The following is a 144,179-nucleotide window of genomic DNA, read 5'->3' on the forward strand; positions in this document are numbered from 1 at the left end:
TAGTAAATTTATATATAATCTATTTCTAGGCTATATATATTCTGTTTAAATGTAATTATTTCTGGGTTGTATACTATATTAGAAGGTAGTAAGGACTATGAAAAAGAAACAAAAAGCCAAGTAAAAGGAGATCGGAAGTCCTTGAATGGGTGAGGAGCAGGTGGTACCTTTAAATAATATCTGATACATCGCTTGAGAGGGTGACATCTGGGGGAAAACTTGAAGAAGTTCGGGAGCTGGATGTGCGGCTGTCTGGGGGAGGGGCACAGTAGGCAGAGGGACCAGCAGAGACAGTAGGCTGGGGGGGCCCCACCCTCCCACCTGTTGGAGGTGCAGCTGGACCAGTGTCACTGGGGCAGAGAGACCAAGGGGAGAGAGTCAGAGGATGGCAGAGCACTGGGAGGGCGCCTGGCACTCGGGACCCTGTGTTGCCCTGGGAGAACCTTGGTTTAGCATCTGAGTGACGTGAGGAGTATTGCTGGGCCTGGGCTGAGCAGGGACGTCATCTGACACAGACATGTCTTACAGGCACCTGGCCGCCTTGTTGATACCAGGGGAGTGGGGCAGGCGGGAAGCTATTGAAACAACCCAACTCAGAGGTGATGGTGGCTCAGTCCGGCTTTCCTACAGTAAACATAGTAGTTAGAGAGGACGCAGTGTTTCCTGACAGACTGGATGTGGGGAATGAGAAAAAGGAAGCAATTAGGAACGTCTTTGAGATTTTTGGCCGGAGCCTTCTGTAGGGACAGGTTGCCATCAGCTGAGAGAAGGTGGAGTGGGAAGAGATTTGGCAGGGAAGAACACTGGCTCCATTTTGGACAGGTGAGAATGAAATGTGTTCAGTCTGCAAGGTGAGATGTCGAGAAGGCAACTGGATATATGAGTCTGGAGTTCTGGAGAAAGGTCTTGTTCATCACGTGAATCTCTATCTACTATTACTCCACATTCTTAGTAATTCCTTGATTACAAGAAAACTAAGTTTCAGGTTTTCCTCCGCTTCTGAATTCCCTTGGTTTCATGAAACTTATTTTTTGTCCTGTAGGGGAGGAAAAATGATTTTCTCCCCACCCTTCTTGGTTCTTGGCTGGGACTCCTAGTAAAAAAAAAAAAAAGAGGCAGATTAACAGGAGGAAAAACACCTAGAAGTTTAATAACATGTGTACCACCTGTGTGCATGGGAGACACCCGAGAAACCTGAGTAAGTCCCCAAAATGGCCCAAGACACCACCTCAAAGACCATCTCCAACTAAAGACAAAAGAAGATGTTGGTGGCGGAGGAACTCCAGTTGGTCCAGGGACACTACCAGGAAAAAACGGTCAAGAAGGGCGTGATTGTCATGCACATTGAATCCTGTGCCTCCCCCTGGGGTAAGAGTTTTTGGAGATTTAGTCAGCCTCCTCTTCCTGGCGCAGAGAGGGAGACATCCAGACAAGTGGAGATTTTTTTCCCTTATAAATGTAAATGTATTTTATGAAAGACTATATTCTACTTGGTTTTCAGAGCTGAGTATCTTGTGAAACCTACAGAACACGGTTACTTAGAGGAAAAGCTCACTCCCTGGCATGATGTGGGTTGACAGTTTACTAGTGAAGAAATACGTGTGTAGGTCCGCAAAACTTTGCTAAGTAATACTGCTCATCTGAGAACGCTTTCTTAATGAAAAGAAGTCAAGTAGGCGCTCAGTACAGAGGTAACAGGAAAGCTTTGTGTGTTACCCAGGAGCCAAGGGAAGGGGTCCTTGGTAAACAGAAGGCAGAGATTGTACCTGACTCAGAAGTGTTAAAATAAGACTCTGAGTCTCAGGTAAATTCTATTCGAGGTACTTAAGTAACCCTAAATTAATCCTTTAACATACCGGAGCTTCGCCTTCTTCGTCTTTAAAATGGGGACGAAGCCAAGAAACTTGCCCAGGAATGAATGGAGCGAGGGCCAAGTGCGGTAATGCAGCGACCGCGCTCTGAAACTAAAGTTCTGTACACGTGTTAATTATGCAAAATATTCAAACAGCATTACCTCCGTGATTACATGGCTTTCGTGACTTTGATCAACTTAAGGGCGCTTAGAAAGGTCAGGCTTTGAGAAATTGGATGTAAGACTCCAGGATGAAGTCAGATGCCAGCGAACCAGGCCAACGATGAAATCCCAGAAACTGGCTGTCGTCTGCTTTGGTCCAACAGGGGCATTTGTTGTTCCATCACTTTTTGTTGCTAGTGGTCAAAAACGGACAATAAAGGACTGCAGCTCTTTGAATGGTCTTTTTCTTCTGGGCCAGCCCTGCGCACCCACCCTCCACCCCCGCCCCACCGTCTAGAGCGAGCCTCCGGTGGGGACCGCATCCTTACGCTCAGAATCCCCTCCGGGGCGGGGGACCGGGGCGGGGGCCAGAGACGGCGGGCGGTGGGACGTCCTCCCGCGCGCCGGGGCCCCCCCGCGCCGTCAGCATCCCGGCCCGCGCCCCGCAGCGCGCCCACCCCGCCGCGGAGCGGACCGCACGGCGCAGGCTCGGCGGCGCGAGCAGGCGCGTCAGTCCATCGCGGGGACGGGCACGCGGACGGGGACGCGGACGGGGACGCGGACGGGGATCCGGGCGCAGCCGCTCCCCCCGCAGCGGCGCGTCGGGGCCGGAGCGCCAGTCCTCCCGGGGCTGCGGGGCGGGCTCCTCAGGTAGGTCGGCTCTGGTGAGGGGCGCGCGGCGCGCGGGGGCACTGCGGCGGCGGGGCGCGGGGAGGAGGAGGGGGAGGAGGATGCCGCGGGGTGTCCGCGCATCCCTGGAGGAGGTGCGGGTCCGCTCGGCTGGAGGCATGCGGAGAGGCTCGCGGACGTAGCTGGCGTCGTTTTGCCTGCGGGGCACCCTCAGCCACTGCAGCTGCCCCCTCCGGAAGGTGGGAGGTGACACGGAATTTCTCTCTCCACCCTGCAGACCGCCAGGACGGCCTCCAGTGGTGTCCTGGGGCCGAGTGTGAAGGTGGGCACGGTACCTGCGGCCGCGGGCCAAGGTGTCTGGACCAGATGCCGCCGTGGGAGGGGGGCAGGGAGCCCGGTGCTGAGTTGACCGAGAGATGCTGTGGGCCTGGAGTCCCCTCTGTCGTCTTCAGGAGACAGGACCAGGGAGGAAGTCCTGGTTTGCTAGAGGCTGTAAAGGATAAATGTGAGATAATAAGAATTCCTGAGAGGAGGGAGGTGAAAATCGTGACATAGGAGAAGCAAAATTATAAGGGGGAGCTGGGAATGAAGTTAATGTCGAGGGGTAGACAGGGCTCTTACCCTGCAGAAAACAATGAAGGAGTAAGAATTTATGGTTTGGAAGTGAAGGATGCGGAAGAGGTTTAAATATTCCAGTGTATAGGAGATGCTTAAACGGCTTTTTTTCTTTCTTTCTTTTCTTTTTCTTTCTTTCTTTCTTTCTTTTTTTTTGTGTGTGCATCAGACGGGCAAGAATATAGTTCTCATTTGAGCTAGGAAAATGCTATTAAAATATGGCTAAGGGGATTATCTGGAAGAGTCTGACTATTTCATATAGTGTTGCCTAGAATTTCTGGAGTCAGAAATTGTCTTTTTGATGATAAATGTTAGTATCATGTGAGGAGGAAAGCTAACTTCAGTCAATATACACCTTTTAGAGGTAAAAGGTAACTTGCAAATTTAGTGTGTATAAATAGAAACAATTTAGGGAGTGAAACCCTCTGATACTACATTCGCCTTCTATCTCTGTCAATCCTTTAATACTTAGAATTGTCCTTCCCTTTAGAATAGTTTTATTGCTTTGGGGAAAACATACATGCAGATTCAAAGAACAGAGAGATTTAAAAAAGAAAACAAAAAAATTGAAGTGTACTAGCACAAGGTAACTGTCTCAATACCGTGTTAAACACCCTTCCTGGTATCTTTCTGAGCATATACTGATATATTGTGCAATTCAGTATCAATTTACAATTTTGTATAGTATATAATATATAATATTATATTGTATATATTGTAATAATAATATGTGGTATATAAAATTTTATATGATATATATATATATAAACTCTATAATAGAAATTTTGCATACTTACCTCTTATTCCTCATTGGGGTCTTATTTTCTATAAACCATTATTTAAACTAACTTTTACTACGAAAGTATCACATATTATATAGTGAAGTAGAACCACACAGATTTGAGCAATGAGAATTTTTTTAAAGGCCAAATAGCATTTATGCAAGTAAAAAAATTCACAAACACTATACATGATTATACATGAATGTACATATGGTATTTAAAAGTCTAAAAATGGACTTCAGAGGTAGGACTTATAGTTTGTTGTTTTTCCTCCAGAGGAGGAGAAAGAATAGAAAAATCATACTCAGTATAACGTATTTAATAAGCTTAAAATATTACAAAGTCCTCATGTTTATGTGGGTTTGGGAGGCATGTGTTTACTGTGAGCAAAGAGAATTTGATGTACAGACGCACTTGTCTGCTGGGTGGTAATGGTCAAACTCCTTAAGGAGTCGTAGAGTTAATCATTTGCTTCTGAAAGGTAAACGTTTTCTTGTTCTTTCTTGTAGATTGCGCTCCCGAAAGTTAACTTTTCAAGATGAAGTTTTTACTGGCAGTTGTCTTTTTCCTTTTGATTTCCTCGTGGATTGAAGAAGCCTGTTCTAAGGAGAAGTCCTCAAAGAAAGGGAAGGGGAAAAAGAAGCAGTACCTCTGCCCATCGTAGGTTCTTCCTGTCTTACCTTCTTATCCGGGGAAACGTTACTGCATTTTGCTCAAAATAAGATGGTTTATTGAGACACGTATCAGCAGAACGCTTCCCATCAGACCATGTACCCATTTGTTTCATAGGTAGAACGTGACGGAGTGAAGAGTTTGGGAAGGAGAAAGCTAATTCCCAGTTTTATCAAGCTTTGTTCATGCCTTGGGCTTAGGTAATTTGTATACATCTTTTATAATGTGGAAAAAAGTTACTCTTTCTTGCCCTGAATGTGCAGCTTTAGTTGGATACTGAGATTCTGTATTTTGAGCAAATAGCAGTTCAAAAAGTTGACTAAAAAAATATTCCTAAAAATGCATATTCGTTTAAAAAATCATTAAATCATTAAAAATTTATTTAAAAATAGCTAAACTATAATTTTAAGTTCTGTTTAATTCATGTTAGTCAATGGCAGATGAAAGTTCACATGGTAGATCAATTTTCTATTTCAGTATTTTTTTCTTGATAAAAGATTTATATTAGAAAATTAGGATATTTCTCAAAAAATATGTCATTAAATTTGAGGTTACTTGTAAAATTAAAATCTAAATCCAGATCACTCAATTTCCCCTTCCTCCCCAACCCAGAGAAGCAACACCAAAGTTTTATACTTTGGACGCTGGTTTTTATTTTTTAAATTAAAGTTTAACATTACTGGTGAATAACAGTAGAGAATATCCAATAGTGGGAACAACTGAACAGTGTATAAATATATAACCTTCACAAAATACATGATTTTAGGTAATAATGTTACAACATATGCAGTGATCTGGAATAAAAATTAATTTGTTGTTACAGTTCTGTTTACATTAAGGTTTCTTAAGTACCACACTGATCTCGGGGAATGTTATTCCAGCATCATCACTGTCTACATGTAGATGATAAGAGTTGCAGAGATGTTCTGTAGGAATTACAGAGGCACATTCTGTGAAGTGTATTTTGTAAAGGAAGGGCATCAGAGGTGGTGTGTCCAAGTCGATATTGGTATGAATATATGAGACCGCAGGTCTGGGGACAGTATCGTGTCCCATAGAAAGTCCAGTGTTAAATCAAGCTCACTATTAAGAAATAACTCCTAATTTTCAGCTTTAATCTCCCTGCTTATTCTAGTGCTGCACAGGCTGGGGTCAGGGCCAGACTTCTAGGGGTGGAGAGGATGGCGCGTCTTGCCCGGTGGAGTGTGATGGAGAAGGTTCAGGAATAACCACACCTGCAGCTCTCACGACTCTGCGATGAAGTGTTGGTGCCACAACCAGGAGATCAGCATTTTAGGGAGCCTGTCATTGTCAGGCTTTACTCTTCCCAAGTGTGAGGACACATTTTCATGTTTTGGATATTCTTTACAGTAACCTTTTTAGTTTTATGTTGGTGTCATTTTATTTTTTAAATTTTTTTGTGGGGGAGAGGTAGTTAGGTTTCTTTGTTGGTTTGTTTGTTTATTTATATATTTATGTTTTAATGTAGGTCCTGGGGATTGAACCCAGGACCTTGTGCATCCTAAGCATGCACTCTACCACTGAGCTATAACCTCACTCCCCAATATTTTATTTTATTTTATTCTTTAAATTAAATTAAATTAAAAATTTTTAATGGAGGCACTGGGGATTGAACCCAGGACCTCTTGCATGCTAAGCACGCACTCTACCACTGAGGTACACCCCTCCCCCCTTATATTAACCTTTTGTTTGCTACATGTTGGCATAGTGGCACCGACTGACTGTTGTATTTGTCTTGGCGTCATGGTGGTTCTGCGTCTGGAGTCAGATCATCTCTGATCAGTCAGGCTTCTCTAGATACGGAAACTGACAGGGCACCTGTCTCCTTCCCTCAGTCCCCATCAGACGGCGTGAATCCGAGTTCAGAATTTGTCAACAGTAGATCTTATAAGGACCACATGTCTTACAGGAATCTTCTGGAACACGTCCTGTCCCTTCCCAGAACAACCCTACTAAATTGCCTGATGTAAAAACTGTATATACTTACGGTGTCTATAGTGAAGGCAGATTTTTAAAGTTAAATTTGGTAGATAAAGAGGGAAACAAAAAAGGTTCTCTTGGCGTGTGTGGAAACCTTCAAGTGAGAGGCGTGGCCCGTACCTCTGAGCCCACATCACAGTGTTTTAGATATGTTGAGTAATTGGTTGAAGTTTTGTCTCTGAAATTTTCTACTGCAGTTTTAAAATTTTTATTATAATACTGTTTGTAACTATGAGGCTACATAAAGCTTTATTAACAGTTGTCATGGTGATGCTGCCAAAAATCCACTTATTAAAAAGTAGATGAACTTTGGAGAGTCAGATTTTTCTATATATTTTTTGAGCATTTATTAAGAATTTTGATTTTGTTATCATGGAACTTCTGAAGACTAGGGTTTTCCCTGGCTATTGTTGGATCCATTATATTAAATTTTTTGAACATTGCGATTGGACTCTCAGTTATAATAATGTGCTGTGAAAGAATATACAAATTATTTCTGTCTTAGAGGATGATGCAGTTTGCCCATCTTGCATAAGCTGATTAAGTATAAAATATCTTAAGAGGAATATGTGAGGTTACAAAACCCGGAAGTTAGGTACAGACTAGCTTACACTCCTCAACATGGTGAAATTCTTGCCCAGTGATATTTTGATTTATTTAGACTTTTTTTTTTTAGTGGAGTTGACGAAGCAACAGGGTTGGATGGGTACATGCAGTTAAGCACGGTGTAAGTGTAGCAAACATGAGCCAAAATTTTCCATTTTCTAACATTTCCCCCCAAAGACTGTAAGTAAGAGGAAAAGTGCTTTTAAATGGAGAAAACAAGAAAAGACTTAGGACCCTCATATTCTAGGTTGATGTTAAGCTTGAATCAAATTATCAAATTTTCCTGGCTCTTTACTGTTTTTTTTTTTTTTGACCTACATTGTTTTGAGAAGCTGGAAAATCATAAATTGATGCTATCAGGCAGTGTTTTTTGGTATGTAGCTGAAGCACCAGGTTGACAGACCACTTGATGAATTGGATCTCTAAAATTTTAGAAATTTAGTATATATGGCTAAATGCAAGATAAACTTTAGATCAGAAAGTGTTTTAAGTTTTTAGCTTTGTATTTCACAGCTTGAATTTGACATTGGCCTTAGTCTATTGGTCTCTCCTCTGATTTCCTATACACTCTGCCTCAGTGGTTTTGCCCACATCTCTGGCTGTAACTCTTGTCACTTCAGCGTTAATGCCTGAGTTTCTCCATCCAGCCCGGTCTTCTCTGTAGAACTCCTTACCCATGTACCCCACGTTTCTAGCTGGTTATCCCGTCTTGATCTTAATTTAAAATGATAAGACCTGAGTTCCAAAGTCCTCCCCGCCTCTCCAAATACAGTGTTTCCGTTTGCAGCAAACGTGATACCATCACCTGCTTGGCCATCCAAACTCAGATCTTAGGGATTCCCTTGGACCTTCCCTTCCAACCTTAGCTTCTCAAATCCAGTTGTCCCCGAGATGTCTTCATTCAGCCTTCGCCATCTTTGGAGTGTGGCCCTCACTTCCCTCCCACGTGGACACTGCTTTCCCCGCTCCCCCCACCTTTCTGGTGAGCTTCTTATGAGTCGCCGAGCTCCTTGTCTTCCTCCACCAATTCCTACGCCACACTCACCCCGCAGTGTGCTTTCTTCGGTCTGCAAAAGTCGTTCCAATGCTTAGAGCCCTCTGGGGGACTCCATAGCCTTCTGGATAAAATTCTGATTTCTTGGCATCCGCACACAAAACTCTTGCTGAACTGGCCTCTGATGCCTCCAGAGGTGTCTTTGCATCCCAGCCCACGCCCTCACTCAAGTCTCATCCATACTTGCTCTCTCACAGCTCTGCCGTGTCCTTCCCTTTACCAAGATGCCAGACGTTTCCTTCTTTGATTGGTTAACTCCTGCCTCAGTGGCCTTGCTCAGATCCAGAGCTGTACGTGCCACTTATTCACTGTCAACTCCTGAATCTGTACGTCTGGCCCAGATCTCTCTGAAGAACACCACACTCATACATCCCACATTTTAATCTGACTGTTCCATCGTGACCGCAGACTCAACTTAAATTCCAACCTTGCTGTCTCCTTTGGGAAACCTTTCCTAATCCTGACAGTCTGGTTTAGATAATCACGCTCTGTGCCTCCCTGGTCCTCTAATTGCCTATCCTGTTTACAAAGCTATATGGTCACATAATCAACTGTGATTGTCTGCTTTCCCCACTAGATTGTAAGCTTCTTGAGGGCAGTGTCTCATTGACTTAGTCACCAGAGGTCAACACGGTGCCTGGTACAAAATACACATGCAATAAAAATTTGTTTAAAGAGTGAATACAAACCTCAAGATCTGTGACTCTTGTAAGTCGTTATGTCAGTATTTTGTTATGGTGCTTGGAAGTAACTTACCTGATCTCTGTGGACAGGATTTAGACATAGTTTCAATAAAGAGAACACTTGGTATTTAACAGCTGGGTAATTAGTTGAGCATCCTCAACCTGGGTGATGCTTCCTGGTGCAATTTCAGCCTTATCGTGTGCCTGTTCAACATCTTATCCATGACCGAAGTAAGACTCTACAGACAAACCATTCAAATCGCAAAGAATGAGATACTGGAACATACAGCAGCTATGTGAGACAGAATTAGGATCTAATAGGATCTTTAATGGCCAAAGTGATGAGCTGAATCTAACAAAATTGTAGTATAAATTGCACTTTGGTTCAGAGATCGCTTCTGCACATGTAGCGTGGGGAAGACCTAGTTTGGCAGAGCACATTTGGAAAAAAAATATTAGCATAGCAGTCATGATGTAATGAATAATGCAATATATAACATACATGTGTGATACAGATGAGTAATGATGTACTATGCATTTTCATCCGAGTTGTATGTAACTCTCTGTATATAGTTACTTAAGAAAGAAAATGGTGTTTTCATGTTACTAATTCTGTGTTAAGCATAGGACTTTGCTCAAAGGACTCTATTATTTAAAGCAAGATTTGCAGAGATTTCTGTACTGTGCTGATCAGTACTTTCAGGGGTGGGAAGTAAGAATAATTGAGATCACCAGAAGTCTGTTCTCTACGTCTGTGAATCTGTTTCTGTTTTGTAGGTAAGTTCACTTGTGTCCTTTTTTAGGGGGATCGGAAGGGATAAACTGGGAATTCGAAAGTTGCACCTCTTGGGGAGAGATGGAAGTGTTAGCTGTCTTGCTTGTGGTCGTGGTTTCATGGGTGTAGACATCTATCCAAATTAATCAAATTGTTCATTTGAAATATGCGTAGTTTACTGTACAGGAACCATACCACAACAAAGGTGTTTCAAAACAAGAGAATAGTTGAAGTCCTTAAAATAATGCCACATTAGGAAGAGCTGAAGGAACTAAGATGTATGAAAATTATCTTCAATATTTTTGAAAAACTGTGACGTAGATGAGGAAGCAGACTTGGTACCACTAGTTCAAAGCAGAACTGATGAGTAGAAACCATGCAGAGGGCTATTTTTGGCTTCAACTCAGGAAGAACTTTCTAGTAGAGTTCTGCCGGGGAAGGGAGGTTGTGAACTGAAGCCACAGCTCACAGTGATTACAAGCACTCGACATGGGGGTTACTTGGCAGGCATGTTTTACAGAAAGTTTGAGCATAGAATAGGTGGTTGGGCCACATAGCGGTATTTATGGCCATTTCAATTTGTGAGTTTTTTTTTTTAAGATTCTCTGATTCTGATATATTGTATTTGACGACAGCCTCATGATTAGCCAATAACAGAATGATATGGAAAAATCATCTTTTAAAATTTTTCTCTCCATCCAGATTTAAATAGATCAGCCTTTATTTCTGGTGCATTGCCTTGGAACGCTCTCCCATGTGAAATAAATATATCTTGGTCCAATAATAAGGATTTAAAATTGTTCAGTGGTAGAACTTCTTGAAATTTCACAAGTGTCAGATCTTTTGAATGTCTCTTTCAATGCCAGAAAATCTTTTCTGACCTAAACCAACAGAAGAAATATGTCAAGGTACTGTTAGTCTCAAGAAATAATGACTGAGAGATGACAGATGTAAATTATCCAGTCAATGCTTTGCATGATTTATAAGGAGAGCACATAGGTTTATGGATTTATATTTTAAGGTCTATTATATGTGAATCCAGAACATACTAAAATACACTTTCAGAATTCTTTTTGTTTATAATTGAAATGCAGTCAATTACAATGTGTCAGTTTCTGGTGTGCAGCACAATGTCACAGTCATGCGTACACATACATATATATGTGTTTTCATATTCTTTTTCATTAAAGATTATTACAAGATATTGAATATTATTCCCTGTGCTATACAGAAGAAATTTGGGTTTTATCTGTTTTTGTATATAGTGGTTAACATTTGCAAATCTCAAACACCCAAATTTATTGATTGAATTAAAAAATCCAAAACCAAACGGAACTATCTCAACAAAACCCAAAACATTATTTGTCATTTCTCTCTGTGCTCACAGCAGACGTAATAACACTTTTTAATATCAAATTTGGCCAGTCTCTAACCTCTGTTGGCAATGCTGCCATTTTTACCATCACTGGATTAGGGAATCTTCTACCATTTGTTGAGGGCTGTTTGAATGTCAAGCATCTGATAGCTTACAATATGTGTAACTAACATGCTTACAAGTTACATTCTCCCATTTTTGCCCAGACTTGTATCCTAGGTATAAAGAAGCTTAATCACAAGCCCTTAATTGATTCTTTTTTAAAAAATTTTATTTTATTGAGTTATAGTCAGTTTACAATGTTGTGTCAACTTCCAGTGTAGAGCACAAGTTTTCAGTTGTACATGAACATACATATATTCATTGTCATGTTCTTTTTCACCATGAGCTACTACAAGATCTTGTATATATTTCCCTGTGCTATACAGTATAAACCTGTTTATCTATTCTATATATACATGTCAGTATCTACAGATTTTAAACTCCCAGTATGTCCCTTCCCACTCCTCTCCTCCTGGGAACCACAAGTTTGTATTCTATGTCTGAGTCTGTTTCTGTTTTATATTTAAGTTCACTTGTCTTCTTCTCCTCCTCCTCCTTAGATTCCACTTATAAGTGATAGCATATGGTATTTTCCTTTCTCTTTCTGGCTTACTTCACTTAGAATGACATTCTCCAGGAGCATCCATGTTGCTGCAAATCGCATTATGGTGTCCTTTTTATGGCTGAATAGTATTCCATTGTATAAATATACCACTTCTTCTTTATCCAGTCATCTGTCATTGAGCATTTAGGCTGTTTCCATGTCTTGGCTATTGTAAATAGTGCTGCTGTGAACATTGGGGTGCAGGTGGCTTTTTGAAGTAGGGTTCCTTCTGGATATATGCCCAGGAGCGGGATTCCTGGGTCATATGGTAAGTCTATTCCCAGTCTTTTGAGGAATCTCCCTACTGTTTCCCACAGTGGCTGCACCAACCTGCATTCCCACCAGCAGTGCAGGGGGGCTCCACAGCCTCCAGCATTTATGAAGATGTTTTATGAGGGGCTGCTCTTAGTTTTATTAGTGTGGGGTCAGGTTTGCATGTATTTATTTTATCATCTTAATTATCTTTCCTCCAAATTGTTAATATTCTAGCTTTAAAATCAGGACATAAGAACTTTTGACTCTGGTTCTGTGTGCATACTGGGAAACACTATGACTTCTTTATATTAGTTTATTCACAACCTGAAAAGGTTGTGTGTGTGTAAATGTGTTTGATGTCTGCATGAGAAATTTTTTTGACTCCCTTGGAGAGAGATTGTACCATTTAATGGTGGCCCTCGTGCACATCAGTTCTTTGTAGTAAGAATGGTAGGGTTGCTATCAGTGATCAAAGCCGTCATGTGTTATCTAAGTGTAACGTTAGCCATCTTCTTCCTATTCTGGTTTTCTTACCTACTGTTCATTAGTAGAATGGACTGATTTTAGTTTAGTCCCAGTTTTTTACTTCCTAGTGAAAATGTTCAAGACAGAGACCTTGGCTGGGAGATGAAAGGCTGACTGGAAAAGGACATGTATACTCTATACAACACATACAACGGAAAATCGCCTGTATTATTATTACCGTAACAGGTCCAGGTCAAATTTTTCATTGTTTAGATTATGTATTTCTTGCTACCTACTGAACAATTCTAATCAAATGGTGTGCTGTTATTTTGCAATCAGTTGAATTAATGATCTTCTCTTCCCGAATAATTTCCCAGGTTTTGAAATAGGCATCCTCATTAGTTTGGACACTCGGGTGTGGAACGTAAATGGAACCTGTTTTCTCTTAAAATAATCTCCTATGTCTGTCGTGTTCATTGCACTGCCACTTGCCATCATTTTCAACGTACCTGTTACAATCGTTTCCTAATTATTTGCCCTATTTTTTCTCTGCTCATTATTACCCATTTTCCGTATTGTTTCCATTTTCATTGTCTTAAAATTAGGTTCCAGACCCAGAAGGTCCTTTTATTGCCTAGTGGATCTGGTGCAGCTCTTCACTCTCATTTTCAGGGGGCTCTTTAATGTACCCACGGAGGTTTACGTAAGACCGCTGTCTTATTTTAGAAAGGCTGAGCTCTCCTTGTTTATGATTTAAGCCTGTTTATGTTTAGAATGACAGCTTCCTGCCTAACCTCTGCAGGTCTTACTGGTCCCTCAGGGCTCATCTCATCTTGCCTTATGAGGAACTTCTTAAATGATTAGAAGTTTCCATTGAGAATGAGATTAATTCAAATGAATAGCATGCTGTGACTGTTTAATACATCAAGGTCTTGGACGCTGATGGAAACGCAGTGTTTAAAGAGGAAACAGTGTTCATTTCACAGTGGGTATCTCATACCCCGAAACACCATGTTGAGTTCTGGTTGCCGTCATTTATGAGAGCTGGAATTACGTGGGAGTTTGTTCAGAGAATCGTGATTGGGGTTGGCAGGAACATGAAAGTCTGTTGCTTAATGGATTGTACTGTGGGGTTTTTCTTTTTTTAAAGAATAGATGAGTAGTCACCTCTTGAGTTTTTCTGTAAGATGAACTAGACTTATTTTGTAAGACCTCAAGTTACAGAGTCAAGACCCAAGAGAGAAACATAGAGGAAGCTATTTCAGCTTTGAAGGCTAGGATATCAGCACCCAAAGGAAAAAAAAAAAATGGAATTCCGTGGGAGGTTCTTTGTCAGCAGAGTGATGAGCACAGCTTGGGTAGGGACATTACCCAAATCGAGCATCACTGGGAACTTGTAGAATTTATGAGTTCTTTTCATCCCCGAGATTTCATGAACCTATGACTAGAGCTAAAATTACAATCCCTTTTCTTGGTCCTCTATGATCCTTTTTGTCCATAGTGGATATTTTGACAACTGATTAGATTTAATATTACTACTCTTTCTATGATGTCTTTTATTTTCTAGTTGAAACATATATTGGGTTAACTCTCAAATTATAAATGCTTGAGATGAGATGATCTCTCTCGCTGTCTCTCTGCTTTCTTTATAGTATTTATACTTTCATTCAGTAAGAATAAATGAAGCTCTTCTGCAAAGAATTTTGAAGTACGCAGATGATATAGATACACACAAACTTTCATATACACATATATACATTTTCATATATATGTAGTTTCATATTCTGCCTATTTCAGACTTCTTTGCATCTGAGCTCTGTTTATGGTTGCTAAATCAAATGGAATGAAACAGGTGACTGGTTATATAAAAAAATCATGAATTAATCTTTTGATGAGTCAGTGGCTCTGTGGGACCATGTTTAGAGGTCACTTCCAACCTCTTTTAAACAAGGTCACCTCTAAACAGGTATTGTTTAAAATTCCCTTGGTCTGTCTGCTTAGTCGTGATGGACAAGGCATTGTAATACAGGAGAATTTATTTATGTTAGGAGTATTTATTCTAATACAGTAGCACTGCTGTATTTCAGAACTGTGGCCGTTGGGCTTTGCAACTTTCAAAAAGTTATTTAATTTATCTGGATCTCATTTTTCTCATTTGTATGGGGAAAAGTTTAATCTCAGCAGTCATTCTAATTTCATTCCTTCCTTCCTTCCGGCTGTATATATTATGATGCAGTCACATTTTATTTATGATCGTTTTGGTACCTTTATATTCAGGCCAATGGAAAAAGAAGGCACAAAATTCTATTTATTAAGCAAGTTAATTGCTAAGGAATCTGATTTCAGATTTGACTTATCAAGATGTGAGTGTGTAATTGTGCTCCCAAATAAAAGAATAATGTGTGGAATGATGATCGTCCACGGTCTTAGCTGCATGATTTTTCACAAATTGGGGGATTTGGCTTACAGATTCCTGTTTCCTATCTTTTTTTTCTTTCAGAGGTGAACAATTTCTGTAGTATAGTAAGGAATAGAGTATGGTTGCAGAAGTGTCCCCTACTTACCTTGTGGTTCTGCCTAAAAAAGGCACATCACTGCTGGGCTCCTGAGAGCAGAGAACTCTTCATAAATGAGGTCCTTTCCTCCTAGACATTTAATGGAAATTTGCACTTTGAATTCATGCAGCACATTATTCAGACATATGTGCATACCAATAGCTCCTCTGAGAAATGATGTAAGTATGAAATTGTACTTCTAAGAGCTCTGATTGGAATAACAGCGAAACACTGATTAAATCACTAATAAACTACGTTGGAGAACTTGAAACGTCTGACCTTGATTCGTCCTCATGTAACAAAACAGTGGTAGGAATTCATGATTATTCAGAGGAGCTTAGGACCCCGCTCCTGAGAACAACCCGGCAGGAGAGGCTCACCTTTACTGAGCGGACGTGCGTCATTCTTCAATCAATGTTGAGCTGTCAGTTACACCATGGACCAGGCTGACAGGATGATCCGGAGGTCGTACTGCAGCCCTCTTTCATATCATCTGGAAGGTCTATATTTATTCAACCGGAACATCTGTAACATTTTTTGGTTTAATTCTACAAATGTTTTTCGGAATCTTTACTGGTTTATTTTGTGTGCTGATCTAGTCTTGGCTGGGTCTTCGCTGGGGTTCCTTAGTCTTCTACTTGGTCCTCAGTGGCTCCATTTTTCTTCTTCCCTGACGAGGCTCGTGGTCCTTCCAGTCTCAGCATCAATACGAACTCTTACTTTAAAGAAAAAAATAACAGGAGTCACCGGGCAGGAACCCCCCCCTTTCCCCAAGCTGCCAGCATCATCAGGCTCTGAGAAAGAGGGACATTCTTTGCTCAGTCCTGTATCCCGTCCCCCACCCACTCTGAGCCCTCCTCCATCACCACACTCTGCTCTCCCAGCATTCAAGCATCTCTTCTTTGGCTCTTTTTCCTAAGGGCTTAAAAATACGCTGTAGGGTTGCCTGCCTGAAAAAAACAAACAAACAAAAAAAACCCCATCGTTTTTATGTTCCTACTGCATCAACTTTCTTTCCCATGTGTTCAGTGTCCTACTTAAACCAACAGCCTACGATGGCTCTTTCATTATTTTTTCCTTTTCTTTACTTGGATTTGAGTTACCAAAGTCATATGTCACTGTAGTGACAAGTGACACAATACTTACCGCTTAATCATTCTCCTATAATACTGACTCCTGCCACCATTCTGCTTTTGGTTAAAGATACTTACTTTATTCCTTTTAAGCAAATCCACTAGATTTCTTTTGAGTCCTGATGTTACTTGACAAGGACTGGTCATGATCTTCTGTGTCCTGAGACAATGTTGGGCCCCACCGGCCCCCTTTTGCCTCCAGCTTTGTGTCTGCGTCTCTGCCTACTCTGGACGAGCCTCCTACCTGGCTGTTCCCTTTTTGTCTGTGCTGAAATTGTGGCCTTTCTCAGATATTCATATCCTAGGTGTCGCTGGATGTTCCTGCTTGGTCCTTCTAGCTTCTTACTTACCAATTCCCCCCTGAGTGATTTCTCCTTGTATCTGGGGTTATACACACATCTTTATCTCTAGGGGTAACTACGCTTGTGAGCTCTAGGTGATTATTTTCCACTTCCTGCTGGACCTCAGAGTTAATACATCACACCAGATCTGCCTTCCAGCTCCGCACCCGCCTTCCGTGAGGAAGTGCTGACGCATCTTCCTTCTCTCAGGTGCGTTCACCTGGACCGTCTCCTCAGTCACTCATTTGGTTGCTCAGAATTGACTCTTGCGTCTGGCCATTTCTCCCCATCTCAACTGTTGAGGTGCCCGTTAGATTCTAGTCATTGTACCTTGAGTCTGTCATGGCTGTGACTCCCCTAGACCCCTGACCTCCGTCCTGGTCCCTTTGCTTCAGCTTGTCCAAGGGCGCACTACTGGCTGGGAGCTGGAGGGCAACTCAGGCTGTCTGATTCCAGGTCCAAGTCTTTTCATGAACTTTCCTGCCACCATGTTTATATTTTATATTCCTCACCAGTAAGAACACATCCTTCTTTATCTTGGCATATCTTTGTATATCTTTATCAGTTTTAAGCAACCCATCAGGTTTACTTGTAGGGTTTTGCAGAGACTTAAAACTCATCAGAGTTCTTTATAAATAACAGAATATGACTTTCTGAGCACACAGATAAAGAATCTTCTTGTTCCTAGGTGTGGGTCCCACCCCATAAAAACTAGCCATTACTTTGATTAATGGTATTCGATTTGGATGTTAGTTACCAATGGAGTTTTATAAATAAGAACTCATTCTGAGTTACTCTTGTCAGGAGGCAGTGTGTGATTTATTGCCTCTTCCTGCTGCACGTACTCAGACAGTGAGATCTACACAGGCCTCTCTGCAAAGGAAATGAAGTATAAAACACATGGTTTTCTGGCTCTGCTTTTAAGAGATAAAAAGCAATAGACCAGTTGTTCAGAGATAGAGAAGTGAATTATCTTTTAAAGACAGTAACAAATTTGCGTACCTGCATTTATTCTTTCTTATAAAGTATGAAATAGACTTAGATTTAACGAATTGATAATTCTAGTGTCTTTTGGTTGCTTTGTGCAATCTCTCTTCACCTATGTATGTGTGCAAACATTTGTGTCTGTCTATGTAAGTGTGTTCACACATAATTAAACACAAAGTTTTTTTTGTGTGTATTGTTTTTAAACATTTTTGAAGTACACTTTGCACACAGAAAAGGGCACTAATCTTAAGTCTGCAACTAAAGTGTTCATTGGTACCATGTGACGAGCACCCAGATCTGGAAACAGACTATTACTGAAACCTGAGAAGCCACTTAATGTCATCTTCCAATTACTCGCTGCCTTCTCAAAGACTACCATACCGTATATTGTTTGCCTGTTTCTGCATCATATATAAATCCACTAAATATCCATTATGACTGGCCTCTTTTGCTCATTATAAGATTCACCCCTGGTGCTAAAAGCAGCAGTAGTTCAGTCACTGTCACTGTTACACAAGATTCCATCAGAGAAATCACTGTGCTTTATTTTTCTATTCTACTGTTTGTAGACATTTGTGATGTTTCCAAAGATACACATACACACACTCACACATACACACAGACACACACTCTAACAAAGACTTTTTTGGAGAACATATGAAGAACTGTAGAAATCATTAAGAAGAAGGCAGACAGCCTAGTCGAATATGAGCAAGTGATGGTGGCCAGAGGGCCAACAGGCATATGTGAGATGATCAACTTCACTACTCATCCAGGAAATACAGATTAAAATTATCAGGCAGCCACCAGAATGGCTAAAATAAACAAAGAAGGGAAATACCAAGTGTGAATGGGAACGTGAGCACAGTTCTCCTACACTGCCGGGGAAAGGTCAACTTGGCATCAACGTTTGGTAAACCAGTTGGTAGTATCTACTGAAACTGAAAACTCATACACTCTGTGACCCCGTCCTCTGTTCCTAGGTGTGTGCTCAGCAGGTGCGTGCACACCTGTTCCCCACAGTACACGTACAGACATACTCACTATTTGTAGTTACCAAAAATGACATTCATCTTTGTAAGTTTGGATGTGCTTTTCTGATTCAGAGGATTCAAAAGTTTTGAGACTAAAATAATACTGTGTCACTTAGGTGGGGGAACTAGAGCTTTAGTAGGACTGAGGCAGACACAGTCGGCTGGAGTACGAATCATGTGAAAAAGGCAACGTTGACACTTGAAGCTGCAATTAAAATATTCATGATAAAGACAAACTCTTGTTAGTTATTCCCAGAATGACTGTGCATCAAAATTAGGTAGATAAGGTCAGCTCTGAAGTATCAATGGAATGGAAGTAGTCCTATAGTTAGGTCTAAATAGAAGGTACAGTTGTTCATATTTTCAGTGTATTTATAATATTATAGGTATAATATTATGATATATTATAAATGCGCTGGATTTCACTAGCCTTAGGGAGGTTTCCAACTTGGAGCAAATAGAAAATGGTCTCTTTATGATTCTTAACTGACTTACTGTTTCTTTAATTTTTTTTAAATAAATCATTTACTTCATTCAGTCACTGTTTATTGAGCATCTAAGATGTGCATCACTAACCTTGCCATTTATTCTGTTCTGGGACACAGATTCAAAGCAAAGTATCTTCCAAAGGCGTGAGAATCAACATCTTCTGGTAACGCACCGTCAGCTGCGTTTCTCTCACGTTCCACCGTATCAGGCACAGGACCTGTAAACGTGTGTAGGTTGTAAAGGACCGGGGCCCCTGCACCGCACAGGAGGCAACTGGGTCTGGCTCATCATTCTGTCTCCCTGGGTTCCAGAGGATTCATTCATAGACCTTCAGAGGTTGTCTTTCCAGATCCTTGTCTGCTTTGGGGGGCCTATTTCTAAGCAGTATTGCACAAATTACCTTTCAAAAGTGTGTGACATTTTACAGGAAAACGTACTTGGACAGGAATATTAAGACTCAGACTTCCTTGTGGATAGCAGATAAAATGCAGCCACCTTGCAGGGGAAGGAACAGAATTTGTAAGGCATGAACCGCTGCTATCTTTCATGTGTTATTCTAAATGCTTCGTATCAGAAATAAAAACAGTTTGGGGAATAGTTTTTCAAACAGTTTTGGGAATTTTTTTTTTTAGTTCTTTATGTAGAAATGATCAATGCTGATTCAGTTGTTAATTATGACAAAGAATTTGTATTTAATTAAAAATCCAAGTTATTAATATTCTGATAATGTTCATAAGGATTGAATCTTAGCTTATGTGAAAATTCTTCAATTTCTACTTGAAAAAATCTGCCTAGCTTATTCATATATTAATAATATCTGCTTATACGAGTTCAAGGTCAACCTTGTGTATTTGAAAGCCTTTTATCCTCAAATTATATCCTGCCAGAATCCAAAATATAGAAATGATAATTGATTATTTGGTATTAAGGACTATTTTTATTCTTTATATTTAACTTTGAGTAAATATTAATGTTGACTTACATAATTACTATGTAAGTAATTCTATAATTTACGTACGTTTTCTGTTAGAAATGACCACTGAGGGCAGTTAAAAGTTAGCTTAGTCTATCAGGAATTTGAGGTAGGATTCTTTCTGCCTGTTTTGGCAGCGGCCCCGAAGGCCAGGAACACACATCCACGTGGACCAGAGCTGGGTCCGGACCTCTGAAGCGGGTCACGGCCTTGTCACCCCCAGGGCCCCACGGCCCGGTGGCCTCCCAGGGCGAAGGTGCTGAGACAGGAGGTGAGGGAGTTTATTCATACTCCCCCCCAGGTGGGGAGGGGCAGTGTAACATGTGTCCCCTGTCCCAGGGGCTCATGGTGGCTGGGACCTGGGTCCCGGAAAGAGAACTTGAGTCTTGCCTGAGACGCAGATGTGGGTCACGGGGGGCAGAGGAGGTGCTGGATGAAGTTTCCCCAAAGGCCTGGGAGGGGCAGGACCCCACAGCCTGCGCGGAAGGATGATGCCTGGGGCTGGGGGTTGGCATGGGAGTTGTCAGCTGGGGGACGCCACGGCCGTTCCAAGGTGATGGTGACTGAAATGAGAGCTTCCGGAGCAGGGGATTTGGAGAAACCCACCAAGACGCTGTGAGCGTCGCTGTGCCCCGCCCCTCTGCGCAGCCCTGCCCGAGGAAGGCCCGGCTGGGGGCGGGGCAGGAGCTCAGCTTTGATTATTTCTGAGGCTCCGGCATCTTCGGGATGGGAGTGCCTACTTCAGTGGGGGCTAAACCACAGGGGACCTTGTTCCTCCCGAGGGGCTGCACACGTGGTGGGATCTGCTGGAACCATCCCCCGGGCAGTGAAGCCGTCGCCGGTTCTTGGAGCAGGTGGATGGGCATGGGGGGTTCGGTGTGGGGAGCAGTGTTCCTTTGTCCCTGGGTTCCAGCTCGGCCAATCAGAATTTACGCTGGTTTCCAGCTGATGATTGATTGGCACAAAAAAAGGCGGGTCTTTCCCGGTCCAGAGGCCACGCATCCCCGAGCAGGGAGGCAAGTCACCCCAAGAACCATACTCCTGTTCGTTTCCTCTGACCTCGTGCTGCGTTCGCATCTAGGACACATACCGTTCTTCAGACACATGGAGACGGATGCTTGAATAAAGATGCAGTCCGAAAGAAATGACCTTCTTGTGTCTCATTACAGATAACTGTACACCTAAGGCACGCTGCAGGCAGAATCCGCAGAGTGCTTGGAGCAGAATCAGGCTCCTTGGTGGCAGTGCGCTTGCTGAGTGTCGCTCAGTTCATTAGGGTCCCCTACAGTCCCCAAAGCCTCTTTATCCACAGATTCTGTATGGTTCCTTGGAGTGATTTACCCTAAAGGGCTTTGAAGCTTAAATTACTTGTTTCAGTTTCCAATTTCTGCTCTGGCTTCTCTTTACTTAAGATCTTGTTTTTGAGTTTGGGTTTGTAGTAGCGAGGAAAACAGACCCTTTTCCCAGCTCAGGACTATCAATTTCAAGGGAGCGGTAGGATGAGAGTGTGGATTTGGAAAAGAAGGTGCATGAATTTCCGGTAGATCTACAAGTAAGAAACCAGGATATTCTATATATTTGTGTCTCAAACTGCATATTGGTAACTCTCAAGTGGCTTGGAATCACTTTTTTTTTTTTTCTTCTGACGAGCTGTCTTATGACGTTTGGAAGTGATCGCTCTTCCTCCGCCCGTGACACAAGCTGGGTTACTGTGCGTTGATCTGTGTGTGATAAGAAGTAGGAGGTGCTGTTCTGAGCTCTCTGCATATATGACCTAATTTAATTCTGAAAGCAGGGCTTGATGAAAGTGTGGTTTCCCAGGATTATTAGCCCTGTTGACAAAAGAGTTACCTTTTGACAAAAAGAGGCACATGGGCGAGGTGTCCGGGCCGCACTGCTGGCCAGTGCCCAACCAGGATTCAGCCCCAGGTGGCCTGGCCCCGGATTCAGTATGCCGGCTCACTCCTGGGGCCTCTCGTGTCGAGGGCTACGTGCCTCATTCTATTAGATGAGAAGAAGATCTTGCCTTTAATATGTGGTTTAGGAAGGCTCAAATGCTATGGTGATCATTTCAAAATTATTATAAACCATATAAAAAAGTATATATAAAAGATACAGGGCCTACTGTATAGCACAGGGAACTATATTCAATATCTTACAATAACTTACAATGGAAAACAATATGAAAAAGAATAGATTTTATATATGTATATATGTATAACTGAATCGCTTTGCTGTACTCCAGAAACTAACAACATTGTAAATCAACTATACTTTAATTAAAAAAATTTAATAATACTAAAAAAGAACAATCTCTAAATTACTAATAATAACTAATACAATTTAAATAGCATGTAAATAGTTGCCAGCCCACTGCAAATTCAAGTTTTGCCTTTTTTACTTTCTGGAATTTTTTTTCCTCTTCAAGTATTTTCTGCTTGAGGTTGGTTGACTCATGGATACAAATATGACCATGGCCTGTGCTACAAATCTCTTCAATCTTTGTTACACATTTTCACTTTCTTAACAGTGTCTTTTGATGAACTAAAGTGCTTGTTTCTAATGACGTCTGGCTCATTCAGTTTTATTAGTGCTTTTGTGTTTGATTTAAGAAATCTTTCTCTGCTGCAAGATCTTGAAGTAATCTATTTTAGTGATTTTTCTTGAAGCTTTTATGTTTCACATTTAGTTCTATAATCCACTTCAACTTAATTTTGTGTATGGCAGTGGGTGGGGTCAAGATGCGTTTTTAAAATAGGCACATCCAGTGAGAGCAGCACGTTTATGGAAAAGGCTGTCCCTGCTCTGCTGAACTGCACTTGGATGTTTCTGTGCATCAGTTACTGCTGCTCTTTCCTGTCCTGCTGGTCTGGTGCTCCTAGCCTTGTGCATCCCGGTAGCAGGATGCCTGCACAGCCTCTGCTTTGTTCTCCTTCCTCATCGCCTTGGCCACTGTGGGTTCTTTTCGTTTCTGTACAAAGATTAGAATCAGCACTTCCATCTTCACACAGATACACACGAAATGCGGGGCTGTTCACTGACACGATATGGACTCAGGCATGTTTCCGATTCTCAGTCAAACATTAAATAAAAAAGTAAGCAACAAACCATATGTGGGAAAATTGACAAAGCCAATAAATGGGGAATGAAGAAATTTATCATAGCGTTGGAATAAGCATCTTGGTGTAAATGTGGCTGGACCTGGGTTCATGGGTATTTGAAACTGCGTCAAATGCAGACGTCAGCCCTGAGCAGTGCTCTTTGAGAAATGGGACCTGGAGGCTTTGGGACGCCTGTCTGGTGGTGACCAGGCCATGAGTAGGGGTTGAGCTCCCCAAGGGCAGTGTTTTTTTGCACGTTGTTTTGCGTGTACTGTTCCAAGTTTTCGGGAAATGCCTGGCCCTGCTTCTCACTAAACACTTGTTGAATACTCTCTGTGCAGTATATTCAGAATTGCAGTTCTATTTAAATATGGAACCCATGCCTGGGAGAAATAGTTTCAGCTCTCGAAAATTTACATTCAGAGAACATTGCCCTCCCAAAAAAGTGTTAACAAATATTAAATAATATCATGATTGATATTAATCATGATTAATGGATCATTTGGCAACAGTGCTGGATACTGTATCATAATACCTTTAAAACATCGATTTCAAGATCAGTGATACTGATGTATTTTTGGTTACCTTTAAGGTTCTGAATTGTCTGAAAATACAATTCAGTATATTTCATTTTTTAATCTTTAAGCTGCTCATGTGATAACTTAATTCTTGGCAGGTAAACAAGAAAGTCGTCCTGGGTTGTTGGCTTGGATCTTTTAAGGAAGACCTGAAATCTGTCTGATTCAGTTTTCTTCCACCCTTGATTTAGATTCCATTGCTTCCTGTTTTGGGGGGGGAATCTGAAATTGCGATTATTTCACATTTCTCCACTCAGCTGAATCTTTCATCACCTCCTTAGGTTTTACGTCACAGACAAATGTAAAGGAAAATGGCAACGTGTCGCTGCGACCCACACCTGTTTCTAATCACTGCTGCTTTTCTGGAGTTGATATAATCAAACTCTCCTCTTGGGGGGCGGGTGGTAACAAAAGTGGATTTATTTTATCAGTTTTCGAAGTAGAAGTATTTAGGAACACAATCCAATGGCGTTTTGTCCAGCTCGTGTTCACTTTTTAGCTCTTCATTTGCTAGATTTTCCTTAGAAGAAAGCCAGGAAATTAAATTTAGTCTTCAAATATTAGCTATGTAAATAGCTCAAATAATCAGCTGCTTTGGTTAAAAAAAAAAACTAATTATTTTGACTGATTTTTTCCTCTACACTAAATTGAGCAATAACTCAGTTAAAACATGTTGTATGTGTACGTACAGTTCAGATTTTCCTTTCTGGAGGGTTGTCGCTGGAAATTGTGTGGTTTCTTTTAATGAGAAAGATTTTCATCGTGGCAAGAACAGTGAACAAGAGATCTACCCCCTTTCACAGATTTTTGTTCACAACCCAGCGTTGTTGACTCCAGGGACCATGTTGCATAGCAGATCTCTAGAATTTACTCATCTTGCATAACTGACACTTTATATCTTTTGATGTGCAACTCTGACATCCCCCTCACTCCAGCCAACCACCATTGTTCCCTTTGCTTCTCCAGGTGTGGCTATTTCAGATTCCTCATACACGTGGAATCATGCAGTATCGGTGCTTCTGTCCCTGGATTGTATCACTCAGTGTTGTAATGCCCTTCAGGTCTATCCACGTGGCCGTGTGTTGCAGGATTTCCTTTTGCAGGGCTGAGTAGTATTCCAGTGTAGGTATAGACCACCTCTTTTGGAATCCATCCATCTGTCAGTGGACATTGGGTTGTTTGTACATGGTGGTGACTGTGCAGAAGGCTGCAGTGACCCTGGGAGTGCAGGGACAGGGAGGGGCTGGGGCTGACAGCTCAAAGCTGTGCACTAAGGGGACGGGAGTAGCCTTGGCCAGTGCCCCTTGGTCTGGCCATGGATTTGTTCTTGGGCGTCCCCAGGGCATGGGCGTCTGCAGCCCCGTCACTGTCCTGGGACAGGTGAGCTAGAAGCTGGTCCCTGGCGTGGCCCCTGGAGGAGCTGGGAGGTTGGTCGGACTCTTCCCCTGCTCTCTCTCTGGTACATATTGTGCTGGGGGATGAGGTTTGTGGCCAGATGGTGTCTCTGCTTCTCCTACTGGTTTCATTGCTGCTGGTTTGGTGTGGACGCCTCTCAGCGAGTTTCTGGATGTCTCACAAAAAGGGTGGATCCGTGCCTTGCTACTGGGTCGGTGTATCCAGGGAGGAGGGAGAGTCTGGAATTCCCTGTTCCATCCGGCAGATGTCACTCCCGATCACGCGTTTCCTTCCATCTCCCTCCCTACTGCTCACCATCCAGTCCACTCCAACCTGGCTTCAGCCCCGTCTCAGCTGAAAAACAGCTCTCCCTTGGCCACGTCCTGCGGGGAGTTTTCAGTCCTCATCATACCCACCCCTCACCGGCATTTAGTCCTGTGAACCAGCCCTTCCATCAAGTGTTCGTTTTCCCGGAGTTCTTGTTGACATCACACACTTCTGGATTCCCTCCTCCTTCTTGGGCAGTTTATTCTTTGTTTTAACTATTGGCTTATCTTCCTCCAGCTGCTCGTTAAATGTTGGGGTTCCTCACGTTTCTGTGCCACATCCTTTTGTCACCGGAAACTTTCTTTTCTGACAAGTGATTTGTCTAACCATTAAAATCCTCCTCCACGTGGGTGAAAGTGGAAGACTCACCTGTGAGGACGTGGGTGTGTGCAGACTTGGAGCAGCAGATTGTCACAAGCTCCAGCCTTCGCGTGTGATCAGAATGTCAGCTCCACGTGATGGTGTGCAGACTTCGCCTCTGGTTAAGGCTGTGGATTTTGGAACAAGAAAGTGTGATTGCCTCTCCTGAATCTTTTAGCTTCTTTCCTGTTCTTTTTATTCATTTGTTTGTTGATTTATTTATTAGAGCACTTTTAGATTCACAGCAAAATTGAGAGGAAGGTACAGAGATTCTCCATTCACTCTGCCCCCCTTCAACAGCTTACCTCCTCATTATCAGCTCCCTCACCAAATGGTACATTTGTTACAGTCAGTGAACCCACGTTGTAATCACTCAAAGTCCTAGCTTGTATGAGGGTTCACTCCTGGTGTTGGATGTTCTGTGGGTTTGGACAAATGTGTAAAGACATGAATCCATCATTATGATGTCATAGAGAGTATTTTCACTGCCCTAAAAGGCCTCTGTGCTCTGACTATATGTTCCTCCCCACAACTTCCAACCCGGCAGCTGCCGGTCTTTTTACGGTCTCTGTGTTTCCACCTTTTCCAGAATGTCACTGTACTATACTGTGCACCCTTTTCAGATTGGCTTCTTTCTTTCTTTTTTTTTAAAAACTTTTTTAATTGAGTTATAGTCATTTTACAATGTTGTGTCAAATTCCAGTGTAGAGCACAATTTTTCAGTTACACATGAACATATATACATTCATTGTCACATTTCTTTTTGCTGTGAGCTACCACACGATCTTGTATATATTCCCTTGTGCTATACAGTATAATCTAGTTTATCTATTCTGCATATGCCTGCCAGTATCTACAAATTTTGAATTCCCAGTCTATCCCTTCCCACCCCCTCCCCTTTGGCAACCACAGGTTTGTAATCTATGTCTACGAGTCTGTTTCTGTTTTGTATTTATGTTTTGTTTTTGTTTTTTTTTAGGATTCCACATATGAGCGATCTCATATGGTATTTTTCTTTCTCTTTCTGGCTTACTTCACTTAGAACAGATTGGCTTCTTTCACTTAGAAATACGCATTTCCATTTCCTCCATGTCTTCCCCTGCCTTGATAGCTCATTTCGTTTTAGTGCTGCATAATGTTCCATTGTCTGCATGGACCACGCTTTACTGACCCATTCGCTCACTGAAGGACATCTTGGTTGCTTCCAAGTTTTGGCAATTATGCGTAAAGCTGCCATAAACATTCATGAACGGGTTTTTGTGTGGACATACGTCTTCAGCCGCTTTGTGGAGCTACCAAGGAGTGTGATTGCTGGAGCATGTAGTGCAAGTACGTTTCATTTCATAAGAAGCCACCAAACTGTCTTCTGAAGTGGCTGTACCATTTTCCTTTTGCACAGCAGTGAATACGAGTTCCTGTTTCCTCACAACCTCCCCAGCATTTGGGACGTCAGTCTTCTGGAGTTCGGTCATTCTAATAGGTGTGCAGTGGTGTCCAGTTTTTTTTTAAGTTGCATTTCCTTGATGACATATGATATGGAACATCTTTTCATATGTTTGTTTGCCAACCATGTATCTTATTTGGTGATGTGTCTGTTATGGTTTTTGGCTCTCTGCTCTTTTTATTTCCCTCAGATAAACTTTTAAAAAGTTTTAGAACAGTTTTAGATTTACAGAAGAACTGTCACAATAATATAGAGCTGTCAATATGCTGCGTCTGGTTCCCCTGTTATTAACATCTTTCACTAGTGTGGTACATTTCTACTAGAGAACCAATATTGATGGATTGTTATTAACTAGAATCTGTACTTTATTTAGCTTCCTTAGTTTTTACCTAATGTCCTTTTTCTGTTCCAGAGCCCCATCCAGGACGCACGCTCCATCTAGTCCTCACGTTTCCTTAGGCTCCTCTTGGCTGTGACAGCTTCTCAGACTTCCTTTGCTTTTCATGACTGCCAGTTTTAAGGAGTTCTGGTCAGGTATTTTGAAGAATGTCACTCCACTGGGACTTTTTTATGTCTTTGATTTTATTTTATTTTTTAATTTTATTTTTATTGAAGTATAGTTGATTTACAATGTTAGTTTCAGGTGTACAGCAAAGCGATTCAGTCATACATCTACATACATTTTTTTTTCAGATTATCTTCTATTATAGGTTATTACAAGATATTGAGTATAGTTCCCGTGCTATAAGTAGGTCCTTGTTTTTATTAATTTTGTATGTAGTGCGTATATGTTAATCTCCATTGCGATTTATCTGATGTTTTAGTTATGATTAGATTGCAGTTTTGAGTTTGGGGGAGGAGAAACACAGGCTTAAAGCTGACATTCTCATCACAGTGTATTAAAAGTACACAGACTCCACATGACATCACCTGGTTAAGAGGCCAAGGTTAAGAGGTTAACCTCACCCACCTGGCTCAGGTGGTGGTTGTCAGGTTTCTCCAGTGGCAAAGCCACTGCTTTCCCCTTTCCAAATGGTGCTCTTTGGAAGGAAGTCACCTCCCACGGCTCATACGAAGGAGGGGGAGTGAGACCCGAGGGTCTGTGCTGATTTTTGGAATTCCGCTTGGGAGGTTTGTCTGTCCTCTACCATTTATTTATTCAATCCGTTCATTTTATTTACATCTTTATCGACTCATGGATTTTTATTTTATACTTTAGATTATAACCCAGTACGACTTTATTTTATTGCTCAAATCATTCTAGATTTGGCCACGGAGACCTCTTTCAGTTGGCTCCTGTGTCCCTTTGACATAGTTCCATCAGCTTTAAAGAAAAAAATCTTCTCTTATCTCACTTTAGATGAGGATGACAGCGTTTATTTCCATGAGAGAGGGAACCACAGTTCAGGAACTGTCAGCATTGCAAACTTTGTGTGCATTTTTTAAGAGAAGGACACAGCTTTCATCATATTCTCAGTGGTGTCTGTAGTGCTAAAACAGAGGTGAAGAATCACTGCCTTAGAGTAAAGAGGAGACATACTACAACCTGCACATTTTATGCACAGCAGCTTTGAAATGGAACTGTGCTGTGTGGTCACCAGAGGGTCATGTGAAAGTAAGAACGTTTTGCAGTTAATGGAAAACTGAGCTTCCCTCTTTGGAAAGAAATTTCTGGATTTTTCCTTTAGTGCTGGAAAACATTACATCACACAGTTGTACAGCCTGGTCCATTCCGTGCATAGCTTTGCATATTAGTAATGACATCAGTCCAAGTTCAGGCTAGTGAACAACAGAGGACTGGTTGTAAAAGGTCTTTTGATATAAAACATTATTTTCCCTAGTCATTTGATCACTTTGCCTGAGTAGAGTAAGTTATTTTCTTAAATTAATATCATATTTCCATGAAATAAATCCTGTTTTGTAGTAATGTCGGAATTGTTGATAGATGTCTTGAAATGTAACAGAATGGCCCAGTCAGATGAATGAAACACTGGACTGAGATTCAGAATATCAAATCTCTAATCATGAGATGAGCATTAAGCATGTGACCTAATTAAAATCATTTAACTCTTCTTATTCCTGCTTATTTTGTATAAGTAATAACTAGCCACTTTCCAAATTGTAAGGTTATATATAGTGAAGTGCAGACACAGGAAAATATGCCAACTGCAAATTGTTTCAGCTCTTTTGAAGCAAGTGACTCAGGTAACTAGTCTTTTAAAATATACTTTAATGTGTAGAGATGACTTTCATGTTAGTTTAGGATTGATCAATCTAAAAAAATGACTTTCGTATTTTTTTTAGGTTAAAAAAAAATCCCTGAATTCATGCATATGAATGTAAACTACATGAGCTTTCACTTAAATTTCAAAATATCTTTAAGTTTGTAACAGAAAGAAAGGTGAAGTGTGATTAAATGCTCTCATTGGGTTGCCTGCAGCAGAGGCATGAAAGTGTGTATTTACACAAAGAAAAAGGGCTATTACGTGTTTGACATGTTCCATTTTTTTTAATTTCAAGAGATTTTTGTCAGCCAACACTGAGTTTTTGCTGTTACTAACAAATAGATTTTTAAAATTTGGAGGGAGGGTAGAGCTCAGTGGTGGAACACATGGTTAGCACGCTTGAGGTCCTGCGTTCAATCCCCAGTGCCTGCATTAAACAAACAAACAAACAAACCTAATGACCTCCCCGCACCCAAAATAAAAAAATAAATAAAAAATCAAACTTGACTGTGGAGAGAAATCCAAGCATTTGGAGATAGCTAGAGGGAAGAGTGATGCTGATACGTTACAGAATGAGCAATCCAAGATTTTCTAGGACTAATGATTTTAAAAATTTAAAAGACTAATGTAATGTCTTGTCTGTCTATCCATCCATCACCTAATACAATGTACAGTTGGTGGTAATAAGGAGATAGATAATTTTTCACCTCCAGCATGGCAGGGTTGTTATGAAATGATAACTAGGAACTGGGATTCCCAGGTTTCATTCCTGATTCTACCACCTTAAAATAATCTGTTAACTTTGCTGTGTCTTAGTTTCCATCTACCACGTCCTGGGTTGCTCCACTTACTCACCTCCTGCTCACTTTTCTCCCAGCCTGGTTTTTCTCTCTCTCCACTGAAAAACGGCTCTCCACGTGATTAACCTCTCTCCTGTTTAGCCAAGTGAGTGTCTGTGATGACGAGTGAAATTACATAATGGACAAGGTGATTGATTGTCCAGTATCTGTTCTCTACCAGAAGACTTACCTGAGCCAGTCACCATTGGTTCTCCCTCCTTGCTAGGGATTGGTTCGGCAATGGCCAATGCTGGAAAGCTTCAGAGGGGAAAAACATTTTTTCTCCTAAAAGCACATCTCAGGAAGAAATGCTCCTCTTCCTTGGAAGTGTTGAGTGGAGCTGCCACCACTATCACACCTGAGGCTGTGTCCAGCTCAGAGGGCTGCACGTGGAAAGGGCAGGGGCAATGTGGATTCAATACTTTACAAGTGTAGAGAATTACAAAACTGTGGAAGCCATAATTCCATCAACAGTCACTGTGTATTTGGTCTAGTTGGTAATACACATGAGTATTTAATGCTAGACAAGAAATACAGAAGCCATGATTTCCCCAGGACTCACAACTGTACATTTGGTCTAGTCTGTGTGGTGATACACATGTAGATATGAAAAGAAGCTACAGAATAATTGCCAAACAGTATATGTATGAGTCTGTGTTTATCAGAGTAAGCCAGGATGATCGAGGCAAGATTTTAGAAGGGCAGTCTTCAAAGAGTCCTTGGGCTGAACTCAGGATGATGGAGAGTAGGAGCTGCAGTCTTCCGGGAAGAGGGACTGATTCTGGAGGAAGAGAAAATTTGGAAGTGAGTTAAAAGGGCTAGAAAATGAGTTTGATTGGCACAGCTTACACGGTAGGGGAGGGGAGGGTTTTCCCCCCTGTCCTCGGTACCTGGGTCTATGGACTATTCTGACAACAGTCATACTGACAGGATACAAGGTGCACACAGTTATTAATTTTTAATGTTTATGTATACGTGGGCAGGCATCATAGCAAAAAAAAAAAGTGAGTACCAGAAAGAGTGGTGAGACTTGAGAGTTTGTACACCATCCTAATAGGAGGGAGATGGGTCTCCTAAGGCAGAGTGGATGGCTTGTAGGAAAGATGAATGGCCCTGGGAAGACTAGACGGAGGAGGGGTGATAGTCTGTGATCGGTGTGTCTGGGTGTGGCGTCAAGTGTTGTCCTCTCCTGTGGTGAGAGTGATGATCTTCCGTAGCTGATGAAACTTCCCGGGAGGGGATTTGAGGCACTAGAAATCCTTTTGGAGGACCTGTCTTTAGACAGAGAAAAAGAGTTTAGAAAAAGCCTCTCCTACATTTGCTGTTTTTCAAGTACCTTGAGCTCAAAACAACCCTCATGCCCAAAAGACATATATTCTGAGGTGGCATTTTTTTGTCTCCCTTCACAGCCAGAAGGGAAAAAATAAGGCAGGAAAGTTCCCTATTACAGAAAGTATTGTTAATGGTCTTTAAGTTGCCTGGCCACTTCGCTTAGAAGAAATGTGCTTCTGAAGGACTTTAAATTGCGACAAAATAATAGCACCTCTTAATCGATCCAATACAAGTGTATTTTGCAATCAATCAGTTCTGTTTTCCTCCCTTGAAAGAGAAAACTTGTCAATGGGTTTGGACACTAATTTCCACATCCAGTTTTCCCACACAGCCGCGTTCTCTTCGGAGTTTTCTATCTTTCGATTGAGATGACAGTCAGCTCTAAGGAGGTTACAAGTTCCCCTGCAGTGAAATGGGAAAATCTCATTACCTATCCCCAAGCCCTGAAGCTGAGATGTGGGAGCTGATAAGGCTGTGGAAATAACTTAAATCTACTGACTCTCCTGCACCTTTGGGAGGTTTAACTAATTGGTTTTCATTTTTTCCCTCCAGTGTTTTGGGTTCTGTCAGATAGCTACTTGAAAAGGTTGTACGTATTAATTCATAGTATTTTTAGATTTTTTTCATACACTTATTATCTGTCATGTTTCACCTGTAGAGGTTTTAGCTTATCAGCACATTGTATGGTAATTAACACAGAACAGAATTGCCTGAGGGGTCAGAGCTGGGATTTCAGAACAAAGCTGATCGGATTACATTGTTTGCTTCATGTAAGTTAATGTTACTTATGAAATTGAGGCGTTTACCTTATCAGTAGAGAATAGACAGTGCTCGATGCTCCAAGTATAGCTTTAACCTTCCTTGTGATTGTCATGGATCTATTTTTGTATAGGGAGAATGATCCTATGGTAAGACTTTATGGTGGAAAAACCAACCCAGACAAATGGTGAACAACAGAACAGTTTCCACTGGCTTCCAAGGAAGTGTTTTTTTTTTTTTTTTGTCATTGTTGTTTGTTTTGTTTTTTGTTTTTTTAAAGTGCTTTCAAGCAACTACCAATTTGGTCAAGATTCACTGTTCTAAGTTAATTAAAATAGAAAAAATTTGGCAGTCTTTCTCTTTCTGACAGTTGACAGCGAATACGTATATTCAAAGGAAAGGTAATTGTATCTTACAGCTCTGTGTTTTCCCCGTGTAATTGGCCTGTTAACTGAGAAACTTCTTTTACCAAAACCCGCTCCCGCCACCAACATGTTTGACTCTGTGAGGAGACCATTCATGGTGCGTTTCTTGCTCAATATCATTTTGTAAGTGTCAGCATGACTGTTTTATGAATTCTTGGGCTGTCTCTCTGGTCATACCATCCTGCAGTATTTAAACACTCCTTTGCTTAGGCAAGTTAATATTATATATTGTTCAAAAATTACTTTTTGCTCCTTTTTTTCTTTTATTGTCTGCCCTGCCTTTGTGTTTATGTAGGTTTTGATTGCTTGTTGCTTCAGGACAAGTGAGATGTCTGCTTAATTGGATTTACAAGAAAGTAGCATGGACTGTTTAGAGCAGTGTTTTATGCATTTGGTAAAATTAAGTTCCCAAATCCTTTTTTGGTTTGTTTTTATTTTATTTTATTTTTTTTGATAAGTATCTTTGTGCGTCTGACAATGTTTACTACTTCTGGTTGGGAAAACCATGCTGTAATTGTGGATTTGTCTCAAAAAGCGAGGTCTTTTCTCCAGTGAAAATTCCCCATTCCTGTTCCTCTCTATTTCTGGATTCTTACCAGGGTTTGGTTTTGTTTTGTTTTTTCTCTTACAGCCAGCAGTCAGCAGAGGACCTAGCCCGAGTGCCTGCCAACTCCACCAGCAATATCTTGAATAGGCTATTGGTCAGTTATGATCCCCGAATAAGACCAAATTTCAAAGGTTTGTTTTCTCCACCCCCTGGGCATCTTCATTCTTTGCAGTTTGAAAACTGATTTTATCTATATAAAATCATTTATTTGTAATATTCAAAATAGTAATATTTTAAATTGACATATAACTGTCCTGTAATGTACTTAGCAACTTAATGCCAAAAATGTTGAAAGATAAGCAAAATATTATCTAATAGTTTTATGCAGTTCTCAGTTTAAACAAAAGGTGTATTGTGAATTAATAGGCTAACCTATGTGATGAGTTTTCTAAGTACTTTGTATTCTTAACCTTAATAATTTAAAATTTAGGCTCTGGCTTTCATTCACGGACAACAAAGTTGTACTTTGTAGGAGAATGGCCAGACACTCATTTGAGGATAGAGAAATATGCATTTAGATTCTTTTTTTACTTTCTGTTAGCTTTGCACATTGATTAAAAAAATTCCTTCTACTCTCTAGCTGAAAAAAGATGGCCACATGGTTTTTAAAACACTTTGTGAATAAAAGTGACTATATTTTCAACCAGGTATTACCACTTATCACACCTTAGAAGAACCAAAACTGTACTTGCAGTAAGTCATAGGAGGACTGTATATTTCCTTCCTCCCATCCTTCCTTCCTCCCTGCATTTCTTTCTTTCTTCCTTTCTTTCTCTTGATGAGTTAGGAAGAACTATATGAGAATATCTCTGGAAAACTATAAGCTTTGCTGCTGGTATTAATAGACATTAAAGGACAGGTATTGATATAGATCAGAATAACGTGTTTTACTTTATAGAATAAAAAAGAAAAAGAAATGACTGCAGCTGCTTCTAGTCAACTGAGGTTTACAACTGTGTTGTAAAAGCAGAGTTTTTGTTTCTTCCAAAACCTACCCAGTTACTTTCAGCAGCGTCGCGGTGGGGTTGTCACGTGTCTCCCATGTATTGATCCAACACCTGTTTTCCATCAGTCAGAGGTTATGTGGCTAAAAGGCTAAATTCATGTTTTCCCTTTGTTAGACAACCAGCAGCCCACAATGAGTAAGAAAAAAAAATCAGGAGAGAAATTTGCAACATTATACCTTAGTTCCTTTAAAATTATTTTCCAACAGGTCAGGCAAAAATCTTTATAATGATTCTGCTGTCTGATTAGCTTTGCATTTTCATGAATTAAGAATCAAAACAGTAATTGTAAGTAAATTTATTAAATACTGCTTTACTTTTGAAAGTAAAAATTTAAAATGATTATAAATATGCAAAAAAGGATTTTTTTAACATTTTTTATTGATTTATAATCATTTTACAATGTTGTGTCTAATTCCAGTGTAGAGCACAATTTTTCAATTATACATGAACACATATATATTCATTGTCACATTCCTTTCTCTGTGAGCTACCATAAGATCTTGTATATATCTCCCTGTGCTATATAGGATAATCTTGTTTATCTATTCTAAAAATGGATTTTTTAAATGACGTTTTTTAAAAGAATAATTTACAATTTCTGAAAGTAAATTCATCAGCCCAATTAAAATAAAAACCTTTAAAGGTACATATATTTTTCCAGAGTCTACAATTTAAGAGAAGTATTGCTGAATAATAACACTGTAACATACAACATAACTCACTTTTCATTTGTGTATTGATTCCTATTTAGAAAAATAAGTTAATAGAAATTTATGAACATGGTACACTGAAACCATAAGTTTATAATTTTACACCCATGTGGATTGGAAAAAAATATAAAAATCTGAAGATTCTGAGCAGATTTTTTTACAGCTACTAAATACATCCTTAATTTTTTTTTTTTTTTTTTATCGCTAGGCATCCCTGTTGATGTCGTAGTCAACATTTTTATCAACAGTTTTGGATCTATTCAAGAGACAACAATGGTAAGACTGCAATTAATTTAACATTTTTAAGTGTCAGAATTTTAACTATAGGATAGTGGAAGAAACTAAAACTGAAAAATAAGTAGTAACTCTAAGGAAAAATGCATATTTTCTCCTGGTAACCAAATTTCAGGCTTTTGTTAAATCAGTGATTTCAATGCCTTTGCGATTTTGCAATTCAAATTTAGTCTTAATACTTCATTAAAACTTCCAGACTTGGGAGAATTAACATACTCACTCTGTATAGCTGATTGGATACCACCTGGGAAAAGGACTTAGTGAAGTATCTTTTTCTTTACATTTCTAGGTGACTTTATATATTTTTAGGTTTTATTGGAGGGGGAGGTAATTAGATTTTATTTTTGGAAGCGGCACTGGGGATTGAACCGAGGACCTTGTGCATGCATGCTAAGCATGCGCTCTATCTCTTGAGCTATACCCTCCACCCAGAAAAGGATTTAGGCAATGAATATTCGGAGCAAAATTTTTTCTAATAAGCGTATGTGTATGAGCATTTAAAAATATTTGAGTGTTCATAGTTCTTTTCCTTCCAGTTTCCTCAGAAGAATCTTTGCTTCCTCTGTTGTGATAACTTTGTGATGTGTGGAGTAGAGAATTGTGAAAATCAAGTTTGATTTTCCTAAATTAGGGCCGCGGAGCATCCTGAAAAGATTATGTAACAGGGAGAAGGGGCCAGGAAAGGCCAAGAGGAGCCGGAGGGAGGGACTGTCAGGCTCTTGCCTTGAAAAGAACAGAAAAGAGAGGCTTGGGGAGGAGGGGCGGTCCACGATGAGTTGGGCTTTAGGACAAAAAAGAGCCCCATCTGGGAAACATGACGAGTAGATTTCCTGAGTGATGTGTGATGTGATTACCCCTCCACTTCTCAAAAGACATTCAGTAAAGTCTGCTTGGCATAATAGTGTTTAGAATATTAGATTTGTACCCTTTTTGAAAAGCCACGTGCTGGAATGATACTTCAGGTGGCTGAAAGAAGCTTAAGGGTTTTTTTTTTTTTAAGATTTTTTTAATATTTTTCTTAAGCAATAATATACAGTTTGGATTGAAAGCTGAATAGTAATGGTTTGAGCACAGTATAGTTTGTTGGGGACTGTCTCAGACTAGAGAAAGAATGGTTTTAAATATTTATTCCTTTATTCCTAGTAGCAGCATAGTGTGTAATAAAAGCAATCATATATTGCATTTAAATTATGACTCCTATTTTTATATCTAATTGTGATGAGATTGTTGTTTGTTTTTTATAGAAGCATTTATTTAGCACCTGAATAATTGATTTTTAAGAGAATATGTTGATATACTGTTTTTTAAATTTGAAATCAAGTCCAAAATTCACTTACAGTGACGTTTTAGTTCACCTGAATGACTGTATGTCTAGTATAGTATAGATCACTAAAAGGCAGGTCTGAAATAAAATATAGATGACCACGTGGCACTCAGGAGACAAGGGTGGCACTCACTAATTGAGAATCTGATTTGTCTGTCTAAGTACTTCACTGAACAGGAGTGAGGGATGTCAGTTTCTGAAGGTGAGACTTTAAGGGGATCTGCTTCGTCTCCATACTCTTCTCTGCACCCTGTTTTATCCTCCGTGACGCCACCCCACTAACCCAAAGCACCCCAATCACGCTGTTACAGCCGGTCGGAAACATCCTCGACTCTCTTGCATTTGAGGACAATGAATGCAAGGATTTGTTTTCTCACTTTCATAAAGGCTACACATGTGTCTCGCTCCGTAAGTATCATTAATGTGCCTGTTCTCTAATACATACTGAATAGCTTCCAAATATCAGACACTACACTTCTCTCCCATCAGTAGTTACTTGAAGGAATGTTAGGAACAGAGTAAGAATTTCCTTACAGTTTATTTGAGGATTCTAATGAAACATAGAATAACTTTCCTCATAATCTTCTCCTGTTCTGCGCACTCTTCATGGTAGGGCGCCCAAAACACCCAGTGCTGGGACCGGCTTCGACCAGTTTTCAGCAGAGTTTCTGCCTCCACTACTTACCTCCTATCTGCATCTCTCATCCTCGAATCAGTCTTTCACTGCTTTGTGCTCCTCTGACTCATTCTGTGCCCTCTTTCATTTTATTTTGTTTTTGAGGGGGGAGGTAATCAAATTTACTTATTTATTTATATTTTTAAGAGGAGGTACTGGGGATTGAACCCGGGACCCTGTGCATGCTAAGCACATGCTCTACCATTTGAGCTATACCCTTCCCTCTGTACCCTCTTTCCAGTCCACGCCTTTCGTCTCTGTCATTTGTTGGTTAAATCTGATGGCTTCTTCACTGTAATTAAACTAACTTTGTGTGTCTTCCTTTTATTCTCTGATGGACTGTAAACCTCTCAAAGTCAGGAATAATGTATCCTTCTTCTTCATTTTCCGTAAAGTACAGAAGACAGTAGGTCCTCAGTTAGTGAACGCTATTAACTGATACTGATTAAGCAAATGAACAAATAAATTCTGCTGTTTTCCCAGCGAAAAGTGAGTCAAGCTAGCTGTAAGAAAATTGGCAGAGGAAATTTAGACAACAGACTCATGTGGACCGTTTATTTGGTAAAATAACAGAGTAAATAATGTTATCATTGTAGAATGTTAATTTTGTCAGTTTTAGAGACCTTTATGCAGAGGAGCCAAATTATTGATACTTGTGATTTCTTTTGATGAATAACCTGCCTGTGTTGTGCAGATACGGCCTGAAGTTTCAGAATCGGAGCCATATTCATCAAATAGATGAAATAATCTACTTTATCACAATTACTATATTTTGCTTTTGGCAATGCTGATTTCACACATCCCTATAAGACAGAGTTTATAGGTGTGTCTTTTGAGGCTGTCATATTTTATAGATTTGCTCTGTCTTTCCAAACACAAATGCCCTAATAACTTGGTGCTTAATAGTTGGAAACGATACAAGCTATCATAGGTATAGAGATAACATTAAGATGTCTTCTAAGGGAAAAAAGAATGTACCTAAGACAGAACTTTTTCCCCGTTACCTGTGAAACACTGGTCAGGAATGTTAGTGATGACTCAGGAAGGTAGCTAAACAGGTATACGTGTGTGGCTAGGAGTTTTATTATGAGACGGTATTTCCTTCTTTGTTCTTCCAATCACCCACTTGATTATTTTTATTTTAGCTTTATTGAGGTGTAATTGACAAAGGAAATTGTAAGCTATTGAAAGTGTATGTGATGATTTGATAGGATTTCTCCCATGAAGTTAATTAACATGTCCATCACCTCATGTTTATCTTTTTTTTTTTGTGATGAGAACAATTAAGTTCTACTCTCTTAGCAAATTTCAGTTAAACAATATATTATCAGCTAGAGTCACTGTGTAATACATGAGAACCTGAGACCTTCATCTTGCAACTGGAAGTTTGTACCTGTTATCAAACTCTCCCCATTCTCCCCCCCCCTCCACCAAGTCCCTGGCAATCACTTTCCTACTCTCTGTTTCTGTGGATTAGACTTTTTATTTTTTAAGATTCAACATGTAAGTGATACTCTGAATATTGGTCTTTCTCTGTCTGGTTTATTTTATGTAGCATAATGCTCTCCTGGTCCATCCATATTGTTGCAAATGATAGTATTTTTGTCTTTTTTAAGGCTGAATAATATTCCACTGTACATATATATACCACATTTTCTTCATCCATTCATCCACTGATGGGCACTTAAATTGGTTCCTGTTTTGGCTGTTGTGAATAATGCTGCAGTGAACATGGAAGTTCAGACATCTCTTCTAGATCTCTTGTTTCCTTTGGATATATTCGCAGAGGCTGGTTGCTGGATGAAATGGAGTTCTGTTTTAAATTTCTTGAGGAATCTCTGTGCTGTTTTTCACTGTAGCTGTGTCAGTTTGCATTTCTACTAACAGTGTACAGTGATTCTCTTTTCTCCACAGTTTTCCCAGAATTTGTTACCTTGTGTCTTTTTGATAAGAGCCAGAGAGCATATTTCTCAAAAACAAAAGAAAACAAAAAGGCCTCCTGAAACAAGAGGCTGGAAAAGCAGAGAGCATTAGATTTGTCTAAATGCAGAATATATGTTCAGTTAAACAGTATGATGTGGACAGCATGTGAGTTGTGATATCAGACAAGCTTACTTGATGTGTTATACCCTAAAAAGAGTGAAAAAAAATGACAGAATTAAAGCAACAGTATTTTGCCTGGCACAGTAACTCTCAGAGATGGTGACTATTTGGTTGACTTGCAATTGCAAATTAATGTAATATTTCAAAATACAATCTCATCCTGAAGAAAATGCTAAAGAAAATGAACCATTAATGTTTATTCAGAGCCCCACTATACGGTTGTGGTTTTGTTTATTAATAGCCCCTTAGAAATCTCCCCAACAAAGACCTGCTAACATGAAGAAAGCCCTAACACTTGGAAGTTTCAGTATTCCCAGTGCTTTCCTGCCCAGCTCAGATCTTTCTACTTTCTCAAGGGGCAGTTTCTTGTTCCAGAAGGCATGAGGTTAGGAGACCGAGCTTGGGGGTGGATGGATGTGAGTCGCTGCAAGCCAGATGGTGGACAGATGTGGGCAGCTTCAGAGGGAGGAGGGCAGCCCTTTCCTCTAGGATATAAAGTTGATTATCAAACAAGAAGCAATCAAGGTGATAGTCACTAACATTGCTGTAGGGAAATTTTAGCCAGCTCTGTTTGGAAAACATTCCTTCCTTCCGGCTTCTTTGTTTCTTAATTCTGGTGCTGTTGATGACTAAATTCAAAGGAATCTCACATTTATTCACAAGCCATAATTGTGTAGTGGAAGAAAAACCACAGCTGTCTTAATAACTCCGCAAGCTCTCCTGCACGTCCATGGTCCTGCGCTTGTGTGATGATCTCAGTTTCTAGCTTTGTGGTTGCTGTTTCTATACCTGTGTGTTCGTTTGCATTCTGCTGCCTTATGTTTCCATACGGTATCACTATTAATACTGTAAGTGATATTTACTGGCATTAATGGTCGCATTACCCAAATTGTCAACTAAACGTAAGCGTCCTAATTTGAAGTCGCTACAACAGTCACTTCTCATCGCGCCAGTTAACGTGCTCCTGTTTGTGACACTGGTGATAAGAGTAATCTGAACAGTGAGAAAAATGGTTTGTTAGTTGCTGGGTGGCATCTGCTCTACATTTATGCTTAAAATATTTTTTGTTTTTTTTCCATTTAATTCTTAACTTGGGCTTAAATCAGTGGGATTTATATAATAGAAAATATGAACTGTTGCACTCGTGGGGGAAAATTGGGTGTTGCGGTCTATTGTAATAATCTATATGCAGGCAGTTTACTGCATCAGAAATACATAGAAGCTCTTCCATGGAAATAGAAGCCTGCTTATACAAGCCATTGTCTTTCTTTGGTATAGGCATGCTTTGTAATTATATTGAATTATTAATACACTACAGTTCATAATCCTGCCAAACTTTTTGCGGCTTCCCAGTGTGTGACTTTTTGTTTGTTTTCATAATAGACTTCAAATCTTTTTGAGCAGTGCAGTCTGTCAAGGAAAAAAAAGATCATATTTGGGATTAGCCAAAAGCGCTTAATTCTAGTTTGTAGCAATTACTCATCTTTGTTGTTTTAAAACAATCTTATTCTATATATTTCCTTCTATATATTAATATCAATTTCTTTCCTAACAGCTTGTCATAGTTTACTGTTCTTTATTTTTGTTGCTTTCGTTATTAACATTCCAGAATTGTTTCATTTATTATAGAATAATATCAGACATGCTTGTCCCAGGTTTTTTTTGTATTTTTCAACTCATAGACACAAACCTTAAAATGGCATTATATTTATTTTTTCTCATATCCCTCATCTTCAGGGGTTGCACCCTGGGGTAGGCTAAATAGTTGTTGTGCAGGTATGACTGTGGTCTAATCCCTGGAACCTGTGAGTGTTACTTTGCACAGTGAAACACCCTGCATGTGTGATTAGAGCTCTTGGAGGGGGGAGTGTCCTGGCTATCTGAGGGGTCCCAGTGTAATCGCAAGGCTCCTTGGAGAGGGAGGGGGAAGATTGCATCGTAGCAGTGGGTGTGATGAAAACAACGCGAAGTGGGATTGACACCTGGTCCAGGAATGCAGGTGGCCTCGAGATGCTGGGAAAAGCAAGGAATTGGGACTCTCCTCAGAGCCTCCAGAGGCAACCTGCCCTGGGGACACCTTGGCTTAAGCCCAGGAAGTCTGATTTTGATGTTCTGAGCTCCAGACCCATAAGGTGATAATTTGCCATGTTCTTGAATTCCCTAAGTTTTTGCTAATTTTGTTAAAGCAGCATGAGGGAACTGATACACACACTGATGAACAGTAGTTAACAATTTTTTTTCTCCTAAATTCTGTTGGAGGATGATCTGATTACATATGACTTTCTCCCAAATGCTGCTGGCAGGTTACCTGATTATGTATATTGCTTTTTCCATAGGTGGAGATGCCAAAAATAACCAGTAGTTTTTTGTTCAATCATTACTAAAAATTCTCACTCATGAAAGTCAGTCATAAGGATGTTGTTTGAAAGAGAAGCTATGCTTTTAGTAGTTAAAATATCCTATATTTCTGTCTCTCTGTCAAAGTTCCTTTTTAATGGATCTAGGCAAATAATGTATAAATGAAGAATAATATAATCCTTAAAAATAAAATGAAGAATAATATAGTTCATCATGGATTCTTTCCTCTTTGCCCTGTGTCTCCTAGCTAGACTATTCGGAAACATTGGTGGTTAGACATTGTAACGAGTCTTGTACAGCTGACCCCTGAACAACACGAGTTTGAAGCACACAGGTCCACTTTTGTGCAGACTTTTTCACTCTGATACTGTATATGCTCTGCATACTACATGATCGGTAGTTGGTTGGCTGACTCCATGGATAGAGGGGCTGACAATGAAGTTACATGCAGACTTCTGATGGCACCGTAGGTCAGGACTGCTAACCCCCTGCATTGCTCAAGGGTCAGCTGTGTTAGACAATGGGATGAGGATGAGAACTGTCCCAGTTTTATTTCCACCTTCCAGTAATTTGTCATTATCAATTGCTATAGAAGATTGAATTAATGGTGTAAATCATGCTAGACAAACAGCCTAACCTGTCAAAACATCATAGAAATGATTCCTTCACTATGTTTAACAGAAGCATGTCGGGCACTTTGTTTCTATCCAGTCCAGTGGACTGCTCCTCTTGCAGAGTTTATTGTTTGGTGTGGCATCATTGCATCCCCCTTGCAGGCACCCCCTAATCAAAATGGAATACAGGCATAAGGCTCGGAAAATTTGAATATTCATAACATGTTATTAATATTTAATGGCAACTATTTAAATATGGCATATTTAGAAAAGTAGATAAAATATAACCTAAGGATTTTTACTGACATTTTGTTAACTTGCAGTTCTTACATGACACTTCTAACCTCACTAAGTACTAAATTTATATCCTTTCAAATCAGGCATATAACAGCTCTATTGACAGAACTTTAATTATAATCCTGCCAGATGCTATGAGAGCTGATCTTCTTTATTGCCTTGAATGCCATTTTTAAAATCATAATGTAAAGGAAACAAATGAGTAAAGATTGCATATATGAGAGTTAGGTAAAAATTACAAGTAGTTAGAAGACACAAAATATAAATAAACAGTTCTTAATATTAAAACATCATTAATGAAACTAACCAGTTCTAATATCTTCTTGTGAAATGTTTTATTGCCTTGAAGGAGTAGTTTAATTTGAGTGTTAATTGGTGCTGAAAATGTTGGAGGACATCCATTTTCCAAATGTGACTATTAGTGTGCTGTTTGGAATGGACAATGGTAGTATTTGTCACCAAGTTCTTTAAAAACAATTGAAATTTCCCACTGATAAAAGAAGTCTGTTCTGATGGGAATTTGGTCTTTGTGAAAAAAATGCTAGAGCTGTAATTATAGTGATTGAATCATTTAAAGTGAAAACAAATAGATTTCAAAGTTGGTTATCTTAATATAAAGCATTTGAAATGCCAATAACTGGCAATTATTTAGAAATGATCATAAAATATTAACCAAAGCATGCTCACTAATAAGCTTTTATCTTTTAATGAATGTTGAGCTAAAGTGATTAATTAAAATTGTAAAAATTTTTAAACAGTCTTAAAGATGTATAAGCGTGCTGTAACTTGTATTGAACATAACAGTATACAGCTACATAGCTAATAGAAAAGCATCTTGGAAGCACTTCTGTAACAAGGTAATACATAATGACCAAGAATGATACAGTGCAGTAAGCCATTCCCAGTTTTTCGGTGATATTCATGGAATACAACTCCGGAGCTCTACTGAAAAGTAAAATTTAGAAAAAGATTCCGGTGGAGACTCAAAGCTAATGGTATATTGAGCTTACACCAGTGTCGCTGAAAACAAGGCATGTTCAGGAGGTGCTCAGAAAACCTACTTTAGCATCAAGATTTGTGACCTAGAACTGGATTACTGTTGAGGATCATTATAGGTCGATCTGCACAGAAGAGACCAAACCCAATGAATTAAACTATAGGCAGGATTTTTTGTTTTTCGGAAGCAAAATCCTATTCATCATAATTACCAACATTATAAAAGAGTAACTACATAAAGTATGTTCTCCTAATAAGACAAAATACTTGTTTAGCGCTTAATAAGCCCAGAAGAAGTTCATGTACCTTGTTAATACTTCCTCATTTACTCCTTATAAAGACCCCGTCTTGTGGGTGTATTACTATTCTCTCCATCTTGTAGGTAGGAAACACTGTCCTCTGTTCACATCTTAATCCTCTGCCATCTTACTTCTGATGTGCCACTCTACCAGAAGGGTTTTTGCTGAAGTCCTCCGCGGCTTCCTCATTTGCTGAAAGTGTTCAGTTTGATTGGACTTGACCTTCAATGGCACTTGGTGCTGGTGGCCATCCTAAAGCTTTGGACTCTGGTGAAATCACATTCTCAGGGTTGCATGTGTTTTTTTGTTTTTTTGTTTTTTCCTCAGACTTCTAGCCAGCCCTTTAAATGCTTGTCCTTCCCTGGGTTGTTATATTTTCCCTGTGTTCCTTCTACAAGTTGTAATACTGGACAGACTCTTCTTCGTCTTGATTTCTGGGGATAATGTTTTCAAGGTTCATTCATGTTGTAACATGTATCAGAATGTCATTCCTTTTTATGGCTGACTAATATTCCACAGGGTATATGTCTATACCACACTTTGTTTACCTGTTCCTCTGTTGATGGACACTTGGGTTCTTTCCACCTTTTGACTACTGTGAATAGGGCTGCTGTGAAAGTGGGTGTGCAAATATGCATTGTACTTTTTCCTTTTAGTTCTTTTGCACAGTTCTAGGAGTGGAATTGCTGGGTCATATGGTAATTGTATATTTAAGTTTTAGAGAACAAAGCATAATTTTTTAAAAGGTTAAGAACATACATATTGTGAGGACATGCCAGTGATTTATTTAACTCATTAATGAGGGAACGGGCAAGATAGTTGGACTGATTCAGTGGAGAATTCAGGAGGCTGGAGTGAAAGAACACTGAAATTAAGTTGCTAAATTAGATACAATTGTTAATGTTCCACAGGGCAACACAGGCTTATCTTTGGGAATATCTTTCCTGCCTGGCAGAAATCATTTGCATCTCTCCCAGACAAAAATCATTTGTAATTTATCAATCTTCTTGAAGTTACATAATTATACAGAGTCTGGGCCCTAATCCCCAGAAAATATCAAGTCACACAAAGTTACATTTTCCTAGGAACCACACAGCCCTTAGGTGGGCCCGTTAGGCAGTGCTTAGTGTGATGTTGAAAGAGCCATCTTTTTGCCTGTCTCCAAATTTTGAGTGCATTTTTCTTAACTTTTTATTTATTCCCTTTCATTTTGTCTACAGTAATTTTTGCATTTCCCCTTTTAAGTAGACTTTATTTTTTAGAGTAGTTTTTGGCTCACAGCAAAAGTAAGTGAAAGTATGGAGATTTCCCATAAGCCCTTTACCCCCAAACCTGCAGAGCCTCCCCCACCATCAATACAGGACTCCCCATTGACATGTCACCACCTAAAGTCCAAAGTTTACCTTAGGGTTTGCTCTTGGTGTTAAACATTTGGTGGGTTTCAACAAATATATGATGACATGTATTCATCATTATAGTATCAAACAGAAGACTTTCACTGCTCTAAAGGCCCGATGTTCTCTGCCTGTTCCTTCTTCTCTCCCCTCATCCCCTGGCAGCCACTGAGCTTTTACTGTCTCCATAGTTTTGTCTTTTCCAGAATGTCATAAACTAGGAATCACACAGTGTGTAGCCTTTCCAGATGGGCTTCTCTCACTTAATAATATGCATTAAGGTTCCTTCATGTCTTTTCATGGCTTGATAGCTCATTTATTTTTAGCCCTGAATAATATTCTAGTGTCTGATGGACCACAGTTGATTTCCCCAGTCACCCACTGAAGAGTATCTTGGTTGCTTCCAAGTTCTGGCAATTATGACTAAAGCTACATGCAGTAAATCCCCATGTGCAGGTTTTTGCGTGGACATGGTTTTCAGCTTTTTGGGTAAATATCAAGGAGAGCAGTATAGTAAAGACTATGTTTAGTTTTGTAAGAAGCTGCCAAACTGCCTCCCAAAGTAGCTGTAGCATTTTGATTCCCAGCAGCCATGAGTCAGAGCTCCGGTTGCTCCACATTCTCACATCCATTTGATGTTGTCAGTTTCTGGATTTTGGCCATTGTAATAGGCGTGTAGTGATGTCTCATTGTTTTAATTTGCAATTTCTTGACATCAAATGACATGGAGCATCTTTTTAAATTATTATTTGCCATCTGTATGTCTTCTCTGGTGAGGTAACAGTTAAGATCTTACACTCAGTTTTTTAAATTGGGTGGTTTGTTTTCTTATTGTTCCTTTTTTAAGTCCTCTGTATATTTTCTTGTCTTGATTTTAACTCCTGCCTTTCCGCTGATCATTCCAAAACCTGTCTCTTGCTCTGGCCTCTTTAGTGATGGTCTTGATTATTTTAGCTGTTTTCTGTAGCTTGATAATTAGTGATTCCTTTGTGTTGTTGATGAAATGCTTAAGACACAGTGACTTTTTGCTTCCGTCTGTCCTGACATCACCACCTGTTTAAAGGCTGCCCACTCTTCAAGAACTTCCTCAGATTCACATTCTGTAGCCTTTCCTAATTTCTGGTGTCTGAAGTGACTGTCTGTTCTCTCAACAAATATCATCCAGTGTCTGAAATGATCATTTATTCTCTCAACAAGTATCATCACCCTTAAAGTCCTTGCCAGTTATTTTTCAGTTAATCATCACTCCCCGTGGGTCTGGGCTTCAAGCTTTTATCCCACTCAGACTGGTGGTGCAGACCTGTGAACACAGGAAGCCCTTGAGGTGTAACTACTGAATGAATGAACGGATGGAGGGAGGGAGGAAGGATTGCTTCACATAGTACAACACAACTGACCGTTAACTGAGCCGCATTTGTCATCGTTCAATTTAGCCTGGAACGTAATTGCAGGTGGACGTTCTGTTGGTCTGTAAAACAAGTTTACCATTTGTAGTCAGTGTGTCTTAAGTCACTGAAATCTGAATAATAGTCCAGAAATCTCAGCTTTGTTTTCTAGTTCTGTACTGCATTGCTCTCTGTATGGCTAGCAGCGAGCATAGTGCTTGACACCTAGTGCACAAAAACTGCCAACTGGTGATAATAGATATATTGATAATAATACTAATAATACATATAATAAAATCAGTTATCTCTTTTGAGTATTCTCTTTGTACCAGATTTCGTGCTTTCTTTAGGTACAGCATCTCATTGAGTTCTTGTAAATAACTGGGGACTATTTTTATTGACAGGGGATATGAGACTTAGAGAGGTTAAATAACTCGCCTTAGACCACACAGCAGGACATAATTCAGACTGAACTTGTCTAACTTCCACGATCCTTTATGTCTCAGTGTAGATGTCAGTTCACTAAGTTCCTTTTAGCTGTTCCTTAGAGTCTAGATTAGAGGTCCCGTTGCAAACTGTTTCTTTTTACATAGTCTTCTTCAGATTGTTTTTATACTTGATTGATTTGTCAACATCCCTTAGAGTTACTTCTGTGAAGCCGAGAAGTAACCACAGCTGCACGCTTCCTACCCAGAGCGTGTAAAGAAATATGTGGTTAACATTCAACTTTAGAGCTGAGTGACCGCCAACCGATCACCGAGGGACTTAGGAAGAACTTAGATAAATGTTCTCCAGAAGTGCCCAGTGTACTCTGTGGTTGGATTCTCAAGTGTGTAAAAGAGAAAAGAAACTAACTTTTTTATATAACAAGTACTATATTAATCGTTTACACTGAGTAACTTATTTATCACATTAAGATATTAGTATTCCCTTTTTTTTTTTTTAATTTAGAAACCGAGTTTAGGGAGGTTAAGAAGCTTGCTCAGGGTCTTCTAAGATGCAGAGCTGAGGTTTGAACCAGGACCTTTCTATGCCCAAGTGTGTGCTGACTCCATTATACTAGGCTTTATACTTTAATTAACATAAATTTTTAAAAGTTGTATATGGTGGTGTGTTACTAACTCAGGTCCTTGGGCTCTTTAATCAATAGAAATAGGTAAGAGGCCAGACAAGGAATTCAGGCCAGGCTTTACTGGGACCCCTGTGGGGAGTGCAAGCTGGTCCCTTAAATGCGGTGAGGGTGCGGGTGGGTCCAGGGATGGAGCTGGAGGGGTGGCTTGGGTAGCCTGCCCACCCCCGTTGTGGTCTGAGTGCAGGGATCATGCCCATTACCCTTCCATTGCTCCCTGAACCTCAGAAGTGCTCATTGGTTTGTGGCCTTTTTGTATCTTATTCATAATTTGCTGCAACTATGCATGTGTGCAGTTATTTTTAGCCCCTTAGAGTTTCTTTGTTTTCTGTTGCTCAAGCATATGTTTGTCTGTAGCAAAGGGTCCCAGGTGCCAGCCTGTTTCAGATACATAGAATAAAAAGGGGTTTGACTATAAATTAAAATGTTCTTATATCATTTGTAATTTTGTAGTTTTTTCCCCCCAGACGGGTTTTATTTTGTCAAAGTCTCTGATGCTGTGTAGGGCTTTAATCAGCTTTCGGCTGATTAAAATGAACTTTGAACTTAATAACTGATAAATGACATGAATATATTCTTGGATTGTGTGGAAACATTGATTAGAAGCCTTTAGAAATCAGAAAGGATTTTGAAAAATAGGATTTCCAAGTCAAGAAGGATTTAGAAAAATGAACTTCACCTGGTAAAACACTATTAAAATTGCTTTAAAAACTTTAAAAGAAAAGTAATGTTGCTGTATAATTTAAGATGCATTAACCATACCATTTTGGAAATAGGTGGGGCATAGAATCCTGCTCCCAAAAGAATGTAGGCATCTGTGGAGATTTTAAGGGGAATTCAGTATGTGTGGGGATTTTAAGGGAATTCAATATAATGCTGGCTTAATTTCTGAAGTTCCACCCCAAGCATTACAAGATGGCTTCTTTTTTTAATTATGCAAAATATGCTGCAGTTAAAGATTAACATTGCTTTAATTCCTGTTAGCTATCTTGACTAGTATTGTAAAATATTGGTATAATGTCTTTAGAAGTTGATTGCTAAGAAGCAAAATGTAGTCATTTGGGGTCTAGATAAAGAATACCAATGAGACTTTAATATTATATTTCTATACATAAATCTAGCATTCTATTAAGGGAAGAAAACCTAATGTTAGGCTAAAACAGAGCATCCTGATTTTAGAAGCCACACTGGCAGAGTTGCTTGAGTGTACACCCAGATACTGCTGAAAGACTCTTGTCAAGTATACGGCAATGTCTCCTCTGTTATTTTGTTTCTTTGTGACCCATCCCTGTGTCTGGAGGGGATTTGTGGTAGATGATAATGACAGGTTACAGTGTAGTAATTAACTAGCAGGCACACCCGAGCCGAGCCGTAGCCTTGAGAGTCATAGCAGGAGGTGAGAGTGCACTGAGCCCACTGGCTGCAGGACGTCGCTTTCAGCTCTCGGGCTGCCAGACAGAAGAAGCGTGATGACAGACGTGAAGGGGTCCTCCCCAGCAACAGGAAGCACAGACGGGCATCAGGAGAGCACTGTCATCAGTAGTATATAGATAAACAAATAAAATGGCATAAAGAGGGAAAAAATCCTTTTTAGTATCTGCATGCAGTGGTCCCTGACCAAAGTTAGAGACCATGGCTTTAATAACAAGCTTATAAAAGATACATTGGCCACCTCATGGTTGTTTTTTATACTGACTTTAATTACAAGTTAAGGACGTAGGATTTTGTCATAATAACTGTGAATGCATATGGTAAACACTGTGGTTTTAAGTTTTAGTCTTTGATGACTTACCTTGATAAGATACAGTAGTTACAGGAGGTAATAAAATTGCCTTTAATGTATATCGTTTTAGAATACCAGTCATTTTGGCTGGTGCGTACAAGGAGGCTTTTTAGCAAATAATAATTTGAAATTGAATACGGTTGAATGCAATGCCAAGTGGATATCAACTGCGTGCTTTAGCTAAGCTAGCATAATTGGAATTTTATTAGAAAATGGTCCTACTGTGTATTTCTTCTTAAGTGGAAGGCGATGCATGTTTTTGTGGAATGAAAAACACTTTGGTCAGGAAGCAGCGCTGTGTCTGCTGGAAGGCTGACCCTGTGAGGTAGACAGGCCTTTGCCTGGACACGTTCTGAGCTGATTTCTGTAGTTGCCGCAGTCACAGTCAGAGGTGACATGATCACTTAAGTCCCATTATGAAATTTTTTAAATAACTATTGGGGGAGGGGGAGGTAATTAGGTTTATTTATTTATTTTTAATGGAGGTACTGGGGATTGAACTCGGGACCTCGTGCCTGCTAAGTGTGTGCTCTACCCTTGAGCTATGACCTCCCCACCCTGGAAAATGTTACCTTCGTTCTCGTCTGCCAGTGGTACAGATGTGTTCAGTGTCAGCTTAGAGCATCCTTAATTGGTTTGACTTTGGCACTTCAAAACCACCTGCATGTGAGTTTTAATAATCAGTTTATATTAGGTGTCGATGTTTTTATAAACATCAAGTTTAGCTGTAGGATGTGGGTGGATTAAGTCTTTTTTCCCTGTCTGTAGTTCAGTAAATGTTTGTTAATGATTCTGTGCTTCACCCTTCTCTGGTTACTGGATAGAATCTGAAGGAGTAAATTTCTCAGATTTTTTTGAGGGTCACTGCCTATTGCTAATGCTTCATTTTATATTTGATGCCTATGCAAAGTTTATGCGTTTGTTTCCTATAAATAGATTAGGTCTTATTATTTAATAAAAGATAATCTATCACCTCTTCGTATTTAATTGTTTGGATTTTGACTTGATATCTATGGTCTGATTCATTTTGATCATGTCAACAGGGTATGGATAAATAGTATTATGTGAGTTTGGAATGGTTGAAAATAAGGTTGCTGAAACCCAAGGTAATTTATGCCTTGAACACTCTGGTGCGTATTCTGAGTTCAGTATACAAAATTAAAATCAAAACACCCGAATGTAAGACCACAATGCGGAGTTGGACTACACATGCCAATAACCCAGTGTGCCCCGGAACCGCGTTTCAGTGGGAAGGCCAAGCTGTAGTAAGGTTAAACATGTTCCTAGGCTCACATATTCTTAAAATGTATATGTCTTCATAGAACTCAACTTTTACAAAGTTTTAAAGTTAGGGCTTTGGAGATAGGCCAAAAAAAAAAAATCAGCGACTTAGTGGATTTCAAAACGTTTTCCTACTATGTTGAATCTAACTTAACAGATACAAATTTTGCATGTAGTCTCATCTGATTTGCATAATCTCAATCTTGTTTGACAATCTCTCTATGATCACTGACATATCTGAGTGGTCAAGGGTAGTTTTACTTTTTCTTAAGTGTATGTATAATACATGTGTTATATATATATATAGTTTTATATACATATAAATTATTTTGTATTCTGCTACTTTAGTAAAAGACAAGTGAAATATTTTCTTTCAGCTTCTTAACTATTTTTAACTAAACTTCATTCCACATTTTGGAGAATAATGGTAATATTTAGTAGTGTGTGTGCTTTTTAGGGCAGCACCAGCTAGTCCGCTGGTATGACTGGTATTTTATTACAGAAGAGCAATTATCAATAAAATTATATTCTGACGTTTGAACTGGCAAGTGCTTGGGGAATGTCTGAGAGGGTAATTAGACAGACACAGGGGTCTTTTTAGCGCTAGTGACCACGCTGTTGTAATCCTGGTTGATGTTGGAAGAGCAGCCCTATTTGTGCTGCTGATCACTGAGCCATTTTCATTGGTCCTGAGCACAGTCTTAAAAGTAGCAATCAACAGACGCATGCGCACCTAATTTCTTTCCCCCCAGGATTACAGAGTTAACATCTTCCTGAGACAGAAATGGAACGACCCCAGGCTGAAGCTCCCTAGTGATTTTCGGGGCTCAGATGCACTGACGGTGGATCCCACAATGTACAAGTGTCTGTGGAAACCCGATTTATTTTTTGCAAATGAAAAAAGTGCCAATTTTCATGATGTAACCCAGGAAAACATCCTCCTCTTTATTTTTCGGGATGGAGATGTCCTTGTCAGCATGAGGTACTTTTATCTTTAATACATGTAGATTTATCTTTGCCTTTTAAAATTAGCGTGTCACAGAGGAATGCATTAGACGAGTCCTGAGACCTCTGTTTCTACTTTCAGGTTATCCATCACTCTTTCATGCCCTTTGGACCTAACCTTGTTTCCCATGGATACTCAGCGTTGCAAGATGCAACTTGAGAGCTGTATGTACAACTGACCGTAAATGACTGTAGAAATAAAAGTGCTTAAAATTTCTAGGCCATACATGCTACTCATACCTTAGATAACAATGGTAAAATGAATGCTTCTGATTACAAATAGGCACTAATTTATTTCAGGGAATTACAGTTATTCTTTAGCTCTGTTATTTGTGCTGAGATAGACACGTCCTTTTGGTACTAGGTTTTTATTTCCGCTGAGTTGTTGTGGCTGTGGGTGTGCACGTCTGACTGACTCCAGTTGCCATCTTCATCTGAATTAGTCATATAGGCAAGGCAAAGGGGGCAATGATGTCCTAATAACTTTACTAATGTTAAAACCACATTTTTCAGAGCAGCGGAAAATTTGGAAAACATTGCAAAATATTATCTAAATCCCACCAAGCATTCATTGTCTATGGATCTGTAAAAAAATTATGTTTTACAAAATTGGATTTTGGATTTTCTATATTTCTATGATCATGTATTTTTCAGTTTCTAAAAGATGTACTAGAGGTATTTATTGAGATGATTCTCTCTAAAATATATTAGTTAATTTTCTATGAAGCTTATCACATTAAAAGTAGGCAAAAAGGCTTGAAAAATTAACAACAGTTAATTAACAATTAATTAATGTAAAGAATCTTAAGCCTGAATACCTGCATACCATGACCTTTTTCTACAAAGAATGGCCCTGTAAATGTCCTGCATGTGCCTGCTAAATGATGCTTTCAAGTAATTTAGTGGTTATTTGTTGTTGTTTTTCAATTTACTGAAGTTGGATCCTGAATTTGAACAATATTTATTGCTTTCTAACTGGAACATATGAGATTTTGCAGACTTAAGTGTTATGTTTGTACATGTTTGTACACGTGTTATAGACACACGCCTGTGTGTCAATCTGTATTTGTATAAATAATTCCAAATGTGTATCTACATTCAGTTCTATTACTAGATACACTGAAATATTGCTTTAAAAAATGCAGGCATGTTAGGGTTGAAGGGTAGGTTGCAATGTGCCGTGAATCCCACAGGATCCTTGAGGAGTAGCCGGGTCCCTCCGCCCCCAGTGTGGCCCCGGGAGGCTGCCGGGATGGAATCCTGTCCCTTGGAGGGGTTTGTTTTATGGCTTTCCTCTGGCAGTGCAACTCTTTAGGGAAGTTGGTAGTTAATCCTTCAAAAAACTAAGTGTTCTGGTGCTTAAGTTTCTTTAAAAATCTCTGCGTAGTGTGTTGCATGATTGTAAATGTATCCATTCAGAAAGCTAGGATCGTTTATTTATTACTTGTTTATTGATGACGATTCAGAAATCTGACATTGAAAAATGTGCTACCGTTTATGACACGCTCAGATTTTAACCGTGTGCGCTAACCCAATTATTTTAGCTTGTCCTTTCTTTAAGCCAATTATCTGTAAGTTTTGTGCTAATATTTTCATTTGTGACCATAGATTTTTTTACCTCTTGACTTTTTAAGAAAAGTTTCATATAAAAGAGCCAATTATTTTGCCATTTCAAGGTTTAACATTTGGATTATTGAAATATTAAAGAAGTGTTAATAATTATATTTCAAACTAATATTTTATTTATGCATTTCTGTTTCTAGTTGGTTACACAACTGATGATTTACGATTTATCTGGCAGTCAGGGGACCCTGTTCAGTTGGAGAAAATCGCCTTGCCTCAATTTGATATTAAAAAGGAGGATATTGAATATGGTAACTGTACAAAATACTATAAAGGCACTGGTAAGTAAGAGTCTTTGAACAAGACCAAGTCCTGTTTCAAAGTTAACATTTGCTAAGGACAAAAGAGACAATGCTAGTTAAAAAATAAGTTCAGTTTTTATAAATGCACTATCTTTACTTTCATATATTTAAATTTTTTATAAAACTACAGTTACTAAAGTTAATTTTTTTATTCCTAGATAGTTTTGCTTTTCTTATGCAATTCTGGATAACAAGAGGTTTTCAGTTTTTTTTTTTTATTTTTGTAACATGAACTTTCCAGCTGTGGTCTTCTTAGATATCGTCAAGAAATTCTACTCTGGCAAGATTCACATTAGGGCCAAACATTATGGATATAAACAATGTAAGCCATATATTTGCCTGCTGTCTTTTGGGCAGTTTTTTGATATTTATTGACTCATATTTTTAATTTTTCAATGCATTCATCTTATGTTGTGCAGGGAGCAATAAGCCTGTGAAATAATTCGACATTAGTAAATATTTCCTGTATGATAATCTTGGCCTGGGTTAGGGAAGTTCCACAGAGTAACCTGCTTCATTAGATTACATCAAGCTTTACAGAAATGAAAATACAATCCTCACTAATCAGTACTTTCATTATATGATTAGTGAGTCTCCCCTGGTAGCCATAGGTTCTTGAGGGCCTTAGATAATCACGTATAGTGCTGTCTCCCTTAGTAATATAAATCAAGAGGTGATGGACTGAATTTTGATCATTGCATTCACACTAACAATCAGCCTAACTTGTAAATCACCACTCAGTTTTAATTCTGTATCTAGAAGTAAATCATGACCAAGATATTCAGGAATAGATACAGCATTTAAAGGTGAAATGTATTGCAACATTTATGATGACTTTGCAAAGATAAAAATGTCTGGGATAACTGGAAAATTTAGAGAGGTCAGGTGTTTGAACTAAGACGCTGCCATCTTGACATCACTGAGGACAAAATGTGATTTAAAACATTCCTGTTAACATTAGAACCAAAGGTAGAGTGAACAGTTGCACATTTGCCTGGTAATAAACGTGGCACAGGCCAACTTGGCGATGAAGTTAGTCTTGGCATCTGCTGTCGCTAACTTTCAAATAAATGAACAGATTATTTAACATTTATATATAAGTCGTCCCTTCTCTTATAGGACTTGAACTATTTTAGGACAAGAGAGAAACTATCAAGTATAAGTGCTGAAAGAACTACCACGGTTTAAAAGGACAGACTGAGAGCTCTTAAACCTGCGACCATCAAAGTGCTCAATGAAGAAGTCACTGCCGCCTTGACTGTTAGATATGGAAGTAGTCTTGATAATTCTTGCAACTCACCTAGTAATGAAAAAAACAAACTTGAAAGCCGAGAGTTTTTTGCAGGGGTTGCGGATAGAAATCTATTTAATAGAGGTGTTTGAGTTCCTGCTCTCTCTCAGGCGTTGTTTTAAGTGCTTTGCAGGAATCCTACAGTTTAATCCTCACAAGCATCCTCTGGAATCAGTACGTTTGCTCTCTCTGGATCACCCATCAGGCGGACACTTGCCCACGGCGTGCTGTTACTATGAGCGCTGTGCTGGGACTGTGAGTCTGACGTGTCCTCTGTGTCCAGGCCTGTCACGCTCGGAAATGTCAGTTCCCACATCAGTCTATACACTTACCATTTCAAAATTAAGAGTCTCAAAATTGTTTTGAGAAATTTGAAATAGCCTTTACTGAAGTTTTAGACTTCATCTAGAGATGACAATAAAACTAGTCATTTTATTTCTCACTTTATATAATTTAAAATTACATAATAGCATTGGAAATCTGGGGCGTAGGGGGCGTAGGTGTTAATTTCTTCACTTTTAAGCCCCATGCTTAAAAATCTCCATCAGGAGACTCAGTAGTGAATAAAGGACAAATCTCTACTCTTTTATAGATCCAAACATAGTAAGCAAATAAAGTAAACATAATATATATAATATAAATATTATGTAATTTAGTTCAAAGAAGGAATTAAGAAAGTGTGCTGTGAAAAAAAAAAGAAAGAAGAAAAAAAGATGTGCTGTGGTAGAGAATATTTTGGAAATTGCCCAAGATTTATGATAAGTAAATCTTTCATAGATGTCTTATGGTATTTTTTGAGTTATCATAAATAAGTCACTGGTATCTCATTAGCTACAGAAAATAACAGCAACAAAAAACTCACGGCTAACGTAATAGTAGTTGACACTGTGTTTCAGTAAACACGCTTTATCCGCATTTATGTGAATCATGAAAGAGATACCAGCAAAACATTTTAATGTTTGGATAGTACTTAGAAATGTATTTAGGAAAATAAAACATTCAAAATATATGGACTGCTTCACAATGTAGACTAGTGGAAAAGATACAGAGAGTGACATATAAAATGATGGCCCGTATTTTCTTTAATTTGGACAAAATTATCAAATAATGCTTTGGCTTGAAGTTTATTAAGAATTATGTTTTTTATAATTACAATAACTATACATGTGGAGAACTATATGGGTAAACAAGTATGGTAGAAATTCTTAAAATTGGAAGCCTGAGTGAATAGCGATCAAATCCACCCCCGCAGGAAATAGAGAGTAAATTGAATTTGCCGATGAACAATATAACAGTACCAGGAAGGGATCAAAAAGGATCAAGAAATGTTTCTCATAATAGTTTACGGAGCAGATCGTGGTGATATCCAAGCATGTATTTTTACTGCCAAATGTATGCAAGTCTTGGAAGTTCCCCCTGCGGATGCCTTGGGGAAGGGACTTGGAAACGTGTTTTGGATGAAGGACTCTTGGTACCTAAGCTGTCATTTAAGCCTGGGGCGATGGGTGTCAAAATCCGCATTAAAGTGAGCGGCTTCATAGCAAACTGTTGTCATATTTATGATGACTTAGGCCCCCAAATACACAATTAGTCCTGTGAGCCCTTCCCTGTTCGGCGTGTGCTGAGTGAATGTAAAATTTACCTGCGTAAGTGATGCTCTTACAAAGCCAGGTAACTCACCGCTCGTAGGAACACCTTCAGCCTCCTTCATGGCAGTAATGGGCTTATGAAAGATTCGATTTTGGACATTTTGCCCATGGTTGTTAGTTAGAAGCATATGTTCTTGTTTGTCCAGGCAGGAAGTTAAGCTGAGAGGAGGGGCGCTGAAAGGGGACCGGGAGTGTTTCATCATTTTGCCTTTTATAGCTTTTTAAAAGCTGAGCGTGATTGGAGGGAACTGCCTCATAATGAAATCAAAATTTAAAAAAGGCAAATGCTCTGCCTTGCTTGTGTTTTGACACAGAATGGAAACATTTGACATAATTAGAATTTGCTTCAGTTCAATTGAATCTTTATTTTTGTTACATTTTAGGCGTAATATCTTTCTAATCTCTGAGAGGTATTGATGATTATAATTCGTTGGAAAAAGGATAGATACCTAAGTGATCTGATAAAAAGGTAGAAATAGCTTCTTTTTCAGCATTTATTAAGACCTCATTGTGTGCTTTAGATATTATTAATGCATAAATAATGAAGATTATTCTAGCATCAGAAGTAAACAGAAGTAAAAAATTCTTCCCAATTAGGAAAAATAGGTAAATACTACTTTTTAAACTAAAATATAGTGAAAAGTAATATTGTCCTTTCCCCCCATGATTATTTTGTTTACACACTGTTCCTTCATTTATTTGTTTCAGTATTTTAAAATAGTTATGTATAGTTTACGCTGAACACAACTGGAGATATTTTAACTTTCTGGTATGCATGCATAACCTTTCTCTTGTTGAATGGTAAATGGCATTCTTATCAAAATCAAACATTTAAAAAATCGGCTCAAACACCTTGAAACGTCTCTTCTATTCCAGGGTTGGGAGAATATTTGTGTCCTTTATTTTCTTTCTGCAGCCAGCAAAGGCTCTGATGAGGCTGCGTGTAATCTGTGATTAATCTGGGGGACTAGCTGATGTCAGGCAGCTCTAGAATTACGCTGTAAACCAGGGTCTGCTGTAAGTCTCTGTTTTTGGAGGTGAAGCCCTTTCCCTGAATGAGAGGACATTCGGGGTCCTGGAGTGGGGGCTTGTCAGATGGTTTGCTCTTGGTAAACTTTTATCTGAAGAGACAGGGAACACTCACTTCTTATCTTTGTTCATGTTTACCTCCAATACTGTCTTAATTCAGGCATAAAGATGCAGTTGAGTTACTGTAGGTGGCCAACCATTCCAGATAAGAAGTGGTCCACGTGGCTGGAAATTGTACTGACAACCGCTAGTCCAGGCGTGTTTCCTTTAAGACATGCTCTGCTTGACTTTACTGCTCCCAGACCGTTGGGACCTGGGACACCACTCCTGTAGGTCATTTGAGAGTCGCTGTGGGTATGAAGTTTAAGTCCACTGCAGATTCTCTGCACTAAGACCTAAGACCCATGACAGGACATCTCAGAGCAGCAGGTGACAGCCGTTTCTCAGTGTCATGATGAAGTTGCCAAAGGTCAGGTGATGGCACTCATGTCATCCATTTAGACCCGATGGTTATACACACTTACAGAAAACCCGCTTCTGGGGGCATTGACTCTGTGAAGGTGTCCGGAGCAGAAGTGCTTGTCAGTTCCTGGCAGGTGGTGAGAGCCTCACTCTGTCCCGGGTCTGTCTGTCCGGCAGGGTACTACACGTGCGTGGAGGTCATCTTCACCCTGCGGAGGCAGGTGGGCTTCTACATGATGGGCGTCTATGCCCCGACCCTGCTGATCGTGGTCCTGTCCTGGCTGTCCTTCTGGATCAACCCCGATGCCAGCGCCGCCAGGGTGCCCCTGGGTAAGGTGGTCCAGCCGCTCTCTCTGAAGTGACCGCGCAGCTTTGGCACAGACTCAGTCATTTCCAGACAGTGAGTTTGGAATTGATGGCAACCCTTTTCTTTCTTTCTTTCTTCCTTCCTTCCTTCCTTCCTCCCTCCCTCTCTCTCTCTGTTTCTTTCTTTCTTTCTTTCTTTCTTTCTTTCTTTCTTTCTTTCTTTCTTTCTTTCTTTCTTTCTTTCTTTCTTTCTTTCTTTCTTTCTTTCTTTCTTTCCTTGCTTCCTTCCTTCCTTCCTTCCTTCCTTCCTTCCTTCCTTCCTCCCTTTCTTCCTTTCTTCCTTCCTCCCTTTCTTCCTTCCTCCCTCCCTCCCTCCCTCTCTCTCTCTCTCTCTTTTGCAGACTTCCTTCAGCACTCGCCATTGAACTAGACTCTCTCCATGTTTGTGCATTCTGTAATGAAATTTAAGTTTTTTTCTTTGTCCCTGGGGGGTTTTGAGCAGCTCTTCCATCCTACTTTGATTCTCAGGAAATAATTAGTGATAACTGATTTTTGCAGATAACTGAAGTCTGAAATCCCCAGCAGTGCCATGCTTGAGGACAAATGGCTGTTCAGATAGAAATCTTTCTAAATAGTATTATATATGCTCTCATACTCGTCACCAGGGAATATGTAGCACAGTTTATCTTTTGAAAAATGACTTGGCACCATTTTCCTAAACATCAGTTATTGTGTGCTCTACTGTGAGGAGAGGCTGGAGGGAGTAGGGGCTGGTTATCTGTGCTCTCCAGTTTGTTATTTTTAAGATTCTGTGACATAAAAACACCATTAGCCAGACTTAACAATTGTGTGCGGATAGAGGTTAAACAGTCTTTGGTTAGGGAAAGAATCAGGAGCCTTTCTTATGGGTAAAGTGAGTAAACTTCAAAATAAGGACATTGTAACAACAAACTTTGATTGCTTGGAGTGTCTGAAAACTTGTCATTCATTTGTGTGTGTGTGTGTCTGTTCTCTGAATATCACCTGGAACTTACATGGGTCAGACTGTGAAATGTCTGACCTCTCGGTGTCTGGTTAGTTGCAGAATTTTATTTTTTATTTATTTTTCTATTATCAAAAAGGCCTTGTGCAAATCTCCCTCCTGACTTACTGGAGGAATTAAATGAAATACAGATTTTAAAGAGTAGGAAGCAAGGAAAAATCCAGTGACAGTGACAGTGACAGTTTTATCTGAATAAGAATGTTGGTGGTTTATTAATAAAAACCCACAAAGATCAAATCTATATCTTAATAAGCAATAAATGGGGGTAATTTCATCCTAAGGGTTAGGTATCTGTGATGAAGATAATTACAGTTGATAAATTAATCCCTCAGGGAATGAGAATTAACTATGTAGTAATTATACTGAGAATGAAACACTCTCAAAAGTAGATTTAAGTTCTCACTTAAGCTTGTCAAAAATATCATGCATTTCCCTCAAATTGTTAAATTGTGTTTATTAGGAGTATCTTACTCCCTGGTAGTGACATAAATTGAAGTTAGAGGCCTCTAAGGGTGCTTTGGAGACATCCCAGCCCCTGGCATCTTCTTGAAGGACAGTGTCTGTAAATCCTCTTCTGTTGCAGGACTTGGGATGTGAAGTCCCTGAGCTGCCACTCAGCACCGCGCAGACTTGCCAATGGAGAGAATTGCTTAATGGTCAAAAGTCAGTCTCTGGAGTCAACCTGGGTTTGAATTCCAGCTCTGTGCCTGCTGGCTGTGCCCACCTGGGCGACAGATCCCGTCCCTGTGAACATACTCTGAGGACATGCCGACAGGGGTGGGAAAGTCCCTGGGGGCTTTCTGGAGGACTGAAAAAATGGGTGCACAGCCCACGCGGCACAGTCAGGAGCTAATGCTCTGCCTCACTTACAAATGACTTCACAGTGTGCAGAGCACCTCTACCCATTTTGATCCATTCAAGAAATATTTATTGTGCGCTGACTGTGCGCTAGGTACCATGCAAAAAGATGGGGCTACCTTAAAGAGTAAATAGCTCATGAATAGTTAACAAAATAGATTTAAAAAAGACAATAACTCAGCCTCAACGAGTTTATCCTTTCTTGGGAAGAAACAGACACCAAAGAAGTACAACATGTAATATATAAGATGGTGATACAGGGATGAAAGTTGAGGGCAGCAGCCTGCTGGCCAGGAGATGCCAGGAGGAAGTGATCCTGGATGGAGATGTGGAGGAGGTGAAAAAATGCATCACTGTGGGTCTCGGGAAAAGGGGGGTCCTGGGCCACGACCATCAGGGCAGCGTTCTCGAGGCAGAAGCTGCCTGGGGTCTTTGGGGAGCACCAGGCAGTGCAGTGTGGCTGGAACAGAGTAAGAGAAAGGGAGATTCAGAGACAAGGTCAGAAAAGCAACAAGGTGAGGAGTGGGCCGAGCGGCGTTCCCCAAGGAACTCTGGTGGCTTTGGCTTTTATTCCGAGTGAAACGTGAAGCCCCTGAGGGCTTCTGAGCATTAACTGACTTAAATTTTTTTTTTGCCTTTGCATCGTATTTTTTCAATTGAAGTATAGTGGATTTGCAATGTTGTGTCAATTTCTGGTGCACAGCATCATGTTTCAGTCCTACATAGACATACATACATTCCTTTTCATGTTCTTTTTCATTATAGGTGACTACAAGATATTGAATAACTGGTTTAAATTTTAACTGGTTATCTTTACTGTTTTGTTTAGAACAGACTGAAAGGGGCACAGGTGGAAGCTGGGGAAACGGTTAAGAGATCCGACATCAATGTGGTCTGGGCCGGGGTGGTGGTGGATGTGCTCATCAATCTTAGATGATGGATACAGTAGAGATGAAGAGAGGTGAAGATGTGTTGTGTGTGGGATTTAAGAAGTAGAATCAAAGATGACTTCAAGGTGTTTTGGGCTAAGAGAGACTGGCAAGATGGAATTCCCAGTGCCTGAGGTGAGAAGAGCTGCAGGTCAGGTAGCTTTGAGAAGGTGGAAGACCAGGAGCTCGGTTCCAGGCACACTGAGTTTGCAGTGTCTGAGGATGTTGGATGACAGTTGCATGTACAAGTCTGGGGTGTCCCGGAGAAGTCGGGATTGGAGGTCAGAACTCAGCTTTGTCAGGAATAGATGATATTTAATGCAGTAATCCTGGAGTGGAGACAGAGGAGTCTCAGGGCTGAAGTTGGGGAACTGAGGAACAGAACGACCAGGGTGATGTGGTTTTCTGGGATTCTACCAAGTGGAGGAAGTGTTTGCAGGCGAGGAGAATGATCAGCCAACTGCCTGTAGGTCAAAGTTAGGGCTGAAAACTCCCACTGGACCCAACAGCCTGGACAGGCACTGGTGTCCAGGACAAGGACAGGTCCACGGAGTAAGGAGCAGAGGAAAGCCTGGTGGGAGTGACTTCCAGAGAGAACAGGTGAGGAAGAGCTAGAGTCAGAATGCAACTCCTTGGAGATCATTAACTGTGAAGAGGAAAGGAGGATGGAGAAATAGCTGAGTGGGAATGGGAGCTGAGTCTGACCCGTTGTGTCATTTAGGGTCTCGGTTGCCTTATTGATTTTTCTGTCTGGAAGACCTGTTCAGTGATGTCAGTGGGGTGTTAAGTTCTCCCACGATTATTGTATTCGCATCTTCCTTTTGTTTTGTAAGGTGGACAAAATCATGACATGTTTATTTTTGGTTCTCTATTTAGAACAGTGTGATTTGTTCCAGCAGTCAGCAAATGCCTTCTGTCACATACAGGGTAGTCAATATTTAGCTTTATGTTGAAATCCCTAAATCTGCTTTTGTAGCACTAAAGCAGCCTTGGACAAGACATACTGAATAGATGTGGCCATGACCCAGCAAAACTTTATTTATAAAAATCAGTGCTGGGTCTGACTTGCCCTGTGCATCGAGTTGACTGACCCCTGGTCTGTAGCATCAGGACCGAAGTCAGAGTGTGTAGGCACATACAGAGAGCAGTGGATAGATGTCCGGGTGGGGCTTGTAATTGATTTTGCTTTCTTAATAAAACAGGAAGCAAGGTCATGAGTTGCAGGTGTGGTGGGGTAGAGTGTTGTGGTTTGGAGAGAGAAAAAGTGGTGCATGGACCAAGAAATACACTCTGACTGTAGGGTCATGGACTTCTTAAGGTCAGTGATCATAAATGTAGAATGAGATCCGTCAACACGTTGGCATGTTCACGTCTCACCACACTCATAAAGAGAAAACTAGAGGATAGGGACGTATTTACCCTTTGGAGACTTATCCATGTCGTTGCTTGTGTTAATATTTGGTGCTGTCTCATTACTGAGCACTGTGTCCTAGTATGGATACACCAGCTTGTTTTTCCTTTAAACAATTGTTGGAGATTTGGGTTGTTTTCAGTTTGGCTGTATTATATACGTTGCTGTGAATAATTGTACAAGTCTCCGTGTGGACATACGTTTTCATTACTCTTGGGTTAATACCTAGGAATGAGATTTCTGGATTTTATGGCAAAATGTATTTTACTTCTATAAAAATATTACCATGGTTCTATCAGAATAATGGTGCCATTTTGCATTCCTACCACTTGTTTCACGTGCTCCCCAACACCTAAGTTTTTTGACTTAATGTAGTGGCTAGGACCTCAAGTTCAGTGTTGAGTAGAATTGTAAGAGATGCTTATTACTGATTCTAATTGAAACATTCACTGTTCGGTATAATAGCAGCTCTAGATTTTTGTCGATCTCTTGGTAAGACTGAGGAGGGTTGATTGATTTCTAGATGTTAGATAAGTTGGGAAAATTACTAGCACAAAATTGCTCATAATATTTGCTTTTCCTTTTAATGTCTCACTGTAGTGATCATTCATACATGTTTGTGATATTGTTAAATTGTGAATTTTTTTGAACACTAGCTAAAGACTTACCCATTTTCTCTGTATTTTCAAAACATCAGCTTGATTTCATTCGTTTTCTCTATTTTTTTCCACTGACTTTTAGCTCTTTATTTTTTTTTTACTTAGTTTGGATATTATTTGATATCCTTTTGGTATTTAAAGTGAAACTTATGTAGTTGATTTTAGGTCTTTCTTCTTTTCTACTGTGAGCATTTAAATTACAAATTTCCCTTGTAAGTCCTGCTTTAGCTGCAGTGCACACATATTGATATAGTGCGTTTTCATCTTTTTCCATTAAGAAATATTTTCTCGTTTCCCTTGTGATTTCTTGTTTGGTCCATGCATTCTTTAGATACGTGTAGTTAGGTTTCCAAATATTTAGGGTTTTCTTAAGTACTTGAATATGTTTTTTTTTAAATTTTGTCAGGGAACATACTCTATGATTTCAGTCCTTTTATATTTACTGAGACATTTTGAATGGCCCAGCCCAGCACATGCCTCCTGGCAACATTACCGTGTCCCCTTGAAATGTGTATCAGGCATTGTGGGGTGTAATGTTTAAATATTAGTGGAGTCAAGTTGATTGACAGTCCTGTTGAAATCTTTTAAGTCTTTTGTCTGGTTTATAGTTATTGATCAGAGAGTGTTAAAATGTCCAACTTGGATTATGGAATTATGCTTTAGGTATTTTGAAGCTCTGTTATTAGACACATACATATTTATAATTTTACCTAAAAAATCATATTACTGACTTAGATTAAATTTCAGGATATTCAGTGGATACAACTCTTTTAACCCAAAATATCTTTCCTTTTTTCTACTTTTTCCCCCTACATTGTTCCGGAAGATTATGCAAATCAATTTGCCAATCTCTTCGGATTATGCCCATAATTTTTATTTTCTAAAATTTAGGAGAAAAACCTGTATCATTTACCCTGAACTCATTTCACTTTCCAAAATATTAGTTTTGTGTTCTAGTTTTGTTTTCCTTCCCATCTTTTTTTTTGATTGATTGTTTCCATTGTTAACAAACATCAGAGCTTCATCTATGAATTTTCCATAGACTCTGACTTCAGCTATTTCTTTACGTATGGAAGTAACTTTTGGTACTTTTTACCGTAAGTAAACTTCACTCTAACACCCTTTTCCTGTTACATAAAATACTTTAAGTGCTGCTGAAAGGGATTTTTTTTAAACAAACACTTTTAAATTATAAATGAAAAAAAGATGAATAATTCAGGTCACTGTTCAGACCTGTAGAGGCCACACATGATACCTTTCTTACTCTGATCTTTTCTTACCATCTGGAGCAGTGGTTCAAGATTTTTTTTTTTCTAAAGAAATGGGTTTTTTTTTAATTTAAATTTTTTTAATTGAAGTGTAGTCGATTTACAATCTGTTATTTCTGGTGTACAGCACAGTGATTCAGTTATACATATATATATTCATTTTCATATTCTTTTCCATTATAGGCCATTACAAGATATTGAATATAGTTCCCTGTGCTACACAGTAGGTCCTTGTTGTTTACCTATTTTATATACAGTAGTTAGTATCTGCTAATCCCAAGCTTCTAATTTATCCCTCCCCCTACTGTTCCCTCTGGTAACCATAAGTTTGTTTTCTATGTCTGTGAGTCTTGTTTCTATTTTGTAAATAAGTTCATTTGTGCCTTTTTTTTAGATTCCACATATAAGTGATCTCATATGGTATTTTTCTTTCTCTTCTGGGTTAACTTCACTTAGTATGACAATCTCCAGGTCCATCCATGTTGCTGCAAATGGCATTATTTTATTCTTTTTTATGGCTGAGTAGTATTCCATTATATAAATACACTACAATTTCTTTATCCAGTCATCTGTTGATGGACATTTAGGGTTGCTTCCATGTCTTCGCTATTGTAAATAGTGCTGCTGCGAACACTAGGGTGCGTGTAGGTTCAAGATCTTTTTGATCATAAGGATCTTTTTCAAAAATGTCCAAAAGTATTTTTGGATTCCCACCTGATAGTAATAGTAGTTTTCCTTTTAGTATCGTTTGATTAAAATGTTGAGGAATAATAACATGCTGATATAATTTAGCAGCGTTTCTAGATGAATTTTCATGTTATTAATCACAACTCCATATGTACCAATTTGGTGAATAATGTAGTTCATCTCTCTAGGGGATAAAAATGATTTGGGGTTTAGGGAGTAGTTGGTATATCCACAATTTCTCCTTGACTTACTCTGTTGGTTCAATTTCGTTGGTAACAAATACTATCTCTACCTTTCCTCTCTTTTTCTTTCCATTTTTCACCCTCTTTTTCTTCCTTTCCTTTTTCTAGTTTTTGGTATTCCTCTTTCAGTCAATACATTACGAGTGTGTGTGCTAGTAAGGAATTATTTTTCTGATGTTTACTCTAAGATTGCCTGGGCAAGAAGTCTCTGGATATCCCGTAGTCAGTCTTTGAGTTGCTGTAAATAACGCTCCCTTAAGTAAGCATTTCATCACTATAAAATTCTTTCTGCATTCTTTTTTTAAATTGAATTAGAATTGATTTACAAGGTTGTGTTAGTTTCCAGTGTACAGCAAAGTGATTCTGTTTTATATGTATATATATAAATATATATATTCTATTTCATATTTTTCCATTATCAGTACTACAAGATATTGAATACAGTTACCTTCTTCCTGCATATTGATGAGCTAAATGACTTTATCCTTCATCCTGACTTGTTTATAGAGGTTTTCATTCAGGTTAACTTCTTTATGTAACTAATTTATTAATACTCTATATTATTTGTTAGTTTTGACTTTCAAAAGATGTAGACCCCACATCTATTTATCAGAGTTGGTATCACTTTTATGACATATTCCCTGATTTGATATCTAGACTTGATTTATTTTTGCACTAGGGAGGGAAATTTCTGACAAATAAGGACTAGATATTTTAAACATGTTTTTAAAATATTATACCAAGAAGTCCTGGAATTTATAAGAGAGGGAGCTCCATTAAATGGGGATAATTTAGTAAGAACACAATATTAAAATTACAAAAATCCACATTTTTATGAATGATGGGTTTCACATTTCTTTATTGGTTTATAATTTAGTAAAATTCAGGCAGAATTTCACAGTGAAGTTACTTAACAGTAAAGTAATCCTATTTGAAGGCTGTCTGAAGATAAAGCTAAAATATTTGTCCAAAGAAATACTATTTGCTCAGATTCTTTTCCATTATATGTCATTACAAGGTATTGATAGAGTTCCCTAAAAAGAAAAAAAATATATGTACATATGTGTGTAACCAAATCACTTTGCTGTACACCTGAAACTACCACTATGAATCAACTACATTTCCATAAAAAAAATTTAAAAATTAAGAAAAAACTCCGCACCTTTTAGAAGCCTCTGAAATGGTGCAGCTGATGGAATGTGTATTTTTTCAACATCCTCACTGATAATTGATACTCATATAGTGCTTCTGGTCTTCCCAATGCCAGGGCAAAGAGCCAGGCCCATGTTTCATTACCAGGATAACGTTTTCATTCTCAGAAGTGGTTGTATCTAAGAGGAAAAAACGTGCATGTGGCCCCATTGGTGAAATGGACTCCAGGGTCAAGGCAGACCTGCTCCCAGTTGACTGAGAGGGAGGCTTCCCCGACCCAGCATGAGTCCTGGCCCAGTGTGTCGTGGTTCTCCGTGCCCATGGGTCCTGTGTCCACACCCCATCTGAACACATGTGGGAAGGAAGAGAAAGAGGGACAGGAATTATTGCAATTCTCTTTCGAGATTTTACAATTATTTGACTTAAATTGATATATAACTATTAGCCTCCCATATATGGTTAATATTACATAGAGCAGAATTGCATTCTTTCCTTGAAAAGCTGGAATCATTTGTTTCCCTGAAATAATCAGAGATGTTCTCAACTTTGCCTTCTCTATTTTTTTTTTTTTAATTTTGAATCTTACCAAAAATTGCACGAAATGTTCTATTCTTGTTCTGATTTAGTTGTTTTGGGGGTAAAATTGAGCTCTATAACTGTCTGTAATAAAGCTGAAAAGTGAAATAACCTGTTCAATTAGAGAGCATTGTGGCTTCCTCAGAGGTACAATGGAATGGTTTTAGACATCTGTAGTATTTAAACAAGATCCAAATTATGTGTTTACAGGTTGGCTTTAATTTCTATTTATTTTTTAAACGTTCAGTGTTTACAAACGTCCCCACCCACATTCAGTAACCCTTACGTAGAAAGTGCGTACGTGGGGTTTCTTCTACTCTTTGAGCTTTAAAGGGGCCCGAGGGACGTTGGGAGCTCCTGGGAAGGGCGTTCATCCGAGAGTAAATGATGACACAGCATTTCACGAGGGAGAAAAAAGCAGCTTGAATTCCTGCTTGTGTCCCCGCAGGAATCTTCTCGGTCCTCAGCTTGGCCTCCGAGTGCACCACGCTGGCGGCCGAGCTCCCCAAGGTGTCCTACGTGAAGGCGCTGGACGTGTGGCTCATCGCCTGCCTGCTCTTCGGCTTTGCGTCCCTGGTGGAGTACGCGGTGGTGCAGGTGATGCTGAACAACCCTAAACGCGTTGAAGCAGAAAAGGCCAGAATTGCCAAGGCCGAGCAGGCGAATGGGAAGGGGGGCACCGCGGCGAAGAAGAACACGGTGAACGGCACGGGCACCCCCGTTCACATCAGCACCCTGCAGGTGAGCGCGACCTCGCCGGCGGCGGAGCGACTTCCGCGCCCCCCACCCCCGCCCCGGCTGCATCCTGTCGGGGTGCCGGTGTCGTGGGATCGGTACTCGTTTGTCTCTCCCGGATGAAAAGGGAGTGAGCGCAACAGACTTTCTGGAGGAGAGCAGAAAGCTTAGGTCCCGTAGTAATTAACAAAAAGGAAATCAACACCTTATCTAATTTCTGGAGGACTCGGCGTGGAGTTTAAGGCCGCACCTCTGCTCTGATGGTCACCCCTGAGTGTGGAGGTCTTGCGGAAGACTTTCCTGCTGTCTCTCACCTGACAAGCCCAGCAGGGGGCCAGGGCGCTGCTGGGGGGCCCGGAAGGCTGAGCCCATGCTCTTGGTTCAGTCTCGCACCTGTTCCCCTCAAGAGGGAGGGCTTCACACAGCACACGGCAGGCAGTCTCCCGATTTACTGGATGCCTGGCCCGTGGGGAGCTGTGCCCGCGTTTGGGGTTTGTCCAGCCCAGGGTGAGTAGTTGAAGAACTGGGCAGTAATTTGCTTGTTCACTCATATATTTCTTTTTTTATTCAATAAGAAGAGTTGAGGACCTACTATTGCTAATAACATCGTGTTCCCAGCTCCAAGCATGTGCCAGGTGTGTTCACAGCAAAGGTGTTGCTGTGAATAGAAGGTAGAATATGTCTATGGATGTGAATCAATTAAGACATCAAAGCTGGGGGGAGGGTAGAGCTCAGTGGTAAAGCATGAGCTTAGCATGCACGAGGTCCTGGGTTCAGTCCTCAGTATCTCCATTAAATTTGTATATATATGTACATAAACCTAATTCCGCCCCCTCCAAAGAAAAACAAAAAACAAAACTGAAAACATCAAAGCTGCTGTACATGCAGCACGAATGAGAGAGTTGTTTCTTTACAGTAATGATATATTTTTTAAAATAAGGATTGATTTAAATTTGGTAAAATACATAAAGGAAATTTCCCTGTGAACACATTTGTATCATCTGTGGAAGATGCAGTTATCCGTATGAAACCATGCCTGCGTCTTCCGGTTAAGAAATACTGTGTGCGGTGATTGGCTTTTAAACGTGTGCAGATTCGGACCGAAAAGGACCACGAAGCAAATCTCCCTGGCTATGGTCTGGAGCCTTAGGAAGTTCTGTCCGCATCATTAATTTTTATTCCTGACAGTTTCATTATCATAATACCCGGTTTTTGCTACGAGTCATTTTCAGAAGTGACACGTTTACATGATGAAAGTAAATGAGAGACACATATTCATGTGAGGAAAAATGGGGAAATTATAGATTGGAGACTAATAGAAGCAAGACCGCTGTAAGACTGTGTTACGCGGGGGTGCTGTCTTGTTGATAACTAGTTCATTTGATCCCTCTTGATGTGATGGTACAATTGTTTAAAACAGTATTTATACTGTAAACACTTTTGTCCGCTTGTGTACATACTTGATTTGATAATTATGTGCAGAGGGCATTAACTGAAGAGGAAAGCTGTGTTTGTGTGAAGTCTCTGCTGAGCGGGAGAAGGTGGGAGCAGTGAACTAGGGAAGGAATGAGGAGCTGTTTAAAGAGCCTGAGGGCTTCTCCATAGGGAACCCAGTTTTATCCCTCATTCAGAGCTGTCCCATCATTAAAAGTGACTCCTGTAACAGGCGCTCGCCACCAGGACACACACACAACTCATTTCAAAGATAACAGTCTTCAAATACCTTTATAGAAGAGGTTTTAATAAAATCAAAACCCTGAGAGAACGTGTAAATGCATTTTAACTTGTTTTTTCACCCGGTGTCTCTTGGTTTCTCTGCTCCCCACTTCTGAAGGCTGCCGCCCAGCTCTTGGCAAGAAAATATACCTCAGTGTTTGTTCAGGTCAAGGACGGCCTGCTGGTACCTGACATACTACTGGGGAAGAATCAGTTTTACTTTTTACCTTAAGTGTAATCTTTACCCAGCCCTCATCTAGTCAATGACAATAGAATTCGTGTAACTAGTCAGCGCATCTTACTAATAAGGCAAAGGCCGGAGTAACCACTGTGTGCTAATCGTGTACAATGATGTGTTTCCCTTTTTTGGTAAAAACAGGAGATATTAATAGTGAAGATTCCCAAGGTGAACACCAGAGGTCAGGAGAGAGATCAGTGGAATATTATGCAGTTGGGTCACAGTTTCGTCCTTCTGTGGCCTTTCCTGACGTCAGTGCCCTTAAACCATAGGTCAGCCTATACCTCCATCTTTTCCAAGATCTCTTCAGATTGCCAGGAAGAGTTCATTGTGAAATAATTATTTGATATATTATAGGAAATGGAGTCAGATTTAATAATTACGAGTTTCTCAGCCAAATAATCTGTGTAGCATATGATCCAGCTGAAATATACACAGTTCCTTTGGATTCTCTGCATTTGGAGTCTCTGTGTAATTCGTCTTTAGTCAACAAGGGAGAAATGCCTTTCACTAGTGAATCTTTTGTTCATGGTAATGGTGACCATGTTCAGTTCTTATTTGTGAGTGTAATTTAGGGACACACTGTCTCACTGATGTGACAAATGCCTCAGTCTTCTATAAACCATCTGGTTTGGAAGTAGGATCCATGGGGAAGTCAAAGATTAGAAGTACCAGAAGATTTTTGTAATTCATATATTGTACTGAGATGAGCTGTGCTGTTTGTGGTTAAAGATGGGTTTTTATTTATCACTCATTCTTTCAACTGAGAACTCTCACGAGCCTGGGAGTACCTAAGATAACTGGTGATTTGTGCTTTGATCTCTTATCATAAAATAACCTACTGAAAGTTTATTCCACGACATAAACCTTGTTATGTACACAACACGGTAGAACCCTCCATGTTCAGGTCACCTCCTGGTTTAATCAGTTGACTAGAATTTCTGTTTAACCAAAAGAGATCATAGTCAACGGATTAAGCCATCTGATTTTTTAAAGTATCTTTTTGAAAACGTCTTCTACATAGAAAAATTCTGAATACCCCCGTCTTTCCCTTTTATCCTCAGGTTGGAGAGACCAGATGCAAGAAGGTGTGTACCTCCAAGTCTGACCTGAGATCTAATGACTTCAGCATCGTGGGCAGCTTACCGAGAGATTTTGAGCTGTCCAATTACGACTGCTACGGGAAGCCCATTGAAGTCAACAACGGCCTCGGGCGATCTCAGGACAAGAACACCAAGAAGCCGCCTCCCGCCAAACCCGTCATCCCGACAGCCGCCAAGCGCATCGATCTTTATGCCAGAGCGCTGTTTCCTTTCTGCTTCCTGTTCTTCAACGTGATCTACTGGTCGATATATTTATGATAAACCTTTTCCATTCATGCTAAGTAAGAGCCCATCGCATCGTGACCAGCCTCGTCCATCAAGGCCAGCCTGCGGACGATTGTTTGCATCTTCACAGCAATACACTGCATCTTGGACGCCATCGGTTGTCATAGAAACGTGGCTCCTTAATTTGGAATGGCAGCATGATCTCGTTACGTCTGTGCTCTAATCATGATGTATTTATGTAAAGCAAACGTGTCGCTTTAGGAACCAATGAAGGACAAGTGTACCACATAAACCAAAATCCAAACGTTTCTCTCCAGTTAGTGTGAATTGCAGATACTTCTGATAATTCTGATAGTAATTCTGTGCTCGCTGAACCCTGTCATGATCTGATCGCCATTCTAATGTACGTGTTGCAAACTCCCCTCCTTGTAACTTGCAGAGAAAGCCATCTTATTCTTGTATAATTTTAGATGGTATTATCACAGATAAAGCAGAATTATATTACATATCATTTAAATTTATAAGTAGAAATATATCAGCTATAATTATGCAAGCTCTGTGGAGAAATAAAGTTCAAAGATGTACTAATTTGTAAAAAATCAGCTCATTTTAAAGTCTGCCTGTATTGTCAAAATGCCAGGGAATAAAACACAGTAAGCGTTTTTGAAACAAAAGGAAATCTAGATGCACCTAAATTCGTGCTGAATTCTGGTCTCTGATAAAATAAAACTAAAGGATAGATATATTGATTAAATATTTCTGATAAAAGAAATTCTACTTTAAAACCTAAATATATTTTCGTGGATTTTATTTTGTTGATACAGAGTATACAAAATCATTGTGCCTTAAAAAGAGTCATAAATATTTTAAATCGGAATATAGTAGTGGGTATGTGATTTCACACCACTGTTAAGAAACCAAGAGGAAAATACCTTATTACTAGAAGTAACTTGGGTTTGGGAAGGAAAATTCATAGTAATTAAAGGATTTTAACTTCTTTATTTTATTAAAATGCTTACGTATTTCAAAGTAAAATTAAATTTTTTTTCTGAATTTCTTTTTTTCTTATTTGAATAGCTTTTGATTTTGCTACAAAACATTTAAGGATTAAGTAAGTAATTACTTTATGTTAAGCCTCTCTTCTTCTTGTATTTTCTTTCTTGCTAAAAGTCTAGATTGCTTAGATTTCCTTGCTTTGATCTTGTTCCAACTTTAAAATAGATACTTTCTGGTCTCTGACACTCCCGGGTCGCCATAGCTGATAGCAAGACTCTGTAATCCACCTAACACGAACATGACGCCATGTGAGAATATGTACATCCTTTGGAGAGTTTTGTTGCAGCTGAGAGTTTGTGTGGTCAATTCAATAATAAAATGTGTTTGAATATTGTTTGTGCCAATTGCCATGCATAATTCAGTGCTATTTTGTTGAAGACTAATTTTTTACAAAATCACTGATTGCTAAATCTTTAAAAAATGAAATGTATCTAATCCTCCACAGTCCTTCAGCACCCTCTAATTGCAAAATCTCAGCCATCTGAGTAGTTTTTAAATTCCCCCCCAAAACTATATTTGATGGGTTTCAAAATCTTGCTAGGATCCAGGGCAAAAACATCTTAATGGAACTGTGATAGGAAAAAAGAAAATGTCTTGAATAAGACTTAGACCATTTAAAATTTGTATTTAAAATCATTATATTTGCTTATAATCTCTTTTCTTTATTCTTTCAAATTTCACTCATATCAGGGAGTTTGTTTTAGAACCAGAGTTGAAGCGGGAAAGTTACCAGATGGAAGACAGATCTCATTATAGAGGATTTATTTCTTGAAAATAATGTGAATTAATTACTTTCTGTAATATGATATTGTAGCCTCTTAAGATCAATTTTAATACCCAAATACATACAAATGGCTGTCCCAGGATTAAGTGCGCATATATAGCTGCAAATGGAACATTCCATGGTGACCATGACGAAGTCCAGTTGGTGTCCGCTAACAGTTGCTTCATATTGTTACCTCGAGAGTCTAGTTACTTAACCCCAGGGTAGTCCTGATCTGTGTACTTCAAATAGTATGTCTTTCTAGGAAACGTGCAGTATATTTACCTGGATATCAGCATCTCAAATTCGTTGTTTCCAAAATTAAAAAAAAAAGATCTCCTTACAATTTGGTTGTTTCTTTCATTTTCTGTTTCTGATAGAGTCATCACTGTTCCGGTCACCTGTGTTAAATCTGCCTTCCTTTCCCACACGGTCCAGTCATAGAGATTCTCTCTCACACCTGCCACCTCCTCTCCTTCTGGGGAGGCCACCGGAAATCCGTGTCCCTTTCCCAGTCATCAGACTGTGACAGTGGTCCCCAACCCCACTCCTTTATAACTCTTATTTTTCAACTTGCTTTGTGATGTTCCTTTTTTAATTGCTAAGTAATACGTGAATACCTGGATGGATTAAAGAACGAACAAATGTGTTAAAAGTGAGGAAGGACTTCACATTGCCATCACAGTCTCTTCTCTTCAAACTCTCGCCCAGTCCCCAGAGGTCGCCAGGGTCTTGTGAACATCCAGACTCACTCGGGGCATTTACAGCCTCTGTCTACTTTTTAAATATGAAACATAATTGAACATAATGGGGTTTAATGTAAATGGGAATCTACTGGATGTATAGTTTTACAATTTGTTTATTTTTCATTTAATATGTTTCAGAGATCTTCCTATGTGGGCACATCCTGGATGTTTATAAGCCTATCTTTGGCTATCCTTCTATATAGCATGAATGTGGCTGAGCTTCGCTTCTTTTTAAACAGAAATTTTGATTGTTTTTCCTTTCTACTACAAAATAAGTTAATTGCAATAAATATTTTTGTGCACGTACATGGCTATTTCTGTCAGGCAGATGCCACAATTTGAGGTGCTGAGTTGAAAGATGTATACGTTTTCAATTCCAGTGGTTTCTCCCAAATGTCCTTCCAAACGCCTCGAAGGTAGCTTTTTATGATCCTCTCACAGCCTGGTCTTCCTATAACCTGTTGTATGTTGACATATTACTTTGCTTTTTTAAAACCTTTTTTGACATTGTGTCAGACTTAAAAACATGCAAAAATATTACAAAGAATTTTTGTGCACCATTCATCCAGTTTCTCCAAACATTAGTATTTTATCACACGTGTTTTATTTTCCCTCCTACTGTGTGTGTGTGTGTGCGTGCATGAGACACTAAAGTTGCAGATACGATGGTGTTCCCTTATATTAACACACTTCACTGTATGTTTCCTAAACCAAGACCTCCTTTCAGAGCCACCCTGGTACCAGGTACCCAGATGGAGAAACTGACATTGACAAAATACTATCATCTAGAGACTTTATTCAAATTTGCCAATTGTCTTGCTTTTTCTTTTTCTTTTTCTTTTTGGTTCATGATCCAGTCCCTAGTACTCCATTTTTAATTTACCTGTCATGGCATTAGTTTCTTTAAAATAAAGCTGTGGTCACAGCATTTTGCTCAAACATTTTTAGACCTTTGTGTTGCCAATGAACTATAAAAAATACCTTTCTCTGACGCATAAAATTCTCCTCGTTAGATGTTTAACTTATTTTGTAGTCATTTCTCACACTGCCCGCATCTTAAACTCCAATCAGACTGAAGCTGACCTTTGTATATCACACTTAGCAGTGATGGCAGTTCTGAGTTCGGTCAGGTACCTTTCCTTTTGGGTAAGTGGTTAATTTTAAGTCTCATTAGTTCTTTGAAGTGGGCTGGTCTTGGATGCTGTGTCTTTAAATGTTTATTTTAACTAATACGTTTTGACTCAACATTACGTGTTTTTCAGGCTTATGCTTTCATCTCTATTGACTAATGAAATTAATATAGCCCAAAAAACGTGCAGTGTTCAAGCTCAGCTGCTCTAAAAACAACTCAGTTATCATCTGTAGTAAGGGGAATTTCAGTCTGCACAAATAGTTGGATATAAAATTTTAAAATACCAAAACTGAGATGACAAGTAGTTTGAAATCTTTTTTATAACCTTTAATCAAGATTTCTTGTTAGAATATTATTACTTTGCTTTAGAAAAGCAGATTTATTCCAACTATATTTTCTAATTAAATGCATATGTTTACACAGTATATCATTAATTTGGCATTCCCTAACTACCCCTCCACCCTTTTTTATGAAGCTAGTCTTAACCTTTTAAGAGGTTAGGGTTGAGTTCTTCAAGGCATTAGACACGTCAATTGGGCAAATATACTTTACAGATTTTCTTGTGATTAATATTAGTGGATAATGTGGATACCATACTCAGGGTTGGTTATAATTTCAATATTTACATATATACGTATAAACTTGATATTTTGCATTTAATATATTTTATATTTTCTCTACATATGTATATATACACATACATATATATACATACGCATTATTTAATTTTGTCCTTAACCAGCAAGAGCAAGGAGAAAATTAATAAATTCTGTTCCAGTTGGAATTTCTGTATTCCAGACAATAATTGCATTTTCACTCCTGTAAATATTTTTAAATTTCTCACACTCAAGGATCACACCCAAAACAGTTCTTTCGAAATCTTCTCTACTGAACAAAAAAATTGTAAAACAGTAAATGCTTACTGAGTGCTTAATATGTTAAAGGTATTGTGTTAGCGAAAAATTGTTAGGACGAATAAAATGCATAAGGAAGGATAGACTCTTAAATGGTAAGTCAAGAGTGTAAGAACAGAAAGTATGCTAATTAGACAAACCACCTTGGTACAAATCAGAACACATACTGCGTATCATTAAAAAGCGTAAGAGAAAGGACGAAAATCAATCATTTGCCTGAAAAGAAAAGACAGAAAAATAAGAAATACTTGAATGTAGAAAAACAAAAGGCCAATTTTCTAGAGGTCCTAGAATTTGGAAGCTAGACATGAACTGTTACAGAAATCAGGCATTATAAGGTGCAGAAACAGTTCAATAAAAAATATTAAGGTGTTATTGGAATTTTATTTCCTAGTTCACATTGCTGAGAGGATAATGAACAGCAAAGCAAAAATGTTCCTTTGCTGATGAGGTAACACACTTCACCTAGTGTTTGTTTCTTAACTGAAACTCCCATCTGATCTTAATCCTATACCTTGAAACAATTTTCAGTAAATCCCAATTTGCAGCCCGAGGCAGTGGCTGTTCCATTAAGATGATCACAGGGAGGTGACCAGAAGGAGTCGGACCTCTCTAAGATTTAGCAAGAATGCAGTCAAATGGCAGGTCCTTCCCCAATTACCTCATCAAACAGGTTTTATTAGTCAATTAACATTGCCTCACCCTGTGTCCCGGCTGACACGGAACAGAAACCTCATTTTGCAAAATGGTAAACAAGAGGAAGAGGTAAATGATTTTAGCTTTTGGAAAGCTCAGCTACGTTTATTGTATGTTCTCAAGGGATGTTCTTTTAAGCATTCATTGGAGCTGGAAATGTAGCAGGAGGAACAGGACACTTAACATAGTACACACTCTAGCCCTTCTCTTCCAGGACCAGGACCTCATGCCACAGAGATTTTAGAAACCACCGAAACATCAGATCTCCCTCCTTACTAACAAACTTACGCATTTTAAAAATAAATCTAACGATCTGCAGGTTGGTCAGCTGCAAAGATGATCTTTAATGTATTAATGGGGAGAATATGACATAGAACTCATTAAGAGGGAATGTCTGATAAATTTCACCGCGGACTATTAAAAAGCCTCTTTCTGAACACATCTGCCCTTCTCTGCTTTATTCATTTGTGTTGTACTCAAAAGCCCTTTCATGCAAAGATCGCTTGAGTCTCCAATCAGTCCACTGGCATCTTGGAAGCGTTTGAATTTCCAGCGAAGTAACTTCAGTGTCCAAATGAAAATGAGGAATTTCCTAAAGGGTGTAGATAGGACGTGCATCACACAGAAATGATCCAAGGGTCTCCACTACGTCAAGAGCCAGTCCTGTATGAGAATCCAGAGGGAGGCAGGCGAGGGGAGAAGGACGTCTAGGCTGGAAGGAGCACGTGTGGGTTACCGTGCGTGCACAACCCCGCAAACCTTGTCAAAGAGTCTTTTTCTCAATTACCCAATTTTTAAAGAGGGAGTAAAAATACTATAAGAATTATCGACTGCAATATGTTAAGTCTGTCTTTTAGAGTGGTTACAGGCTAGGACTTGGAAGGAGCTGTCTATCCAGTGTTCCATTTACGAGTGTAAATCTCGGCAATTGTTTTTTAAAACATCCTGAGCCTCAGTTTCCCCATTTAGAAAACATGGGTGATGATGACAACCTCCTACTATGATTATGAGGATTTAATGTGTCATTTAATGTAAAGCTCTCAGCAGGTACCCAGCACATAGTAAGTGTGCAATAAATCACAATCATTATTATCTCTACCTCCTACGGCTGTTACTATGTCTGCATCAGCTCTCATGAGAAAACTACTTCCAAAGCAGTTTCGGTTTTCCAATTTTTTTTTTATTAGCATAATGGGTGTTTGGCTAAAAAAATACACTGACATCCATAATCATTGGAGATCAGTCTTGAATATAACACAATTTAAGGAGAGGAGCAGTAGCAGGAACCAGAAAATGCATATTAAAGTATACTTGGAATGTGTCAGGGTACCCTTAGAATATTTACTTGGAGGATCCGTGATTTAAGAATTAGGTTGTGGGTGATGGAAGGCCCCTAATGCAGAATCCACATAGTGAAAGGTCAGCTTTTACATTTATCCATATAAAAAGAGAACTTAAAAAATGAGATTTCAGAATTTAAAAAGAAAAGAATAAGTAAAAGAATTTCCTGGCTAGATTAAACATGCTGTATAAATCAAGCCTCATCCGCTCACGCGTGTGTGGCAATAATACATGTGCTGTCCAACCTCTTACAGCTCCTGCGTGTATGGTGCTAATAGATGATTAATGCCCAAAATTATCATCCTGGAAAAGTGCATGATTCCGCAATTCTTTCTGAAATGTAGAAAGAACACTAAATTACATTCCATAGAATTGTCATGTTGACGTATTTCATTGTATTCTAATTCTTTGAAGGTTGATAATCCAACTACTGAACATAATGGTTATTCTCAATTAATCAAAATATCTGATTAAGTCAATTCTGTATAAATGATAATGTGTTATCATATTAAAAATGTATGAGGCCAACCTCTAAGTAATAAAGCCATCTTTAATGTTCCTTAAGGCAATATATCTTATATTATAGCCACAATATTTGTCCATTTACTGAAGACACATTTGTTAATCACACAACATAAATATAATGCTGGGAAGACATTAGATTTTTAAAATATCATTATATATGTGTGTGTGTAATCTAAAAAAAAAGACACAAATGATCTTATTTATTAAACAGAAACAGACTTACAGACAGAAAATAAATTTATGGTTACCAGGGGGGAAAAGAGGTGGGAAGGGATAAACTGAGAGTTTGGGATCAGCAGATACACACTACTATATATAAAATACTGTACAAGGACCTACTGTACAGCACAAGGAACTATATTCAGATCTTGAAGTAACCTACAATAAAAAACATGAAAAGGAATATATGTATGTTCATGTATGACCAGAACATGATGGTGTACACCAGAAATTGACACAACATTGTAAACTGATCATACTTCAGTAAAAAAGAAAGAAAAATAAATAATAATACAATCTAAATTTAAAAAAAATATATATGAATGTGTATGTATGTGTGTGAATAGGTTTAGGTCAATATAGGTATATATGCATGTATATGCGTGTATATACATATATATAGTGCATACCATTAATTGGTGTTTTATTTGCAACTAAGACACACTACATTTTTGCCCTCTGGGAAGTCCTACGAGGCACCTACTTTATGTCTTTCTGAAACAGTTTCACATGAAGGTTACGCTTGAGGTCTTAGAGGGAATGCCTATTTAAAGATCAAATAAAATAAGGGTGTGCTAATTGACAGGAACCAGATGGCCCATAGGGGGGAAAACCTCTTCTCAGCAGATTGCTCCATTTATTTATTTACATTCAAGTCATTGAAAACCCCCCATTCTTGTGTATACCTTGGGTTTGCTCGCCCCATCTTGTAAATGGCCTGTCCCTGCCCTGCCCCATCATTCTATCCTCAGGAACAGCTCCTCTTTCCTCCCTGCCAGTGGTTTGGGAAGGAAGCACACCCCTTCCCCTCACTCTTCACTCAGTCTCGTGCCTTTGGATTCACATGTTATTCAGGCTGAATGGAACTCCGTCTGCACAGGTCCCTCCCCGTCCAGGGCCTTGGCCTGTGCAGAGCCTCCCGGGATGCGAGGATACCCAGCCCTGCATCCACAAGCCGCCGCCACCCGCACCGCAGCCTGGCCCCAAGTCCTCGGTGTGGTCGCTCCCCTCCCCGTGAGCAGCTCCAGTCCTTGCCTGCCCGCCTGTTTCCTGAGCACCCTCTGGGACATCCACACCTGTGTGCTCCAAAGCTCAGCATCCTGAAGCCTCCTGTTTTGTTCCCTCCCCTGCCTCCCCTGGACTTAATCAGAACTCTCCAGAGAAGCCCTCAAGTTAGAGATCAAACCAGGAAACAGCTCCCACTGTGTGCATGTCAAGTGGTCCCTGTTAATTTTCGCTCACCATCCAGGGACAAGGGACTGGAAGCAGCATTTTTCTGGCTCTGACGATGCGCCCAGATGATATCTCTAGCATGTGCCTTGGTCAGCTCTGGCCGCTTCAGCAGATGACCATAGACGGGGAGGTTTACACAACACACTGCCCATGGTTCTGGAGACTGGTGGTCTGAGGTCACTGTGCCAGCACACCGGGTTCTGGGTGATGCCCTCCTCCTGGTTCACAGTGGGCTCTTCCTGCGGGTCTGCATGTGACAACAGGACAGATGGCTGGGTCTCCCCTTCTGGTGTAAAACCACTAATCCCATTTGTGAGGGCCCCATCCTCCTGACCTATCACTTCCCCAAAACCTCCATCACCAAACACCTTCATGTGAGGATTACAATGTCAACATCTCAACACGTGAATTTTGGGGGGGAACAGACACTGACAACATTGCACTATATGAAACCCTTTTCATTGGAAGCTTGAATTGTCTCCCTATAGTATGCTTTTAAGTGCATGTGTGCGTGTGTGTGTGCATGTGTGTCTATGAGAGAGATGGGCTGAGAGAGAGAGAGGTCCAAGGCAGAAAACCAGAAAAATGGTAAAGGAAATATGATAATTACTTACATCCCAACACTGAGAATTAAATCATTTTAACCTTCCAGCATATTTGTTTTCAGTTTTGTTTACTTAATTCTTTTTATCAATAAATAATATATGAATACTTTGTCTTCGAAAAAAAGTTACAACCTTAAAGGTAAACTTGAGAGTATCATCACGTCTAAGCCTTCATCTTGTTCCTCTGCAGTTATACCTAGAGGCAATTGCGACTGTCAGTTTGGTGGCATTTTTCAAAAAAATTTAATAATATTTTAAAGAAAAAACGTACAAATATTAATGTCTTTAAATTTACACAAATGCTGTCTAACTATACACATCACTCACAGCATTAGGTTTTTTGAGAGCTATTCACTTAGATACCCAGATTATTTCATCATATGCATGTATTACATTTTATTTAATGAAGAATATTTGTATTGTTTCAAAATGTTCATTATTTCAAACAGTGCTAAAATAAACATTCTTGTTTATATGTTCTCATATTTGTGGGAGAATGACTCTGTGTAGTAAATACTACAGAGAGCACTCTTTATGCAGTTAAAAAATTAATTGCTAATACAATTTTTGTACAGAGTGACTATATCAATTTACACTCCTGCTGATATTGTAAGAAAGAATTTATTTCCCATCCTCTGCTAAACTAATGGAATTTAACATTTAGAGATTTTGCCAGGCTAAAATGCTGAATAAACTCATTGTCCCAGTTTGCAACTATTGACCCGATTATATTGTTTTTATCTGATGAACTATTACATAATTACTATGTTAAAAGATTTTCTAACTTGAAATGATACCTGAGATAAGCTGTTTTTGTCTGTGATGCATTGTTTTCAGCTTATGTCTTTTTATTTAGTATAGTCTTTCAAGAGTTATGTGAATTGTTATATCTGTATTTATAAATGAGACTGACCAATAATATCATTTTCTTATGTCATCCATATTCTGTTCATGCCAAGATTACACTATTCTCATAAAATGCATTGAGAGTCTTTATATTTCTTTCTAGACTCTGGAAGAAATTAAACAAGGCTGGAGTTAAGGGTTCTTTGACTTTTCTAAAACACCCATGAAACAGATCCAGCCTTGTGCTACTGATGGTAGGTTTAGGGACACTTACAGTTTTTACGACTCTGAGCATATTTTTAAAAAAAAGGACGTATTTGTCTATTCAGATCTTTTTTCTGTCTCAGATAAAGTTTGATAACATTTTTCTTTAGGAAATTATCCATTGTATTTGATTTTAAAATTAATGACAACTATGTGTGAAATAATGTCTTGGGACATCTAAAATCTCTATGATTATCCACATCACTTTTAATCTTAGGGATATTTACTCATGTTTTCTCTCTTTTTAATCACACTTAACAGAGGTTTTTAATTTTGTTAGCCTTTCAAAGAATCAATTTATTTTTATTGATTTGATGTGTGCGATTGTACTTCATCCATTTCTTCTTTTCTCTCCAGTAATTTCCTTCCTTCTATTTTCCTTGGATTTATTTTGTTGTTCTTTCCAAAACTTCTTGATTTAAATGTTTATTCCATGTGTTTCCAACCATTCATATTTTCCAAATGCATCCAAAGCTATAAATTCCTCCCTGAGTACTGGAGCAGGCCACACATTTTATATAGATTTTTGTTGAAGTTTAGCTATAAATGCTCTTAAGTTTATTTTTAATTTATTCCATAACCTAAAACTATTTAGGAATGTGACTTCTGGAATCCAAATTCATGGGGTGTTTGGCTGTCATTGTATTAGGGACATGGTTTTTTTTTTTATTACTTTCTTTCTTTCTGTTTTTAAGATGCAAACCACTCCCAGAACTGTTCACAAGGGAGAATGTGTATCTTAGTTTTCTCTGAATTACCTAGTTAACATTTAAATATATAAATATGCATGTGCTCGTCTGTGTATGTGTGTAGCCAACCATTTCTTAAGTTCCTAAACTTTTTCCGTTTTTTGTTGAAGTATAGTCAGTTTGCAACGTTGTGTGAATTTCTGGTGTATGGCATAATGTTTCAGTCACATTATTGATTTATTTTGCTGTATGTGATTGGTGAACATAATCTGTGAAAAAAAGTGCTTAAAATTTGTTATTGTCTCCTCATAGTTCTATTAAATTTGGCTCTGTGTATTTTGAGGCTTTATGAATATTTCTCTCTGTATACACTTTATATATGTCCTATAATCTATATATAATCAACTAATATATAGTTCTGTGGGCCTATCCTTCAACTCTGATGTGATTTTATGTGGCGCGATCATGCCTGAGTTGCTTCAGAGGAGGTATCTGGACACCGACATGGTCCTGGGAGGGCCCCCACTTCACGTCCCGTCTTGTCAGGGCAGCCTGAGGCCAGGCACTGACTGTGGGGCTCTCGGAAGCCCAGATCCTTGGCTCGGAGGTGGGACCTCTGTTCCTGAGCTCTCAGAAGGGCCAGGTTGACTCCGGGACTCCTCAGAAGTTGCGCCCTCCTGGGCTTGTTCCCTCACCTCCTCTGGTTCCTCATGCGGGTTCTCCCCACATCACTTGCATTTGGATCTGTGACTGTGGAATTTGGAGGCTTGGAGGCACCTGACCAATATCCAGTTCCTGCCATCCGTCCTTCTGGGCAAGGTTCATGTCTTAGCGGAGGGACAGAGAGGCATTCCACTAGACGATTTCAAGATTAATGATCGAAGTTTATTGTTCATATTTTTTTGGCAACTCATTAAATAATTCCGAAACATGGCTGGATTTTGAAAGCTGCTTTGAGATTTATACACCCAACGTAGTGAAGAGTAAACACAAAAACACCATTTAAAGAATGCCGTGGATGTGTGTTTCCGTGAGACCCCAAATCCCTTGCTAATCTATAGAGAAACCTGAGCCGTGTGAATTTTACTCTAGCTAAACTTAGCCTTCTCCCAGTACCTTGCCATTATCATAACTGGAAAGCAAGTAGCCTGGTTACTGTGTACACTTGCAAAGAATGCTATTTGAGAAGGTCCGATATTTCTTTCGAACTCTAGAAGCTGCTTGGAAGTCAAGCGTTCGAAAGGTGGCCCTTACCTGGGATGGTTGCCCTCCTCATGCAATACATGCTGCTTCCATTTCATTGTGTTTCTGCTTTAAAGCGGGCTTTACTGTTGGCGGACACATTTTAGCTACGTAATTCTTTCTTTTTCTGTTCCCTGTTTAGAATTTGAAGAAGGGAACTATTTTAATATTTGGAAATAGGGCAACTGAAAGAGAAATTTGATATTGGTGTCAGCTGGACTGTGGCACTGACCAAGGTATGGTAACAAATGGAGAGTGTGATTTCCACTCAACAGTTGTAAGGAAGGCATAAGGAGAGTCCACTGTGCCTTATTTTGGAAAATTAAATTGAATCTACGCCCTCGCTTTGCCCAGGGGGTGAGAAATTCAATTCTGTCTTATCTTGAGGGCCCCTCCCCTTTCACTCCATGGACTGGAGATCTTAGCAATGCTGGGAAAACGAGCTAAAGAATGCCCGTGTCCCGGGCACGAGTCATCTCCTGAGTCAGACGGCCTTCCAGATGTGAGCAGCTGCATTCGTCCACGCGAGCCCGAGCACATCTTTGCGCAGACCCCGGGGTCGTGTGCTTAGGGTGGTCCATCCCGCCAAGGCCCCACGCCACCCTGTTCTGGCTTCTGTTCTCTCTCGTGTCCTTCTGTATCTTTCCCTGCCTTATAAAGGACCCCTCTCCTCGCTACTCTCGTGAAAAATAATCAAATCCAATAAACAGAACACCCATCTCTATCGTTCACCTCAGAGAAATTGTCTAGCAGTTTAGACCTTTTCAGCCTTAATTTGCCGCTAACTTCAGAGCCACACCCTTCAATTTATGACAGTTTAATCCAAAACCCATTATATCTGACCCCAGGGTGAGGGCCTCTTTCTGCCTCCCGGACTCGAAACCCAGCAAAACATTTCAAAGGGGGTTTGAGCGCAAGAGAAAGAAAATAGCTCTCATACTTTAGGAATCTTCTATAGGAGAGAGAACAAAACATACGTTTTTATCTCTATAAATTATCTCGCCGCTAATGGTACCAGGACTTCTTGCCGTTAACATCGGCTCTGAGATGCATTCCAGTGGAAAGGAATGTTAATAGCACATCTGAATGAGGCTTTTGTGTATGATCTGACAGAAGTACTTTTCTAAAATTAATAATGAATTCTACAGATCGTGCAAACTTCAAGTTAACTTTCAAGACTTCAGCGGATTGGGTTCCTTATTTCTGTAAGTAACTTTGATCCATAGGTGAAATACGATGAACTCAAACTGGAATTTTTGCTTTAATGTCACCACCTGAAAAACATTTTTTGGCTACGACTTTAACGCATTCACTCATCCATACATGGCACAGAGCAACAAAAATCTGTCATTAAAACTATACCGTCCAGACACGGCTGTTTTAGTGCTGGGTGAGGGGATGCACGCAAAACAAATGAAAAACAACCGACAGCAAAAACAAAAATCTTGTTGTTCCGTTACGACATAACATTTTGTTTAAGTTTTAAAAATAGCAATCCAACCACAATGTATTTTAGCATAGTCCTATAAAAAAAAACCTAATTAGGGCTGCCGAAAGGAGAATGCTGAACAAGAATGTTTGTGGGCTAAAAATTCTTTCATGGAACTCATTGGCGGTATCAAACACAGAACTATTTATGATGTTATAAAACGGCTGAGAACAGAGCCGGTATTCAGGGCCTCTCGGGGTTTATTTGGGCCTCAAAACACTTTCGTGGCCTTGAACTTTTCTTGAGCTGTGCACGTAGGAGGAAGTGATGCCGTTCCAACTGCGTTTACGGTGTTATCGGAATTTACACAAAGTTCAAGGAACAGCCTTTGACACAAACAGGAGGCCAGAGTCATAGCAAATTATATCGAAGTGATCAAATCAATGTAAATGTTTCTAAGGTGAGAGAAAGCAATTTTCTTTATAAAGTCATAGAATTTCCCCTTTCTTAGAGTTACCTTTTGCCCCCCATATTTATCCACTCTGGTGGACATGCCGATGTCTCTGCTTTGCGCTCCCCCCAACGCCGACAGGTAATGGTACCCACACATCCACTAACTCTCGGCTTTAGTGGTGAGTCCCAAACCAACACTGTATTTCTTCTTTCCTGGACTCAGGCATTGGATGAAAACTGACCATGTGACCTACACGAGCCAATGAGGATAAACCTCAGGACGTCTTGGAATGACGCAACAAAACTGCTTTCTTCCCAGCTGCAGGAAGCACCAGTTTCTACTATCGTATGAATTCATCTTAAACTTAAAACTGAGGGAAAGAAAATCGGAGTGATTGGGTCAACCCAGTCCTACTAGAACTCTGGATTTATAATTCTATGAACCAATATATTTATCTTATTTTTAAGGCAGTTGGAGCTGAATTTTTGTTGTTGCTATTTGCGTAAAACTTCATGAACTTAGCGACCAAATTAATATTTTTTGACAAGGAAACTTTTATTCCTTCCTGCCTCATTCAGATATAATAAGAACTTAAGCACTGCTATATTAAAATAGATTAAAGTTTTCTGGCGCCTTTGGTCTCTGATAGTTATGTAACTTTATTTTCACCTTCAAAAAACAGCTTTTCTAAAATGTGTGACCAAGCTGTAGATATTCCTTTGAAGACACAAAATCCTTGCAGTAACCTCTCTGTTCTCTGCTCATGCAGAAGTGGAATTTAACCCCCACAGAAAGATTCTGTTACCATGTCCAGACTCGGTCTGCTCGCCCCACGATGGGCTGATAAATCCAGAGATGAGGTGTTGGAGCAAGGAATAAGGACTTTATTGGGATAACCAGCAGACTAATGTCCTGGAGATCCATCTTCCCCAAGTCAGAGTTCAGGCTCCTTTTATACTAAAGAGGAGAGGGGGTGTGGTTGGTTGTTGCAAACTTTTTGGTATCAGAATCCTTTGTTCTTGCAGCTGTCCACGTGGATCAGGTCATGGTGTCCCTGTAAACCTCCAATAGAAAACATGTTATTCTCTGTTCTGCAACTTTCAATCTTTATGAATGGAAAAGTGTTGCACCCTTAAAGGTCAGAGCCCTGAGAATGGCCTGTCCTGTCTATTTCAGGCTCCAGGCAACATCCTTTTACAAAAGGTGCAGAGCCAGCTTGACTGAGCAAGGAAACAGAGTGCAGGGTTAGAGCCAAAGGAGCAGATCTAATGTGGAGTCAGATTTGTTCTTTTCTGTCACAGTTTCACCGCAGGTAGAGCGAAGAAGTTTACATCCTAGCAATACAAGCTAAATTGGAATATTAGACCTCCATGTTTTACATAAATACCTTATATCCTCTTTCCCAGGAATTTCTGACCATCTTCTCCATGAGATCCTGGCTCCTACTTTGCTGTGTTTCTTTGCTTCTTCTTTTTTTTTTCTGGACCATTCTTATTGGGTGTCTCCTGGAAATTCAAATCTCCTCCTTTTTAAAAATAAGTGTAATCTAGCTTCCTCTGCCTCTTCTTAGCTGTAGATCCACTTTTTACACATCCCAGGGCTTGTTAAAGCGCTCTATTAAATAAAACATGAACCGAGCTCAGACCCACATTTCCGCAGTTCAAAACGGACAGAGGCTTTGAGATTGAAGCCTTTCTTATTGTGCGTTTCCACAGGTCTCTGTGTGAAAAGCAATCTTCCCTGCTTTTAGAACCATGTCTCTTTTTCCAGGAGAAGTAACTTTCTTAACACTGTCCCTTCAATGCAGTAGTCTGTCTTTCTTACTAGAATGTGTGCTCTCTGAAGGCAAAACCCTTGATATTAACCTTGATTTCTCTAGTACTCAGTGTACACATGACCAACAAATATTTGTTGAATGGATAAAAATGTACCTGAGCAATAAAAAAAATTTTAAAAATCAAGTATATAAGGAATTAAGTCAACGTGATAATTGATCAAAGGCATTTGCTCGATACCATCTAAGTATTATATTCACTTGTTATTCTTCACGTGATATATCTTTCTAAATTTAGACTATTCATTCTTTAGTATTATTTGAATTAGAACTTCTTAGGATAATTGCCCTCATTAAAAAGCTTTGCATAGTTTTGTTTGTTTCTTTGTTTCTTTGTTTTTTTGCTATAGTCCAGAAAAAAACTATCAGAGCTACCAGAGGGTAATTATTTTTACACTTCTTATTAGTCTATGCTGAAATCAATGACAAATTTGTGTCTTTCTAGGTACTAAGCTAGGATTGCACTCCTATTAATGAAGTTACATCAAAGAAAATAATTGCACTAGATCTGAATAATTGCTAGTTTGGTCATATAGGAGAGGTCATCCTCTAAAAACTGAACTTGGCAGTGTAAACTGTGTTTCCCCAGGTCTCCTTAGGCTGTGAATTCAAAATGGGTGATTCTTAACAATAATGTTCAAAATTTCATTAGCTCTTGGTCTCTTGCAAAATAGAGTGTCTTCGCTCCAAGAAGTCCCTCCTTCGCCCACTTGTGGGGGTCATGTGTGCTCCCAAGTCCTCCCAGGGCCTCCAGCTCTTACCCCTCCTCAGTCCCTCATGGGCATGAAGCCATTTTATTGTACTTAAAAATTTATTTTTATTTTTAATTGAAGTGTAATCGGTTTTCATTGTTGTGTTGATTTCTGGTGTACAGCATAGTGATTCAGTTATACGTATATATATTTCTTTTCATATTCTTTTTCATTATATGTTATTACAAGGTATTGAATATAGTTCCCTGTACTGTACAGTAGGACCTTTTTGTTTCTTATTTTATATGTGGTAGTGTGTATCTGTTAATCTCGAATTCCCAATTTATCCCTCATGGGCACCAAGCCATTGTATGACGTGCTGTCCTCCGCTCTGGCTAGTGCTCTAAGTGAGACATCTGTGTACTCTGTGAGATGTTCCCATAGTGATAGAACCTCAAGCTGGCAAAGCTGCATAAAATTCCTCAGATCTTCATCCTGGCGGAGCTGTGTCACTATCCAAGCGGGTTGGGGGAGGGCTTATCCAAAAAGGCGCTGATTGTGCCGCACTGGCTCCCAAGACCCTGCGAAATCATTGCCCTTGTTACCTTCTCTCTCTGAAGGTGGGGTAAATGTGTCTGAATCCAAGTGGGACAGATGTCACGCCGTCCTTCCCTTCCCAGGCTTCCCTCTAGGGACTCCCCAAATCAATCAACCAAGCAACCTACTCACCAACGTTGATAATGGAAAACGCCTTCCCCGTGGATAGCTGTTATGAAATTGAACTCTCAGCATTTCTGCCTAGCGGTTTATCTCATATTCAGTCATTTACCTGGATCTTGATTAGGTTTAAGGAATAATGGCTGGTGTGCCTTGGGCATATTTCCATTTCCTCCTGCAATGCACTGTCTTTCCTTCTCTGTCTTGGTTTCCACCCCAAGCAGCTGACCTCTGTGAGCTGCAGGAACGGCTTTCTCCACCCTGACTTTCTGTTGACTTGCACCAACAGGGAGCCTCATCAGGTGAACATAGTTCTTCCTGTAGCTCACCCCAGGTGATTTGTATCCTTTCAACCGAGGATCCCCGCATGTTTCAAGACAGCCTTGCGCCTCATGTCTCTCTCCTTTTGGGCTCTGGGACCTGATTCCTCCCTCATGCCCCTCTGCCTAAAGAGGTCCACAACTCTCTGCTACTACCCTAGATTGTTATACTAGGTTTTGTGGTTTCCTTCACTCACACACCCTTGCGAGTAAATGCCCTTGGAATGTTCTGCTTGCATATGTCATCTGTTTTACGCTGGGACCCAGGTATCCAGCAATTGGTGCTGTAAGTGGCCCTAGGACACAGAATCTCACAGTGGAATTCAAGGATTAGGCTCCTCAGACACGGGAGGAGCAAGCGAGATGCTACTCTTTACAAAGTTGCGGTGGGACTTGGGTAACTTATGGCAGATGGTGATGTCATGCTGACCAGAGCTGTCACTCATGGGAGCAGAGGATGAGGGGGCGCTGCTGGGAAAGCAGGTCGCTGTGGCATTTTCTGGTTGTGACAACAGCAGTGGTTTGAAACATTGGCGCTCTCCTGCTTCTCTTTCTGTCCCCAGGGGACAAACACAGGGGATACGAGAAATTAAAACCTAGGAGCATAAAATTAAGAATATGCGTGGAGAACCAGAAAGCCTGCTTGAAAGTTTTGATTGAGTCCCTCCTCTCATGTAGTAGTGGGGAATTTATGACTAGCAGGAACTTAAGTGAGCAGATTGCTTTGCCAATGAAATGCTGTCCCACGGGCCCTAATACGATTGTCCTGATTAGGCCGGGTGGGGAACTCTAATGCGTCCAGCAAAGGCATTGGTATAGACTTGGATGGGGCTGGAAGCCTAGGAATTCCAAATCTCCCAGAATTTCTATGCAAGCACAAGCAAACCTTTCAACTCTGCAGGGAATCCATCCCCTATGTACAAAGACATATTTTAATGTCCACACATGGAACAGTTGCTTCCTAAGATGAAGGCAATTCTTCCTCACACCAACATCTCATTGTCTTTAGGCCAATAACAAGAGTTAAATCCCACCAGATCTTCAAAAGAGGTCTAGGAACTACTCTAGATGTGATGACCTCTACAGCAGAACACTAATCTGGGTACATTATATTGATGACACCATACAATTTGGACCTGATGAGCTGAAAGTAGTAAGCCACTTCGATGCCTTGCAAAAGTGTATGTGACAGTGTGGGTGGTAAACCCCTCAGAAGTTAGGGTGTCTGCCTCATGGGTAGTTTTTTAAGCATCATTGAACTGAGGCTGGTTGTACCTTTCAGCACTGAAGACACAGAAAGAAGCAGTGCCTGGTAGACCTGGTTGGATTCTCCAGGTGATGGGTTCTCCACATTGGAACAGGTGTCTTGGCCACATCTATTAGTATTAACCCGTTGGACCCAAAGAGATAAACCAAGCAGCAGGTTCAGGCTGCAGTGGAGGTTGACACGAGTCTTGAGACCAAGGAGAACCAATAATATTTGAAGTGTTTGATGCCCAAGGTTGAAGCGAGGCCTGGCTCTCTGCTGCTGGCAGCTTGTTTCCACTTCAAAAGTAGCTTCTGACTTGCCACTGGGCACTGGTGGTCATGCAGCTTCTGTCTAGAGGACACCACATGCCTCTGCAACATAATATCTACATCCTGAAGAAATGGCTTCTGCCCAGAGGATACCATGTGCCTCTGCAACATAATATTATCATCCTAAAGAAATGGCATCATCTGACCCACTGAGCTGTGAGACTGTACATACATGTCAGCATCCTGCTATAACACAGGAGTGATGTGTACTGAACCAGGGGAGGGGAAATGTGACAAGTGATGGCAGAGGAGAGGAGGAAAGCTTCACTATCCACTCCAATGCCTCTTAATATTCTCTTGTCCATTAAGTATTCCCAAGAAAACTATAGAAACCCAAAAAAGAGAAGACCAGGAAGGACTCAGATCCTGAAGGAATGGAGGTTTGGGTCATACCCACCAAGGAAGGAATTCTGCCCAGCTACAGTGCTGAAGAAAGTCATGTGGACATAGGAGTGTCTGTGGTTAGGTATTTACATCTTGTAACCATGTGCAGATTTGGAAACGGTTGTAGCTGTGTGTTGGGGTGTTTATATTTTCTTTTCTTCTCCTTTTTGTCCCCTCTTCCATTATATGAGGAGCACCAGTGGAGGCCTGCTGGATACTTTTGGCTCTGAGCTTGCCCTTAATTTCTGCTGCCACCCACCAATGTATTTTTTAAAAAGAAAACATTTTATGACAGTTGAATTTGATACTGTGATTATGTGATTTGGTTAAAATACTTTGTAAATGGATAACATGTGAAAAGAGAACGATGTTGAAAGTGATGTGGAATTTTCTAGAAAGGATCAGTCACGCAAGCAGGCACAACATTTTATTCTGGTTAGGAGTAAGACTGTCGTAAAAACACTAGAGAAATCGTAAAAATGGAAAAGGACTTCATGGTAAGATTTCTTCACAAATATTCTTAAATTCCTGCTCCAGTTTAAAGAGACTGAAATGGGAAACTATTCAATAGAGCTCTGCTCAAGGTAATGACCTGGTCCCACATCAAACAAATGGAAATGGTTCTGCAGTTATCAGCATTAAGTGAAAGCAGGGTTTTTAAGGTATTTGTGTCTTCTCTTTTTCGGATTTTTTTGCTTTAACTGCCTTTTAAAAGAAATAGTAAGTATCAGATGAGACACTGAAGGCTGATAATTCTCAAAATTAACCTCTAGATGAGGCCTCTTCCCTAAGTATCAGAACCAGTGTCAAGTGTTAACATAACAGCTTGAGAGGATGTGTTTCACAGACCTTGTGAACCCAACACGTCCAAGAGTGAACGCATCATTTCACTTGCATATCTGCTTTCCGGGATTCTCTCCAGCTCATCCTAAGAGAGACAGCCTTCTCCTGGGCACTTAAATATTTGCAGATTAACAAGGGCTAATATCCAAAATATATAAAAAACTTATTTATCACAGTAGCATAAAAATAGATAACTTGAATGAAAAATGGAAAAAGGACCTGAATGGACATTTTCCCAAAGAGACATACAAATGGTCAACTGGTACATGAAAAGGTGCTCAATATCCTTAACCATAAAAAAAAGGCAAATTAAAATCACAATGAGATATTACTTCTCACCTTTTAGGATGGCTATTATTAAAAGGATAAGAGATAAGAAATACTGGTAAGGAGGTGGAGGAACGGAAACTATTGTATACTGTTTGTGGGGATGTAAACTGATGCAACCACTATGGAAATTATCATGCAGGTTCCTCAAGAAATTAAAAATAGAACCACCACATGTTCCAGCAGTCCACCTCTGGGTATATGCCCAATGGAAATGAAACCATCATCTCAAAGAGATGCCTGTACTCTTATGTTCATTACAGCATTATTCATAATTGCCAAGATATGGCAACACCTAAGTGTCTGTCAGTGCATGAATTGGTCATGAAAATGTGGTATATGTATATGTGTGTGTGTGTGTGTGTGTGTGTGTGTGTTAATAAATAAATAAATAAATAAATAAATAAATAAATAAATACCCTAACCTAACTCCTAACCCTAACCATATATATATATAGTGAAATATTATTCAGTCTCAGTGTGGATAGACCAGAAGGCATTAGGCTAAGTGAAATAATCAGGCAGAGACAGACAAACACTGCATGATGTGACTTATATGTGAAATCTAAAAAAAAATGTCATACAGAAATAGAGAAGAGAGAAGTGATTGACTGAGGAGAGGGGGAGAGAGAGAGAGAAGCTGGTAAAAGGGTTCAAACTTTCACTTATAAGGTGAATAAGGTCTGTGGATCTAACGTATTACATGATGACTGCAGTTTTGTATCACTGACATTTGCTTAGACAGTAGGACTTAAATATTCCTGTAAACAAACAAACAGAAAAGGGTAAATATGTGAGGTGATGAATGTGTTAGTTGAAAGGGCCACCTTTTCACAATGCATATACTTATCAAATGATTACACTGTACACCTTAAATATTTTTCTGTTTTATTTGTCAGTTAAACTTTCATACAGCTAAAAAAATTAAAAAAAGAAGTGTTTTCTTCACATCCATCCCAACCTTCACCTAGTTAACCGCTACTTGACTCAATTTAGACATCAGCCTTCGGTGACTCTCCCCTTCTGGGAATTACAAGATATAATGTGCAGCATAAATTTTGACTTTGCCTCATTATATGATCTTAATCATATGCCTGTTTATTTCCTTTCTTATTGCCTTGGTGCTAACCATGTGAGTACTTGAATGAAGTCTCGAATTTTCTCAAGGAAGGTTTCTGTTGTGTTCATCTTTTATCCACTGTATCAAGCTCATTATTCAGAATATCATTGTCCCATATAGTTGAATTGAGTAATGAATTGAAACACTTTTCCAGTAAATATTTCTGCTCCAGGCACTATCAGTTGGTATAAAATTAATTAAAGTCCATGTAATCAGAGCCCTTAAAGACACTAAAATAAAAACTTCACTTATTCTTTTCATCTTTGGACTTCATTCGAAGTGCATTTAAAAAAAATCATACAAAAGCTTAACTGTAGACATGTTTGGGGACATGTAGTTGATCTTATTCAATCAGTGATTTAAAATTGTGTCACAAAAGAAAATAATATTGTCTCAATCTGAATAACTGCTTATAGTGGTATTATTCTTTATCTTAATCAAAGAACTGAAGTTCTCCAGAATGACTAGAAGACTAAAATCCTCATGTCTTCTCTTCTGTTTTTGGGTTTTCCCTGTCTCAGCCAATAACGTCTCATGTCTGGAAGCTGAGCTCCTTCTGCAGGAACTGCTACCTTTGCTATCTTTTGCTGAAAGTAGCATGAAGCCTCCATCCTCTCTAAGGCTGAGCTGCATCCAAGCCTTTCAGAGAGCCTACGCGTTCAGACTTCCAGAGGATCAACAGGGAGGCAGGTGATGATCTCCACTGTATTGAGACTCCATCACTCGGAACTATGACCCTGACATTTATGACCCAGTGTTGACAACGAAGTCACCTGAAATCTGCTCTGCTAATCGTTTCAAAATTATCACCCCACCTCCCGGGCGCACACACACACAGTAACTCTCCTTACTGCTTGTTTGTTACGAAACACAAATTAAAACTGTAAAGAATATGGAAGCATATATAAAATCCTAACCATTTCAAAGCAGATTTAAAGGGAATATTATTGTTTCCCGTATTGAAACAGAGATTGAGTAAAACACATATTGAAATTTACATATAATATTTATTTCTAGCCTTAATGCTAGAAATTATATTTAAACATACACAGACACAGACCAACAACATTAAAACCAACCAAACAAACAAATGATTGAGTGAATATTATGTTTGTTTCTTTTATTTTAACTGTAATTTATCCTGTCTTCAGAAACAATGCTTACGTTTTAAATAATTACCAAAACTGAACAGCAGAGGGCACAAAATAGCAAACTCTTTCTTCAAGCACATTATTCTGTTCAATTGTAGTCTTGGTAGTTTTGAAAATTTCAAATTCGATTTTACTACTCATTAATTTGAGATATATTCTTGAAACAAGAAATTTGGAAGTATTAAAAATAAGTTCTAGTATTTTTCGTTTATTCGCATAACCACTTTAGCCAATTTAAATTTATTACATTTATACTGACAGTATTCTATGCTTGAAAAATACATTATATAATAAATGTCATAGTAAATTTGAAAAAGTTCTATGAATGATAATATAAGTACGATGATGCTAATACTGCAAGAAATGTATCCAGATTTGTTGTGAAAGGTACAAACATAACTGCCTTGTGAAAGGCATGTTAATACAATAATAGTTGAATTACAAGAAATGCCTGCTAAAATCATTTCCATTTTATAAGTTAATTATAATTGGTTACTAGATTGTAATATTTGACTTGAGTTCTTACATATTATTTATTAAGGAAAACACTTCTATGATTCAGCGAATTTTTATTTTGTATTAATTTTTAGGATGTAATTCAGTCAATTTTGAGTTCATCTTTGTCTCTGACTTTGAAATAGATTAAGATAAAAACAATTTTTGAAACACATTCTCTTAAAAAATTTAATTGACATTGACCCATACTTCAAACATTACCAATTCTCCACATTTAAGCTCCTTGTCACCCCATTGCCCCCATTCTTTTCTTCCAAGTTACTTGGTATGAAGTTGAAGTTTTTCTTGTGGAAAAAAAATGAATAAAGAAAAAAAGAAGATGGCTGAAAAAGTATTTTTGTTTTGCCTTGAGCTGTTTTTCATTATTTTATATATTGAAAAAAATCAAAGAGAATAATTCAAATCCCTTTTTTGTGCCTTATATCACAACTAGTGATTGAATAGATAAGATTTATTTAATTGTTCTCTATATTGTAAATGTGGATATACATTTATTCATGTCTTACTATTTTTATTCTTTTTTTAATTTTTGAAAGGCTAAATGCATTTTGATTCACAGGACCTGTTTTATGCGCAGCGAAGTGTTTATTACAGACTAAAATCAATTCTTGGTGATAAAGTTGGGAGATGTTTTTACCTGTAGTTTAAAAACTTAGTAATAGATTATGAATATTTTTAATTCCTGGCTTGGAAATACATATGGAAAATCAAAACCAGGGAAAGACCGTGACTTGATATGACAGAATTGCAGGACTAGAGAGCCATTGAGGCCACTTTACTTATCTTTCTCATTATAAAAATTGAGGCCCAGAATGATTAAGGGGCAAGTATGAGATAACAGTCAACAAAGAAGCTGTAAAAGTTGGTATTAATGTGACAACTGCACAGGAAAGCAGCACGGCAGACTACAGCTTGGCATTCTGAAATATCAGGAGGCTACTCCTTCCTATAGTGGGCTCCAGTCTCCTGCCTCCCGAGACATTCCCTTGTGCTCAATCATCCTTTATCTCTCTGTTAAAACCACAAAAACCATAAACTTAGGAATTTCTGAAGCATCAGAGAATTGCCACAGCACATTCCCAGGCATCCCCTTGGCAAGCAGTGCTAAGCAAAAATTCCCAAGGGATCCTCCCTCCCCCACCAACTCCCTTTCCATAGGCTTTTAGTCCTCAACCTCATGTTTCTTCTCCAGGGGTCTCTAGCTCGTGGGTTCAAAGCGGGGAGCACTTAGTTTACTTTCTTTGAACGGTGATATTTTCTAAACTCACGGGCAAAACGCTATGAAGTATCCGGTTTCTAAGTCTCTGAGAAAGACTGTGCAGCTCAGCGGCCTCTCAAGACTTGCTTCATCTTCTAATTTCTTTCTTCTACAAGACTTTCCTTGAAACGGAGTCACCTGCTTTCAATTTGTCTAAAGTCGAGCTTCTAAGGAGCCAAGTCTACTTGTCTCTACTACCGGCGAAAGTCTGCAGTGAAGGCTGCGAGACAGACCCGCACGCAGCGGGCTGGGCAAGCTGGCACCGCAGCCCAACAGAGCATCCTCTCAAGATGGGTCTCCATGCAAAGTATTTCAAAGATTGAAGCGTGGTCTTCTCCTATGTGGCTCGGGCATTTAAAGATCGAATTTCGGGCTTTCCCTGGATCTTAGTTACATCACATTTTGCTCAGGTTCACAATTTTTGGAACCCTTGATCATGGATGTTTTATTTGCTCCTTCGCTTTTCGGGCTGGATAGGGGAGGTGGGTGGCAGCGTTGCTATATTGCTCGGTGGGTTTTACAGGCTATAGGAGATTAAAATCAACACTGCTTTTAACGTGAAACAGCAGGGCCTGGTGAGAGGACGCCTCCCCGCCGACGACAATTAGCAATCCGGCTCCTGCAAGGCCGCCGGAAGTCGGCTTCGCTGCCTCTGGACCGCGCTGGAGCATCGCGTCCGCCGCGGAGCCCAAGTAGCGCAGGCCGGCGCGGGCGCTGTCCGCGGTGCTGAAAGGCAGAGCCCCGGTGGGCGCGACGGCTCGCGAGACCCGAGGTCCAGCCCTGGGACCGTGGCCGCCAGGCTCGGAGCCCCGCGCGCGCGACGCCTCCTGGGCGGTGCGGGGCGCGCGGTGCGGGGCGGGGGCGGGGATGGGGGCGCGCGCCGGCCGCCTGCCGCGAGCCGCGCACGCGCGCCGGGGACCGCCTGCCCCTCTCCGGGGCTCGGGGCTGTGTGTGTGTGTGTGTATGTGTGCGCGTGTGTGTGTGCGCGCGCGCGCGTGTGGAGAGGGGAGAGGGAAGAGCGCGCGCGAGGGTGAGTGTGTGAGCGCATGGGAAGGGAGCTGAACATCCGAGGCGCGGGGACCACAGCGGCAGCCCTGCTGAAAACTGCGTCCAGCCAGTCCTCCGGACTTCGGAGCAGGGACCCGGCGTAGGGCAGCGGCACCCACCCGCAGGACCTGGGAGATAGGCATTCTTCTGCCTCCACTTCAGGGTTTTAGCAGTTTGGTGCTCAATTGCTGCCTCAAAATGCAGAGGATCTAATTTGCCGAGGAAAACGGCCAAAGAAGGAAGAGGAGGAAAAGGAAAAAGAAAAAAAGGGTATTTTGTGGATGCTCTACTTTTCTTGGAAATGCAAAAGATTATGCATATATCTGTCCTCCTTTGTCCTGTTTTATGGGGACTGATTTTTGGTGTCTCTTCTAACAGCATACAGATAGGTAGGTACCCTTTGTGCTCTGCTTTTGAATTGTGCATAATTTGGTGGTAATCTTTGTTCACTGTGGACAAATTAATTCATGTCATGTAGACTTATGTCATACCTTGACTGCATTCCAGATTTAAACTGCCTAGAATATACATGTTTTTCTTAGGATGAAGCAAGGCAAAGACTATGCCTTTGACATAACAGAGGAAAAGGTCTTCTCATTTCTGACCCCCCTCCCCCAATTTTTTCCATTCTGCCTTAACGGCTTTTCCCCGTTTGTTCAGATTCTCTAGGAGTCTGAATGCAAAGCTTGTGATTTCTCGGAAAGGGTAGAGTTTCTGGCCACCCACCGTGCCCTGAGACTCCTCCGTGTCCTGACCCCTGGTCTACTGTTTGGATGTTCGCCCCCCCCCGCCCCCCGCTGCCCGGGTCGGCTGATGTGTTTATTCGGCCTATTAGCGTGAATCAGGGACTCCCGGGCAGTCGGGCTCCAGCAGGCTCCCTCCTTCCCCTCCCGGCACTGACACCGTTCTGCTTGGTGTTTGTTCTTCGCAGGGGGGCTGTTTCCCAGGGGCGCCGATCAGGAATACAGTGCATTTCGGGTAGGGATGGTTCAGTTTTCCACTTCGGAGTTCAGGCTGACACCCCACATCGACAATTTGGAGGTGGCAAACAGCTTCGCAGTCACCAATGCTTGTAAGTAATGAATATGCATGCCCTTTCGAGGCCGTCCGCGGAAAGCTGGCGAGTGTGAGTGCGGGCCGGTGTGTGTGTGTGTGTTTCTGCGTGTCAGCGTGTGGGTGTAGTGACTGCACACGCGCGTGCGTGTGACGGCGGAGGGAGAAAGTGGCTGCAACCTCGGAGACCCCCGCTGGCTGGGGGTGGGGAGAGGAAGCGAAAGGCACTGAAGAGTGTGCGCACTGGGGGCGGGGGGGGGGTGGATGTTGGAGCGGGGGGTTGCGCTTCCTTAGGTTCCATGGGTTCTAGATTAGCTCGAGTCTTCCAGAGAAGCCCCCGCCCCTGCGTGCCGGCTGGCACCCAGCCCACGGAGAACACGGGGTCCCTGGGGCGCGCCGTCGGGCTCTGGGTAGACCCCACCGGGAATTGCTGATCCCAGCCGCCTGCGGCCGGGGATTTAAATCTGCAGGCCCCTCTCCGGGTCACTCTGCGGACCTGCGCGAGCCCTGGATCTCCGCCGAGACCCGCCAAGTTGTAGCCTTGGGTCTGGAGTTGGGCTCTCGGCCGTTACATAAGGCCCACCGAGGGGCGCGGCGGGGTCACGCAGGCCGGGGCGGGCAGGGGTCGGGGGTGCAGGGAGCGCGGTCCTTGCTCGCTGCTCTGGAGCTTCGGGCCAAGTTGCAGGACGATTCTGCCCTGGGCGCCGCGGGCGGCTGGCTCGCCGGCTGGGGCGCTTTGTTACCCTGTCGTGGGGCTCCGGCGGAGGCGGCTGGAGGAGGAGGACCCGAAAGCAGAGGGATGCGCCGAGTTTGGAATCGGGAGAAGTCGCCCATCAGCCATTTTAGTCTTGGCAGCTCTGCGTGTTAGTCCTAGCACTGCCTAGGGCACGCCACGAAGCTCCATCTAGGCTTCAGAGTAATAGGATCCAACCAATTAAGTCTCCAAATGGTTCAATGGAGAGGCTGGCGGGCCCGGGTCCAGGCGCTGCCACCCCCGCGCCGGCGTGGGCAGTGCGGCCGAGCCGCCGGACCCTCCCGCCCTCTTGCCGGCAGCTGCCATCATTTCCTGCCGACCGAGTTGGGGTGACTCTTTCCTGATTTGAGGTTCTCAGTGTTAATTTCATAGCTGGCAATTTCGTGGTGGGGGGCGGTCTGCAGATGGCTCCCCTCCCGCTGTGGTTGGAACGTGAAGGAGTCAGCGGAAAATTACCACCGAAAAAGCCCGACCGCAGTGTCCCCACGTTAGACAAATACTGGTGGTTGTCATCCCACTTCCCCGGGTCATATATTACCCTTAATCATGTAGTCCATGGATTAGCTTGATTGTGGTCTCAGGGACATCAGTCCTTTTGCAACTGCTGTCAACCGGATGAATGAAAGAATCAAACAATTTTCTTCGCCTGGTAGAACCGAGGTTGTTATTATGGTCATATGAGATGCTCAGAACTCGATGGTTGAAAAAGAATCTATTTAAGAAGATTTCAGTGCTGTATGTTTTCTTCACGTGTTGATACCAAGTGGGAAAAGAAACTGGGGACGGTGGCATGGAAAGACAGAGAGAGAGAGAGAGAGAGAGAGAGAGCGAGCGAGAGAGACAGACAGACTTAAGTGGATTTGCAGCTTTCAAAAAATCTCCATGAAAGAATGTAAGAATGTCTTGGAAAATTTTAATATATATACATACATGTAAGGAAACAAGTAGCTTAATTTTTGAAGGCCTTTATACTTGACCTATTTACCTACTGGATTTAGATTATTCACTTGATTCTGTATCAGGCTTCCAGTTTGTTTTTTGCACATGAATTATGAGCATGACATACATTTGTGCTAAGTATCTGACTGTATGTAATTGGATACTAGTGTGAAAATGCTTTGGAAAGGGATCAACGAACCTAAGACGATGATTATTGGAAGGATGTAGATTTTAAAAACAAGGTGAAAGTAATTGACAGATGTATTTTTTGAGAATGGCCAGTGATGGAGAAATCCCCTCACTGGTGAAGTACCACGGGGGCCTGTCAGGGAGCAGCTCAGACACAACCGCTGGCCGAAATGAGTATCCTTTCTCTCCAAATGCTGAATGGCTGTGCTGGGGCTTTGTAAAGACTAAAGATTATGGCTAGTTTAGGTTAGGAGACTAGTTTAGGTCCTCAGTCCCAATATTTTTGAATAATTTACTTTTAATATAAATCTTTATTGAAATAAGATGTGCAGACAAGAAATGTACCTCTTTCAAACACATATAAATCCATGCATTTCCACAGAATGAATACACCCATCTAACAAGGCATGGATTTCATTAAAAAAACACACACACACGCACAATTTAATTTGCTTGACCACAATTCTGAGAAAACGGGAAAATCAAGTCTTTATTTTGCACATATTTTTCTCAGATAATGGAGCTGAAATAAAAAATTGCATGTCTCCAGATCCCCAAATTACTCCTCCCTGGAGCATTCTACACGGCACTGAAACAAATTGTGGTGAGGAACCGAATACATTTTCAAGTTTCTGACATGGGAATTCTGAACTCCCGTGTTGTAAGTCATCTTACTGATCGCTGAAGGGAACTAGCGAGGCCCTGAGACTCATTCTAGAGAATTTTTTGGAGTTGACATTTTAACTCATTGACTGGACAGATCACTTAACGTGTGTGTGTGTGTGGGGGGGCTCAGTTTCTTCCTTCCTTCAGGAATTTCACAATCTAGAGTTTGTAAAATGAAATGGAGAATTCGTAAACCATTTCTTTTTTCTTTTCTACCAAGAGCAATAGAAAATGTAAAATTAGTTTAACTCTTTTCAGAGAGAGAGAGAGAGAGATGCTTATATAAATTACCATCACGAAGTCAGCAGTCACAAATGAATAGCAGTTTTGACTGTCACATTTGTGACGATGAGTTTTGGTCACTTCAATCCTGCTCAAGATTTTTCTGCAATGCTCAGCCCCTGTTTTCTTGAGTTTTCAGTCGGGGGTGGGGGAAATCCATGGTTTTTTCCTTTATGAAGTAAAAGCAGCAGCATCCAATATGTTGAGAGCAGAAATCAAAGTGATGTTGATTGCCTCCAGAAATCTAAGGAATTCTACCCCTTAGCTCTGGTATTAAAATGTGTATCATCTATCGGCATCATAAAGTACCTCCCGCTTCCTCCCTGTTGAACCATAAAAATCCCATAGGGTTAAATTTAGATATTAAGAAAGTAGAGCTATAAACCTTAATACTGTGATTTCAAACTAGAAGAGATACTAGTTTTCAAATTTAACTGTATTCCTGAGATGGGGGAGTTATTTGGAAACACCTTGCTGGAAAGACCCAGCGGCAAGGGTTAAGGTTATGCAAAGGGAATGCAGCCATTATATTCTGAACTGGGTAAAATGACTATAGGCACGGAGCTGGGGTAATGGCAGGATCTCCTTGTTCCCTTCCGTTTCCATGGGTACCTGTGGAAGTAGACAGATTTCTCATTTCTTTCTTTCTTCCTCTTCCCCCTCTTCCACAAGGCTGTTCAGACCTGACTTTAATATGACAAAATCCATAGAACAAGAAAAATACATACCTAAGACTAGCATCTGATGTGCTTCAACAGCTAAAGCCAGTGATGGGCTCGCGAATTCCTTCCTCCCTTCCTCCCCAGCCCTCTTCAGTGTTTGCCTCCAGTTGTGTGGTTGTCACAGAATACATGAATGCTTTTCCCATAGTAATTCCTTTCTTCTGATCTTTTCCCTCCACGCTCTTTCACATCGTTTCCAAATCCTTATTGCGTTGACGGCCTTCTCTGTGCCCTGGCCACTATGTCTTGTCTAAGAACTTCAGTCCGAGGATGCGAAGATACTCCAGTGGTTCTTCTACAAAAGCAGTTTATGACAGTAACAGAATGTTTGTGAAATTAATCAATTTGATATTGACCTATGTGTGTACAACACACACATATATATATATATAGTTCAACTAAATCAACAGCAGGTTTTAGGAAAATTCTAAACATTTTTACATTCTAAAAAGTTTTAATAAACTTTAGTGCTATGCTCATTATGAAAGCTTGTTTAAAATAAAGCTGTCTGAAAGGGCTATGGACATGGGTATTTGATCACGTAGGGTTTGGGAATTAAACGTATTAAATATTAAATGTCCTCTTCAAAATTTTTCCTGTTCCTTTTTGTGCATGACCTTGACAAAGAGCTGTTAGTGTCTTTAGAAATAATTTTATATTTAATTGCATAAAAAATAAATTTACAAAAATATTAAATTTAAAGGAACAGTAGATAAAAATCTACTTTTTCTCGAAGCCAGCAGATGGAGATGTTGGAGAAAATATTGTTCTTTCATAAAACTGTTGCGCATATGAATACCTTTTGAAACAGTGTAAACATGTTTATTTAGAGAAATTGAAAAAATATAAATGGCATCTATTTTGCAAAAATTCACTTAAAATGCTGTCTTTCAAAAATAATTCCCAGTGGCTTTTAAGAAGAGTACCTTTGCTTTTATTTTTAGAATAGTTTATCTTAAATGTCCTTGTGAATTTGCTTCATAAAGAAATTCAGGAACATTATCGATTATAAACGTTCTTGGAAGAGAGAATTCTAAAAGTATATTTTTTTTCAGCTTTTTAACCTTGATTCTTCAGATTGTCTTTTAAGGTATATTCTTATCCCTGAATTTTAGTCATGAATTATTGAGATTGTATATCTGTGTTCATCAAATTAATTGATACTTACTAAACCTTTTTTATTACACTTTGCATGAATTTGACTGTGTGTGTGTGGTTTTAAATTGTGAGTAGTTGTAGATTGGCTGGGCTATCATGTTTTGTCATTTTGTTGAGGCAATTACAAAAGCTTGGAGTTACCTACTTTAATATATGCAAAAGTTTTGTAAAACCAGAATCAACTTGGATGCTGTTAAGCGATCGTGAGAATCCGTGATGTGAAGAAACCCAGGAACACATGTACCAGGACACAATCTCTTACAATGTGGGGTACGAATCCTCAGTTATCATCAACTGGAGGTTACAAAGAGTGAAACAGCTCTTTATATGGCAGAATAATTAATTTGTCATTGGCCTTTTTAGAGTTAAGCTTTCAGACTTCATGTGTCAAAAGAGAATTCAAGAAAACTAATACATGACACTAAATGGAAATCAAAGAATGGGGTTGGTTGAAATATTCTGTTTAGGATATGAGAAACTAAGCATTTACATAAAAATTACTGTGTGAAACTATGGAAGCTTAGAATTAATAGGATTTTATTCCTATACTAAATTAATAGCATTTTATTCCTATGCTATTCCTTTTTGAGGTCTTGCTGGTTTCAATCAGCTGATCAGGTGGTGGGGAGTGTTTCATGTTCATGTCAAGCTTTAAAAGTGGTAGGGTCACTGCGCTGGGACATCCTGACCGCAGAATGCTAATTCATGCCAGAGCCCAGGTCCTCTCAGAATCTCCTCCAGTAACACTTAACACACGTTCAAACTTCCTGGAGCCCTGACAATTTTCAGGAAGGCTATAGAAGACCAGTTGTTTCCTGTTATGATTGACTTTTCAAGAAGTGTGGGTTTTTTTTCCTCCTCTTCCTCTTTACCCTTGGGGGGAAGAAAAAGTCAATAGAAGTGCTTAATCTGCAGAGCAACTGCTATTACAGGAAATAAACCTAAATTGAAATAGACTTTTTTTTTTAAAGTGAGCAGAGGCTATATTACACAGAGCCAAAACCTTGTAGGTTCTCCAGACACAATTAAAATATTAGTCTTTTTCTTATGACAATTTTCATTCAGAATTTCTGAGGTTGTCTTTAATGATCTGAATAACTAATGGCCAAATGTCTTAAATGACTTGCCTCTTCAATACAATAGGAAAATTAGTTGTTGAATTCTAAGTTACAAATCTGCAAATCCCCCCCAATTTCAAAATTTTCAAACACTAAAATGTTTTTCAAAGCAGATTTCACTAATTTGGGGGAAAAAATGGATGGCATTCTTACAGTGGTGTCTGTTAGTAGTCGAACGCCTTTTTTTTTTTTGGTACTATTCAAAGTATTTTGTCATTTTTTGATAATTTTAATTTATAGAATGAAAACGTTTAAAAATTCACATGGAAAATGAAAACGTGCCTTTCTTAAAGGCAGAATCATGCCTCTGTTGGCTTTGTATCCTTCAGGGTTGTTTACCTAATCAGCAGATTTAATATTATAGCAGCAGTTCTTGTTACAGAATTAAGCTTTTTAAAGTCAGAATGTTGCTCTTACTCTACAGTTAGATTTCAGATGAAACAATTTACTTGGTATCTGCCTCAGCTCCTATTTCGATAGAGGTGTGATACATGTTTCACTTTCATCAATGAGATAGATGTCTTCAAAGCTATTTATTAAAGCTATTTACTTTAACCCTACTTTGCTTTATGTTAAAATGATCTGCTAACATACGTGTGTTAAACGGTGCAGAAGGCATGTTGGAGGTGGTTGGAATACAGGACCTGGTCCTCAGGGCTCTGACAGAGGTGAATGACTAATATATAGTTTAAGGTTAAAGACGATTTTAAAATTTAGAGTCTTAAGTTTATACTGTATAGCACAGGTAACTATATTTGATATCTTTTAGTAGCTTACGGTGGAAAAGAATATGAAAACGATTATGTGTATATTCATATATGATTGAAGCATTATGCTGTACGCCAGAAATGGACACAACATTATAAACTGACTATACTTCAATTAAAAAAAGAAGTAAAAAAATTTCGTGCTTGACATTTATAAGAATCTTTAACTGAATAGAACAGATAGATTGCGGGGAGGGAGTTCATCACAGGAAGAGAATTATGGGGAGGTAGTTTCTTAGGTGGTTTATTTTTCATTTCTTTTACCGTTTCTCAAACAAATGACATAGACCCCTCATAATTTTACTATTTAGATTGTTACTCAGAATTTTACTTTATAGTTATATATAGTTTATTTATGGGTATGTTATGTTAAGATCTACATGTTTTCCTGGTTAGTTTAGTATTTAAAATATGAGCACAAACCGGATGGAGTTGAGAAATGCCGAAATTCTAGTTTGTCTTTCATACTTTGAATAGGGCGTCACATTTCTATGGAGCTATTTACCCTTCATGTGAAGTTAATTTCAAACTGTAAATACTACAGAATTCACTTATTTTATGCTGCTCTGATACTCCCACTGTGATCGAATTTCAGTGAACCTTGGAAGATACCCATTCAATGCAAATATTTTTAGTTTAATCTTTATAAAAACCCAATGATATTGATGGAAGTGATAGGAATACGTTTATAGAAACTGAGCATACTGCGTGCTAATTCCTCATCTCTGTAACAGACTGTGGCCTTAGTCAGTGATTTCTAACTTCGGCATAAAATTAAGTGAAACTCATGTTACGTAATTTCATATAAAAAAAGGTTTCCTCAACCCATAAACCTCTTGGCTTTGCACCCAAATACTATTCTCTTTCAGATTTAGTACTCATTCTACAATTTCTCTAGCAATTAGTATTTGGTCTACTGCGGTCAGTAAGCAATGTGATTATGTATTTCTTGTTACTTTTGCAAGAATAAATGGCTAGTGTGAGCATTTTGAAATAATTATTTTTCAGGCCAAAGGAAAAAAAGAAAATTTCTTTATAGCCGCTTGAAATTTACAAGATTTCTTAAAGTGTGGGAAGGGGACCTTGGACAAGTAGGAAAAACTCCAAGAGGCAGCGTAACTTGGTGTCCTGGGCAGGGGAGGAGGAGGAATTTGGAACTGGGAATTTCTTGTCTTTTTTCTTTTCTTTGTGTGTAAGCTTCCGATGGACGTGGTGTTTGGTTAGTTCGCACAGGTACGGTCAGGCTTCTCCACTAGCACTGAGCTCCTGTCAAACAGTGAATTCTTATCATAATATTACTTTAGACACAGATTTCTATTAACTACTTCCGGGGGAAACCAGAAGGAAAAGAGACATTCTGGATTCCTCATAGGCAGATATACCAATTTCAGGCCCTTTGTTGTTTTGGGCTGGAAAAAAAAAAGACCTTCATGGTGTAATTATGAGCTTAACATATTGACTGAAAAGTCTTGGGACACATTGTAGTTAAAAACATGTCATATGGAACCCACTACTAGAATTCGAGTTTATGAGAGTCACAATAAGCTTTATCTCCTGCTCGGAGTTCCTGAGATGTAGCAACTCCAGAACTGCTGATAACAGCTTCCCCGACTTATCGGGAGAACGCAGAAAAATTTGTCTTTTAGTTTATGTTATCTGGTGGGGACACAGTTTACCTCTTTCACATTTAGATAATGGTTTTAACAATCTGAGACATATTTTAAAATACATTAGTATGTCTTACAGGAATATTTCACAGAATTAATGATGCTTCTCGAACCATACATAAGTTTATTTGTCATTAAAGTTAATTATGGAAACAATTATTACAGGGCAATTTGGGACTGAAATGAGTAGCTCGTCTGAAGATTAAAAGGTGGAGGGGGGTCCATTTACTTAATATGTTGGAGAACACTGTCACAGACGTTTTAGTGGTACTAATTTGGGACATTTTGAATGTATTCCTGAAGGCGTTCATGTGAGCTATTTATTGTGAATTGCAGATTTTAAAGAGACCGTCTGTTTTCAACAATCCCGCTATCACAGAAGTAGCTCCTGCAATTCCACAGCAGAAGGAGGCTTCCTCTAAAAAAAAAAAAAAAAAACTCTCTCCTCCTCACACGCACTTGGCAAAGAAAGTTCTGGAAGCAACGATCTCTAGGGGTGGTTGGCAAAGCATGCACGCTAGTTTTTCTTGGAAGATAGATTTCAGTTTAGAAAATGATTTTTTTCTGTACTCATATCTTCTCTTGTGTCGGGGAGGAATCAAAAGACTTCAGTCTTATTTTTAGTTTATGCATGAAATGGAGCTACTGAGATGCAACATTCCCAAGCACTTTCTCAGTGTACAGCTTGATCTGTTTTACCCGTTTCTTAGTTCTCACTAGTTTACAGTGTTGTTACTAATTTACATCTGGAGAGGACATTTTAGGAACAAAGGCAATGATTAAGAGAAGATATCAAGGACATTTAAAATTTTTTCTTAATTTGTTTTTGCTTTTTTGGGGGGGGGTTGGGGAATTAGGCTTATTTATTTATTTTTAAAGGAGGTACTGGGGATTGAACCTAGGACCTCACGTATGTTAAGCGTGTGCTCTGCCGCTGAGCTACACCCTCCCCTCAGAGAGGATGTCAAGGAGCTGGAGAGTTTTGGTATTTTGATGGGAAGCACTGAAAATCCTCATCTTTATCTCTTGAAAGACAGACAAGTCAAGAATTCTCATTTTATTTATTCTTTAACATTTTTTTATTGAGTTACAATGTTGTGTCAAATTCCAGTGTAGAGCACAATTTATTTTAGTTATACATGAACATACATATATTCATTGTCACATTTTTTTTCGCTGTGAGCCACCACAAGATCTTGTATACATTTCCGTGTGCTGTACAGTATAATCTTGTTCATCTATTCTGCATATGCCTGTCAGTATCTACAAATTTTGAAATCCCAGGGAATTTTCATTTTAATGATAAACATGGGAGTGTTTAAAAAATGTTTGTGTCTTTGCAGTTTGCAGCCCAATGTCTTGGGACACAGAATAGCATTCCTTATGAGTCAGAACGTGGAATGGAATCCCGGTCCTAATATTAATGTGTGACACTGGACAAGTTGTTTAACGTGGCTCCACCTTTGTAAAAGGGAGTCACACCTTGTAGGATGGTTTTGAAGAGGCACATAGGCATAAAACCTCTGTGCACTGTGTTAGGTACATCTAGGTGCTTGGAGACGAGTGGACTTTTATCACCTTCTGTGCTGGGGTCTTGGGATAGTTTGGATAAGCACTTGCCACAGGAGGCAGGAGGACAAAGAAGAATGCACTTCTCATTTCTCGTTGGAATCTTTTTCTGCTGTTTTGTCTACAAGGGCTGGACTGTTTGGTGACCAAGAAGGGACTAACCCAGTAAACCACATAAGCCACTTAAAGATACGTGTAGTGCACTACCTTATGAGACTGGTCTTTCAAAGCCGGGATGCTGAAACTGGAGCGTTTCTCCATCTCTTCCTTCATCCCGTATCACTTACACCAGGATGTTCAACAGCGTGGAACTCTTTCATCCCCTGTGAACATAATTAAGATCTCTCCACACATTGTCCAACTGTGCATGTTATAGATTCCTTGTGGTCTAGCTCACCTAATTAACTAAATTATATTTATTTAAATGAAAAGTATACAAAGAGAACACAAAGGCAAATAAGGGTTTGAATGTGATTCAAAACTGTATGATACAATGCAGATTTCTTCCTCTTTGTAGGATGAGGCTGTTTCCTCATGCTGCCTGATACTGTTATTAGGGGCTTAAATGAGAAAATAAATGCCTTGATTCATTTGTCATAAGTGATCCAAATATTCCCTTTTCCCCTGTAACTCAGCCCTTTACCAGGGACTGAACAGCATGCTCGGAGCAAAGGAGGAGAGTGAAATGAAAATTCTTGCCTTCAGAGAGCCTGTATCTCTGCCCGCTTTATATTGATGGATAACTTTTATCTTTTCAGAACGCGTCCTAGCTCTTTGGTCTTCCCTGTAGCTCTATAAAGCTTATAGGATAAATGGAATGATGATTATACCTGTCCTCAGGTGGGAAAACAGAAATGTAGGTGAATTGCTCTAAGCTACTGTGAGATCTGTGGAGGACCTTCTAGAAAACCAGTCTGCTGCCCCCTGGGTCAGAGGTTTTCGCCAGCATCAGGTGGGTATGCAGCCAGTACATTGGTTTGGGATTCTGGCTGCCACGTGCACGGATTGTGTGACTTTGTGTGTGTCGGTTAAACTTGCTAATCCTGTTTCCTCCTCTGTAAAATGGGGGTCATTTTCATACTCGCCTCCTAACGTAATTGTCAGATTTAGATGAGAATTGTTGCCCTGTATAATATAGTGATTAATGTTGCTAATTTCAGTGATTTCCAATCCCCCTGAGTGCCTATTAATTACCTACACTTTTAGCTGCGTGGAGGAGGACACAGTGGCTAAGAGGAGCTGACAGTTCTCTACGTCATTTTCAAATGAATAAGCTTCTTTCATACAACAATTCGAGCTCAGACTAGAGACTAGGGTTTATTCTGTTATCATTTTAGGGTACTGGTGAGTTTTTAATGATCCCCCCAAGCCCCTCTATTCAACAGATAAACAGTAAGAACTGAAAATCACGTGTAAGTTAACAAAATGTCGATTCTGGTTAGCATGAGGTGTGAACATCTGGACTGTTCGGTCACCCCTCCCACCATCAGGATCTTTGAGCACATGGAAATGAGGGCGGCTGTTCCTTGTGAAGAGGGTGACATTATACATGGGACAGGTTCCTTGTGACTGCTCCAACTTCTTCCCTGTAGACCAGTTGTCTGCATCTTATTGCTGGTCCCCAGGCCCTCTGTCATCTTCTTTGACAGTTCCTTCCTCAGCACGAATAAGGGAGCCTCTTTTGGCCCATCCCTTGCCTGTTAGGTCTCAAGATTGAAAAATGTTCGAATAATTACTTGTCCAGAGATTACTTCCTTTGGACACTGGAGAAACACTTTTATTTTTTAAGGGGGAGGTAATTAGGTTTATTTATTTATTTTAATGAAGGTACTGGGGATTGAACCCAGGACCTCGTGCATGCTAAGCATGTGCTCTACCACTGAGCTCTACCCTCCCCCCTGGAGAGACACTTTTTGGGGAGATGAGATCACTGATTGTGAGTCAAAATACTTCATTTAGAATGACAATCTCCATGTCCATCCATGTTGCTGCAAATGGCATTATTTTATTCTTTTTTATGGCTGAGTAGTGTTCCATTATATAAATACACCACATCTATTTTATCTAATCGTCTGTCAGTGGACATTTAGGTTGGCTCCATGTCTTGGCTATTGTAAGCAGTGTTGCTGTGAACATTGCGGTGCATGTGTCTTTGTTTAGGTTCCCTCTGGGTATATGACCAGGAGTAGGATTGAGACAACATTGAAAACTGACTATACTTCAATTGAAAAAAAAATATATATATATATATACACAAAAAATAAGGAAGTATCATGAATGAGTTCAATTTTTTTAGTTTATGAACAGTTCACTCCCTCATTCTGTGTTGACTTTTGTTCGTCTTACGCTCCTTCACATTGCAGTGAACAGCAGCATGGCTGCTCTTTAATGGAGTGTGGCAAGAACTGGGTCACAATGACTCTTTGAAAGCAGATCCATCTATTTACAAGATAGTGTTATATTGGTGACTTTGGATTTGGGCCTGAAGTAGAAAACATGGGAAAAATTCAAATGCTTGTCTTCAGAATGCTTCTGTCTACGATGTCTGTGTGCATCAAAAACTATCACAAGATCTTTCTTCACCTCCTTCCTCAGACTCTTAGGATTCATCTGTTTAAAGCCAGTCTCTTAGGTAATGTCTCAGGTGACAAAGAACAAGAGAAGTTTCTGTGTTGGAAATTATTTATGAGTGCAGAAGTTTTTTGGGGGGTCAAAAGTAGCAGTTAATCCGGGTCAGTGACATGCTTTCTTATTATTTTAGAATGTGTAGTGTAGTCATTGTTTCTAGAGCATTTATAAATGTCATCCTGTATCTTGGATCTCGATTTGAATCAAAGTGTCTTCAGAGCAGAAATGGTGGTTCCCAAAATTATGAAGAAAATATAAATACTGAAAAATCGTTGTCTTGCATACTGATGTAGAATATATTGTTGAAAAATGGGACAACTAAATGAGGAACTAGTGATATTAACAGTGATGTGAATTACAGATCTTTCAAAAACAATTTTAATTTTAATTTTTGAATCAGATTTGGAGATGATGATTTATAGTTTATTTTGCAAGTTTTCCTTTTTTTTGTTTCTCTGCCAAAGGCTCTTCAATTCAGTTTGAGATAGCATAGACTGCTGAAATTGCTGGATAGTCTTTATAAATTAATTTCATGCAACTATATAATTTAATTATTATAAATACTATTTTATCTTGTTACTGAAGAAACAAGTTGCAGGTTTTACAATAATATGTTGCGTAAAATACTAAAAATGTTGATGCATGTAGTTATTTTGAATAATCCAGAAGACAGTCACACCATGCTAATTCTCTTGTAATGTTAAAACAGATTATATATAATCTAAATTTCGAGTATTTTAACAGTTTGAAAATTTCAGGTGACAAAATCTTGATTATCTGAAAAAAATTGATTCAGTTTTAACACATATTAAAATATAAATTAATGGAAATATTCACAATAGCATTTGGGTATTGAGTGATTTAAAACTTAAAACATGCAAAAATTAGAATTTAGATTCTTAAAGTTTGTATTTTGAGGTTTAAACATTATGACAGAAGTAACTCACACATATGGTGATTTTTAAACACTACAAAAGGGGATGTAATAAATACTATCTATGTCTTTCCTCCTCCAATCCCACTTTTCTCGGATAATCACCAGCAGTGGTTCCTGGAAATGCTAGCATCCTGCACTCACTGTTCCTTCTGTGTCTTAAGGGGCTCGGAGACCTCTTTTATCTGCACAGAGAGTGTCCCGTGCTTCTGTCTTTACTGCCTGCTGTTCTGTTGTCATTCAGCCCTTTGGTGATGACTGTTTCCATCTTTCCCCGACTGTCTTAATCATGTCTGCAAGTGGGTTTGCAGAATCGATTTCTATGAGTGGAATAACCGAGTCAAAGATGTTTGCAGTTAAAATGTTGCTAAATATTCAAAACGGATCTATTGATTTACATTCCTACCCAGAGTGTGTGTGTGCCTGTTCTCACGTACTCACATTAGCGATGGGTGATGTTCACCTTTTTTAGGCTTTGCTACTGCTGTTTCACTGCTTAAACTTACAGTGATGGGCATCGACTGAAGTCGTGTTTCTCACCACGTTATCTGCATTTCTGTGTGTGTGTGTGTGTGTGTGTGTGTGCATGCACGCTCACGGACCTGGCCTTGCCCAGTTTTCTCTTGGGTTGTGGGTCTATTTATTACTTATTGATACAACATACATGAAAGTAACATGGATACAACATGCGTGAAAGTAACATGGATACAACATACATGAAAGTAACATGGACACAACATACGTGAAAGTAACACACACGTCACGTGGTGTAGCTGTTTTACCCAGACTTTGTTTTCCTTTTAACCTGTTCATTGTTTTCTAGAATCCTGATTTCTGTTCATACTTTTTAAGAATACATATAGTCTTTTCTTCCAGCTTTATTGAGGTATAATTGGCAAATAAAACTGTAATATATTTAAAGTATACAATGTAATGATTTGAATTACGTATCCATTCTGAAAGGATTCCTACAATTGAGTTACTTAACACATCTATCTCCTCACATATTTACTTTTTTGGGGGAGAGAATATATTTTGGAAAGATGAATTTTCTTAACAAATTTCAGTTCTACAATACAGCATTATTAACGATATTCTTCATGTTATACATTAGATCTCATGTCTTATTTGTCTTGTAACTGAAAGCTTTTGTACACTTTTGTGAACCTTTCTCCATTTCCCCCACTCTCCAGCCCCTGGCAAGCATCACTCTAGTCTGTTTTTAATGAGTTCAATTTTTTGTTTGTTTGTTTAGATTCCATATATAAGTGACAGCATGATGTATTTGTCTTTCTCTTACTAAGAATACATATATTCTTAAATTTTCTTTAGTCAGCTTCAGAAATTGCGTATTTTATTGCTTCAGGATTTTTGTGCCTTGCTCAGGAAGACTTCCTGTTCCAGGTTGTTTAAAGAAAGAAAACATCCTTTGGTTTAATACCCATCCTATTTTGGCTTCATGATTCAAAATGAATCTTTGATTCATCTGGATTTTTTGGGGATAAACACTTAAGTCAGGATATAGCCGCTGCTGCTGCTGCTTCTTTTTTTCTTTCACAAGGTTAGCCCGAGTTCACAGCATGGACCATTTTTTCCTCCTTGATTTGAAATGGCACAAGATCTTTTTCTTGTATAAATAGTTCCTCAAGGATTTAAAGACAAACAGGGAATTTACACAGAAAATGAAATAAACAAGATTAAAACTCTATTACAGGCAATACAGGCAAAGGAATGCAAAGTTCTGCAAGACACTTGTTCCCAAAAAATGTTGCTGCTATAAAAAATTGCTTCTGTGCCACTGTGGTCTCAGATCAATAAAGGAGGATGTTAGACCTGACTGTTCACTGAGCCCAGAGGGATAAATGAAGATTTTGTTATGTTTTTGGCTTGCGTCACGGCCTCATATCACTTAAAAGGACTGCTGGTTTTGCGTATTTATAACTCACGTCAAGGTTTAAGTCATAGGTTATGATTATGACTTGATTTCGAACGTCACTTTGAACTTGACTCTGTGGCAATCCTTATGTGTTCACAAATGGAATGTTACGGCCAGAGACTGCAGTCCACATGCACTAAAGAAAGGTAAAGAATTCAGATGCTTGTGGTTTGATTAACTAATGTATAGTTTTATCCTCAATTTAAAAAATAGTTTAAAAAAAGTCAAATATCAAGCTGTTTAAGTTATACATCTGATTTAAACTGGAGTACTAAATAAAATACTAAAATGTTACTCTCATCAGTAAATACTTTCACTTTGTTTTATGGTATATAACAGGCACTGTGTATTTTTGGCCTAACATCAAGGAATTTATAAATCTTTAATAACTACATTTTGTGAAACCCTGAACTTAATGTGACCCTAAAGTGCAGTTTCTAACACATGGCCTTTCCACGATCATTAAAATGGAAAGATTTTTCACTTGCAAGATAACAATTTTATAAAACAGATTTCATTCAGTTTCTTTAAGACTCTGGTCATCTCTTTACACTTTAATATCTTTGGGGGAAAAGAAAAATTTTACCTGGGTGAAAATCAAAAATTTATATCCATAGAATTGCAGGATCAATTTTTTATGCCAGTACTTTAAACGAATTAAATATTTTGCAAATATTGGCTTAGTCTCTCTTCTTACTCCACTCCTAAAGGCGGAGGAAAGGAAGAAGAAGCCACTGATGCCCGTGTCCCAGAGAGGCTGAGGTACCACCAACAGGTGTATGTGATGCAGCTCTGGCCTCACGGTGGAGCGGGACGGCTGGGCTCTGCGCACACAGATTTTTCAGAGAGACATCCCGGAGCACAGACCTTGCTCTCTCTCAAGGGATGCCTTCTGTTTTTCTGTTGCCATCCTTTGACTTCTATCTAATTATAAAGGTCATAATCATTTTTTGTTTTGATTTCAGACCTCAGAGTTTGAATTAGTTTGCCATTTGCTTTTAATTTTCTTTGGCAAATTCAGATTCAAAAACAGTCTTTAATTGAATTTTTCTCTTTTTTCTGTTCATTTTTATTTATTTCTAAGTTTTTTCAAGGCACTTGTACATCATAATGTTTCTCAGGTGAATCTCATACAGGACACGTTTATTTATGTATTATGTTTTTTTCAGTTTTCAGTTTTATCAGGTAGAATTGTTACAATTTGACTGCACATGTACAATATATTGCCTGTAAATACATATACACAATATACTGCACATATTTTAAAATTTACATATATGTACTTTTCATTGTTTCTAAGAACATTTAGAGGTTTAGCTTTTTAAACTTACATAGTTATCAAAGGAATAAAGCCAACCACAAAATAAGAATTAATTCAGAAAGATACATACACCCTGCTATTAACAGCAACATTATTTATAATTGCCAAGATAGGGAAGCATCCTAAGTGCACATCAAGAGATGAATAAAGAAGATGCAGCGTGTATATGTAATGGAATACAGCTCACCCATAAGAAAGAAGGATATTTTGCCATTTGCAGCTCTTCACTCACTTTATTTATTATGTTTTCAACTGGACACATTTATTTAAAGATTCCTCCAAAATCAGTATAAAAACTTTCTGAAGCTCTGATTGGAATATTTTCCTAATTATTAAAGTAACCTAATAAGGTAAACGACAACAGAGGAAAATAAAGTTCATCGCTAATTTTACCCAAGAAACACCCCCTTGTTAGGATTTATCGGTGTTCTTTTGTACGTAATGTTATACTGAAACATTTCTGGATGGCGGTAAAGCCGCTCGTAAACTTAATTTTCATGGCTTCGTAATATTTGTCTCCTGGCTTAATTAACTATCTCCTATCTTTGCAGATTTTGTTTGGACCCTCCTTTTATCCATTATAAAATACTGCTGCAAATGAAAATCTTCTGGGTAGAGATTTCCCCTTATTTCTGATGACTGACGTGTTATTATTGGATAAAAGGCCATGAGATACTCAGTGAAGTATTTCGGATACATACTGAGGAAATCCACACCAATTGACAGTCCTGTCAACAATCTGTGAAACGTGTCACCTCACAGACCTCAGCATCGTTGTTACTGTTTTTAAACGTCCTTGTCTATTTCACCCTTGAAGGATCCCTTTTGTTACACAAAGTCTGTTTTCGTGTTTATTACACAGTTATGTTTCTCTTTTCAAACATTGTGTATTACAGTCTTGTACCCAGTTTTCATGGCCATCTTGGTATTTTTTTCCCGATGAATCACATGAGTTATTTATTCAGTTTCACTGTGCCAGATGGAGACGGGGCCAGGGAGTGGCCCATCCAGCAGTTACTTTCTCTGGCCGGGACAAGGACCAGCCACCCGAGGTTCCCTGTCGGTTAGCGCTGTTCATGTGGCCATGTCCAGCTTCCAGGAAGGAGACAGTTATCCCTGTGTTCACAGGAGGAGAATTGTGTGTCGGAGATTAGTGATGTCTGCGAGAGATATGGCCCCTTTGCCAATCAAAACCCATTTTTTTTGCCTTAGTTTATTACCGTCCCTTTAAATTTTGTAGAGGATTATTTTTTAAAGTATTATTTCAGAGATGTTTGTTTTTGGCATTTTCCCCTCTGATATATCTGCACAAGTTTGAATCTTCTGATAACACAGAGAAACAAATGGAAAACAGCACCCTTACTGACTCCCAGTCTCTCTCCCTAGAGCTGACCAGTTAACCATTCCTGTACATTCCTGTGGTTAACTCTATGTCAGTAACGTAATCATATGATTCATTTTACATTTCTCTGTTTTCATTATAGTTTGTATTAATACACTCCAAACCATATTTCTCATTTCAACAGTTATACATATTCTCTTCTGAGTGCCTGCCTTATGGGTTGATATCATCAAGTCACGATTGAGAGAATTTGCATTCTACTCTGTGCTTATAATTGGTCTCATGTACATAATCTTTGCATATGAATTTAGTCTAAAAGGTGAATGTTCATGAGTATTCTTTACATAATCATCCGTAGCTCATTTGACTGTTTTTCAGTTCAGGGCTTTTCTTCTTCCCTGGAGATTCCTGAATTTCTTCTTGTCCGACGTGGCCTTATTGTATCTGCAGGCTGTTACTCTCGTGAATCTGGTTCATGAATTCGAGCTTTCCAGACACTTCCTCCCGTGTTCCTCCTGCAAAGCTCGACTGACTGCTTTGTGCCCCTGACATCCTGGGATGTTACCGTCTTCTGTGGTCCACCATATACGTTTCTGATTCTCAGCTTATTTCTTCGTATGCTAAATCCATTTTTCTTTATCATTTACAGTAAATTATTTTAAAACAATTTTCTTACAATAATAAAACTTCATAACTTCATTCTCTATATTTACATTTATCTATACATACATATACCTATATACACACATACACAGATATATGTAGATCATACATACTTACACGTAGACCTACAAAGCCTTGCTGGGTATTGTCTTCTAGGATAAAAATCACATTTTCTCAGAGCTCCAAAGGAATTCTACCAATCTCCTGTTACCACGTGTTGTTAAGAAGTCTAAGTCTTGTTCCTTTGGGTTCATTCTTTCTTCTTTGGAAGCTTTCAGGAATTTCTTTATCTTCAGTCTCTTAAAACTTCCACAGTGATGTGCCTAAAGGGGCTTTTATTTCCCCATCGTCTTCAACATTCAATTTGAAAGCAGACTCTCCTTTAAGACCCAGGGGATTCTGACTTAGAGGATTTTTCCTTCTCTATTTTCTTTATTATTTCTTTCTAGACACCTGTTTAGTTCCCTCCTGCTCCTATTTAGAATTTATTTAATGTAATATAAGCATGTGAAAGTAGGCCATTCATCAGATTTCTCCGTGAAACTGTACTTTTAAACATCGTTTTATGACTCTGAGGCAATTAAAGTAAATTACATAGCACTTGTTTGGCTAAAGAGAACACTAACCTGTTCTGAGATCGTCTTGGACAGTAATAATGCTTGACCAAACACCTGCCTTTCCCTTCCTACCCATTGCATGGCTATTGGAAAACATTGCTTTTGTGGAATTTTGAAAGCCATAGAGAATCACTGGAATAAGAGAAACACATTTGTAAATGAGGAGAACAGCTGAGCAGGAAAACGTGAGCGATGACGTAAATAATATTTGACATTTGGTCTGTGTGTTCTACATTACTGTTCTTGCTTCATCTTATATTTATTCATAAGTTGCTTTTCTTTCCTCTTTGCAGCAGCTCTGTAAAACCCATCCACAACTGACCCTTGTATTGCATGTTCTACATCCACAGATTCAGCCAACCACAGATTGAAAATATTTGGGGAAAAAAAATTCCAGAAAGTTCCGAAGAGTGACATCTGACTTTGCCTTGCGTGGGCAACGATTTACATATCATTTGCATTGCATTAAGTATTACAGGTAATCTAGACGTGACTTAAAGTGTACGGGAGGATGTGCTTAGGTTTTATGTAAATGCTACACCATTTTATATACAGGACTTGAGCATCCTCGGATTTTGGTACCCGAGGAGGTCCTAGAACCACTTCCCCCCAGACCCTGGGGGATGACTGTATTCACATCTTTCATTTTTGCCATCTCTTTCTTTTGGGAGAGTCTGTCTTTTTGTTGGCAGCATAATAGATTTTTTCTACCTCTTTGATGGTTCATCTTAGACATAATGGCTTTTGAATTTTGAATATGACAATCACGATAATCTTCATTTCAAGAATCTTAACTCTGAAAAGCAGGCAGGTTAAGGCTTCAGCCCTGTTTTACCAGCGACACCACTAAATGATCAAAGAGGGTACCCAGCAGAAAAAATATTAAGTATTCGATAGAAGAAAGAGAGCCCCGGAGATTAGGGGTTTTATTTTTTGCCGTTATCTTTTCCTTGTCCCTCTCCTTGTTGATAATGGAGATCACCAGTCTCAAAAAAAGTAAAGGACAGTTCAAGAGGTATCCGAGGAAAGGGCACATTTCTGGCTGGGAGAAGGTGCAGTTCCCTAGAGAATACTTTGTCTGATGAAATTCCAGAAGAGCGATTTGAATGCTTTCTGATGATGGCACTGGTGAGATCCCTGGTCTCACATGACACTTCAGGAGAATTTCCTACTTTCTTCCACAAAAGTACGGCTGATTCTCATAGGCACAGCAGTTGTGTTCTTTGAAGTGGACGCTGAATTCGCTGAATTAGCCGACACTGACAATTGCTCCTGGGGTGTGTAGGAGCCTCCGGGCACACCATTTTCCTCAACTGATCAACCCATGACTTTGTTTGACGTGTGTTTTTGGTTCAGACGCCTTATTTAACGTGTAGTGTTGCTCTCACATTTGGGAACACAAGACTTCAGCGCCACGCTTGGGAGCCATCTGAAACAGCAAAATCACAAACGGAAAGCCCAAAGACGCAAACACAAACAAACAAACAAGCACCTTGGCACTAAGTGCACTGGGGAAGGGGTGCGTATTTCCAGCAGGAGAGCACGTGGGCGCTGTCACCTCCTTGAGGAACAAGTGTATTGGCGACCGCTCTTGCTCTGTACGTCCGTGGACGTCGCAGAAGCGCTGCGAGTATCAGCTAGTGTTTACAAATACATGGCAGCGAGTAGGCGAGTTTGCAAACACAGAATTCGCGAATATTGACAACTGACTGCATTTGTTTGATTGGAGCCAGCTTTGGGCAACTCCAATAGTTCTTTTTCTACCTTAGCCCTCTGCTGGAATTGAAAGGATTTCATCTGGCTTTGAAATGTCCTTGATTACCTAAGCTGATAAAGCGCCTTAGAGTTGAAAGGGTAAGAAAGTGACATTTCTTACTCTGCTGAAGGAGTTGAAAGGAAAATACTTATTCCTGTAAATTCAACTTCACGGCAGCACGGCTGAAGGACAAAGCATCTTCTTCTATTTTTCTTTCTTTAATAAATGTCCCCTAGATGAGAAGACTCTAAAGCACCGAAGGGCATTAAGCTCCTTTGAAGTGGCAAAGCAGCAGACATTCATGGCCCCTGCAGCGGCAGAATCTGAGAAGTTTATAAGGAGGGTAGGGTTGCTAGGGCGGGAGGAGGGGCAGGTATGGGCACGCGCGCCGACTCCACGGGGTGCAGGGCTGGGCTCTGTCTTGGAGGCGGTGGTCACAGGACTATGTAGTTGTCAGAACTCATAGATGTAAACCAAAGAAAAGAGATTTTTTTCTGGATGGCCACTTAAAGGTAAACCTAAGAAAACAGAAACAAAGAAAAAGAAAAAAAGAGGTCTTTGCGGGGTTCAGCCACGTGTACCGTCCAGATGGCCTCAGCCCCGCATCACTCTCTGAAGGCTGCATCCTTGAAGGGCTTCCGGGCGGAAGGTACCATCCAAGGACGGAGGCCCAGCCGATGGTCACGTCCTCTTGGGGGTCTTCTTCAAGGGGCCCAGGGAAGCCTGAGGGGCACAGACCTGTGGTCGCTATCAGGCAGAAAGGCGGGGACGCAGCCTGGTAGGTGAGCAGGGAGCTGGCAAATGAGGGCCTGCGGGAGGCAGAGCTCACGTCCTCGGAAGCCCTGCTCAGCATAGCGTTTTCGTTTGCGCATCTTTAAGACACACACGTACCTCGGAGCGGAAGTAAACAAAACAAGGCAAGGAGGAGATCTTAGCCCTCTACCTTCTTAGCATCACGAGAGCAAATGTCTGACAAGCTATTCCCTAGGAGGGTGCAAGCTCTGTTTCCACACTTGCAGAACCGTTTTGGGATGATAGAAGGCTTCCTGTCTTTCTTTTTTTTGGGGAGGGGGGTCGGGGGTAGGGGGTGTCACCTGTTCAGTATGAATAGAAATGGCCCAAGAATGTCTTAGGCTCAGTTCTTACCCCGACAGGGACTTGTGGTCATTGTGTTGTGAATTCGTTTGTGTAAAGGAGGCCACTCACTGATGCTGTCATTAAATCAAAATCAGGACCTTCAAACTTTGTCCCTTATTTGGTGCAGACTGTTTTCTGAATGTTGCCCCTGCTGTCTTTAGCGTCCATCGTGAGACACAGGAGGTCAGGGGCAGTCGGGCCTGGCCTGGGGGTCCCCGTGCTTCTCCTCAGCTCCAAGGTTGAGGCAGGGTCTCTTGCTGGCTGTAAGGATGAAGTTTCCCCCTGGAGCCAGGTCACTGGCTGTGTGAATTGCCTCTACTCTGGATGCCAGCGTGGAGAGAAAGGTGGAATTTAATTTGCTCCTTTTTTGATCTGTCTTCATTGCCTTGACCAAAATGTGATCTTTGGTAGGAAAAAATAGCTACTCAAAAACACGTAGCATCAGAAGGATTGTCAGTTTCCTAAAAGTTTATATTATGCCCAATTTATTTCTCAAATGGACAAAACCAGGCATCCACACAGAAAATGGTGTATTTTGATTTGCATTTCTCTGATAATGTATCACCTCACACCAGTCAGAATGGCCATCATTAAAAGTCCACAAATGACAAATGCTGGAGAGGCTGTGGAGAAAAGGGAACCCTCCTACCCTGCTGGTGGGGATGCAGTTTGGTGCAAAACTATGGAGAACAGTATGGAGATTCCTTAAAAAACTGAAAATAGACTAACCATATGATCCAGCAATCCCACTCCTGAGCACATATCTGGAGGAAACTCTGATTCAAAAAGACACGTGCACCCCAGTGCCCATAGCAGCTGAACAATAACCAAGATATGGAAAGAACCTAAATGTCCATCAACAGAGGACTGGGTAAAGAAGCTGTGGTTTATTTATACAATAGATTACTACTCAGCCATGAAAAGTAATAAAATAATGCTTTTTGCAGCAACATAGATGGACCTGGAGATTATCATTCTAAGTGAAGTAAGTCAGACAGAGAAAGAAAAATACCATTTGATATCACTTATTTATGGCATCTGAAAAAAGACACAAATGGACTTATTTACAAAACAGAAACAGACTCACAGACATAGAAAACACACTTACAGTTGCCAGAGGGGAAAAGGGGTTGGGGGATAAATTAGGAGTTTGGGATTAGCAGATACACACTACTGTGTATAAAATAGATAAACAGCAAGGTCCTATTGTAGAGCACAGGGAACTATATTCAACATCTTTTAGTAACCTATAATGAAAAAGAATATGAAAAAGAGTGTATATTTAAAAAAATATGTAACTGAATCGCTATGCTGTACACCAGAAATTAACACAACATTGTAAATCACCTGTAGTTCAATAAAAACTACAATATTTCATAAAGTTATATGTCAATAATGTTTCAAAGTGGTATTCCATTTTCCATTTTGAAGTTGGTTAATAAAAATGCCATTATACTTGCTAACAAAAAAAAAAAAGAAAGAAAATGATGTCTTTTACTGCACGAATGGTGGCAGGAGTGCAGGGGGTACACAGATCCCTTATGGAAGCTGTGATTGCTCACTGTAGCTCTGAACTCAACTATTGCTTTTACTTCCAGGTAAAGACAAAGCTGCCTTGTATTCATCAGGGTTTGTTCATGCTGCCAGGTGCAATCTGTATCCCAGAGGCGACTCTTCTTTCCTTGTGAAAAAAATAAAAATAAACCCACTCTTCTTCCCCCTTGTCTTGTCTGAGTGATAGCAGACCTAGAGTTCCATGTCATTCAGAGAAGGAGCATCCAGCCTGAGAAGCCAAGCCCTCTGACTCATGCCCTGTGTATCTCGTTGGGATCTTCATGTTTTCTGAATGGGCTAGGAGTAGGTTCTCCTTGGGGGAACTGTTAAAACCGAATGACTTTGTAGAATGAAAAGACGAGGAGGCTTTGTTGCATTATTTGAAATGTGCTAAGCGAAATGAAATCCAGCCGTGAACTATCAGGCCCTCAGCAACCAGGATGGATGTGATGCTAAATAGCAAAGCAGTGATGTGTCCGTCTTCGGGGATGCTTTCTAAGGAGGGAGATTTCAAGACCTCTCTGGATGGTCTTGTTTAATCACCAAATAACTCTTCCTGTCAAGAAGCTGGACGTGGTCTAACTGAATTTGTTCCCGCTGTAGTTTACACATCCCTTCTTTTAATCAGCTGTCGGAGAAGGAGACGGAGAGGTCTCTGTTTCCTCAGTGTGACGTGACCGCCTCTACCTCGAGGCAGAGCAGAAACCACTCGTTTGTTTTCTGTGTAAGGAACTCAGCTCTCAGACTCCTCAGGGCACACGACTTTGTACTCCAGTTTATTTTTCTCACTATCTATGACCTCATTCCAACTTTGTTTTACTAAAACAAAAAGAATCGGGGCTTACTGGGTGAAACAGTAGTAATTTAAATTTAATTTTGATGTTAGTCGAGGCTTGTATTCCAGATCACTGGTGTCATTTTGTATTGAATACATTCCAGTCTTCCACGGAGTTTTGAAAAACTCCAAAAACTGCACCCTGTGGACAATGTACGTTCCCTGTGTAGTGTGCGGTGCTGCCTGATCTTCCTGTTGTTGTTGTTGTTTTAAATTTTTTTCTTTATTATTCTTGTATTTGGTTAGGAATCTAACTGTCAGCTCCGCGAGATCAGACAGCAGCGTTCACCTCTCTTGGCCTCAGACACTTTGCTTGTGAAATTTGAATTGTGCGATTATCGTCTCTGTGAAAATAACGTCCCAGGCACAGAGGAAGCGCCCAACAGATGCAGCCTTTCTTCCTGAGCCCATTTTAGGTTTTCATACGTAACACATGAGGTTAACGCGGGTGTTAAATCATGAAGTATGGTGTGTGTTCTGCCTCAGGAGTAAAATCGCTCTCTTCACACATGTAAACTACAGACGGGGAGCCAGCTTCACTGAATGTGGCTTGCTTTTTACAAATTTACTGTGGTGTGAGCTAAATGTCTTATTGTGTCCTCGGTCATATCAAGTACTGAAATTCGGATGACATTACCTACAGTCTGTAGGCTGTCTTTTCGTAGTTTTGTAAAGATTTCACTCCTGGCTTAGGGATTGATTTTTCTTCTTAGAAAGATTGAGTGGTCATTATTCCTTTTTTTTTTCCCCAAATAATGAATTTAATTTTTAAATTAATTTTTTTATTGATGTCTAGTTGATTTACAATGTTGTGTTAACTTCTGGTGTACAACACAGTGTTTCAGTTGTACGTATATATATACATATTTTTCTTTTTCATTGTGGGTTGTTAAAGAATGGTTATTATTCTTAATCTTCACTGTTTCCTTGAAACAGCATTTCCTTAAAACTGCTTCCTGACAACATGTCCTCAGACCCTGGTACAAAAGACTATTAAGTTCACATTTTAATTTTTCATTTTCTATTTTCACTTTGGTTTTTCCACATTCTTATTATAAAACGAGTGGTAAAAATTGAAAGCTACCATTTTTGACAATTACAGTTTGCACTTACATTAATTATGATTTAAATCATTTTCTTTCACTAGTAGATAAGAACACTTTTCTGGGCAACTCCTTTGATTTTGCCTCATCCAGACGCAGGTGACAGTGTGTAACACTTGGGACTTGTCAGAGGGGGTCTGTTACAGGTCTGAACACCTGTGCCTCCCAGCATCAGCCAGTACTTTCCAGGTGGATTTCCCCGGCCTTTGGGCCAAGTTCTCTGAGGGAACCAACCCAGAGTCATCTTCTCCCAGCCCGTCACAAACAAGACACACTGAAGACCTGACGTGGAATCCTGTGTCCCTACACACGTGCCGCACGTGGCCTAGGAGACGCGGAGACCCCTGTCGAGTGCAAGGGACGTAGCCTGGTGTTTTGTGTAAATGTGGGGTCAGAACGTGTGACTCTTACATTAGCAAGGTGCCCCGAAATGGACCCAGCAGGTGTGTAGACTCAGTCCGTGGAAGAGGGGGGAGAGGTCTGGGGACGGCCGTGTGTATTTGACTGTGGGTGCACACGCAGTCGCACACGGGACTGTCACATCCGTCCAGGACTGGGGCCCGCCAGGGGCGCTGACTGCTGGCTGCAGGGGGGCCCCTGGGAGAGGGGGCCACCTGCGGTCTGTGAGCCCCGAGAAGGCTGAGACCAAGCTGTGCAGCTGCAGTGGAGACCAAGTACAGCTCCGATCTCAAGGGAACTTTGTATTTTAGGCCAGAACCGGAACCCAGGCAGGGCGTGCAAGGAGATGGAGTTGGTACAGCAGGTGGACGCATCGCTGGGATCTGGAGGAAGCTGGGTTTGACTCTGGTGTACAAGACAGAGATGCCCAGTCTCTGCTTTTGTCATTCTCACTGGGAACTCATTCTTTACTCTTTTATCAAATATAAACTTTGCCTGGTTTAAAATGCCCTCCCCCAGCACCTCTGGATAATAAATTCTCTGCTCGAGTCCGCATCCTCTTTTTCCTCCTTTCTTCTAAAAATATTTTCAGGACCTCTTATGCACCAACCATGGCGCTGAAGGATAAGAAACTAGTTAGTATCTGCAAATCTTGAATTCCCAATTTATCCCTCCCCCCCACATCCCCCTGGTAACCATAAGTTTGTTCTCTATGTCTGTGAGTCTGTTTCTGTTTCATAAGTAAGTTTATTTGTGTCCTTTTTTAGATTCCACAGATACTACTATATATAAAATAACAAAGACCTACTGTATAGCACAGTTATAGTATGTTATATATGTTATAGTAACCTATAATGAAAAAGAATATGAAAATGAATATATGTATGTACATGTATGACTGAAGCTTTTATGCTGTACACCAGAAATTGACACAACATTGTAACCTGACTAGACTTCAATTTAAAAAATGAGATTTCATTTTACAGTGACAAAAAATAATAAACTAAGAAACTGCCCTCAAGAGGTCTGTAATCTCGGGAGGGACTTTATGAACATTCAAAGCCTTTTTAAAAATCCCTCTGCATTTCCTCCATGGAGTCCCTTCAGACTATCCTCTGACTATTTGAGAACTTCATATAACCTGAATGTAGAAAATTTTTATTTGTCAATCATACTTCAATAAAGCTAGGGAAAGTCTTTCTCTTTTCTGTTATATATATATAACAGAAATTTATATATTTAAATAATAATATTAAATATATTTAAATTTAAATTATATTTATATTTAAATCATACATTTAAATAATGATATCAATAATATGAAAATAATATATAATAGAAAAGAGAAAGATGTATAAATAAAGATTTACATTGTAGCAAAGAGAATATACATCTCTGTATATATGAAAGAGCTTAGATGCATCTGTCAACACAAAAACAAGGTTCTCATCTCCTGTGAAGCCCTTTTTGGACCACTAATCCTAACCCCAGAAGATAAGGGAGTGATTTAGTTAGGGGTAACACAGCTGTCTACACAAAGAGCCGGGATCTGTTGCTACAGCTCCTGACTTGAGTCCGTCGGGTGCCTGGCAAAGTGCCCGGGACACAGAAGACACTCACTGAGTGATGCTTCTTCGCCAGGTGTCAGTTTGGTTCCTCATTGGTTTGCAGTTTCTTTAAGAACAGAAGATGCTCTCCCTTTGTGTTGTGTGCCTCCCGGGGCAGAGCTGAGGCAGCTGTAGACAGTGAGCCTGTATTTACCGATTAATTGTCAGGGCAAGCCTCTTTCTCATTACTTCCATGCGGAGGAAGTAAAATCTGGCAGGAGAATCACCACGTTAGTGTAAAGTCTGTGCTCACTGTGTCTTTATTGTAAAGAAGACCTATGGTTCCTGAACCCTGCAGTCAAGCAGTGGACATGTGCTGGGGCCATTACTCTAGTGAAAATGATTATTGAGTGTTTGTTCATATTGCACAAAGCTGGCTGTTGGGATCTGCAGATATTCTCCAGAGTTACCATGATGCACCCACTCCTGAAGCTGGAATTAGTGATTATGCATTAACGGACTGCTGGGAATTACTGCAGCCCACAAATTCAAGGGAAAGGGTTCCATTTTTGTTGAGATATTTAAAGCTCCAAGCTCTACATTCCAGGCACAAGTTTAGCTACTTCAATACTACATTCCTGGAAGAAAGATACTGTTCCATGGAAAGCAAAATTAGAAGCATGGAACCATATGTGATTAATGTTTTACTTGTTGAAGAATCTTATTGAATTGGTATGCATCTGAATTTAAAGTGAATGACTGTATTTTAGAAGACTAGGGGCTTAGGAAAGAGACTGTCAGGTGTGCTCTGTGCTGTCACTGAGACATGGGAGGTTCCTGATTGCATCCTGGGTGACAGCTGGAGCTGGGTCAATGTTCATATTTGAAGAAACAGTGTTAGTTATAATGGTGGGTCTTTCCAGCCTGGACATGGTGAGCATTAAATAAACATCTACAGACCTTTCCTCCTTATTCATCCTGAAGTAGGACCAGGTCCAGTTTTGAAGATTTCCACGGCCCAGTCCCTTGTCATGATTGCAGGATACAGATCTATACCAAAGGCAAAGGTGATAAAATATAAAAACACATGAACGCCTCCACTCTCAAGTTCAAGCTCACCATCAAAACAAGAAGGCCATCTTGCTCCCCAACAAATACAGCAAATGACGAAAAGGGTATGATAACCTCGGTATGTAATAAAAAGTCCTTCCCCACACCCTTTTACAATAACCGTCATCTCCTTAACTTTTTTCCGAAGTGAAAGTCCTCATCCTCTCCTGTACTTCGTGATCCCGGGGACATCGTAGGACTGCGGTCCAGGGACCAGAAAGTAATGAGAGAGAGAGAGGGCTTCCCACCATCCTGCCGTGTTTGCTTTTCCTCCTCTTCTTCTCCATCCTCCTGCCCCATCTCTCAGTAGCAGAGCATCCATCCTTGTAGGGGGTGAGGACTGTGAAGATATAACACCTTGGATATAGTACCCATTGTGTATGCACACCACGTCTTCTTTGTCTGCTCATCTGTCAGAGGACATGCAGGTTGCTTCCAGGTCTTGGCCGTTATAAACTGTGCTTCTGTGAACCTTGGGGTGCCTGTATCTTTTTGGATCAGAGTTTCCTCCAGGGGGTAGGGGGTGGGAAGGGATAAATTAGGAGTTGACTATTTGCAGACACTACTAGACAGAAAATCGATAAACAACAAGATTCTTTTGTACAGCACAAGGAACTATATTCAGTATCTTGTAGTAACCTATAGTGAAAAAATATGAAAATGAACATACGTTTGTATGTGTATGACTGAAACATTATGCTGTACACCAAAAATTGACATAACATTAAAAACTGACTATGCTTCAATTAAAAAAAAAAGCAAGCAAAGAAAAAAAAAAAAGAACCAACTTGGAAATAGGAACAGAAGTCTAATTTCCTCAGTTCCCCTGACCTGATAGTTTAATGGCACCTGTCCCCAAACCTTATCTATCTTCAAGTTTTATATGTAATCAGGTCATTTTCAATAAAGGTGTGCAATAGAAAATAGGAGAGAGGGTGGAACACGTGTCATTGTCCCAGAGGATATGGAGACTTGTGGGAAGGAGGGGGTCACCCCTTGGGAATGCCTTTAAAAATATTTCCTGAGAAGTTGGATCCTTAGAAGAGAAGCAAAATCACACCTGTATCCTGGGAGGAGCAGGACAAAACTAATATGAATTCCTGGCTAGTACTTTTAAAAAAAAATTTCTTTTAGTCCATTCATTGAACTCCTTTGTTCACTAACAGAATGAAGCTTTTTCATTGGATTCAGTTCAGGTAAAAACTTCTTCTTAGGAGTCACTTTATTCCTCAAGTTACTTTTTTTCCTTTTTGACTTTGCCTCTAGTTTTTCTTGGCACTGACAGCCCTCTGATGCCCGCCATTAATGTGGACGTAATTTATGAACGGATTAGGGAGCCGTGAAGATGCGTTATCTTTCTAATAAAGAAGGGGCAGAGATGAGTGCTCCTCCGATAATGCAGCCAGCAGCGGACACTGGCACCATTAAATGTGCATTTTCTAAGATTAGGTTTTGCTTCACGTAACTGTGGGTACGGAAATTCAGGGGAAAATGGATATTTATTCAACTCATTCATTTTAAGATTAATGTAATCAGTAGTACCATTTGGCCAGCTGCCTTATATACGGTCCAATGAGTTGCAAAGCGTCCTCTAAGGATCCTGGAGTCTTTGAAGTCAAAATTATTTTTTATAATAATCCAAGATCCTGTCCTTCGGCGTGCTTGGCTTTGAGCTGATGGTGGAAAAGCATCCATTAGCAGGAACCAAGACAGCGGTCTTCCCTGCAGAGAAGCCCTTGTATTCATCGCTGTCACACAATCATCAACAAAGGACTTTTGCTCAAGAGTGTCCGTCACAAAGCACTAGACGTTGTGGATTGGACTGAATCTGAATCCTTAAGTCGACATCTTCCCGTATTCTGTGAAACAAAATGAAAAGTATGTCTGAAGCACTTAGTTATTTGTTTACTTACTACATTGACTACTTTTTATGTGAAGGAGAGTTACTTAGATAATTATTTAGATTTGATTATTTCAGCAATCGTTTTGGGAGAGGGACAGAGTGAGTCTGCCACTTTAAGGAAAAGAGCTGACAATTTTCGGTGCCAATTACAATACTTAAGCTTTTAAGTTAAAAATAGATTTTTGGAAAACTTGAATCTGCCTCTGTGACTTTGTCTCCTTCTCAATAATTGAACACTTCTCAGATAAGAGGATAATGAGGAATGCGACATTTTGATATTGTATAATGAGCTGTGCCAACATTTGCTTAACTTAGTGAGGTTTTCCAGATGACCAATGCACATTATTACAGATTGTGGGTGAGTAAAAGATACACTCAAAGCACAAGCTACATCAGTAGCTTTCAATGGAAGAGAATTTAAAAAGGTTCATTTATATGGATTCAGATTCCACATTACAGCGAACCTTTAAGGAACTACCACTTGCCAACGTCTAATGTGGTTTCAAAGAATAGTTTCCACGATGATCTGAAAAAGCTCTCAAAATACTTGCCACTTTTAAAACTGCATATACATGTGAAGACAGATTTTCTTAAGATATGGCCACCAAAGTCAAATATGAGAATCTATCTCTTTTTTTGTTAACCTTAAAGAGATTTGCAAAAATGGAAAACAATGCTATTCTTTTCCTTCTTTTTGCACAATATCGTCATGTTTCACAACATATTTTGTTGATATTAGTTTGTGATGGAAATATTATTGTCTTGAATTGATTCATAAGTGGCAATTGCAAACATTTGTTTTAATTTAAAACACAGTAAGCAGGGCTAAGTACAACTCATGTAAACCAAATCTCTTTGGGGTCCTCGATAATTTTTAAGTATGTTAAAGAATGATGAGCCCCAAATGTTTGAGAAATGCTGTGTCTGGTGATTTTCTACTGGTGGGATTTCAAAGCCTGAATTGAAAATGTCATGATAACCAGAATGTACAAATTTGGAACGTCAACATTTTGTTTGATCAATCTCTTACACAAAAGCTTATTGAAATGATGGTATTTGGGGAAAAATTGCTTCTTTAAAGGGACCTAAACATACAGCGAGGCTCTGTGGTCCTTCCCTTTTCAGATCTCAGAAAATTGATACAGGCAGAGAATTTCATTGAAAATTTTAACCCTGTGCTGAGTTGAGCTCAAAGTCTGTTATCATCCTGGCTTTTTCACACCTGCTTCTAGTACGAATCCTGCTCCTCCAACCCTGCTTCTAGCAAAAAGCAAAGTTTCTTCTGTTGGTAACAGAAAAAAAGCAAAATAAACAGTAGAGAAAAATTCTTTTTATGCTTTCTTGTAAAAGATTGTTCAAATACAAGCAACAATAAATCCATTTATCCAAAGAGTGGTCTTTTGAGAAATAATTTAAAATAAAAGTGCATGCAGGCAATTTTTTTTACAATGGCAATTACGTGGTTAGACTAAAAATGAGAGAAAATAATGCATTTTTTTGTCCAGAAACTCAAAATATACATGTGTGATTATAATCTAGGGATAAAGGACATTGCTCAGTTATTGAAGGGAAAAGTTTCATTAGTCTGTTAATGATTTGGGGACAATCGGATAATCATTCAGGAAGATCGCAAAAGTTCCCCACTTCCTGTATGTCCTGTATGTGTAGAACATATAGAAAAGTCCATTGACCGTCCAGGGGTGGAAGTGGTCTATCCTAGCGTATATCCAAAGATCACGAGCCACAGAGGAAAAGGTTCATAGATTTGACAACAGAAAACTCAAAATTTCTAACTTGTGTTATGCCTTTGAAAAATGACCAAAAAAAAAAACCTTATTGGGAAAATGTTTTTAATATATGCAATTAACAAATGGTCAGTATCCATAGTGTGTCATGTCTGTAAAGGGCTCTGATCACTAGGAAAAGGCAAGCTTTGTTAAGGGTCAGGAAGTGCAACAAGAGGAGATACGTGTACCCAGCAAACACAGGAGTAATTTGCCGAACTGACCATGTCATAAAGATCAGGACTGCCCAGAGTTGGGGTGTGAGAAACGGGCTCTCGTGTCCAGTCGGAAGGATTTCAGAATGCCCAGATGTGATCTCGCATTGGCAGTTCCACATCCAGGAGTTTATTCGTGGGATCTTCACAAATGTGCTCAAAGACATAAGTAAAGGATGTTCATCGTTTTCAGTGGGAAAAATTCGGAAACGAACTAAGGGGTCACCAATAATGAGTTAAATAAATGATGGCCAATCAATTTGACAGGCTTCTGTACAGGTGGGAAAAGATACGTAGTTTTATATACAATGGGATAGAAATGTCTGGTCATATGTTAAGTATAAAAATACTGATTCTTTTTATAAAAATATAAAATACATGTATATGTGCATTGATAACATGTCTTTGGAAGGTGTACACCAAGTAACTCTTTGTATAGTGAGGGCTGCTTTGAATCAGTGATGCAGTTACGAGAGATTTTCATTTTCTTTAACTGCTTGATTTATCGTTTCTTTTCTTTCCTTTTTTTTTTTAAAGAGATTACAGTGAGCATGCATTAGTGGCAAATGTAATTAGATTGAAGGCTTATCCTTACCAAACACAAGACTTGACTAGAGTGGGCCCATTAAATATTAATTAAAATTTCTAGTGAAATGAAAACAACACGGTCAGCTCACAAGATGGACGCACCTTAAAGCATTGATTTGAGATATAAATTAACTCTTAAATTATGGCCACACTGGACCCTTTGATGCTGAGGGAGTTAACTTTCTGTGGGTGCCATTCTCCTTTTAAGTGGTTAATTTCTTGTAATTGAAGAGCTGGCCAATGCAATTTAGCTGACACTTCCAATCTCTCTGAAGAGGACAACGGGTGAGTTTATAACTGAAACTCGGGTGAATTACAACTTTTCTTCTCTCATGGCTTGCTATCTTGAAGGTCTGAAGCATGAGCTCTGGGAAGTGTGGAAAGGAAGATGATTCAACCATCAAGAGAGTGAAATTTGAATGCTCTATAAACGATTTGATTTCTCTGATGCTTAACCATCATACTTTATACTAATTTAAATTGGAATTAAACTACAGGTCATTGTGAGTAGTGAGTGAGATATTTTTGTGCAGGCACTATCTTTGTAGTCGAGTTTTTAAAAAATAAAAAAAAACTTCTCATTCTAGTTTTAGTAAAGCCACTGAAAAACTAACCCAAGTTGAAAGAAATCAGCTATATCGTGAAACACATCATATCCCCAAATATAGCAGCTGCAGGTAGGAAGCGTTTGCTCCGATATTACCTTGAAACGTAGTCTTACTCTATTGGAAGAAAACTGTGAAAGAACTTGAGGGAAACAAAAGAGGGAGCTGGCAGGGAAAGATGAGTGATTAGAGCAGGACCCCAAAACTAAGGTTATACTGTGGTTTAGTTCCCTGAATGGAATCAGGGCAGTTTCTATGAAGAATGCAAAGCTTAAAAAAAGAAAATATACGAACGAGCTGGCGTGTTCATTGTCCAGCCGAATCTGGCACTGTATTACAAATTAATGCTCTTTTAATAATAGCATGTTGGTAAAATATGAAAATGTTGTGTGTTAATATAAGATAATGAATTTGAAAAATGCGGGTCACAGGTTCAGATGGTATGTGAATTAATAAATAGTTACAAGCGAACAGGGGCTGTGGCTTCAGGGAAGGGAAAAATGGGGTGACCTGGAGTATAGACTGAGGGGGAGGACGCTGAGGTGGGTCTGGGACAATAGTTGGGATTCAGTTCAAAGGCAGACCCCGGAGAGCTTGGAATAGATTCCAGAAACCACAGAGAAATTATCAGCAACTCACCCGTCCACTTAGGAAGCTTTTTCTGTCATTTCTGATGAATTAGGGGAAAGGATTTAATGTAACGTTCCGCATCATCTAAATGTTTAAACATTTTGCCGTACGAATCAATGAAGGAATAAAAGCTGAACTATCAGCCAGGCAGGGAACTAGCATTTAAAGACACACATTTTTTACTCTTCCTTTGTGATCTTTGCTATGGTATTGACACTTATTCTTTAAAAGCTAGCATGGCAGAACTCCATTCATTTAGAATTTGCGATCAGCTGCTGTCTTCTTTGTTCCTTACGGAAGCCCTGGTGTCGGTTGTTACCTTCCTTCTGTGAGTGAGGAGATCCAGGAACAGAGGGGTTGACTTTCCTGGTCTTGCATCCTCGAAGATCTGAGGTTGGGTCCATCCCTGACCCACTCACAGTCCGTGGTTTTTATTTTTACTGGGCCCTGCTGCGTTCAGACGTCTCTGCTTTCTCCTTCCAGTGTTTAATCGCTCCCTGAGGTTGTTATTGGTTCATGGAATTTATTTTGCTCTTTCTCACCACTGAGAGAAGATTTTATTTTTACTGCTCTGGAGCCTGAGAGAGTGAATGTGTCTTAAAAACGCAGGTCTAGCTGCTTCTGAACACTGAGCACTGGCCTACTTTCCCTAAATATTATTTGCAGTCGGTGTTTTGAATTACTTCCCCATCTGAAACGCAGAAAATAACAATGTGTAGTGGAAACGCATTTGTGAAAATCGTCAGGATGAACTTCCGAAGGAGCGTTCATCCCAGTGCCTCAGCGTCGCCGGCGAGACCAGAATACGGTTTTCTTTCTGAATCAGTCCTTTTCATCTGAAAAACTGTGAAGAGAATGTATTAAATGAAATGAAAAATGATGGGAACAAACTAAATTTTCTACTACAGATAATTTTATCCAATGCAATCGGATAAAGGGTATGGGAAGCCAGTCGCTGTGGCATTTTGCTGACGGAAATTCAGTGTTGCTGAATCTTGAAAAGCTATCGAGGTCCCAGTGGTTCTGAAGCAGAAAGGAAGAGAAAGAAGTTTTAGAAGATGAAGTGAAGGGGAAGGGGAAAAGCCTTTTGACCACCTTTGCTGTGATGTACAAATTACTGGGCGTCACGGGAGGGGCCGGCACCCTGGGACTGGGGAGCTCTCCGCCATGTCGGGGGAACGCTGCTGGGCTTGTCACTTCACCCCTTTCCTCTGACCACCTGGATCGGTCCAGAAGACCAGTGGCGCCATCACTCGGGAGGCAGGTTATTCTCAGGCCATTTGGTGTCCCCGGTGATGTGGACCTTACCTTTCGCTCACCCTGTATCCCGGGGGAGGGACAAAGCAAAGTAATTGAAAAGAAGGAGGTCATGGGATGGTTCTTTTCTTCTGTTCCTTCTGTTTTCATTCTGCATGATCTTCCTTGTCCATTTTGTTTACTCCCAGGTCTTCCCCTGCCGTTGTGTTACTGGCGCCTGGCTCTCACCCTTCAGTGACGCCACACTTGTGTCTCCAGTTGTCACTTCAATTTGATTAGAACTTAACACATTGAAAAAAACAAATCCTGATCACCCAGGGCTGGGCCACACCATTAAAACGGTACTTTCTTTCCTGTCGCCTTAACTGGATTAAGATGGGCTTTGATAACAATGACTATTTCTGTCTTCTTCTTGCTCACAAACATCCCTCTCTTCCTGAATTTAAATACTTGCACGGTTCCCTCAGCTCTGTGCCCAGGTTGGAAGGCCTCTCTCCATTCCTGTTCTTCCTGTCATGGTGGTAAGCCTACATCACACTTTCATGACAACAGCGTTTATTGTTTCTGTGTCCCGTCTTTCTTCCTTATAGTCTATCTGCACACTTTACTTTTCGAATGTACAGCTTCCATCATGTTTTGCTCCTTTAGCAAGTGGTCTGTGGCTTCCTCTGCAGAGAAAACAATACAGCTTTCTCAGCCTTGACTTCCCCGGGCTTTGCCTTCTGGTCTTACCCCTTCATTCCAGGAACATCCTATCCTTCAGTCCTGTTGACTACCGACCAGTTTTTTAATTCATACTGGTTTTTTTTTTGTGTGTGCATATATATATATATATATATACATTTATTTATTGAAGTATGGTCAGTTGACAACATTGTATCAATTTCTAGTACACAGCACAATGCTTCAGTCACACATGAATATACATATATTCATTTTCATATTCTTTTTCATCATGAGTTACTATAAAATATTAAATATAATTCCCTGTGCTGAATTCACACTGTTAATAATAATACAGATTTGGCTTTGCAGAGAAGAGACCCCATCAAGGTGACTTAACCAATATAACAACCCTGATGTAGCTGGTCGATGGCTGCTGTGATGGGTCTCTCCCTGTGGTCACCTGGGAGTCCAGACTCCCCCACCCGAAGGGCTTTGCCTCTTTTGGCCTCACCAGCCGAGACTCAGGACCAGGTCCTTATTTCTAGCAGCATGAGGTGGGGAGTGAGGAAGAGAAGCACCATCTGCACTGAAAACACATCCTGGGACGTGCACACGTCATTCCCCCTCACTTGTCATTGCCCAGACGTGGTGACGCTTCATCCCCTGGCCACACTAGCTGCATAGAAGGCAGTGCTTTGGTCCAGTCTTGAAGACCAAGAGAAGTAATGAATGTGCATGAGTCCAATGGGAGGGCCTCATTTATGAGACCTTATGAGCATATTATCTAAATCTTTATGTGGAAGCTTAGAGAAAATACCATCTCTGCACTTTAAGCAGTAAAGCTATGACTTAGCATCTGTTGACCTCTTTCTGCAGCTCTGGTCCTTCTCAAATAACAGTCACTTTTCAAAATTGAAGTATAGTTGATTTACAGTGTTGTGTTAGTTTCCAGTGTACAACATAGTGATCCATTTATAAATGTGCATATATTCCTTTTGTATTTTTCATTATAGATCATTACAAGATATTGAATAGAGTTCCCTGTGCTGTACAGTAGGTCCTTGTTGTTCATCTATTTTATATATAATAGTGTGTATCTGTTAATATCAAACTCCCAATGTATCCCTCCCCTCTGGAAACCATAAGTTTGTTTTCTATGTCTGGGAGTCTCTTTTTGTTTTGTAAATAAGTTCATTTGTGTCATTTTTTAAATTCCATATATAACTGATGTCTTATGATATTTGTCTTTCTTTACCTGACTTACTTCACTCAGAATGACAATCTCTAGGTCCATCCATGCTACTGCAAATGGCATTATTTTATTCTTTTTTATGGCAGAGTAGTATTCTATTGTATAAACATACCACAATTTCTTTATCCAGTCTTCTGTTGATGGACATTTAGGTTGCTTCCAATGTCTTGGTTATTGCGAATAGTGTTGCTGTGAACATTGGGGTGCATGTATCATTTAGAATTAACAGTTTTCCCCGGATATATGCCCAGGAATGGGATTGCTGGATCACATGGTAAGTCTGTTTTCAGTTTTGTAAGGGATCTCCATACTGAATAACAGTAACTTTTGCTCCTGGATGGGCTCTAACTTCAGGTCCAGGTCTGTACCACTTTCTGTGCCTATCACAACAAAGGGAAGTCAAGGAGAAGGACATTATTTCCTGCTAAGCTGGCTGGCGAGCTTCCAAAAAGCTGTCCTGCTGCTCATCTGTGATGATTAGAGGGTGCTGAGAACGAACCTTGGTCCCCATGTGGCTTCTGAGCTATAGTCTAGCCTTTCTCTAACCGTTGCTCCTAATTCTGACCCAGTTCACAGGGCTAGGTTTTATTCTGACCACTGTTTGATTGGTTACCTTTGCCTCACCTTTAAACAAACCTCTCTGTCGTATTGATCTCTCACTATGACAGACACAATATACTCTTGTTTTCAATCTTTCTCTTTATCGTTCTCTCACTAACTTCTCAAAAAAAGTACAGGAAGAAGACACAGAAACTACTGTAAACAGTCCTTAGGGAAACTTTTCCATTTCTATTTTCCAGTTGCATTGATGCTTCCAAAATGATTTATCACCGTTCAAACCCAGTCACAATCTTACACATTGCCATTGAGTACAGAAGCAGAAAATATACTACATTAAGCTCTTCAATTCAAAGTACTTGATATTCTACACTTGTTTCTTCCAAGGCATTTTTTTTTCTGCCTATCTCATTCCCTGGTGAATACCCAAAACAATAAGCAGACACTAATATTTTACTGGGAGGATAACTTTCATATTTGCTCTGTAGAAATTACCAGTATTTGGACGATTGCACATGAAATGACTCCTCCTTTTTGGATGTCCCCATTTGGAGAATTTTCTTCTCTGTAGTGGCTCAAGATTTTAAAAGTGCTTTGAGAGTTTCTTATCCCAAATAATCCATGTGCATCCTTGTTGTTGTTTGAAGAATGCAGGCTTCATGTGTTATAATTTTATTCCATTTTATTGGCACTAATTCAGAAAATATGGCCAACCAGGTGGTATCAAAGGATGTGCTATTTCCGAAGACATTAGCGTATAAACACATCACAACATAGGTTAAAGATTCATTTACAGGTGTGACAGCTTCTGCATCTTGTTGCCCTGAATCAATTTAATAGTCAGTGTATTGGGTTAGCTCTCTTGGCAGAGGGATTGAGCTGTTTTTTTTTTTTAAATCTGCACATTATAGATTCAGGAGCATTTATTATAATTGCAATAAATTCAGCAGTTCTGTTGTCTCATTGGAGAATCAGGAGGTGAAATTATCTTCTCCAGAGGAGGGTCAGGTCAGAGGTGCTGACATTTCCAGTGGAGATAGCCACTCTGAAGTCCTTGAATTACTAATTTAAACTTTATTTTTTTCTAATATTTTCCTCTTTGTACTTTTTTACTTTTGTTATTGAAGTATAGTCAGCTTACAATGCTGTGTTAGTTTCTGGTATACAGCACAATGCTTCAGTTACACATATGTATATTCTTTTCCATATTCTTTTTCATTATAGACCATTATAAGATATTGAATATAGTTCCCTGTGCTGTACAGTAATACCTTGTTTATTTATTTTATATACAGTAGTGTGTTTCTGCAAATCCCAAATTCCTAATTTATCCTTCCCCCATCCCCTTTTTGCCCTGGTAGCCATAAGTTGTTATCTATATCTGTAAGTCAGTTTCTGTTTTGTAAATAAGTTCATTTGTGTCATGTTTTAGATTCCACATATGAGTGACATCATATCGTATTTTTTTTCCCTCAATCTGACTTACTTCACTTAGAATGACGATCTCCAAGTCCATCCATGTTGCTGCAAATGGCATTACTTTATCCTTTTTAATGGCTGAGTAGTATTCCGTTGTATAAATATACCACAACTTTTTTTAAAACATTTTTTATTGATTTATAATCATTTTACAATGTTGTGTCAAATCCTAGTGTAGAGCACAACTTTTCAGTTATACATGAACATACATATATTCATTGTCACATTTTTTTCTCTGTGAGCTACCATAAGATCTTGTATATATTTCCCTGTGTTATACAGTATAATCTTGTTTATCTATTCCACATTTTGAAATCCCATTCTGTACCTTCCCACCCCCTACTCCCTTGGCAACCACAAGTTTGTATTCTATGTCTATGAGTCTGTTTCTCTTTTGTATGTATGTTTTGTTTGTTTGTTTGTTTGTTTTTTAGATTCCACATATGAGTGATCTCATATGGTATTTTTCTTTCTCTTTCTGGCTTACTTCACTTAGAGTAACATTCTCCAGGAGCATCCATGTTGCTGCAAGTGGCATTATGTTGTCAGTTTTTATGGCTGAATAGTATTCCATTGTATAAATATACCACCTCTTCTTTATCCAGTCATCTGTTGATGGACATTTAGGCTGTTTCTATGTCTTGGCTATTGTAAATAGTGCTGCTGTGAACATTGGGGTGCAGGTGTCATTTTGGAGCAGGGTTCCTTCTGGATATATGCTCAGGAGTGGGATTCCTGGATCATATGATAAGTCTTTTTCAGTGTGCCTTTATCCATTCTTGAACTTTACTAATAGCTATAAAAAATCAAAATATTCTCATCACTTTCAGTAATAAAATGTATTAATAAAGGGAGATAGAAGAATATTAATGGCCTCAAATGGAAATATCGGAAGGAAACATCACAAATCCAAGGACCATTTAGAAAACATAGCATGCTTTAATGTTTGGGATTGTGTGCCAGTTTGTGAGTTCACACACAAAACGCATGATGGGTGATGTATTTGTTTCCTATCACTACTGATAAATTACAACAAACTTAGTGGTGAAAAACACCACAATTTATTGCCTTACAGTCTGGAGGTCAGAAGTCTGAAACTAGTCTCAGTGAGCTCCAATCCAGTGTCAGCAGGGCTGCCATTCTCTTTGGAGGCCCTGGGTGGGGTGGGGTGAGAATCTACTTCCTTGCCTTGTGCGTCTTCTGGACTCCTTCCCCCGGCCCCCTGTGTTCCTTGGCTCCTGCCTGGCCGTCCCCAAGTCCAGCAATGCCAGGTCTTCCTCACGTTGCCCTCACATTTCTCAGACTGTATCACTCGGGCACCCTCTCGTGTCTGCGTTGTATCTGACTTTCTGAAATTCTAACCATGCTTTTAACTTATTGTTTTTACCCAGATCTGAAGGCCTCTGTTTCCACCTATGTTGCTTTAAAAAAAAAAAAAAAGAGGGAGACTCTTGTAATCATAGTGGGATTCCCAGCATCAAAATCAGATGATCAACAACCTTAATTCCATCTCCAGTCCTCATTCCTCTTTACCACGCAACCTAACGCCTTCTCAGATTCTGGGAATTTAGAATATGGAGATTTTTGGGAGACTGTTTTTCTGCCTGTCAGGGGTGATGGTGATGAAAAATTAACAAGAAACAGGAAGACGTGAAGGAAAAAATAAAACAGAGGATGCTAACCGCAGCTCTGCAGCCAGCTAGCAAAGGGACTCAGACAGCTATTCCTTCCCTCTGTTTGACAGTTTATCATTTCAGTAAATAAATGTAAATGATAAATAACTTGCCCTGGCAGCCTCTGGCGTGCCATTCACCATTTGACATGTGTATTGTCTTATTTAATCCTCAACACAACACTACTCCCACTCTATAGAGTATCAGATTGAGGCACAGAAAGTTTCTTTTTTGAGGGAGTGGGGGTGGGGTGTGGGAAGTAATTAGGTTTATTTATTTATTTTTAATGGAGGTACTGGGAATTGAACCCAGGACCTCATGCGTGCTAAGCATGTGCCCTACCACTGAGCTACACCCTCCCCTCCCGAGTGTAACATTTTCTTAATCACTCAGCAGGAAGTGGAAAGGCAGGATTTAACTCATGAAGTCTGGCCTGACAGCTCAGATTTTAACCATTAGGCTACATTGCCCTTATTAAAATAGGATACAAATAAAAATTGATTTTTTAATTTATTTTTTAGTTAAAGCAGTCAATACATATTAATTGGGCATCTGCTGGCAGCCTAGGCACTCTGGTCAGCATTGGAAGTATGGTAGTAAATAAACAAAACACAGATTCCGTTGCTGTGAGCTGGACTATAGATAAGATGAAATATAGACATTTGTTCCCATAATTGATGGTTATTTTAACAAACCAGGCCAAAACGTAGAGGTGTAAAAACAAGTCATTTTGTTACGCCTCGTAGGTGTACTGGTATCAGCTGGGCGGTTCTTCTGCCCCGGGTGCATTCAGTGGGGCTTCACGGAGCTGGAAAATCTACAGTGGCTCCCTGGTAAGGCAGGCAGGTGCTGCTGGATGTTTCCTGGGAGCTTGCCCTGCAACTTAGACTTCTAATTGCATAATGGCTGAGTTCCAGAGAGCTTCTCAGGGATGAATGGTCCAAGGGGGAGAAAGCAGATGCTGTCCATCTTATTAAAGATGAGGTCCAGGACCTACTCAGCATCACTTCTGCTGTATCATGTTGGTGGTACTCAAGAGGAGGATGCATGTACTTCAGTCCTTTCTGGGGAAAGGAAACAAAAGGTCAAGATTAGTCCATAACAGACCAGAACCTAGAATTCAAGTGGGGGAATTTTATGAGACAAGGTTGGGAGAGGAAACAGTGGCTAATCATGCAAGGACTTCCCAGGGATTTTCAAACTGAAATAACAGCAATAGGAGGACTGGATGGTTTTAAGAGAGATGATTTAAGCATCATTCAGAATTAAGTGATGGGTAAGATGACAGTGGCTGCCGCCTGGAGTGTGGAGGGAAACTCCAGGACGTCAGTAACGGTGGCTTGGACCTGGCACTTGGAGCTGAAGGGAAGGTATGTCTGAATGATGTTCTGAAGACGTAATTAACAAGACATGGCGAGTGCTTCCATGTGGAGGAAGAGGTAGGAGGAAGGGAGGATATGCTCCTGTCTCCAGCAACTTAGCGTGCGGTTCATTGATGAGCTTGCAAAGGAAAGAAGGTGCTGAAGGGAAGGTTAGAAGCTCAGCTTTAGACGCGATCACTGAACTTAACGTCCCTTGGAACCTGCTGGTGACGCTGTCTGGGAGCCAGGTGGACGTATGGTCTGGGATTCAGGAGCAAGCTCTGGGCTGCAGATGGAGATTTTGCAGATTTCTGCATGGACATGATTGAAGGTGTGGTTGTGAATGGAGGTGCCTAAGGTGAGGATGTGATTTGAGAAGAATTCTGAGGCCAACCAGCATGTCATGATCAGAGAGGAGGAGAAAGGTCAAAGGTGACTGAGAGGAGGATTTAGAGAGGTCAGAGAAATTGCTTAGAAGGCGGTGTCGTGAAGGGCAGGGGAAAGCGATTTTGAATGGTTTGTACAGGGTCCCTATCTGATAGTCACAGAGGAGGAGACACCGGTGGTCTGTTAGACGGGGCGGCAGGAATGTCACTGGAGACCGCAGCAGGTGGGTTTGGTAGCGTGGATTTGTAGACCCCTAGCAGCGGGCAGTCATGGATGGTAAGTGAGCACGTGGAGATGGCGTGTGGGTCCTGAACTTATTTGGAGACATTTGGCTATAAGAGGGGAGAGAGGAGGAACGGGGCAGGGGGCGGTGGGGGAAGTAGGTTGGAATACAGATAAAATGACATATAGACATTTGTTCCTATAGTTGACTGTGGTATAGCAAACCAGCCCAAACTTAGTGGGGTAAAAACAACAATCAGTTGAGAGACTTGAGCAAGAGAAGGACCACTGAGAAATCAAGGCAAAAGTTGAAAATCTAGGAGGGGAGAGTTTGCCAGCTCTCTGTGAAAAATATCTTAAAACCTTCCTTAAATCATAAGTGTGGGAAGTCTGGGAGAAGCAAAATTGCTCATGCTGGCAGGAGTTATGACAAGCATTTTGTCGTTGAAGACCTGTCATTTGCCACTGTTACTCATATTCTAATTAACATTAGTGACTTTTTCCTGTGTTTTTTTGACTTTTTAAATTGAAATGCAGTTACAATGTGTTAATTTCTGATGTACAGCATAATTTCCAAGTCATACATATATTCGTTTTCATATTCTTCCTACACTGCTGGAGGAAATGTAGTTTGGTGCAGCCATTGTGGAAAACAGTATGGAGATTCCTCAAAAAACTAAAAATAGACTTACCCTGTGATCCAGCAATCCCACTCCTGGGCATACATCCAGAGGGAATTCTAATTTAAAAAGAAACATTAATGACATTTGAAATCTCGTTTGCTAAAATTTTAAGATACGAGGATGCTTCTGACTTGGAAAATACATGAGTGGTCAGTTTTTTTCTTTTTTCTTTTCTTTTGTAAGAATGTTTGGTTTAAGAAATAGACATAATGCAATTGTCCTTGAGATTTTTTGCAACGTCATTTGTCAGAGTAGACACTACCTCCAAATCAGAATTTTTTAACTTTAGGAACACTTTCTTTTAAGTCCTTCTTGACATGGCTGGCTAACAAGTTTCTGGATTCCTTTGAAACTTTAGGACTTTGAAATTGAAACTGTCTCTTGAATTTTTTATTTAATGCATTTAAAAGAACTCTTTGTATGGAAAGTCAAAGTGTTGAAAGGAGAGGTGATCAAAGTTTATAAAACTTGGAAGAGAATAAACATGAACTTATTCACCACATTTTAAAATACGTAGTATAATTCGGGGGCACCCCTTGAAGCACAAAGGAAGAGGTTTAGGGTAAATCAAAAGAAATATTATTTTAAACATTCTGTTTTAAATTAATGAAACAGTAACCCAAGAGGTGAGACAATGTAAAAATACAAGCAGATTAAAGGGGATTCGTGAATGAGGTGGAGCTATAATTTGGGATCGTTCAAGATTATGCTGAATGATTGGAAGATGACTTCATACGGTTTCATAAAATTTGTCTCCCACGTGACTCTCAAGTAACAAATTACATATGGCCTGAGGGGAGCCATGGTCTCTGGAGTGTGGGGTCGGTATTTCATATGTTTTTACGCCTTAGAAGTTAAGAGCATACAGCATTCCTGGAATAAGTAAGCCCGGCGTCTGTAGGAGAACCCCAGTTTCCTGGCTTGCTAAATGTGTGTCCTTGGGAAAATTACTCAGCCTTGTTATGTCTCAGTTTCCTCACAGTGAAGACTGAAAATAATAGTGTCTACCTTATAATATTGTTATGCAATAGTAAAATAGATCGATTAACATAAGTTAAGAATTTGATGTCCTTCTTGTTGATATCACAGCAAGATACTGCAGTACTGGTTCTGTCGAAATGGCCTTTTCAGTAAAACAACGCAATTTTAGACCAAACTCAATACTTCTATATAAGTCACTAGAGGAGGGTGCTACTACCCCAGGAAAAACTCATTTACGATTGTAAATAATCAGGTTTGTTAATCTACTAGGTCACGTTTTTTATGTAGCTCCTTCATTCAATTTTATTCTACCTAAGCAATTCTTCAGTTTTAAATTCAGGGCATACATTTTTTTCCCCTCAGATGTAAATTTATTTTCTTAGTAATGATTTATTAAAAAAAATTCGAAGGAAAGAAATAATTTAAAGCCAGGAAAGGAAAGCAATTGTGTAACAGTCACATGAGTAGTTCTTTTCTCTTTTTGGGCTTGGAAAACATGGGTGTGCGGGTGGGTTGGAGAGAACTGGAAAAGTGAAAGTATTCCACGTGAAACCCCATGCACTCTGTGTGTGTGAGTGTATGCGTGTATGTAC

General features: G+C 39.8%; 2 protein-coding genes and 2 long non-coding RNA genes across 5 annotated transcripts in view; 3 read left to right on the forward strand and 1 right to left on the reverse strand.

The window, feature by feature from the left end:
* The first annotated feature begins 2,602 nt into the window (after nt 1-2,602).
* Nucleotides 2,603-71,749, forward strand: GLRB (glycine receptor beta). The gene is made up of 10 exons (XM_006213583.4): nt 2,603-2,665; nt 4,551-4,701; nt 33,502-33,608; nt 35,403-35,470; nt 51,880-52,109; nt 52,215-52,297; nt 53,896-54,036; nt 58,666-58,818; nt 68,067-68,359; nt 71,372-71,749. Exons 2-10 carry the CDS (start codon nt 4,580-4,582, stop codon nt 71,666-71,668), a joined length of 1,494 nt encoding a protein of 497 aa, XP_006213645.1. The 5' UTR covers nt 2,603-2,665; nt 4,551-4,579; the 3' UTR covers nt 71,669-71,749.
* LOC140700718 (uncharacterized) lies at nt 15,153-26,253 on the reverse strand. 2 transcript variants are annotated; one of them, XR_012079300.1, is made up of 5 exons: nt 26,152-26,253; nt 25,856-25,974; nt 19,200-19,329; nt 15,509-15,847; nt 15,153-15,218 (listed from the first exon to the last, which is right to left on the reverse strand). It is a non-coding gene; the product is annotated as an uncharacterized lncRNA (long non-coding RNA). The 2 variants fall into 2 exon arrangements; XR_012079304.1 differs by lacking the exon at nt 25,856-25,974.
* A 13,828-nt stretch (nt 71,750-85,577) lies between the features above and the next one.
* LOC140699648 (uncharacterized) lies at nt 85,578-86,259 on the forward strand. The gene is made up of 2 exons (XR_012077899.1): nt 85,578-85,795; nt 86,012-86,259. It is a non-coding gene; the product is annotated as an uncharacterized lncRNA (long non-coding RNA).
* Nucleotides 86,260-97,596: 11,337 nt separating this feature from the next.
* The window catches only part of GRIA2 (glutamate ionotropic receptor AMPA type subunit 2), a 141,205-nt gene continuing 94,622 nt past the window's right edge, over nt 97,597-144,179 (forward strand). The window contains exons 1-2 of the mRNA XM_031670337.2: nt 97,597-97,965; nt 98,508-98,648. Coding sequence (XP_031526197.2) covers nt 97,878-97,965; nt 98,508-98,648 — 229 coding nt within the window. The 5' untranslated portion in view covers nt 97,597-97,877. The remainder of the gene's footprint in view (nt 97,966-98,507; nt 98,649-144,179) is intronic.

The sequence above is a fragment of the Vicugna pacos genome, chromosome 2, assembly GCF_048564905.1.
Source record: "Vicugna pacos chromosome 2, VicPac4, whole genome shotgun sequence".
NCBI lineage: Eukaryota > Metazoa > Chordata > Mammalia > Artiodactyla > Camelidae > Vicugna > Vicugna pacos.

Excerpts from the sequence above, each read along its gene's own strand:
- GLRB (XM_006213583.4), top strand. The coding sequence starts at position 4,580 with ATGAAGTTTTTACTGGCAGTTGTCTTTTTCCTTTTGATTTCCTCGTGG. Across the intron at positions 52,110-52,214 it reads GATGTCCTTGTCAGCATGAG|GTTATCCATCACTCTTTCAT; the intron begins GTACTTTTATCT and ends TTCTACTTTCAG. Across the intron at positions 52,298-53,895 it reads CAAGATGCAACTTGAGAGCT|TTGGTTACACAACTGATGAT; the intron begins GTATGTACAACT and ends TTCTGTTTCTAG.